A 121,896-nucleotide genomic window follows, 5' to 3' on the forward strand; every position below is an offset into this window, starting at 1 on the left:
GCAAGTTGCATATATGTAAACTGCCACAGTACGTACAGAGCTACTCCAATTTCAACCAAACTTTTCAATTTTGATGTGAACTAAATACACCCTGTATCAAATGGGAGAGTTTGATTCCCCATTAAGGAAAGTATCCCAAGAAAACGAACAAAAGCTCACGCCTGCACATTCTACTACTAGCTATAGCTATTAGCTAGCTCTGTCAGCTACGCTTATGGCCGGGTGTGACGAGCACGACGACGACGAGGCAACGGAAGCATATGGGAGTATGGGACTACTTGTACCTGCTCTCTACTCCGTACTTTGTAGAGTAGCTGCTGTATATCTATATGTACAGTGATCAACTGCTAGCTAGCTTGTCACTTTACGGCAGTGGCTGTGTTTAGATTCAAAGTTTGATCCAAACTTTCAGTCCTTTTCCATCACATCAACCTGTCATACACACACAACTTTTCAGTCACATCATCTCCAATTTTAACCAAAATCCAAACTTTGCGCTGAACTAAACACATCCAGTGTATGTAAGGAAGACCTTCTTCCTTTGAGGCCAAGGAATCTATGGAGATTATCGATAGATGGGGACATGGGGCTGGTCCTTGGCTTGAGCATGTATGGGAAGAAAGGGATCCTAATTTAGTCAATGCAATTTGATGTCAGAACTGATCAAGCTAGCCTTGCACTGGAATAAAATTTACATATTTTGGTTTTTAATTTTATACAACTTATCTCATAAAGGAAAAAAAACTCGAATTACCTCTCTGAACTATTGTGACAATACGAATTACACCTCAACCACAAAGCCAGACATACTTCACCCTCAAAAAAATGACCCCCTGGCTCGCTCTGCAGTGGTTTTAGTTCTACGTGGCGCACACATAACAGTTTGGTCAGCATATAAAAAATTAAAAATGGCAGGGCCCACATGTCAGTTTTGCTTCTTCTCTTTCCTGGCTCATATCAATTGCCTTCAATATTTGCCCGCCGCTCGCGGGTCATGAACCAAGAGGCGGAGGAAGGGAGGAGGCAAGGCGGATCGCATCGGGATCTCTTCCCTTGTCGCTCATCATTATCGCCGCCAACACCGAGACCCACGCACCCGAGGCCAACGCTCGCTGGGAGGCGCCCATGGCGGTGGGGGAGCCGATGCTCTCAAGGAAGCACCCGCGTCCACAACAGCGGGGGAGTAGAAGCTCTCACACGGAACTTCGCATCCCTCCAAGGCGGCGCCATTCCCGGCATCGGCATCGGCTTGTTGCCATCCACGACTCCGCCTTCGTCCCCAACCCCCTTCCAGCTACTTCAGCCTTCCCTAGCTACCTTTACCCCCGCCCTCCGCATGCAGTTGTCTACCTCGCCCAACTGCCACTGCCCTCGTCTGTCGTCGGCAGCTGTCCGCCCTTCTCAGCTGCCTTTGCCCCTACCCACCGCCCCCCGCTGCCTTTGCCCCTAATAGATTGGACGTCGACGCATTGTCATCCTCGTCATCTAGCTACCTCCGCCATTATCCGCCTCTCCCGGCTGTCTCTACCCCCGCCTGCTGCTCCTAGCCGCCTCCACCCTAGATAGATCGGGTGTCGACGCGTTACCATCCTCAGCTCCTCGTTCGTCACCCCCAGCCCCCAGGTGCCTCTACCCTCCTCCCCCTGCCTCTCAGTGATATATATATATATATATATATATATATATATATATATATATATATATATATAGAGAGAGAGAGAGAGAGAGATGGAGATGAGGGGGGGAGAGAGCGATGTGGTGGAGAGGCCACCGGCTGTTCGGCGTCGATAGCAGCAGAGGAAGGAGGCGTGCAGAGGAGGGGAGAAGAAGAGAAAAGACTGAAAGGTGGAACCCACTGAATTTTTATTTGTTTCTGCTGACTAGACTATCACGTGTACGGTCACGTAGAATCAAAACCGCTCTGGATTAAAGCAGGGGGTAATGTGTCCGGTATAAACAGTTCATAGTTTAAAATGTCCGGTTTTGTAATTTAGGGGGGTAATTCGTACCATCGTGATAGTTAGGGGGGAATTTAGACTTGTCCTTTTATAAATGGGTTATTTCGGCCTTTCTTTCTAAAACTTATTTCATAAGGCTTGACATCAGCAATAGCGAAGCTAGGCCCCATGATGACCCTATTGGTTGCTTGAGCTCTACTGCATGCAGTACCACAGAACCTATTAAGGGTATGTTTGGAGAACCTGTAGCTGGCAGAAGCTCCCCAAACAGTCCAAATTTTCACCCACATTCTGAGAAGCTGAAGTTGTAGAATCCAGAAAATGAACGAAAAGTCAGAAACTGTGCTTTCTAGCTTCTCCATATTATCACCAACTATTTCTCAGAATCTTAAATTCCCCCAAACATGACCTAAATGTGACGCCATGCCAATGCCAATTACGAAAAAATAAAAATGGCAAGGGTTTCCTAATCCTTGGACCCATGTGCGCTTCGTATGAACAAAAACCGATAATTATTAGACCATATCTGTTCATGTTTATTAAAAAAAAAGACATTGATGTTATCAATGATTGTACTCGTGTAAAAATCTAACATTGTGGGACATTAGTGTGATTTTTTAATGGACCAGAATAAACCGAGCCGAGCGTATTTAAATCTCTTCCTATCTTCAGCACCTCTCTATCCGTCCCTCCCTCTTGCTATCTCCGTTCCTTTCTGTCATGGCGAGCGACGGTCCACTCTCCAGTCGCGGCCACTGCCTTTAGCAAGCTATCACCATTACAACGTCTTAGGCTCCACCTCCCTGTATAAAATACGTGATGGTTTATTAATTTTAATTAAATACTAGCTAAAAATAACTTAAAATAGATTAATATGATTTTTAAAACAACTTTTGTATGAAATTTTTTTTTAAAAAATACACCATCTAGTATTTGAAAAGCGTAAAAAAAAAGGGAGAACTGGGTTGAAAAAGTGAAGAAAAGAACTCATTCTTAGACCAGAGGAGAGGGGGGCGAGCCACCACCACTCTCTAGCAGCCATTGTTCCTTTTTCTTCAAAACACGTCATGCCGAGCACGAGCAGGTACCAGGTATAAATCGAAAAATAGCCACCTTCATAAATTAAGATTGCATACAGAGATATAGAGCTAGCTCAGGACAGCATGCAAGCCGACCTCTGTTTTCAAATAGGCCGAGTTTAGTACCAAACTTTTTTTTTCAAACTTCTAAATTTTTCATCACATCAAAACTTTCTTACACACAGAAACTTCCAACTTTTCCATCACATCGTTCCAATTTCAATCAAACTTCTAATTTTGGCGTGAACTAAACACACTTTAACTATCAGTGTTAACAACGACTACCGCGTTTTCTAATACTCCAAAAGATACCCTTGACTTTGAATATCATCTTACTAAAAAATATATGTCAATTATTTTACGGTGACTTGTTTTATCATTAAAAAACCCATAAGCATGACATATATTTTTCTATATTTATACTATTTTTTAAATAACAAATGTTATGTTGAAAATAACAGCATTATCTATTGAAAACGAAAGTAGTAATTTTTTTTGCTTTGACCATTAATAACTCCTATTTAGAATGCATTGAACAAAAGTTTCAGGCCCCTTCGATTCAAATGAAAATCGTACAAATTTTGGAGGATTTTATTTCTATTGGAATTTTTCTTTATAACATTTTACATGAATGGACAATATGAATTCCTATGAAATTTTTATCCTCATTCCATGCTAGTTTCAAGGAAATTTAAGAAGAGGTTCCGTGTTTTTTCTATGATCTAATCGAACAGTCATTTCTATATTTTTCTGTGTTTTGTAATTCTCTGTTTTATTTTTATATTCCTGTCAAAAATCCTATTTATATCATGTTCCTTTATTTTCTCAATCTTGCTTTTCGAATGGGCCTTATCATTACATTCGAAATGCAATGTATTATAATTACAATATATCATCTTTTTAAGTGTTTGCATTTTCTTTTTATTTAGAAAAAAGAAGCCGACAGATTAAAGTTTGAGAACAAGTATATTTAAAAACGGACGGTGTGTTTCATTGTTATTTTTCGATCCAACTCGTCTGTACCGACTGTACGGCACGCAGAGCTGCTCGTTGAAGGGAAGGCTTTTGGCTTTTGCAGCCCAGCCGGTAGGCAGGGAGGCATGGGCGTGACTTGCTCCCCCACACGCCTCACGTGAACGAAACGGTTGGATTCCCATCGGATAATTATCCTACGTTACCTCATCGCACGCGTCTTTTTAGTTGATTACTACTCTCTTGCTGTTTGGATTCGATCAGCTACCTAGCAGCTTGGGGTAGCAGCGGCTCTCTGCATTATAAGAACATTGTTGATGTCATAGGATGATGTATATAGTCAAACCATAATATCATCGATCGATACGTGCAATATACTCCTACACAAAAATGATATCGATAGATTTGTCATCAAAAATTACTTTCATATACATACATTTTTAATATCTTTGCAAACATATGCTCCTACTTAGAAATAAAATAAAATTGTACCGGAAAGTACTATGCCGACGATGTTCAAAGTAGCAAGTACTCCAAAGGAACAGAGATACGAAAATTGCTTTCTGTTGATGCTTTTCTCGATCAGCTAACTTGCCTCATGGAAAGCAACCGGGCATGGATAATAGATTTGTTTTTTTTAAAAAAAAACACATGCATAATATGGTAGTGTTCTATAGCAGAATTATCGACTTTTGAGTGACGCTGAGGTCCTGCCATTTTGTGGTGGCAATTCATTTTTATATTTTAGAACGATATTCGGTTGGGGATTTGCAGACAACTTGAGGGAATGGTGACGTAGGACCATTTAAAAAACATGGACAACAGAAAAATCAGTTGGAACTAGGGGATGCGGCTGTGCACCTAGCCCATCAAAATTTTGGTATATTTAACACTATTTGCCGTCGTATTTGGAGGGTGCAAATTCATCTCTCGTTGACACATGAGGTTATCATTGAATATGAGCCCAGGATATCAAATCATATGCCAAACATGTTACGGGGATGGTAAATTATCAAATGGCCCCTGACTATTGCTAAGCATGTATACCGAACTTGTTTGTGCCTTTCATCTTTCCTGGATGGTGTATGCCTTTCTTCTCTTCTTCAAATGAAAGATAGAGCTCTTAACTTTATTTTTTGAAAAAGAAATGTGTAGAGATATGTAGTAGTCCCTTCATCCAAGAAAAACCAACCTCATACTAGGATGTGATTCGTTGTACTAAGAGTAATCTATATTCGTTGCATCTAGTACGAGGTTGGTTTTTTATTTTTTTACAGATGGAGTGCATGTGTGTATAGTGGCACAAATGTGGTTGATTTGTATGGTTTGTATATGTCCCGTTGTACTCTCTCTCTCTAAAAGAACACCGGAAATAGTTAGAAGCTCAGAGCACAGCGACTGAGTTGCCAAACAATTTTTGTAATGTGTTGAGTGCAGGTATGTCAGCAATGTGAAGAACACGTATAAGCGAATATTTTATAAATTATACTCCACAACGGAACAACGGCTTGTGAGGATGTGATACGACATTGTGAAGGTTGTGTTCATGTTACAGAACTTGAAATTTAGGATTACATATTTCATCTAGACTCGCACTGGTCATTGCGTCGAAATCCTACTAGTACCACATTGCGAAAAGAACGTACATACGCCGATACGCGGTCGATGCTGATTGCATTCGTGGTGGAGCATGAGCATATGTACTGCTCGTTTCAGGTTACAAAACGTTTTGATTTTGGTCAAAGTCAAACTACTTTAAGTTTGACTAATTCTATAAAAAAATAGTAATATTTACAATACCAGCATTGTTTCATTAAATCTATAATTGAATAAATTTTTATAATATATTTGTCTTGGGTTAAAAAATATTACTACTATTTTTTCTATAAAATTAGTCAAACTTATAGTAGTTTCGATTTTGACCAAAGTAAAAATATCTTATAACCTGAAACGGAAGGAGTACTAGAATTTATTATCCGATAAAAGAAAAGCAAATGTTGAAAAAAAAAAGAAAAAGGAAACAAATAATCTTACTCTTTTCTAAAGCAACGTAGCAATGCAGAGGAGAGAAAAGTAGAAAACCACACAAAGAGGATAGAGGAGAATGAGATAGAGAGCAGGGCCAAGGCGGCTTTCAGAATTCAGAATTAGCGGTGACAACTGACAAGAACTTTGCTGGGCAATAGTTTGGCTTATTTAAAATTCAGGAATAAGCCAAACAACATATTTACAAACGAAAAATAATTTGTTAACAAAACTTTTATATACGTGTTCTTAACAATCTAAAAGCAAAGACGGGAAAATATACACCAAGAAAAAAAAACCTTAAAATCAAATATAAGCATAAGAGAAAAGATGGAAAAGATGAGGTTGTTGGGCTCGTTCAGGAGGGCTGATGGGCCCAGATTATTGCCGCGCATTATTTACGTCACACATCCAAAAATACAATTTAATTTCTCTGAACTTTCAGCAACGCCCTTCTACATCAGCATTGCTTAGAGCCTTAGACCACTTGTTCAAGCTAAATACCCCTTAACTCATCCCTATCATATAAACAAATAGATTACCGTTCATCCATATTTCATCTAATTCGAACGGGGAAGTCCTTTATATGTTGCAGGTTTACTCATGGTTACTCATGCCTCCTTTATATGTTGCCGGTATACTCATGGCTACTGCTGCCAGTCACCGGAATGAAGAGTTTGTCGGCTCTGTACAAAGTGGCGAAAATCCATCGATTAAAAAACGGCAGTTTTTCTTACCATAATTTATAGAGAACTCCAGCTACAAAGGTGACTGACAAGCACCAGTTTTACCAAGGAATGTGTTGCAGACCGGCCATGGTGCCCAAACACTGGTATTTGGTAAGGTGGCTGAAACACGGTGTTACAGTCAGGTGCTCAGGGCTCCGGCAATATGTGATTGCTGTGATCCTCTCCTGTGACACTGGCACTGCCATCAGTGACACCGTTAGGAAGGCTTGCTCTGTTAGCGATAGCTGGGCTGGAATACGGGGAGTATGAAGAAGCCGCGCTACCATTGTTGTTCCTAGTTCGTCCAGCGGTACTACTTCTTGTTGTTTTTGTGCGAGCTTTGCGTCCCTGAAAGTGCAACTGTTAAAAAGAGATACAGGCAAATTGCTTCATGCAATATACATTAGGCACAACAAGGTAAAGTGGAGTAGACACATAATAATGACCCATAAATGTGACAAAAATGCTGTGCGCGCGTCTCATGAATTTATCGGCAACTGATCAACAGATAAAACTAGTTTAGGGAAGTCCAGGCACTAGATAGGATGAAAACAGAATGAAGACAATGCACAGAAGAGGTATAGAAAGAAGGGTGGAAAAAGAGAAGATCCTACAACATTTGCATTCTATAAGTGCAGAGAATTAGCACAAACACCTCCTTTGCCGTGCACATGTAGGTTGGTTAGGACAGAAATTGATAAAGGATACCCTAATAGAATAGTACCAATTTACAGTCAACCCTAATTCATGGCTCCTTCAGTAACTGAACAAGAGCATCATATCTCTAATTAATGGTTTAACATTTAGAATACATGAGAACTTGCTTGAGGTGTTAATGATATCCTATTCTACATAGGTGCCGTTATGGACTTCTCTTAAGTATGTGTTCCTCTGAATTTAATTTAAGATGACCAATTCATAATCATACCGACTGCTTGACATATCTGAGTTATTCCAGAAAAATTCCAAAATCGTGAATCCAATTGATCTAAACAAAATAGGGAGTTGTTCGGTTAGCCTGTTTGTTCCAAGTCAGCACATAAAAATGGAAGGTTTTATAATCAGAACATGAAGATTTGCAACAAACTTTAAGATCAAACATCTTCTCAATGACTCAAACAGGAGAAAGAAAGATCAAACATCAGAAAATAATTTATCAGGATAATATTCTAAAGCTGAACTGTCAAGAACAACATTGAATCAAGTGCCCAAGTGCCCAGACTTCAGATTGATGAAACAAACTTCTCAATAATCATCAATAATTGACTTAACTGAAAAATCCAGAGATAGTTTAATAATGTCCATATATTCTGGTGGATAATAAATATCGGTTTTAGTGTCAATAGATGTCTTTTGCAAATCAATCAGAACTTGAAGAAATATGTTAATACACAACTGTAATTATAGAAGTTCTGCAACAAGTTACCCCACAGTGCCATTCTACATTTGACCACAACTTAAACATTCTGATGTACAACTGCCTGAATGAGAATAAGTTGTTAAATTCCTGTGATTGAAACTAACCATTTGTCAGAAATGTCAAATGGCATAGGCCTGCACATTGTGTATATCTCACATGGAGTAAACATGACAAGCTAAAGCGTAGTTTGCAGTGCAATCAATCATTTTACTGTATGAACTTTCACATTTTAGAATGCTGTTATGGCATATAGCTTTAAATTAAACGTTTGAGACACCAGCATTTAGTGAGTGCATTATTCTGGTGAAGTATCACTGAAGTTACTGCATTCATGCAGAAGAAAGATATTCAAAATATGTTTCCACTAAGCAGTAACATTTTCCACAAAAAGAAGATAGTTATATATGGAATTAGTTAGTTAGTTGCGTGCATAAGCTATACCAACAGATAATTGGTGATTTAACTGACAGAACAAAATTGACATTTTATTACAGTTTAAGGTTTTAAACAAGTGCCACGTTAAAACAAACAAGTTATGTGGAAGCTTCACTTGATTCTTTTTTATGTGCATGCAAAGCATTATTAAGAATATCCCCAAACCAACAAGCTCTTTTGTGCACTGATGTCTTGCTTTCTCCAGGCAAAAACAATTCCAGTTTACAGATGCAGCAGCCCATTATGATCCATTGTTATCTCAATCACAAAACTGTATGAAGCAGCAGCTGGTTTGCTGTGAGTTTCAGTGAGAAGACTATACTACCATCCCCAATTCCTTTACTTTCTGAAACCAATCCCAATTCATCAGGAAAACAATTAACGAGGTGGCTTATCACATCACTCAGATCAGCACACACCAACTAAGCCTATCCATATATCCTGCATTCCTACTTGCTTAAAACAAATCAATTAAACGATCTATGAGTAGTTAGTAGCAATGAAGAACTACCATTCTGATTCTAACGAAAACGATAGCACTGAGACTTAACACGACAATATGGGCGCAGCAGCTAGCCGCAAAACTGCGGTGGCCGGTGGGTGGGATTGGGGGGAGATTACCTTGCCCATGCACTTCTCGAGGTGAGGGGCGAAGCGGCCGGCGGCGACGGGGCGTCCGCAGTTCATGCAGTCGACGAGGTCGGCGGCCACGGCGGGGAGCACCTGGCCAAATACATCGACCACCCCCTTGTTCCCTCCGCCACCGCCGACGGCGCCGCCGCCCTCCTCGGCCCCCGGGTGGTCGCGGGCGGCCCAGGCGCGGAGCTCCTCCTCCTCGGCGTCGACGCCGCGGTCGAGGCCCAGGCGCGCGATGCGGTGGCACTCGGAGGCCACGTCCACCACCGCGGTCTCGAGAAGCTCCTCGAAGCAGGCCAGCGCGAACTGCGCCACCGCAATCCCTCGGTCAGATCGCGGGAGGAGGAGGAGGAAGGCGAGGGTTGGGGTGGTGTTACCTGGGAGCGAGGGCTGACAGGGGCGTCGGTGGAAGACGACATGGCCTCCTCCGGGCCCCGATCGGGGGAAAAAAACGCGGTCGGCGGAGGCGGAGGCGATGGCGCGGCCGCTCAGGGTCGATGCAGCAGGCGAGGGCGGCTGCGTGGAGTGGTCGTCGGCTCGTCGGCGCCGGCGAAGGGAGGAGGACGGCGGCGTTGAGCTGATGCCGGCGGAGGGACGACGCGGTGGCCGCGGGGAGGAGGCGAGGGCAGCCGCAATTCAGGGTCGCCGATGCCGGGGAAGGAGAAGGCGAGGTCGGCCGGCGTCAGTCAGGCCGAGAAAATTGCCATTATACCATCTTAAAAAGGGGTTTTGCCATAATACAGTACTACCATTTTACATTTAGGATTTTCCATTATGCCAGTCTCAATGCAGAAGGTTTCACCCAAATGCCATTTTCTCACAATTCTCCATTTTCTCACATCTTTGTTGACCAAAATGCACTTAGTTAAATCAATTTAAGTAAATACCGCACAAATATTTTTACATGCAATTTTTTAAATGTAGAGTGGTGTTTTGGCGAAATCCCTTTTTACGATGGTAATTTTGTCTACGGGAAGAGTGGTTTGGAGCGAGCATATGGAAAGGAAAAAAATTATACTTCCTGCATCGTTCAACCGAAATTCCCCAAATTTAAGTGGATGGATACAAATAGTTCAAATTTCAGTCTATTGATTAGTGTCATTCGATCGAGATCCAACAGCCTATCCATCTGTTTCCATCTTGGACTGGAGGCAGGAAGAGAGGAAAGAAAGGGAGATGATTGACTCACTGGTAACAATAACTTTCTTGTTAAGCTTTGGTGTCGATGGGATGGCACTAAAATAGATTTTCTTTAAATTAGGATTTTGGGGGTTGAAGATGGTAGGAGAATGGTAGGGGGCAGGAGGCGGATTTATAGAGAAATTCGGGGTCATGAGAAAAAGACAGAAACGCGAGGTCGATGTTGGATTCAGCAACAGAGATGGGGGAGAAGACAAACAAAGAGGCCCTGAAGTTGAAGATGACACCGGAGAGGTTAGAAATGTGAAGGGGATATGGCCAACATGACAGCGTGAGCCACTAGATATGGGTGAAGAAGGGTAAGGTAGGGAATCCCGCTGGCTTGATATCACCTAGACCTACTCTCATGTAGCTCTTGGTTTCAAAGCATCAAATGTTTTCGTTTTTAGTTTCAGTAAAACCGAAAGTTATCTCCGTTACTTATTTTAGCATTTCGTTAAAACTGTAGTTACTTTATTATCAGCATGCTCTTTTATCTTCTTTCTTCACTTGCAAAAGCATTAAAGCACCTTGGAAGACAAGCCTATTGCGGCTTGGCGAAGGATCGTGGGTATGCTCGAGGATAGCAGTGTGGCAAGCTTGATGGAGGTAGCCAACGGAAAGCTTGATGAAGGCTCAACCATGGGAGAGCGTGAAGAAGGTGATGTCCACTTGCAAGCACAAGAATGACGTCGTGGTCGTGGGTGAGCTTGTGGGTGGCGTCCACAACTAATTCAAGTTAGCCACGCATAATCACGTGGGTGTCCGTCTATCCGCGTCTTGTCTACTAGGACGAGATTCAGAGCTGTCACCACCTGCCGTCTACCTCTGATAAAACCGTGGGGTACACAACAAACAAAGGTAATCTCTAACCTAGATATCATGCCTAAGTAATTAATTACTGCTCTAATATTTGCGCATGAAATTCCTTCTTTATCAATAGTCCTAGTACTAGAGCACTTAGTACGAATACTAAACAATAAACCTACAAAGATGGAAATCTATCTCACTTGGACTAAGTAATTAAATAACATAAAAAAAAGGATCCCGGATATTTACTTTATAGAAGTTTCTCCGAACTTGAAGCAGAGTGTACTGACAGCTCCAGTACTCCTCCAGAATTCCTCATAGAATGCTGCATCCACTGAGGTAGAAGTCAGAGAGAGCGCCAAACTTCCAGGCACTCCTCCAAAGCTTCCCCTCACTCTACCTATTTTCTACTAAGAAGTGACTAAGCCTACATAGGAAGAAGATAGTACCCCAAAGAGTTGTGTGTGTTGAGAGTGACTTGCGCTCCTCCTTTTATAGGGCCATATGACGGTTGTAATGGCAGTAACTGCCGAGGAACCCGGCATAACAATCATTGGGGAGCCATCAGGAGCGTACACGTGGAAGCAGATGGTGAGAGGATGCAAAGGCGGTTCGGTCGACCTCCTAGTTTGGGCGAACTTCTGGGCCACCTCCCGGCCACTCCTTCGGCTAGGAGGCTGCCTAGTGGCCCCCAACATGTTATACCTTGGTTGGGCTCAATTCTAGGTGGTTTTGTTTGACATGTGAGCCCTCCAATCTGTGTAATAGCGTCCTGATTGTTCGGAGATGTATTTTATCGCATGACGGATGTGTTTTCTGCATAAAATACCTGCATACACATATTTCACCAACACAAGTATAAATGATTAGTAATAATCCCTACTATTAAGTTGGATACCATATTTTATTTTATTATATGCAGGTACTGATAGTCTAATATTATGATTTAAGGACCGTTAACAACACCCCCACACTTAACCTTTGCTCATCCTGAGTGAAGGCTATGGACCCTACAATAGGGTTATGACTTCCTTACTTAATCATGCAAACAAATTATTCAAAGCCATGCTTGTACTTGTGGGTCTTTGTAGTGTCTACCATGCGATCCTGGGCAATTGAGAAATGGAACAATTTTGACTAGTGCAATAGTACTATGTCTACAACATACCCTTCTACCTAGGATTTGAATAAGTTAGCAATAGTACTTTTACATTTATTACCTTATTCCTCGTGGGGCTTATAACTTCTCCTCGCCTTGGGTAACTTAACCTCGCCTTGGGTAGTTGCAGAACAGAATGGATCATAGAGCACAAATCACCTTGTCTTTGTTTCAACTTTCATTCCCGCGGTTTTCGAGAATTTTTGCAATTAAAACAAAGTTCCTCAAATGATACTCTCGATCACTCAATGCGTATAATATTCCAGTATTGTCTCTTTTTACCTCTAAAAGGTTTATATGTGGAGCTCATAGTAGAGAAAAAGATATGGCAATACTCGCATCACATATATTGCAAAATAAAATAGAGGATCCAAGAACTCTTTTATTCCTAACATGGAGATGTGGTTGGTTTTTCTCCAACTATCTCTTTTTTTCATGATTGCCCAAAAATATTTATTGAGTACTCCTTTTCTCTTTTTTCTCAATTTGTTTTCTTCTCATAATGATTGAGAATATTTTCTACCCTTCTATCTCTTTTTTTTCTTCAGCCATCTCTTATTGTAGACTACTATAAGAGACATTTTGAATCACATGGTGGAGTATTTATTTGGTGGATGGAACTGTTGCTCACCCCAGTGTAGAGCTAGCACAATTATGGTAGGTCAATGGCATGTTTTTTCTAATCTCTTGTGTAGAGATCAAGCATATATGGTGGGTGCACGTGAATGGACATCTTGATCAAGAAAGCATGAAAAGAATCTCACAAGGGTCACAACCTTGTATTAGGGTTAATTATATTCCAATGTAAAAGCGGGTAGCATATGAGTATAGGCTATTGTATTAGGGTTAATTAGATTCATGCCATTATTATTTTTGCAGTTTTGAAATATACTATTACTATTCATCTATTTGGAACCATGCCACTGTAACTTCACAGCTATTTTAAATATACCACTACTTACCCCTTTGTTGCTTTTTCTAAATCTTTTGGACCATATTATCCCTAACCTCTTCATTCATCCCATACTCTCTCTCCCGTTCATCTTCTCCATGGAGCTGCAGCTCTAAGCAAAAGTAGCGGCGGTGGCAGGGCCGGTGAGGCAGTGGTGCGCCGGGCAGGTGGCATCCAACTTGGTTGCATCCATGAGGAGTACACCACTCAGCGAGTAGAGAATTTCCCCACGATTTTTTTCCTGTTTATTTATTTTTGTTTTTTCTTTGATTTCTTTCCTTACGATTTTTGCTCCTGCTCTGGTTCTTGTTTGATTCATCAGGTCGAATCTTTGTGACGGTTTTTGCTCCTGCCTTTTATATATGGGGTTGCTCTTTGATTTTTTTCCCATGTTTTTTTCTCCTGATTGAGTTCTTTGATTTATCAGGTTAAATGTTAGTGAGGAGCGCTGCACGGGAGAGTTTCCTCAAGATCCAGCCTTCCCCCCTGTTGAGGTTGTCGGCAAGGCAGGGACTATTGTCGCCAGTGAGCTTGTGGACGACAGAGGAAGAAGTTGAGCTTACGGATGGCGATGACAATGGATGGCACCAGCCCGATGCTGTTGATTCCATCACGTTCGTCACTGCCTCGCCTCAAGGTCCCCACCCCGGCCCGTCCCGCCCCCATCCTCACCACAGGAGGTGGCTGCTCCTCCCACCGTCCCCATCCTCGCGTCCTGGACGGCGTAGTTGGACGGGAGGAGGAGTGCTGCGTTGTTCAGGTGGCCGTGGTCTCCAGATCCACCAGAACTACATCGTTTGCTGCCACACCCCATGCCGTCGCTGGTGGCCTGACCACCCTGCTGCTATGACTTGAGTTGTTGCTTCTAGGAGGATAAGGGTGGGGAGAAGATGAACGGGAGAGAGGAAGAAGACAGGGGCACTTCGGTCAAAATATTTGAGAAAATACCCTAAAGGGATAAGTAGTGGCACATATTGAAAACGATGAAATTATAATGGCATGGTTCTAAATAGTTGAATAGTAATGGTATATATCAAAACCATAAAAGTTGTAATGGCATGTATCCAATTAACCCATTGTATTAAGATCATCATATGGCTCTAGTGGGAATTTATCATCATTGAGGAACTTATAAATTTTATTCTTTTCGAAAAATAAATGCTTCGGAGTTCCAGTATCACTCAGAGAAAGATCATAGCACTCTATTTCACCAGTTCATATTCAACATCAACCTAGACGTAGATCATGCTTTTTGCAACCCACAAGTTTCAAGTTCAAGGCAAAGATTTTTTACCAACAAATTAAATTCAAAAACTATAGTGAAGACTAAACTTTAAACTAAGCACTAGAGAGAAGTAAGAACAGAATAACTATTCATCATTTCAACTAGGTAAACTTAGAACATTCTTACCGCATATAGGAAAGCCAATATTTTTTATATCTTTATGTTTTATAAATGTTTATCATTTTTTCTTTTAGTAATGCAAATGCGGAAAAGTAAACAGACAAGTTACCATAGTGGGGGAGGCACTCCCCAAGATAGCTTCGTGCTTACGGTGGCGGGGATCAACTCACTGCGATATGAAGTAGACCATACAGCAACAAGAAGTGGTTGTAACATGGGTGGTTCTATGGTGACATGAGCGCTAGCATGCAAGCAGAAGGTAGGGCAATGTCAAGGGTGACTTGAGCAGTTTGCCTGTCATGCCCAAAAATTCGCTAACCCGAATTTCAAGCAAATGTATTAAAATCTCTGTCCAGGACCAGCCAGAGTATACAAACAACAAATTGATACATAGATCCACGTCTTACAAAGATATAAAAACGTCTTACATATGCAGCGGAATTAAATTATCGAATAATCTAAACTAAGATCTTCTTGCTAGCGTAGCATCTTCCATAACCACAGGAATCCTCAACGTCCAGAACAAGCCTAATCCTCGTAGAAATCTCCATCCGAATTATACTCTGCTTTTGAGAGTTGGGAAAAATAAAGCAAGACTGAGTACTACCCATTGTACTTAACAAGTCATACCAATGGAAGGCATGATGCAGGATAATAGCAAAGGAGAGCTATAGGATTTGCATAAAAGCAAGCATTTTAAAATCACAAGTTGAATATAGTAAAACAGTAGATATAAATTAATCAATATTAAACATCACTGCCCAACATTTAACCATGTTGAAACAGGCCCAACCAAACCATCTAAACTAAACCAGTTCAACACTTCCAATTATTAAGATGAGACTAATCATGGTGAATCTAGTAGACAGCCCATAACCGCGGGCACAACCATTCGAATAGTTTTACTCTGATCAGAGATGTTCAAATTTACCCACAAGACACAGACCCATGACATGTTACCATGCGCCTCAATACCACCACGGTACCTCGGAAATAAACTGTGACAGAACCCTTCACATAACCCTCCCTAACCAATCGTACCCACATCAGGTTTCACCCCCACTCCTCAACAGGCAGCGGGTAGTCCCCTCTCATGCCTAGGTGAATACGGAAGCAGCAGAGACCGCAACACGATCATTCCTACTCCATCACGCCTACCCTTGCCTTGGTACGTCGGCTAGGTTAAGCTACACTCCAAATTCAGCCTGTAGCCCATGCTGGCTTGTGGTAAGTACGAGCAATTCTTCTAGGGTTTTGCGAGAACCGGTCCTTAATTGCCATTGGTGCGACTAGCAAAACCATGCACCCACAATCCACCATTTAAACATATTTTAGTTTAATTAAATGAATACCATGGTGGTACATTATCATTAAATTAAGGACTAAATTAAGATGAAACCCATAATGTGCTAATTGATTTAAGCATGGCTAAGCATCACCTAAACCAATCATCTAATCAATGTATATCCCAAGCTATCAAAGACATAAGGTAACAATAGGCATCCATCCCACGTGACATTATAAAACCAATGCAGTTTAATAGAAAGCAGGGGATTTTATAAAGTAGGTTCAATATGATCAATGTTGTATGTATGACTTGCCTTACTCCTGAGCTGATGAGACTTCGGCGACCACTTCGTAGTAAACGGGAGCGTCAGAACTGCCGGATTCTATATGACAAACAAAGAACACAAGCAAACATGCTATAAGTCTACTAAAACAATAAAAGAAACCATTTTTAATGGATTCTAGACATTTTTATGAATTTACTGAGACTTGAATGGATTAAAACGGAGCACGGATACTTTAGATATGAATTTTAGAATATGCACCGTGTAATTACTATTAACCGGAAACCTTATTCCATTATTAAACATTAGCGTCCGAGGGCAGACAAGATCAACGGAATAGAACACCGGTAGACAAGCCCCATGGGTCAGCGACTCAACGAATCGACCTACGATGTCACGGGACCACTCAAACGATCCACCTAACCGGCGAGCGAAACCGGCTGCTCGGGTCGGTCACAGAACCAACCAAACGACTCTAGGGTTTTACCGACTCGGCTTGACCGAATCGGGATGACAGAGATACAGTACGTGGAATGCGGCAAGACATGGCACGGCAAAGCGAGGCCGGCACGACAGCGGTAGACGCGTGGCACGTGGCGACAACACGACCGGCAGTGGCAGCGGCGGCTGCAGCGGCTCGGCAAGGCGGCGCGATGGCTGCGGCAGCCGCAGCAACGCGGCGGCTAGGGCAAGCACTGGCAATGGCGGCACCGCGACGGCGACGCACGAGACGGAGAGATGAAATGAAAGGATACATCACCGAGAAACAACGGCAACCTGTGGAGGAGCGACGATGGTGGCGACCCGGCGGCAACACACGGACGGCGACGACGGCAACTAGGGCACAACATAGATATATTATATTAGATGGGGTAAGTCGACGGTGAACCATACCGGCAAGGGACAAGGGGAAGGAAATGGCTCACCGGAGATGATGGCGGCGGCGGCGACCCGACAGCGGGGAGGCGGCGGCGTGGCAAGGCGGTGGCAAGCAGCGGTGCGGCGCAGGAGAGGAGGGGGAGGAGCGGCTAGGGTTAGGGCGGCTTGGAAATAGAACAAAAATAAGAGGGGGTGCGGTACTTATATAGGTGGTGATGGGATTTGGTGGGGCCGGATGCGCCGTGGCAAAGGAGAAGGGGGAGGGGCGGCACGCAACTAGCGAGAAGGGAGAGGCGTGCGGCTGGGGTGGTGGCAAAGGGAGTTGTAGGGGAAAAGGAGGCGGTGCCGTTTTAGGAAAGAAAAAGAAAACGGCGATGGAATCAGAATATGACAGGGACTCGACCCATGAACACAGTGTGAGGCCGAAAATGACAAGGGGTCAGACGATGCGGCGGACCGCGGGCAGAAAGTGAACCGAAAACGGTCCACGACCAAAGGAGGAAAGGGAAAGAATTAATTAGAGTGAACCCAGACGATTTTTATTAGGTTAACAGGGTTACTTCCTCTGCTTTGAATATTCATCTGAAAATCTTGTTAGTGGATTAGAGCTTGAAGAATTCGAAAAAAAAAATCTCATGGCCATTCGGATTATTACTCGCATTATTAAATTAAGATTTGCTCCAGGTTAAACAGAACATTTTCTTCGGGTGATTTATTAACGAATTGAAAACTAAGAGAAAGAGGAAAACTCCGGGTGTGACATTGCCTACAGGATCACAGGGTTGGCATGACCCAACCCTCTTGATCTCTACATATATATATATATATATATATATATATATATATATATATATATATATATATATATATATATATATATATATATATATATATATATATATATATATATATATATATATATATATATATATAGGACGCCCAGATAGGGCTCCATGGTGCCCGGGCACCACTGACATCTGCCGTTGGATCACATTCTCATCTAGTTGATCGGTACATGTATATTTGATTAACGGGTTCACCCGTTAAGTACATTTGATTTGGAAATTGACAGCGTGTGCATGCATGCAAAATATTTAGTAACGTCTTTAATACCTAGGTTTGGTAATTGACAGCGTGTGCATGCATGCAAAATATTTAGGAGTATCAATTTAGCGTATTTAATACCTTTCCATCAACAGTTCACGGCCGTTATTTGGTTTCTAAATATTTGTCACCATAATCATGGATTTGCGGTTTATTTGGCAACAAATATAATGCGGTTTATTAGGGTATATGAAAATCTAAGTATACTTCTACGATGTAGTATATATGGAAATGTTATCCTGCTGTTATTTTGAAAATAATTATATAAGGAAACCGAGGTACCCTAAGTACACCATGGACGATGTAATTGGAATATAAGTATATATGGAGGCTAAGTATATGGTATGCTTATGTACACCTAGCTAAATTAGTGCGTTTTGCACTTTCCAGATTCAGAAAATGTTTACTCATTTATGTAATGTAATGGCTATGTATACACGGGTTATTTTTTCTATATACTTAGCTAACTTGTTAAGTATACAAAGTTTTAAATTACGTTAATTTAATTATATTATGAATCCAAGCGTATATAAATTTACAATTTGTGTACACGGTATATTTTATTATTGTCATCTTATATTGTTGTAAATAGAAATACCATGGTTTCTAAGTATATCTATATTTCAAATCTGTGTACTGTAGATTATTAGAATTTAAAACTCGCCTACCTAGGCTGACAGTACATTATTTCCTAATTAAATTTGGAACCAAGTATATTTTAAGTCGTTACGTCCGGATGTAAAATTTAATATAAATAAATCCAAGTATATTTTTGTACCATGGATTTTAAGTATATCTAAAATTAAAATTTAATATAAATAAATCCAAGTATATTTTTGTACCATGGATTTTAAGTATATCTAAAATTTAAATGTGTGTACTGTGTATTATTATTTCCACCATGTTTTTCCATATGTGCCGATTTAGATTAAATTCAATTTCTTTCCACAGTGTTTTAGATGCGCTTTTAGAAGTTTAATATGCTGAATTGAAAGAGTAGATCTCTTAAGTGAAGTCTGAAAGGAAACAAAATATCGGTGAATTGGCTCATCCACATATCATAGGAGTTTAGCATAATATAAATGAAACATATGCTAATTAAAGTAAAAACGATCTATAAATATAGATGTAACTAGTTTATTATTACAGTACGATTGTGATTCATAAATGTAAAAACACCGAATGGCTGCTTATTTGACCGATGGCTGGCAACCATATCACACCATCAGAGAGTTGATTTTCGGCTGGTACTTGCATGTTGCCTCATGTTTGCTATTCAGACGGTGGGCGAGTCACATTTCTCATCACTAGGATGAGAATTTATCATCACTATGACGAGAAATGATCAACTTAGGAGCCTCCACCTCCCTCTTGACATCTTTACGGTCTGTATCTATCTCCTACGAAAAAAAAACAAGTGGAAAATGTTAAGAGCAGGAGTGACAAATCCAGAACTGGAGCTGAACGTGAACCAAAAATATATTAAAATAAATTACCTGTGAATCATTGGGCTTCGTTTCATCGTCTATTAACATCTGCGCCTTTTGGAGATATGCATTCTCCTCTTGAAGACCATACTCATTGACTAGGGCCGTCCAAGTATCTTCAAAATCACTTGCTGTGCGTGCATGATATAAGTTGTGTAGTTCTGACTTCGTACCAAATAATATGTGCCAACGGCAGCGTGGGTGATCATACTTCTGCAGCGACTGATCGATCTTATCGCTCCGGGCACCAGTGTTCATCTTGTCCATAGCTACTGGCAATATAGGTATAAATTCCAGAATACTAAGAAGAGGTCAACATATATGAGAAGTACATATACGTACAGATAAGTTGGAGCCATACCTGGAACAGAAATGTGTTGTTGGTGAGAACCAGAGAGAGCACCAGAAGTGAGCAGAGTCGTATTGTTCTGCTCTTTATATGTTGCAATTGTGTCTCCGTTGGAAGGAATGAAAAAATTAATATCATTACCAAGTATAAAGATCTTATTTATGGTAATATTTATAGCTATTACGACCGATAGGTTACATAATATAATTTGTTACCGTCAACATGGATCGATCCAGTCAGAATTGGGTATCAATTGATTAATTTAGTAACCAACTAGTGATTTCGGTACTAATTGGCCATAGTCAACGGGATAGAGAGAGAGTGAAAAAATGCACGTCTGAATACCACAAGATTAATGACATAATCTGTACTTTTATAGGTGTACATGTACACATAGGTTTATGAGTGACAGAGCGAACACGTATACATGTATATCCCACAAGATGAATGACATAATTATGAAATAGAAAACATATCCGAATTTAATTAAAAACTTGTCCAAGTGCAACACGCAAGATATGGGAATATTTTTACAAGATTGTATTTAAAAACAACGATAGACTTGCTTCTATACACCAACACCACACGTTGATGCATAGTGACCAGCTAACTTGCATTTCGTGCACACCTTGATCACTTTGTTCTTCGATGTGTTCTCCGGATTTGTGGGGCATCCAGTTCTATAGTGCCCCTTCAGATGACAGTTCGAACAAATGCGCTTTTTTCGGACTCCACCATCTACTGGGGACTTCAGCCTGGTGGACCTAGGTCGGCCACGCTTTGCCCGACGATCAGGTGGCAGTGGCAAGCTTTGTACGGCCTGATGAGCCGCGGGGTCTTCATTTTGTTCACCTCCTTGATCCGGTCCAGCAGGTTCATCATTTGGGGGATCAGTGTACCCCATGGGAGATTCGTTGGTACCGGCCACTAGTTTAATCTCATCCAGTGCGTCAGTTATATGTTTCATAGCAAGGTGGAAAGCATCAACCGATATGTCACCTTGTTTGGACAAGTCTATACATGCATGGTAGAGCAGTGTGTGGCGGTGTGTCCTGGAAGAGGCAGCATCTTTGTCATTCCTGAAGCTCTCAAGGTTGCTGCCAGATCCTTCTCTGGCACTAATACTCCATCTTCTTAGAATGTACTTATCTGGGATGCTTCTGCAGCCTATGTGTGTCATTACCTACATGAACAATGAAAAACGGAAATGATAAACTAAACTGCTTATACATCAAAACTAATTTTTTTTAGGGTAACTATGGCTTATACATTTATTGTCCATATTTGATTGTGGCGCAAGAAATTTCATCATAACAAGCATTAGGAATGCTGTTTTGAAACTTTCTTTCTCAGCCTTTGACATTTGCCCTCTGTGGTGTTTATCTAATACATCCTCCAATACCTCCTTGTTAACGTCCTTAAAACTAGCAACTTTCATTCTTTCAGCAATTAACCTCTTGACATGAGAAACAAACTCAACATTGGGTGCTTGCAGCTCCTCCCCTACGCAAGGAATCCCAAGCACCTTCTTAACATCCTCAGGAGACAGTGGCAAAACCTCACCACTTTCTAGTTCGATAGCCGAACGTGTTGGGGATACCCGTGATAAAAGCCAGTAGCTGAAGTCACGATGGTTTGTTATGAGGGGCATATGCAGCAGCCCCTCAAAACCCATCTCAGCTACCAGCTCTTTCTTTTCAGCACTAAATCTCTGTATGATAGGTGTGATGGAAGATGGTACACAACGCGAAACCGGTGACACGAATTTAACACGAACAGCCTTCTTCCTTGTAGGTGGAGTGACAAAGTCATCATCATCATGAATGGAACGACGCTTCACATTTCTTCTCACGCTCGCACACTTTGGAAGCCGCGGCATGCTATTAAAAACTACCATTATTAAAACAAGCAATATGATTCTCTTCGGGTCATATACTTCAATTTAAAATTAATTAAATCTATATTTACAAAGATTATAATTGAGATGTCCACGTAAAAGAGACATTGCTGCTGTTTCACTACCTACCTAAATTTTATTCACTGGATGCAAATCAAGATATTCGAACGGGCATGTTATATACCTAAAACAATCTAAATTCAACTGCATTTCAACAAAAAATCTATAAATTTAGGTTCCAGGTGATTCATCATGTGCTCAGTTTAGTAGATAAAAAGAAGAGGAATGGCAAATCATCTATACATAACAGGGACTGCATGTGAATGTAAGATGTGTGAGTGATAAACACTGAGATCCATACCTTTCAGGTAATGCAGCTCGCTGGTGAATAATGTCTGTTCCGAAGCTCACGAACAACCAGCGACGGCAGCGAAAAGGCACTTGGACATCAGGCGCTGTAATGGCTTGACAAAAATGGTTGAGGAGTTCTGGTTTCCAGCAAGAGGCTTGTGGACGAACGTCGTCGGTGACGAAAACCACGGACGTCGGCCCTCTTCACGGCATGGCGAGCAATCCCGGCGAGGTAACTCGGTGAAGACGATGTGGATAGCTAGCTCTTGGACCGTGAAACAGTGTGGAAAAGAAAAATCAAAAAAAGGAATACAGTAGCCGGTTATATGTGCATCTTGAAAATGGAATGTAATCTTGAAAATAGATGGCAATAATCGCAATTAGTGGAATGGCGTCATTTTTCAAAAACGAATCGTGATTCAAAAGGTAAGTATCTGCATGCAAACGTTGTATATATGGAAATGTGATATAGAAAATGGAAAGTGCTAATCATAATGTGTATGCATGATTAGAGGGCGCAAATTTGTAAATACATGCACAGTAAAAATGGAAATACCTGCATGCATGTTCTAAGGAAAGTATATGCATGCAACTCTTATCGGGTTAGACCCGTTAATGTGTGATAGCATCCTCTAGTGTGTTGCACGGATCTTAAAGCATTTGGACGGTGGATGGCTATGGAGCCCGGGCACCATGGTGCCCCACCATGGTGCCCGGGCTCCATAGCCATCCACCGTCCAAATGCTTTAAGATCCGTGCAACACACTAGAGGATGCTATCACACATTAACGGGTCTAACCCGATAAGAGTTGCATGCATATACTTTCCTTAGAACATGCATGCAGGTATTTCCATTTTTACTGTGCATGTATTTACAAATTTGCGCCCTCTAATCATGCATACACATTATGATTAGCACTTTCCATTTTCTATATCACATTTCCATATATACAACGTTTGCATGCAGATACTTACCTTTTGAATCACGATTCGTTTTTGAAAAATGACGCCATTCCACTAATTGCGATTATTGCCATCTATTTTCAAGATTACATTCCATTTTCAAGATGCACATATAACCGGCTACTGTATTCCTTTTTTTGATTTTTCTTTTCCACACTGTTTCACGGTCCAAGAGCTAGCTATCCACATCGTCTTCACCGAGTTACCTCGCCGGGATTGCTCGCCATGCCGTGAAGAGGGCCGACGTCCGTGGTTTTCGTCACCGACGACGTTCGTCCACAAGCCTCTTGCTGGAAACCAGAACTCCTCAACCATTTTTGTCAAGCCATTACAGCGCCTGATGTCCAAGTGCCTTTTCGCTGCCGTCGCTGGTTGTTCGTGAGCTTCGGAACAGACATTATTCACCAGCGAGCTGCATTACCTGAAAGGTATGGATCTCAGTGTTTATCACTCACACATCTTACATTCACATGCAGTCCCTGTTATGTATAGATGATTTGCCATTCCTCTTCTTTTTATCTACTAAACTGAGCACATGATGAATCACCTGGAACCTAAATTTATAGATTTTTTGTTGAAATGCAGTTGAATTTAGATTGTTTTAGGTATATAACATGCCCGTTCGAATATCTTGATTTGCATCCAGTGAATAAAATTTAGGTAGGTAGTGAAACAGCAGCAATGTCTCTTTTACGTGGACATCTCAATTATAATCTTTGTAAATATAGATTTAATTAATTTTAAATTGAAGTATATGACCCGAAGAGAATCATATTGCTTGTTTTAATAATGGTAGTTTTTAATAGCATGCCGCGGCTTCCAAAGTGTGCGAGCGTGAGAAGAAATGTGAAGCGTCGTTCCATTCATGATGATGATGACTTTGTCACTCCACCTACAAGGAAGAAGGCTGTTCGTGTTAAATTCGTGGCACCGGTTTCGCGTTGTGTACCATCTTCCATCACACCTATCATACAGAGATTTAGTGCTGAAAAGAAAGAGCTGGTAGCTGAGATGGGTTTTGAGGGGCTGCTGCATATGCCCCTCATAACAAACCATCGTGACTTCAGCTACTGGCTTTTATCACGGGTATCCCCAACACGTTCGGCTATCGAACTAGAAAGTGGTGAGGTTTTGCCACTGTCTCCTGAGGATGTTAAGAAGGTGCTTGGGATTCCTTGCGTAGGGGAGGAGCTGCAAGCACCCAATGTTGAGTTTGTTTCTCATGTCAAGAGGTTAATTGCTGAAAGAATGAAAGTTGCTAGTTTTAAGGACGTTAACAAGGAGGTATTGGAGGATGTATTAGATAAACACCACAGAGGGCAAATGTCAAAGGCTGAGAAAGAAAGTTTCAAAACAGCATTCCTAATGCTTGTTATGATGAAATTTCTTGCGCCACAATCAAATATGGACAATAAATGTATAAGCCATAGTTACCCTAAAAAAAATTAGTTTTGATGTATAAGCAGTTTAGTTTATCATTTCCGTTTTTCATTGTTCATGTAGGTAATGACACACATAGGCTGCAGAAGCATCCCAGATAAGTACATTCTAAGAAGATGGAGTATTAGTGCCAGAGAAGGATCTGGCAGCAACCTTGAGAGCTTCAGGAATGACAAAGATGCTGCCTCTTCCAGGACACACCGCCACACACTGCTCTACCATGCATGTATAGACTTGTCCAAACAAGGTGACATATCGGTTGATGCTTTCCACCTTGCTATGAAACATATAACTGACGCACTGGATGAGATTAAACTAGTGGCCGGTACCAACGAATCTCCCATGGGGTACACTGATCCCCCAAATGATGAACCTGCTGGACCGGATCAAGGAGGTGAACAAAATGAAGACCCCGCGGCTCATCAGGCCGTACAAAGCTTGCCACTGCCACCTGATCGTCGGGCAAAGCGTGGCCGACCTAGGTCCACCAGGCTGAAGTCCCCAGTAGATGGTGGAGTCCGAAAAAAGCGCATTTGTTCGAACTGTCATCTGAAGGGGCACTATAGAACTGGATGCCCCACAAATCCGGAGAACACATCGAAGAACAAAGTGATCAAGGTGTGCACGAAATGCAAGTTAGCTGGTCACTATGCATCAACGTGTGGTGTTGGTGTATAGAAGCAAGTCTATCGTTGTTTTTAAATACAATCTTGTAAAAATATTCCCATATCTTGCGTGTTGCACTTGGACAAGTTTTTAATTAAATTCGGATATGTTTTCTATTTCATAATTATGTCATTCATCTTGTGGGATATACATGTATACGTGTTCGCTCTGTCACTCATAAACCTATGTGTACATGTACACCTATAAAAGTACAGATTATGTCATTAATCTTGTGGTATTCAGACGTGCATTTTTTCACTCTCTCTCTATCCCGTTGACTATGGCCAATTAGTACCGAAATCACTAGTTGGTTACTAAATTAATCAATTGATACCCAATTCTGACTGGATCGATCCATGTTGACGGTAACAAATTATATTATGTAACCTATCGGTCGTAATAGCTATAAATATTACCATAAATAAGATCTTTATACTTGGTAATGATATTAATTTTTTCATTCCTTCCAACGGAGACACAATTGCAACATATAAAGAGCAGAACAATACGACTCTGCTCACTTCTGGTGCTCTCTCTGGTTCTCACCAACAACACATTTCTGTTCCAGGTATGGCTCCAACTTATCTGTACGTATATGTACTTCTCATATATGTTGACCTCTTCTTAGTATTCTGGAATTTATACCTATATTGCCAGTAGCTATGGACAAGATGAACACTGGTGCCCGGAGCGATAAGATCGATCAGTCGCTGCAGAAGTATGATCACCCACGCTGCCGTTGGCACATATTATTTGGTACGAAGTCAGAACTACACAACTTATATCATGCACGCACAGCAAGTGATTTTGAAGATACTTGGACGGCCCTAGTCAATGAGTATGGTCTTCAAGAGGAGAATGCATATCTCCAAAAGGCGCAGATGTTAATAGACGATGAAACGAAGCCCAATGATTCACAGGTAATTTATTTTAATATATTTTTGGTTCACGTTCAGCTCCAGTTCTGGATTTGTCACTCCTGCTCTTAACATTTTCCACTTGTTTTTTTTTCGTAGGAGATAGATACAGACCGTAAAGATGTCAAGAGGGAGGTGGAGGCTCCTAAGTTGATCATTTCTCGTCATAGTGATGATAAATTCTCATCCTAGTGATGAGAAATGTGACTCGCCCACCGTCTGAATAGCAAACATGAGGCAACATGCAAGTACCAGCCGAAAATCAACTCTCTGATGGTGTGATATGGTTGCCAGCCATCGGTCAAATAAGCAGCCATTCGGTGTTTTTACATTTATGAATCACAATCGTACTGTAATAATAAACTAGTTACATCTATATTTATAGATCGTTTTTACTTTAATTAGCATATGTTTCATTTATATTATGCTAAACTCCTATGATATGTGGATGAGCCAATTCACCGATATTTTGTTTCCTTTCAGACTTCACTTAAGAGATCTACTCTTTCAATTCAGCATATTAAACTTCTAAAAGCGCATCTAAAACACTGTGGAAAGAAATTGAATTTAATCTAAATCGGCACATATGGAAAAACATGGTGGAAATAATAATACACAGTACACACATTTAAATTTTAGATATACTTAAAATCCATGGTACAAAAATATACTTGGATTTATTTATATTAAATTTTAATTTTAGATATACTTAAAATCCATGGTACAAAAATATACTTGGATTTATTTATATTAAATTTTACATCCGGACGTAACGACTTAAAATATACTTGGTTCCAAATTTAATTAGGAAATAATGTACTGTCAGCCTAGGTAGGCGAGTTTTAAATTCTAATAATCTACAGTACACAGATTTGAAATATAGATATACTTAGAAACCATGGTATTTCTATTTACAACAATATAAGATGACAATAATAAAATATACCGTGTACACAAATTGTAAATTTATATACGCTTGGATTCATAATATAATTAAATTAACGTAATTTAAAACTTTGTATACTTAACAAGTTAGCTAAGTATATAGAAAAAATAACCCGTGTATACATAGCCATTACATTACATAAATGAGTAAACATTTTCTGAATCTGGAAAGTGCAAAACGCACTAATTTAGCTAGGTGTACATAAGCATACCATATACTTAGCCTCCATATATACTTATATTCCAATTACATCGTCCATGGTGTACTTAGGGTACCTCGGTTTCCTTCTATAATTATTTTCAAAATAACAGCAGGATAACATTTCCATATATACTACATCGTAGAAGTATACTTAGATTTTCATATACCCTAATAAACCGCATTATATTTGTTGCCAAATAAACCGCAAATCCATGATTATGGTGACAAATATTTAGAAACCAAATAACGGCCGTGAACTGTTGATGGAAAGGTATTAAATACGCTAAATTGATACTCCTAAATATTTTGCATGCATGCACACGCTGTCAATTACCAAACCTAGGTATTAAAGACGTTACTAAATATTTTGCATGCATGCACACGCTGTCAATTTCCAAATCAAATGTACTTAACGGGTGAACCCGTTAATCAAATATACATGTACCGATCAACTAGATGAGAATGTGATCCAACGGCAGATGTCAGTGGTGCCCGGGCACCATGGAGCCCTATCTGGGCGTCCTATATATATATATATATATATATATATATATATATATATATATATATATATATATATATATATATATATATATATATATATATATATATATATATATATATATATATATATATATATATATATATATATATATATATATATATATATATATATATATATATATATATATATATATATATATATATATATATATATATATATATATATCTTTTTAACTGCAATATGATTTGGGAACCTTAATTGAAATCCAATGGTCCAAAATAAATGCAACGTAATGACTTGTATGAACTCTGATTAAAGCAAACTATTTAAAACGATGAATTTTCACACCTACCTTCTAACTAATTTCCATACACTAGTACAGATCCTTCCATCTGTCACGGCCCATAACAAGACTGGAATTTACGAGCCGTCACAAGGAAGTAATCTCAATCGGGCCGAAGTTTCACCCGATTGAGATATGGTCGCACAGCCATGGTATATCGGCATAAAACTAAAGCCCGTCACGGATGACACTTATCTGTGACGGGCCATAGTTGAGGCCCGATTGAGATGAGGGTTCCATATCTCAATCGGGCCCTAAACGAAGCCTGTCACAGATGAGGGTCATCTGTGACGGGCTCCAACTAGAGGCCCGATTAAGATAAGTTTAATGCCCGTCACAGATGACACTCTTTTTTGATGGGCTTTTATTAAGGCCCGATAGAGATTACTTGTATGCCCGTCACGGTTGATTGTTTTAGGGCCGTTACAGATATTTGTTGCACAGTATAAATACCCCCCACCACCTAGTGTAATTGTATCCCACTGTTCACTATTTTGGTGGGAGGCTGTAGGGGGCGATTTTTTGTCTTTTTTTCCAAGGAAAACAGAAAATTCCCAAAAGTGATCAAAATGGATCAATCAAGTGAGTAATATTAATCATTAATTGAGCAATTTCATCACGTATTACTTTTGCAATACTGATCTTATAAGATGTGCATGTAATTTGTTTTTTTTTATTTTGTAGCAATCGATCGAAGTTGGATGTATGCGAAAAATTTGAAACGTCAATCTACGGAGTACAGAAAGGGCGTAATAAATTTTATGAACGCCGCGGAGGAGGATCGGAAAAGAAGAAACAGTGATTACATGTGTTGTCCATGTGCAGATTGCAAGAATGAGAATATGTTTGATAGCGCAGAGGACGTATACGGTCATTTGATATAACGAGGATTCATGAAGGGCTATACATGTTGGGTGAAGCATGGAGAGCAAGAATCAGGAAGTGGAGTAGCAGCAGACAGAAGTGGTGCGCATAATCAGGAAGATGAAGATGAGCATGACATGTTTATACCTTCTCCATTGGGCGGTGAAATGGTTGATGTAGATCACGATCTGCTGCAAGACATGTTACGTGACGTTGAGGACCCAGCCCAGAATGAGAGAGATGGAATGAAGTTCAGCAGGTTGGTCAGTGATTCCGAGACGCCTCTGTACGCTGGATGCAAAGCAAAACACACTAAGTTGTCAGTTACCTTGGACCTAATGAAGCTGAAGGCAAGTAGTGGATGGACAGACAAGAGTTTCACGGATCTTTTAGGAATTTTGAAGGCTATGCTTCCTGTTGAGAACACATTGCCCGCGACGACATACGAAGCAAAGCAGGTTCTGTGTCCACTGGGGTTAGAGGTCCGTAGAATTCACGCTTGTCCAAACGACTGCATATTGTACCACAAGCAATATGCAGACTTGGATGCTTGTCCTGTCTGCAAGGCTTCTCGATACAAGCGAAAGAAAAGTGCTGACGAAGAAAATAAGTCAAAGAGGGGTGGTCCGGCAAAGGTTATGTGGTATCTACCTATCATTGATCGTTTCAAGAGAATCTTTGCCAACCCGAACGAAGCGAAGTTAGTACGTTGGCACGGCATGGAGAGAAGGAATGACGGTATGCTTAGACACCCAGCGGATTCGATTGAATGGAGGAATATCGATCGAAAACACAAAGACTTTGCTACCGACCCTAGAAACATGAGGATATATCTGTGTACGGATGGCATGAATCCTTTCGGTGACATGAGTAGTACTCACAGCACTTGGCCAGTTCTTATTGCGAACTATAACCTCCCGCCATGGTTATGCTTTAAACGAAAATATATTATGTTGTGCTTGTTAATCCAAGGTCCGAGGCAACCAGGCAATGATATCGATGTATTCCTGGAGCTTGTTATCGACGATCTGGAGATTCTTTGGAAAGAAGGTGTGGAAACTTGGGATGCATATGGTCAGGATAACTTCAAGCTAAGAGTTCTATTGTTCTGCACCATTAATGACTACCCTGCACTCGGTAATCTTTCCGGACAAACTATAAAAGGAAAGAAGGCATGCTCCGATTGCAAGGAACATACACGAAGCCGGTGACTGAAGAAATCACGAAAGATGGTATACATGGGTCATCGGAGGTGGCTCCCGCTACGTCACACATTTAGAAGAAGGAAGAAAATATTTAACGGTAAGAGAGAACTTCAGCCTGCTCCCAAAGATTTGTCCGGAGATGAGGTCCACAATATGGTCAAGGACATAAGCAATGAGTTTGGGAAGAAAAGAAAACGTAGCAAGACAAAGGAAAAGGGTATGTGGAAGAAAAAATCCATATTTTGGCGGCTACCTTACTGGAAAGATCTTGATGTCCGTCATTGCATTGATCTCATGCATGTAGAAAAGAATGTGTGTGAGAGTTTGGTTAGCCTGATGTTGAATATTCCCGGGAAGACAAAGGACGGGTTGAACACGCGCCTTGATCTACAGGACATGAATATTCGCAGTGAACTCCAACCCATACGAGATGCAGAGACAGGTAGAGTGTACCTCCCTCCAGCTTGCCACACATTGTCGAAGGATGAGAAGATTGCAATGTTATCATGCTTGAAGGATATTAAAGTTCCATCGGGCTATTCAGCGAGGATAAGTAAGTATGTTAAATTGGATGATCTAAAACTTGTTGGAATGAAGTCTCACGATTGCCACGTGCTAATCACACAAATCTTGCCAGTTGCTATCAGAGGCATTATACCACCGAAAGTGCGTCACACGATCCAACGTCTGTGCGCCTCCTTCAATGCAATTGGACAGAAGGTTATAGATCCAGAAGATCTAGATGGGTTGTAGACCGACCGATATTGTGAATACCCTTTGTCACCTGGAGATGTTTTTCCCACTATCTTTCTTTGATATAATGGTTCATGTCCCTGTTCATCTGGTGAAGCTAACAAAACTATGTGGCCTGGCCTTTCTAAGGGAAATGTGGCCGTTTGAAAGGTACATGGGAGTTTTAAAGTCGTACGTTCGTAACAGAGCTAAACCCGAGGGGAGCATCATTGAAGGTTACACGACCGAGGAGGCTATTGAGTTCTGTGTCAATTACATGTCCGATGCCGATCCTATCGGAGTTCCTGCGTCTCGTCACGAGGGAAGGTTGTCAGGTGTTGGCACAATCGAAAGGAAAAGAATTAGGCCCGATCAAGCGTCGTACGCGCAGGCTCATTACGCTGTACTCCAACATATGGCAGAAGTTGGCCCATACTTTGAGGAGCACTTAGCGAAAATCCGAGATGAGAACTTGGGGCGATCTGATGCATGGATTAACAGAGAACATAATTCTCGGTTCAACGAATGGTTCAAGAATCATGTGACAATGTCCACAGATGTCCCAAATGAGACAGTACAGTTGTTGGGGATGGGACCGTCTTGGACCGTAGACACATGGCAAGGATACGATATAAATGGATACACATTTTACACCGTCAAACAAGATGACAAAAGCACAGTGCAAAACAGCGGTGTCCGTATAGATGCATTCCAGGATCAAGTTGGGTCAAACACATACTACGGCCGCATTGAGGAGATCTGGGAGCTAAACTACGTCAAGTTCAAGGTTCCTTTGTTCCGTTGCCGTTGGGTGAATCTACGCACTGGTGTCAAAGCCGACAAGAAAGGTTTCACTTTAGTAGATCTATCAAAGGTGGGATACACTGATGAACCATTTGTACTTCCGAAACAAGTTGAGCAGATATTCTACATAAAAGACCCTTCAAACAAGAAGATGCACATCGTGAGGGATGGAAAGCGCCGAATTGTAGGAGTTGACAACGTCGTCGATGAAGAAGAATACAACCATAATCTTCATGTAAGACCTCACATTGACCTTGACGATGATCCCCAAGAGCATGTGGCATATGCTCGTTCAGATCATACGGAAGGCATAACCTTGTGACCGATGCATTTGTACTTATCTATTGTAATGAATGAAGTATTTTGTTTTATTGTTTTATTGCAAAGACTTGATATGTGTAGTCATTAATATGGCTAATTTTGTTTTATTACAAATGACCAAAAGAAAAGTTGTAGATCCTGATGAGAGGATCAACTTTGTTGTTGACCATATTTCCATTTGAAATCATTTAGTATTTACAAATGTTGTTTATATTTGTCATATATTCAAATTCAATTTCAAGATGTTGGGAAAAAAGTTATATAGAAAAATGACCAAAATAAAACTTGTAGATCTTGATAAGTCATCGGTGACGGGCCTTTAGTTTACGGCCGATAGAGATTAATCTATCTCAATCGGGCTTTGCCGTAGGGCCCGTCACAGATGACTCATAGGTAACGGGCTCTATACTAACGCCCGATTTGAAATCATTTTGTATTTACAAATGCTGTTTAGATTTGTCATATTTTCAAAATCAATTTCAAGCTGTTGGGAACAAAGTTATATAGACAAATGACTAAAATAAAAGTTGTAGATCTTAATAAGCTCTACAATTTTGTTGTTGACCATATTTCGATTTGAAATCATTTACTATCCGAAAATATATTTTGACTAATAAATTGAATTATTATATAGCAGCTATATATTTTGCACTCACAAATATAAAGACTTGATGGGAAAAATAGAAAAATAGTCATCGGTGACGGGCCTTAGTTTAAGCCCGATAGAGATTAATCTATCTCTATCGGGCATTATCTTAGGGCCCGTCACAAATGAGTCATCCGTGACGGGCCTGAATGTCATCTCAATCGGGCATTAGTATGGAGCCCATCACAGATGAGTCATTTGTGACGGGCCCTATGGCAAAGCCCGATTGAGATGACTCATCACTCTACTATAACTAGGGTTTCTCAGATCGGATCGAAAATTTTTCTAAGTCCCGCTACAATTTCCTGCCTCCTTAGAACCCTAGCGCCGCCGTCATCCTCCATCGCCGAGCCCGCCGCCGTCGCCACCGAGCCCGCAGCCGTCGCCCTCCATTCGGACCGACGCCGCCTCCTCACCGACGACCCCCACCACCGCCGCCACTGAGCCCACCGCCGCCGCCACCGAGCCTCTACACCGACCGGCGTCGGCCTTCCTCGTCGTCACCTCCCGCGTCCTCACCGACGCACGTCGCTGACCCCCACCGAGCCCGACGCTGCCCGCCCGGCGCCGCCCTGCCCGACCGGCGTCTCCACCGACCGGCGCCACCCTCCACCGAGCCCGGCGCCGCCGCCGCCAACTCCTCCTTCGCTGCCATCGTCATCCTTCGCCGGCGACACCCTCCACCGACCCCGCCGCCTCCACCGAGCCCGGCGCCTCCACCGACCCCGCCGCATGCACCGAGCCTAGCGCCGCCTCCACCGACCGGCGACGCCCTCCACCGAGCCAGGCGCCGCCTCCACCGAGCCCGCTACCAAGCCACACCGGCCATTCTCACCGTGCTCAGGTTAGTCCTCCATCGCGCCGCCCATGTGGATGAATAGATGAATATATGAAATGTGGTCGGATGAATAGATGAAATGTGGTCGGATGAATAGATGAAATGTGGTGAATGTATGATTTTAGGACTTGATGATATGTGGAATTATTAGGATTATTAGGATTCTTGGGACTTAGTGAAATTTAGAAGGAGATGTGATGTGACATTAGGTTTATTTATGTGAGATGTGCAATTTAATTTATTTTTATGTGACATTCAATTCATTTTATTACTGTGAGATGTGCAATTTAGTTTATTTATGTGACTAATAGATTTTAGAACTTTGGATTCTTAGCCATTGAAGCACTGAATAGTGTATTTTCGTTATTTAGAAAAAAGTAGACGATGTCTCAGCAAGGCGAACCAATGTCGACGACAACTAGTGGGTCCTCAAGGGCACGTACTCCTAGGACAGGGAACAAAATCCCTAAGGAACGGTTCCGCATAACAGCGGTGGACGCCGTAGGGTTGCCGACATCTCCAAGGAAAATATTGAGCCGATTTAGGTCTATCTGCGGGGTCATAGGGAGGCAGAAATTCAGTATTCTGCAAGATGACATCAAGCTCGTGCCGGCCGTAGAGAAGGACATTGTTTGGCTAACGTTCAAGGAGAGCTTTGATTATCCTGCGGAGCATGAGGACTGTCTCAGGCGCGCTGCTTTCAAGGTTATGGGCAATGCTTGGAAGAACTTCAAGACTAAGCTAGTCGGCGAGTTCGTCTACAACCCGGCGAATCCAGATCCAAGAGAGAAATTTCCTTGGATCACGGAACAGGTCTGGGAGGAATTCCATGCGAAGAAGTCGACCCCCGAGTCCAGAGCTAGAAGCGAGGCATATCGCTTGCTCCAGACCAGAAACCAGCATCCGCACCGGCTTGGCACCGCCGGATATGCCGGTAAGGAAGAGGAATGGCAGCGTGAGGATGAAGAAGCGGAGGAATCGTGCACACCGCTCGTGTTTGGTGATATCCCACACCCTTGGGCTAGGAACTGGGCCAGGGCCAGGTACTAGAAGAATGATGATGGCACAATCTTCATGCCAAATGCAGAAGATCAACGAGTATACGAAGCTATAGTAAGTGTCTAGTCAAACTAGATGTTTGCATTGTTTCCCATCGTGCAGTTTATTTAACCCCACTAAATTGTAATGCAGAAGGAGTTAGTTGCCGAGCAACAAGCCTCGCAAGAGGCCTGCTCTCAAAGACGTGAGGACGACCTCCTCACGAAAGCATTGGGCAACAAGGAACACCGTGGACGGACACGGGGCGTTGGGTCTTCTGTTCCCTGGAAGTATGGATTTCCAGACTACGCGTGGCAGTACAAGAAGCGGACTTCCAACAAGGCGGAGAAAGATGCACGCCTTGAAGCCAAGATCCGGGCGTCGATAAGAGCTGAGCTGACATCTGAATTCGACGAAAAGCTCGAGTCGATGAGGGCCAAGATTAGGCAAGAGATCCGAGAAGAGCAACAGAACCCCCAGGCTGCCACTGCTGCTGCGCACGAAGAGTTAGGAAGTCCCACCCAAAAACGCAGCAGTTGCGCATCAACTGAGGTGGCGGAAAATCCAACATCGGTCGACAGCGCCGTCGACCACATAACGGTAAAAGTTTCGTCCACAATGCATGAAAGACTTAACGAGTCCATATGATATATAATATTCTAAAAGAATTGATTAATCTATCGCAGGAACCAACGAGCTGCACCCTCACAGTTAGGGTGATGCCGACCTTCACGGTTCCAGCAGCCGAGGGACTTGCGTACAAGCCGACCCCAGAGACAAGAGTGCATGGAGCGCAACTCAGGGGTGACTGTGCAAAAGTTCAAGTCGACTCGATGAAGCCGGAATATGAGCTATTCCCACTAAAGTATCCACCGAATGACGAGGTCCTCTCACTAGGAAATGCCCGTGGTACCTTCATCCAATGGCCCAAAGACCTCATTGAGATCAAGATTACAGCGAGGCCAACCACTGCACCAGGCGGTCGTCCACCAAAGAGACCCGCCTCTGCTCCTTCAGCCCCTCCTGCTCAAGATCGTCATGCACAATCTTACGATGTGCAATTGCAGTACGACACGGATTTTGGGGAGGACCGAACGGAGGCCGACAGCAAGGCGATTCATGAACCCACACCGATGAAGAAGAGCAGGAAGGCACACTCTTCCCCTCAGAGAATTACTCTCGATAAACCCGAAGCAAAGGGGAGAGGAAGGGGAGGAAAGGTGCAGTCCTCGCTTCTAGCTCCAAGGAAGCTAGATCTGGGAAAGGGCCAGGAAGAGACTAAGGGCAAAGAGGTCAAGAAAAAATACGTCACTCCACAGGAGTTCCAACTAGGCATGCCATTGGTTGGAGATGACGTGCTTGCCGCAATGGGCACCGCTTGCAAGGACCTTCACGCATACTACATGGAGAAATCTAACGCCAGGAAGCCGAATAAAGCTACCAATATCCTTGGAGAGCACGATGGAAAGCCATTCCTTGGTCCAACAAATTATATCGTCGTCGACTTCAAGGATCTATTCGACCTCTACAGGCTCCGAGCGGTTGACACAAGCCTCCTTAAGTGCTACTCCTTGTAAGTATTGTCGCCCAACTCAATCTGGTAATAACAATCGGATTAACTCGCTTACAAGATCGTTTATCCTGTGTGTAGGTTAAGTTGGCAATGGTATCAGAAGAATGCACCAGAACTTGCCTTCCTTGATCCACAAGTGGTCACTGTCACAAATCTCCAGAATGACCGTCAAGGAATGGTCAACTACATCTACGACACCTTGTGGTCCCGCCGAGACAAGGAGTACATTATGTGCGCCTATAATCAATAGTAAGTGTGTTATCTAAATATACACAATAGCATGACACATTCCTTCAGTACTTAATTAACTTTCACTATATTAATGCCGCAGTGCCCATTGGATCCTTCTGGTCATAACACCTAAGTGGAGTACATGTCACTACCTAAACTCCAGAATTGATAAGAACGCATATGATTGGACCCCAATTCAACTAGCGATAGATGAAGCATGGGCCCAATACGTGCAAAGAGGAGGCCTCAGGAAGACAGGACATGACACCCTCATCCACAAAAAAGACTTCCCGGTGAAGCAACAAATAGGTGACCAGTGCGGATTCCATGTGTGCCACAACATGCGCCTTCTGTACAGAGAAAAGGTGAAGACTTTGGCTGAGTTTGAGGTCGGTGGTCTCAATTCTGATAGACTAACTACATTTTAGTACTTATATATGATCGATCAACTAATCTAGAATTATGACAATGTAGGGCACAATAACCAAGTCTCTGCCTACCAGCTTTGAGAAGGTTCGTGAGGAGATAGCCAGCTTCATCCTCCACAAAATAATTAACCCCAAAGGAATGTTTAGGCTTAAAATAAAATGATGAACAATGTTGAACTTTTATGTTTAGGCAATGATGAACACTTATTATGCAACTGTGATGATGTAACTGTGATGCTTATATTTATGTATATATTTCATATGTTTATGTTAAGACTTGCTAAATAAATATTTGATCCAATTAACTTGGTTTTGCAGGTGAAATATGATAAATATTTGAATGGATGTGAAATATGTGAATGGATGTGAAATATGAGATGGCTGTGAATGTGTGGTTGTGTGAAATATATTGATGTCTGTGTATGTGAATGCATATGTATATGAATGGGTGATGCTGGGGAGCTGGGGATATTGGATATCTGTGTTTGTTTCTGTCATTTCTGCAGCGGGCATGGCTAGCAAAGGCCTGAGGCTAGCCAAAAAACAAAATTTATTTTTTTTTGTGGATTATAGTCATCTGTGACGGGCCATAACTAAATGCCCGATTGAGATGACAGTCATCTGTGACGGGCTCTAGTTTAGGCCCGATTGAGGTCAATAGTCATCTGTGACGGGCTCTAGTTTAGGCCCGATTGAGGTCAGTAGTCATCTGTGATGGGCTCTAGTTTAGGCCCAATAAAGGTTAGTAGTCATCTGTGACGGGCACTAATTGTGGCCCGATTGAGATAGGTCATCTGTGACGGGCTATAGTTTGACTGGTCGTCTGGGTCAAAGCTATCGGTGACGGACTTTACTTAGGGCCCGATTGAGATAGATTCATCCGTGACGGCCGTTTGCCCGATTGAGATAACTCTTCACATCAGTGACTTCTAGCCTGTGACGGACTCTGTGCCCGATTGAGATGGAGCTTACCGCCCGATTGAGATGAGGGTATCCGTTCTAGTGATAATTGAAGAGCGGAGTATTACAAAATCCAAATTACATAAAATTTGAATCCATCAGCAAGCCTATTCGACAATCCCACATTAGGATTAGTTTAAGATATCAATCACAATCATAAGAGTTCCAATACATGTGGTTTTTTTCGTGTATTCAAATTAGAATTGGTTGTTTCGAGGGTGTAGCAATGGTCCTCTCTTAATATACCAATCAAACAATCATTAAATAAGAAAATTGGCATAAAAACTTGAAAATTCCATGCATATTTGTAACGACATCTTCCCCAAAATAGAACAAATAAAACATAATTGTTCATCAGTAATAATGAACCTTACAGGATTTTCAGCATACACTAAATTAACTATGGTATATATCTTCTGCTGAAACATTTGTTTAGGGGGAAATATATTCGTCTAGCTAGCTTTTGAGTTGCAATTTAGAAATATTCATTTATCAATCTTCTGTTTTTAGCCACAAGTTGCACATCTGGCGTCTTCCAACACTCTTTGCCACCTTCGAAATCCACAATTGTGCTTCTCAACCTAGATGCACCAAAGTAATATGGAAGTACTTATTATATTCAGAAAATTGTAATATTCACTAGGGGAATAAATAAGTAAGTTTTTGTTTCTTTAGACTAAAATGTTTATGTTTCAATACAGAATTGAACAAGTAATTTCATGCTAACAAGGATAAAACATTACCAAACAAAATACAGACATGTATCGACTTATAAGTATTTAATCCGATCACTACAACACTAGGGTGCATGAAGGCCTACCAGGATTATTATTACATATAAAACATGGACATAGAACTATTAAACTGACTATGGAAAGTAATGCCAAGTATCAATATATATAGAATTGAATATATTATAGTCATTATCAGACTAGTCTATTAATATGCCGTTTTAGTTTACAGAGGCAGAAAATATCATAATCAGTGAAAGAGCTACAGTAGCATTCATTTTATATAATGAAACCAAAACCATAATAATATCGAAGGAGGTATATACCTGTGAGTAAACAACCAGCTTAAAAGTATAGATATTAAGCCAAAATAAAGGCTCTACAGGCTACAGCTACTCACAAATTGTGTTGTATGAACAAATAATCTATAGTTTTGCTAGGAAAAGTTTTCAATAAATAATTGGCGCTTGGAAGAAACTTTAGTAACAAGCAAATATATAACTTTGCGAAGGAAAAGTATGGAAACCTAAAAATATCTCGATAATATAGCACCAAACCTTGGGATAGGCACCATTTTCTCAATCAGTTACTGTCCTTCATCTTTTGCTTGCCTATCGTTGAGCTTCTTTTCTAAGATCTCCTTCATCCTTGCTTGCAAAAGTTTCTCAACAGCAGGCTTAGGGAATGCCTCACTAATCTTCACTTCTCCATCTTTACGCTTCCCTTGTATATTGGAAGGGTGATAGGCCACATCAGCAATAGGAGTTACAGCAGTAGACTGCAAGGAGGAATTAGCCGCAACAGACGAACTAGACTCCAATTTTTCTTTACAGTAGAGAGATGTATTCCTTGGTCTAGCTACCTCAATTGCTGTGAATGTTTCTGTGCAAGCAGGGCAAACAACTTGACATGCAAGATTTGTTATGGGGAATTTGTTCTTCTCCTTGCAGGTTGCACATTTTGTCCAAAATGTACGACGTTGCCGTTTACGTTCTTGTGAAGCCTTAGGTGGTTGTGAAGGAATAGGTAAAGCAGCCAGAGCACAAACTATAACTGGTTTATGCTTGTCATCCTTATCATATCTAGTAATACGAGTAGGTGCGACGGGCGCAATGTTGGACATAGCACTAGATTTTTCCTCCATTTTCGACACCTTCCCAACCTTGAACAATTGAAACAAATCAGAATGATAAATACGTTCACTTTAATTTTGAGAAATTTATGACATTAAAGTCACAGAAATACAAATTAAGCAAAGGATTAAATCAGTTCTAATTAATTGCAAAAGAAAAATATGCAGAAGAAAGGATAGTATTTCAAAGTAAAATGCCCATAAAAGATTTTTTTTTCATCCCCCAGGTTTTACAATTGGTGAACAATTTGCCAATGACATGTGATGTCCATTGCCTCCAGAAAATTTGGCTAAAGGCCAAAAGAATACAATGAGCAACAATTTCACAAGCCCATTTTATTCTGCAATATCTAGAAAAAAATTCCAACTATGGAAATCTCATCTTTATGTATAAAAAGGTGTTTTCTCTTTTAAACCTAAATATATATAACAAAGATATAACCATGTTATGTGAGTGAAAAGTGTATTATTCCTTGCACCGTACCATGCGTCTATCTGATTAAAGAGAGAAGGAGAATTGTAACGTCTGTATACAATGTTTTCGTACATGAAACAGAGAATACCTAAAAAATTAGTTACAGATTAACAAAACTGAATGTAGAACCAACATCATATATATGTATAAATATTGCTTCCACGGACAGCTGATCCATATACTAAACCTAGCTAGCTTTCAATTCCACACCATTACACTTCAATACAAATATGGACAAGTTGTATTCGACTAGTAAAGGTAAATGGAACGATAGAAGATCATTGTGCATGATTCTTACAGTACTATGATGTGATCTTAAAAAATGAACCCTGGAGACAAACAGAATAAGGTGATGAGTAACTTATTTGTTTGATGTGATCACAGCGGTACTACTAATACTCTCTCTTGTTATTATCATATATATGAAGAACACAGCAAAATATACACATAAAAGTACAAAAAAAAAGTTGCTCACACAGAAATAATTGTGCTAGCTGTTTGAAAACTTTGTACCTTATATTTGCCAGGTAATCCGTCACACCTTCGTTGAATCCTGACAACATGCATGCAATAGTGAAAGAGTTATTCCTTGTTTATCGCATTTCAAAAGTGAAACCAATTTTTAAAAATGAAATATCAGGTGCAGATTCACTGTTCCCATGACTAAAGTGATCATCTGGGCACTATGATAGCATCTCTCATGGAGAAATAGCTAGTGTAAACTTGTGGCCACAAAAAAGCATTTGTGCATCAGTGGTATAGGACGATTATTTCACACTTCTTTTGGAACTAAATGGCTAGATATCTTCAAACAGCTTCAAACATCTGACAATATTCCTAATGTATAGGCAACCTCGAATCAACTAGAAATTTAGTGCTCCTTTGGAAGAATTTTTTGTAGGATTAAAATCCTATGGAAATTTCACCTAAATGCTCATTTGGAACAAAGGAATGGGCACTTGAGATTTCTAGAAAATACCTATGGAATGGCTTGATTCATGGGAAATTTGAAGGATTTTTAACATGAGGTTGAATGCCATGGGAAACTTTCCTTGAGATCTCTCCAAAAATCCTATACTTTACCCATATATGGAGCATCAAAACAACAAGTTTTACACAATTCCTGCATTTTAGAATTCCTAAGGATCAACTAGATATGCCATCGCTGCTCCTACGTCTTTCCTGTTCATGTGTTTTTTAATTCCTGCATTCCAAAGGAGCCCTAGAATGGAAAACAGCCAATGCGAAGGCTAGTTATCAGCAAGCTAGAAGCATTGATGCGAACAGATATATCTAACACAATTTTCTCTAGTACAGATCTACTTCTTCCTGGAGGAAAAGGATGATTTGGCCTAGAGGAAACATGTTGTTGCTGAAAGATCCATTTTCCTAAGTTATCTACTACTGTTCCAGCATAAATATATAGCTACACCATCGCATAGAATCTGTATATGTTGCTTGTAGATCTGTTAATTCACTTGTTTTGTTGATTATAAATATATAAACTAAGCCTGATGGCCAATCCCCTCGGTAATATATAATTAGTCTCGATTCCTACCTATAGGAAAGCTAAAAGTCATTACACTTCAAACCAAGAAAACATATAACCTAAATTTCACAGGTCTGTACTAGCTAAACCAAGTAACCTGCAAATTATAGGAAGTACATGATTAGAGTTTTAGATCAGCTCAGAAACAAAAGAACCACAGCGGTTGGACACCGGATAGAAGATGGAAGCCATCAGGTTGATCTATTGTTATTAGGAAAGAAACTGAAATCTACAAGGATAATCCCATTTTTTTTAGAGAAGGGTATTTTTTACCCGACCTCTACATCCAACCGGATATATACGGCCATAAAATAGGGAATTTAGCCCCGCAAATCCCATGGGTAAGGGGATCATCCCCTATGGTTACCTAGCATGAAAATCATTTACTGTGTTGGATCATGGAGAGCATGGTTGCAATTGCTTTCGCTTGCGAGCCACCCGCATGCTTTGGGGAGAGGGAAGAAAGGACATTAGAAGACTGGAATCCTTGATACACAAAGGAAGCTTACCAAATCAAAGATTCCCTATGGGGCTATGCTTTTAAGGAATTGAACCCCTGCCACACAAAATTCTTCCCTACATATAATAGCAAGATTTGGAATTAGAAGGGATATGTGAGAGATAGTGAGGAATATAATAGTGGGGAAGAAGACTCACCCTAGCACACTTCAAGGAAACATATGGGGGCTGTGGGGCAATCATAAGTCTAGGCTATTTATACTACATAGCTAGGGCAAAACCCTAGGCTAGGCTAGTTATGGGCCTATGGGCCATTGGCCCATGCTCAGGATGAGCTAGCCCAGACATCCCACTATCTCTTAGTTCTTAATTAACTTTCTAAATTAACTCCTATCTATTAATACCAGAAAGCATTTAATGGCTAAATAAGATCTTTCTTCGATAAGATATATTTTGATAGGCTCAACGAGGCCATTACCAAAATAGGGCAATTACTTAAAGTATGTTCTTTTTTTCCTTATTTATCAACACTAACCCACGCAAGGCACTGTCTAGTCAAGCTAGCAACTGGCCTGCTAGCAAAGGGTATTGAACGATATGTATTGGTTTTATTCAAGCTGCTAGCAAAGGGTATTGAACGATATGTATTGGTTTTATTCAGAGCCCTTGAAAAGGCACGTCCCTTTGGCATGGGTATGTGTATGCACACGTGGTATATTTAGTGTGCCCATGCATGTTGTTCTATTGGTGTAGGTGTGCACACGCGTATGCGTGTACTCATTTCTTCCATCCCCCTTTGGCATGGGTATGTGTATGCACACGTGGTATATTTAGTGTGCCCATGCATGTTGTTCTATTGGTGTAGGTGTGCACACGCGTATGCGTGTACTCATTTCTTCCATCCCTTACTTGAATCAAACTCCTCCCCTTCCCAAATCATCCTAGCAAGCTCAGGTCTTACTAGGAAGGGTGGTAGGACCCACGTCCTTCAAATTGCGAAGTCAAGTTGAGTTGAAGGGTTTCAAGTCAACTAGATGAAGGGTTTGTTTCGATACAGGGGGCGTCACTAAACACTGGATTATATCGCTGTTGAGCGGATAAAAAACATGTCTTTTTATCCCCCTCATCCCTCGACTTGATTTATAGGTATGCGGTTTGCCAATCCTAGCTTACGAAATCTAGGATTTGATATGCATATGTTTTGTAAGAGCAAGATCAATAGTAACGCCCACAGCTAGCGGCAATATTCTCCATGTCATCAAAAGTTAGTTTAGTAGCTAATCGATACAATAAGCAAGCTACTAACCCCATCTGTCCATCCTTTCACAACAACAATAATTTATTGAAACACCCGTCTGACAATGGCTACACCGACTGCTTTCATGCGAGCTCGGGTCCCACTTTTCTCGAAACATGCGTGCAGCCAGGCGACAGTTTAGTCGTCGGCTCACCCTCTCTCTCATGCCTTTTTTCTGCCAACGCATCACTCCTGTCTACATGGCTTGCATATCGCCCGTGTATCAGCTGCTATTGTACCCGCTCTAAGGGTTGGCTTTGGGATCCGGTTCTAGAAAGAGGACTTGTACTAAGCGCCTACTCAAGATCGGGTTCAAGGGTAGGTAAGAGCAGAGCAAGGCTATCCCTGAGTAAAGGCCCCTTGAAGTGGCACACGCGGAAACATGTCCCTTTTTAGGTAGTATAGTGTTTAGTCTTCTCAAGAGAGAGGGAAACTACCTTTGGGGAAGTTAGCATTCCTTAGAGCATAAATTATCTTAGATTCCTTATGTATGTTAGACTCGACCTCAAGACGTTGTCTCCTTATAGTCAAGTTTGGAAGGATCAACCTATATTGTCCGCCCCTCAGAGCGTCATGCATGTTGGTGGTGACTGGGGTGCATTTGGCACATAGTTGCTTGGGTAGAAGCTACAGTTGGAGCTATTGGTGGTGCCACAGTATCCTCTCCTCCTCATCCAAATGGAAGCATTTAAAAGTGGCCTAGAAGTGGCGTCGTCACTGTTGGAAATATGGTCACAATTCGGTATTTTTAATCCAAAATATTGAGACAATAAGTATGACATTTGCAATGTGAGGTGATCTAGTGATAGTACTGAACGTAAGCAGGAGCATGCTTAGGATAGAATAAGCATAAACAGTATCAACAATCACATAGGATTGAAGTCCTATAGATACGTAAACTGCAGCAGTACAAACGTAAACTGCAGAAACGTAAACAGCAACAACACATACGTAAAGTGCAGCAACAACAACTAGAGAAGAAACATTATACCATGAGAATGGCCCTCCGCTGGTATTTGAGGTAGTATTGCCTCCGTTGGTGTTGACGGGAGCCTCCTTCTCCTTGTCTCCAGTGTTGATATCGTTGCCGGTGTTCGACATGTTGGCGTAGTCAATGCAGAGGAAGACGAACCGGAACGGAAGACGTCCACGCCGACGACAAACAGATGAAGAGCAGTCGTGCGGGAAGCACTCTCCAAAAACCTGATCACCCGCCTACCCGTGCAGATACTTAGGTGAGGGTGTGGTTCCGGAGGCCCTGCTCGTCCCAATCACTCGTGCACGCAAGCGATCATGACCGGGGAGAACAGAAGCAGCACAGGAACAGAAGGAGATGAACCAACGATGGAAGAATGAGTGTGGGAGTAAACCAAACCGAGAGTGGAGTAATCCAGAACGAGATCAGAGATCAATCTTCTCTCGTTTGTCTCTGTCAACCTTATAGTGTGCAGGAAGGGAGAGGAATCCCAATCGCTTCCACTCCTGCAGTAACGACGCAATCAATCGAGGAATTGATCCGCTTGCTGTTACAGAAGTAATCGCTGCGGAATTATTGGGATTCAATCCTCAACCAATCTTCTCTCTTCTGTCTCTGTCAACCTTATAGTGCGTAGGAAGGGAGAGGAATCCCAATCGCTTCCGCTCCTGCAGTAACGGCGCAATCAATCGAGGAATTGATCTGCTTGCCGTTATAGAAGTAATCGCTGCGGAATTATTGGGATTCAATTCTCAACCGTTGCAAAATGAATGAGTGTGGGAGTAAACCAAACCGAGAGTGGAGTAGGGATTCAATTCTCAACCGTTGCAAAATGAATGAGTGTGGGAGTAAACCAAACCGAGAGTGGAGTAGGCCAGATCGAGATCAATCTTCTCTCGTATGTCTGCAACCGCCCGCCTCGCCACACCCCGGCCTGGCTCGCGCGCACGCGTGTGGCTGTCCGTCCCCCACCTCAATTGGTCAACAGGGAATCTCCAATAACTCCCTATTTAAGTTGAGATACTCCACTTTTAATCTCCAAGGTGGTATTATTATCTCTAACATTTATTGTGGGTCCTTGAGATTTTAATTGAATTAAATTGGGACTAGCCCATTTATTCCAACACAAAGATGTTACTAGTATTTATAGTGTTTTACACCATAGTTACATTGTAGTTACAACTACAGTGTAATTATATTAATGTAATTTAATTTATGTTGTGGATTTTAATCATTTGAAGTTTATCATAGCTCACCCATGATTTATGTTGTGATCAATATGGTTATAATCTCATCAGTCATCAACTTGTAAGATGCAGAGTTCAGATCTGATTGTTGTAGATTCAAATATATGTCACCAATAGTATAGATAGACCCAAAGCAATTATATCAAGAGCCCACATACAAGTTGATTAGAGTACTGTAGCATCATCAATCGTAGATTTTATATATTATGGCATGGAAATACTTCCTCCGTCTCAAAATAAATTTATTTTCACCCATTCCACACATACCAATACAAAAGAAAAGGATTGATATCCCACTTTATTATATTCTAATGCAAATATTTCCCATTTTATGTACTTTTCAATATGTTTGTCTCTTGCTTTCACAAACTCCAATGCAATAATTACTCAAAAATAAAATTATTTTGAGATAAATGGAAGGAGACGAAGATGATCTTATTTTGGGACGGGTTGTAGGTTTTATGGCATGAATTCCACCCATCAAGCATAAATTTGCAAATAAAACCTCTAGAACACTTTAAAAAGTCTCATCACCTATTTTATGAGACACTTCATTTGTTGAGTATCATTTAATAAACAATTCGATTATAATTATACGCAACAAATGAATACTAAGTAATACCTAAGAAAAGATAATTTAGGATTTTCAAATTTTAAGGAAATTGTACTAATTCCATAAACATTTGCAAAATTTCTGCTTCTTAATAACACACTGAAACAATTTGCACAGGTGTTCTCCTAAGGCACGCTGATTTTCTAGCCTTTATTTTTAATGCTGACGGTGTCGGCCAACGTGTCATCAGGCTCTTGGCAAATAAATCCCAAAAGCATATTAAGAAAAAACGAGACTGAGCAGCAGTATGTCTTGTGAGACAGTTAGGGTATAACACAGTCACTGCTGCTGCAGAGAGGAGAATCTGGAAGGATCGACTATGAGAAGGAGCAAATACCTACGGTATCATATGTTATGTTAATAGGGCTATGTTCTTAAGATATTTATTAGGCAGAGGACAAGATTTAATGGACACAAATTCTACAGTACATTTAAACTTTTTTTTTAAAAGCCATAGTTTAAACGCATTTTTTTTAAAAGCCATAGTTTAAACGCATACGCTCATATAAATTCGCGTAAACTCGCTCTTATAAAAACATACACACCTATCTTAAACACCTCCAAGAGACCGTACATATATATACTAAGATTGAACAACAGTAGATATGTCACCTACTAACAAAATAATTAGCCGTAATGGCAAACATTTGTATCAAGTCTATGCATTAAACTACTTGGTTCCAAGGAATGATGAACATTGTAGCTTCCTTAAAAAAATCAACACTTCAATTTTTTTTAAAATTATCACCACCTATTTTATCATTAGTAGACAATTTAATCAGTTTGAAGAAAAGAACCATAAATAGCATGGATGGAAAAAGGAGAGAAAACTTGAGGATTTCTCAACAATGATATGCTATTTTAAATTGAAAATCAAAATTCCATTCAACAAAAATATTTGAATGTATGATTTTTTGCATCATTTTCAAGGAAATTAAACTGATTTCTATAAAATTTTGTGAAATTTTCACTACTTTAATAAAATAAATATACAAGGGCTATAAAGCGAGCACACCGGCTGGCGCACTAATTTTCTAGTATACAATAATAACATGAAGACAGGTTTTAAAAAAATTATGGAATTGTGTAATGGGGCCACTTGTCAAAAAGGCCTTTGTAATTCAAGTATTTATTTATTGTTATAATGGTAATTTCTCGGAAGGTACTGGTTGCTTTCTTCATGAACTACTAATTGATACCCCACACGTTAATGCGGACTATTCATTTGTACAATACAATCATAAAATTTTAAAGGACAATTGCATCCATGCCCTCACTTTCAACCTCAACTACTATTTTACCCTTACTTTTTAGGGTTTGCAATTTTACCCCCACTTTTTGAAAACGAATCAGCCGTTTGCCATCAGTTTTAACTCCCGTTAGGTGGGCGCCACATTTTTGGGTTAAAAAACAAATGAAAATAAAAAAAATGATTTATGAAATATCAATTTACCGTTATACCCTTGAGGGAATGGATAAGCATCCAACCACCCTCCACCGGATTGGTCTTGCGCGTGTGGAGGCGGCGGACGCAGGAGCGAGCGGGCGGGCGAGGCGGCGGCGGCGGCCACGGGCGCGCGGGGAGGCGGCGGCGTTGGCCGCGGGCGCGCGGGGAGGCGGCGGCGTTGGCCGCGGGCGAGGCGGCGGCAGCGGCAGCGGGCGGAGGAGGAGGCGGCGGTGGCCGCGGGCGGAGGAGGCGGCGGTGGCGAGCGCGGGCGAGGCGGAGGCGGAGGCGGCGGCGGCGGGCGCGGGCGAGACAGAGGCGGCCACGGCCGCGGGCGAGGCGGAAGCAGCGGCAGCGGCGGCCGCGGGCGCGGGCGCGGGGGAGGCGGCGGCGGCGGCCGCGGACAAGGCAGAGGCGGCGGCAGCGGGCGAAGGAGGCGGCAGCCACGGGCGCGGGTGAGGCGGAGGCGGCGGCGGCGGCTGCGGGCAAGGCGGAGGCAGCGGTAGCGGCGGCCGCGGGCGCACGCGGAAGCAGCAGCCGCGGGCGCGGGCGCGGGGGAGGCGGTGGCGGCCGCGGGCGAGGCGGACGCTACGGCAGCCATGGGCGCGCGCGAGTCAGCGACGGCCGCGTCGAGGTTGCCGCCTACCTCCAGGTGTGGCTCGAGGAGGTGGCGTCGCCCCTCGCCGTCGACGGTCGCGCCTCCGCCTTGACTACCTCGCGCTGCCACTGCAGTTCCTCACCAACGCATGTGTCGTCGTCCAGACTAGCATCGACGATGAGTGCTAGTAGTATTTGTGATTTTTGTTCAAATTTTGGTCAAATTTTGTAATTGCATAGTATTTGTGATTTTTTTTTTGTTAAAGTAAAAAAACATCACAAGAGATGCTCATATTTGGTCGAAATGCTCATCACACAAGCTGAAATCACAAAATAGGGGCAAAATCACACAAAGCTGAAAAAAATAGGGGCAAAAATGCAATAACCACCAAGGGTATAAATGTCTTTTTTTCTACAACTAACGTCGTTAAAACCGGCTATTAGAAGTGGGGGTACACGGCTGATTCAGATTCAAAAAGTAGGAGTAAAACTGCAAACCCTAAAAAATGAGGGTAGAACAGCAATTGGCTTCGAAAGTGGGGGCACCCATGCAATTGCCCCAAATTTTAATGTATAAATATGAGAAATATTATGAACCTATAAAAGCACCTCACATATTGTCATGGTTACGGATAAGACATACCTCCTATCTATGACTTACGAAATATACAAGTATGGTATACCATTGTCCATACGATATATTTTCGTATGCGGTAAGAAAATCTACAAGATATTATAGAAAATATCCTCATGGGCTGGTGATTAACAGAGTCCTACTCAGAGAGGATTGGATTTATTCTATATCGTGTAGGGTTCATTGTCTCCGAGTTGTACTTAGAGACTAAGGCAACTCACGGTATAAAAGGCACACCCCTCGAGGGGTTCAGATCATCGAATCATAGCGCCAACACACCCACCATATATAGTTTACGCAGCCGGAGGACGCGAAGCCTACTCACCGGGAGATCTCGTCGACTCATCTCGACAAGGGTCTCGCCGGATTCATTTGTTCTCTGTGTACTCTGTGGTTTTCCATATCAATCTCATATAAACTGGATTAGGGTTATTACCTTACGAAGGGTCTGAACCAGTATAATCTTTGTCTCTCTGTTTGTTTTGATGTCGTATCGTATAGATCATCATGCCAACGTACCCCAATACCCTATTTATCTGGTCTACGGGTATCCCCGTTGACACATATGAAAAGTGAAATACTTCTTATAGTGTTTTTTTACAGCATACTACACTAAGTGGTCAAATGAATATGAATGAAAAATGATACTAACTGGCGATATTTAATGCCTACTGGATGTTTGTGATGGCGCATGAAAATGATCGAATGGCTCTTGTTTTGCTGGTGACGTGGCTCAATGCATATTTAGTTTTTGTTGCCAACTATATAGAGCATATAGATAATGTAAGTAGACATGCTCAAGTGAAACTATATGGAATGATCAAAGACATAACTAATTTTCCCAAAAAAATGCATAATTGTTTTCACTTGTTTTTAATAACTTTACTAACACCAAAAACAGTTTTTGCAAATGGCCTAAACATATTCTCATGCGTGATTGGACGCACCGCCTGTCCCAAAAGGTCTGTGAAGATCACCATCTTCGCGTGCGGGTGGCCCAGCCACACGCGAAGATATGTCTTCGTATGCTGGCCGCTTGAGGCGACCACACGTGAAGATCGATTGCCGCCTATGGTATGTGAACCGGTTCTCAAGGGATCGGTTTTTTAGGCACGGTAACTTATGGGTTGCCTGGAATCTAGGGGACTGCTCATCTAGAAAAATTATTTGTGTAGTCAACTTTATCGACCTATTGACAAAGAAGAAGAGCTAGCCACCGTGAAAATAGATTGTGGGCTAGTTCACGGGCTTTAGTGGTAACTCTTAACAGTTCATATGCGAGATGTGGATTATCAACATAAATCTTAACAGACATAGAGGAAGTGGGACAGGCAGCCACAACCCACCCCACTTGCTTTCAAACGCTCAAACAGGGGAATAACGACACCCTTGTAGAGATGGCAACGGATATTTCGCCATCGGGTGTCACATTCGTGTCCCCGTCCTCACGATGTTAAAATTTTACCGTCCCCACCCCCGCCCACCACGACGGGGCTACATTTTATCCATCCCAACCCCTCCCCCCCATCCCCTCCCCTCCCCCTTGTGCGGTGAATTCGTTCCCCGTGGTTGCCCTCGTCCCTGCTTAAACAACAAATCATCTAGAGTCTGGAGCGGCGGCGACGACGCAGTGGATCGGTGCAGTGGTGGAGATGGGGAATGAGACTAAGGGTTGACTTAGTCTAGGGGCCTTAAATTTATGGGTCAGCCAAGCTATTACGACTGAAAAAGTCTAGAATTGGTTCATACATAACGCGGGTCACCGTGGGGGGCTGAGGACGGAGGGTGGAGCGTCGTCCCCACCTTTGTCATCCCCGATGATGATGAATTTTAGACAATATAATTTCCCATAAATGATAGATATCAATCATCCACATCCCCATTATGTGAATTCACTACGGAAAATCGGTGATCAAATCGTGTTGCCATCTCTAAACAAGCGTCTCTCAAGTCTCATGTGTGTGTGGCTGTGCCACACAATTCCGCAAGAAGGCCCTCGCTCTTACCCATAATCACGAAAATACTCTATCTATCCTAGTATTTTCTTATTCCCAAGATATAATGGATTTTGGATGAAATATTTATATTTTAGGATAGAGGGAGTATAAAATTGCGAGAAGTGAAAATTCTTTTTTGTTTTTTTTACCTGCGTTGTAAAACCAGCAGGTAGAGGATTGTTCCCACAAAAATACACGCTTTTTCCCCAAAAAAAACCCCACCTGACCTCGCACGCCGCCGCTCGGTTGCTCTCGCTCACCGGCCGTCGCCGCCGCCGCCGCCGCGGGCCTCTCCGCCCCTTTCAGCGAGCAAAAACAAGCAAGAAGATCAAACAAAAATCCCTCCCATGGACGATGACGGCGGTGGCTCGCCGGGTCACTACGGGGGCGGCGGCATCCATCTTGTCTGCGAGTACTGCGGCCATGGCTCCGAGTACGCCGAGGACGACGCCGACGACGGCTTCTTCACGTGCCGGCAGTGCTCCGCCATCCACACCTCCACCCAGAACACCGCCACCAACCCCTTCGACTTCCCCATGACACCCGCCCACCTCTCCGCCCACCGCCGCCCCACCCAGCCCACCCCCACCCCCAAGCCCTTCCCGGCCCCTCGCGGCGCCGCCACGGGGGCCGCCGCCCCGGACTTCGACGACCTGGGCGAGCCCAGCGAGCCGCGGGACTTCGCGACCGGCGCCAACGCCTGGGGCAACCCGGAGGATGTGGCGGCGCGGGTCCGGTGGCGCTACGTGCGGGGGCTGCAGGTGATCCTGCAGCGGCAGCTGGAGGCGCTGGTGGAGCGTCACCGGGTGGGCTCGCTCGCGGCTAGCCTCGCGGGCACCATCTGGCTGCGGTGGGTGGCCGCGTCCAAGGTGTTCGACGAAATGTGGGTGCATAAGATGCTCGCTATTGCTGCGTCAGTGGAGGAGGGTCATTCTGCCTCTAAAGGTATACAGTTTACCATCTTATTTTAGTAGTTGCCCATCGAATAAAAAACAGAACGAACCTGATATGAATGAATCTTTTGTGCGCAGACAAGCAGTCTGAATTGGAGGGCGATGCCCAAAAGAGTCAGAGCAGCTATGAGTTCTTGTTTCTGCGCTCATTGAGGATGATGCTGCCTGTGTACTCAACACTGGCTGTCTGTTTCCTTGCCTGTCATGTCGCGCGGGAAACCATCCTACCAACTGACATTTGCAGGTGGGCAATGGAGGGGAAGCTTCCTTATGTGGCAGCGTTTACCCAAGTCGACAAGCTTCTTGGAAGTTCTTTAAACGACTGCCCGTTGAGTTCACGGCAGCTATTTAGGCCAACTCGAGTGATTGGAGCATGGCAGCTGGAAGCTGCAGCTGGGTCCATAGCGCAAAAGATAGGACTGTTGCTTCCTTCTGTTAATTTCTACTTGATTGCTCAGCGCTTCTTGAAGGAGTTATCTCTTCCAATTGAAAAAATCCTTCCTCATGCATGTCGCATCTATGAGTGGGCAATGCCTGCAGAACTTTGGTTGTCCAGTAATCCTGGCAGGGTACCCTCACGGGTTTGTGTAATGGCTATACTAATAGTGGCTCTAAGAGTTCTGTATGGCATCAACGGACAAGGGATATGGGAGGTGAGTTTTCCATATAGGCCACGCTCTTTACGTCATGTGGTAGAACCTGTGGTAAATACTGATGAACTGAACTTCATTCCTTTCTAGAGTATTGCTCAGACAGAAAATGCAGTTGGATCTGATCCTGAAGCAAGTGCACCACATTCTATAGAGCCTGACAGCAACAACAGTGAGGAGTTTGATGCAAGAGAACTGTTGTGCACTCTTGCAGCTTCTTATGATAAAATCAATGTTGGACATGGTAACTTTGGATGATCATTGTTTGAATTCCACATTATCATTTCTTTGCTAAACTCACATCAGGTTTAGTCATGCATATGCTGATCGTTTTTAGTTTAAACTAGTTTCTTATACTAGCACCATAGCTATGTTTGTTTTTGAAGGGAAACCATAACTATGTCTAACTATGGAAGAGGTAATTAATCGGCATAAAGATGGCATTTGTAGCTTGTGCTTAGGCAATGAATAAATTTGCGTATTTCTGGATCTTATACATAATAGTTCCTCACCCAGAGAACAAAGAGCTCCAGAATGCTTGCTTGTCTCTTCTAATGCCATAGACTTGCTCTTGTTGGGCCTGTGCATTAGCCACTGCCATTGTGAAGTCTCAAAAATAATGCACAAAACTTCCACTGATGGACTTGTCTGTTCTTAGTTACCTGTGGATAGTCCTATAAAAGGTTATCATATCAGCATATCGACAAAGAATGTTACAGAAAAAGTTCAACCTCATGCGGAATATTGGAGCACCTTTAATTGCATCTCCAATTAAGATATGCTTTTTTCATTTCTTTTTGTGCAAATGACAATGTGTAGATTTAACTTCTTTCATTTCTTTCACATGGCCCAATGAGCTTAGTTTGTGAGATTTCTCCTTTCATCTGCTGATAGAGCATACTGATTTCACTCTCATTCCAGAAAATATAGCAAAACTTTCCTGATTATCGTTCCAAAAAAACTAGGAACACGTTCCTAGAAGATGTATACCCCTCTCGTTCCATGTTTTTAGAAGATGGCGTCCTACGTTCCTTGTTCCAGTTCCTCAACCCATCGATCCAGGAACTTTTGTGACTTAGTTTTGGTCTATGCTATAATTGGTTCCATGCATTCTTCAATGACACTATTTTCAGTCTGCAAGATACTGTCTTTATATGTAGACATGTGTTTTGTTGGTAAGTTTTTGTTTTGAGAAGAACACATTGTTTTGACGTGTGCATATGTAGGTGGTTGATTGATCTCATGTGGCCATATATGACCTCTGTTTGTGTTTGTTTTACACTTGCAACTAAGGCAGCTTTATTTAGGCAATCATTTGTTTTTATATCATATGAAAAACCCTCTAATTCTGGTGGCAATTAATGAGGGCAAAATGGAAGGTGTGCTTTGGGATTGTCAAATAGTCAAAAGTGCCAAGTAAACAAAAACAGAGTGGGTGCATTTTAGTTTCGAGGATAAATATTTTCTGGCATTTCTAACTTTGGATCCTATATTATATATATTTGGCATCCTTTGCAAAATGCATGTTAATGGTGCAAAATTAACTCAGATGTTTTCTTATTGTACAGACTATTCGAAGGAAGTTCATTCTTATCTAAAGTACTGCAAAGATGTGGTTTTTACTGGAATGACATTTTCACTAGAAGAGGAGCATTTAATAGATATCTTTTGGGATATGTACAAAGGGAAAGAGGTCATGCTCTTGGTTTGATATTATTGTCAGAACTTCTTTGTGATGGGAATTATAATGGATACTGTTTATGCACTGCTGCTTTTAGTCTACCTCATTCTAACCTCTTAAATCCCCGTCATTTGCTTTCCTTTTCACATGCTAGATCACCTTTTTTTAGTGAACTCTATTTATGACTTCAATATCTGATACAAACACTATTGCTCAAATATACCTGAAAGAGCTTCTATATAGTGAAAATTTTCACTAATTAACTATCTAATTAACTCTTCTTAACTTTGAACATACAAACTTTTAGCAAAAATATCAATCTTCCAACCAAAACCTGGTGATTCCAAGTGAACTAACTGGTGAAACTTTCATGTCATAAATTTAAACTTGAAGCCTGAAAATTGAATTTTCAATCTGCAAATAAAAATTTTCTACTCAACATTGGCTGATAGCTAAGTGTGAAATAATAGCACATGTGGATATCTGTAGAATTCATTTCGTGTTAGAAGGAACAAAAACAGGAATCCGAGTCAAACAATAAAATAAAGAGGGCCAACAAAACTGCTATTTGTGCAAAAGCTTTTCTCTTCTTTCTTAGTACAAATTGATTTGAATTCCAAATTTGTAATGATGTTGATCACCTTGAGGTCTACATATGTCTTTTTAAGAAAACCTACCTATGATTTGATGGCTAAACTGATGGAGATACATGATAGCATGTAGCTATTTTTAGTTGTGCTTTGCACTAGATTCATTCCCGTCTCTGGATTACATAACTGCCTATGTTGTTGGTTTGCAGGATGAGAATGCAAAATTGTGTCAGGAAAAGTTGAGAACTACAAATGGAGTGAATAAACGCTGCCGAGATGGAAGGTTTGCTGACACAAAGTGCTGTTCTACGCCACTAGGGAATTGTGCATTACAAAGCATTAAGTCAAAAATGGAAGAAAATGGATTCTGTTATGTATCTCCAAGGAAACGGCTGGTTTCAGATGGTTATCTTCTATATACTAGGAGGGAATCATCTGGTAGTCTAATTTATGTTGCACATGCTGATTATTACATATTGCTACGTCCTTTTGCAAAGCTTGCAGAAGTTGATGTTAGAGTTTTGCACAGTAGTGTGTTAAAACTTGAGAGGAGACTAGGCTGGATAGAAGAAAGAGTAGGAAGGAGCTTGAATACCTTACAGAACCTCCATGATGAAGCAAGTGATGACGAAAGACCTGTATCAGATTGAAGCTTTGATCAACTGTTATATTGTGCCAATGTTGTAAGAAGTATCACTTTTTTGTTTCCTCGAGTAACTTGGTCAAGTAGAAGGCTGGCACTACTGTTACTTCCATTAGGATTTGTCATGCTCTTTTGTACGCTAGGGTAGCCTTTAGGCCTGTACACAATGACGCTGTCTTGTGCTCGGTGGGCAGCTGCACAGAGCCACAGATTGTTCTTGTTAGGATTCGAGAGAATCCATCCATAACAACATTGTATCGGGAACAATTTGCACAAGTGGCCTCGTAATCAGTGCTAACTCATATGTATCTATTTGAATGAACCCTGCCCAAAATTAACCTTTGCCATTAGCTCACACTTACTATCCACGGCATTATTGCCACTTCTGTAAACTGCTGTGCATCTCTAACCTTTTAACTTTCTCAAGGTTTGAGGACAATGGGATTAACAATAAACATAATAGCATTCGTATAGTAGGTTCAAAGTGAAATCTTTAATACCGATTTCAAGGTCCAATCCCTAGCCTCTCATTGGACCACATGGCATCCTAATATTTCGGTTTGAATCCCTCCTAAAATCTGTCACGTGTCCATATGGAGAGGTGGTGGAGAACCCTGCGCAGTCTCCCGCGCGAACATTAATCTGAACTCTAGAGTATTCCAAACTATCTATCACTTGCAATCTCTTCAAATCGAAATAAAAATAGGCATCAAAGCATGAAAGAAGAGGTATCCATTTGTCTTCTTCAATCGATCAAAACTGATAAAAGAATGTTGTCTTCTTCAATCGATCAAAACTAATAAAAAATGAAGATCAGAATGTGAGAAACCCAGTGTCAGATATGTGGGTGATGCACTGCAATGACGCAGGACGAGTTCTTGGTCCTCCATGCCTCTGCCATTGTTGACGTTGATCTGGCCGTACATGCCCATTGTGGATTCCATCGTGGGGTGATGGCCTGATGTGGTGAAAGGAGAAGAGATTCATCTTTTTTCAATTTAGCCCTTTGAGTTTATTAATATTACGAAAAGTCTTGTATTCAAATGGTTTCATCCATATAAGCCCTAAAGTTTACATATATTTAGTTCAAATTATTCTCTGCAGAACAAAGGCATCCTGATTTTCCATATCATTCCGGACTATCATCCCGAAAATCCATGGAACGTGCTTCACCCTTCGAACAAACGTTTTGAAGAGGTATACCCCTTCGTACCATATTTTTCAAGACCAGCGTTCCACGTACCACGTTTCAAACATTTATTTTGCTTTCTTTTATATGTAATTTAAACATTTACCAGCATAATGTTTTTGTCAGGCTTGACAGATATAAAATTTTAAAACTGCTTAAAGATCTATTCATAACTCCTTTACAAATAAATAATAAATATTGCGTGCATTTACTGTACTGCGCGCATATTTTCTATTTCTTTTGTTTTTTATTGTATTTTTTATCTTTTAATTTTAATTGTGTTATCAATCAGAACATAAGAATCGATCAGCTATATAAGACGCAGCTCCAATTGCTAGCCTGATGTATGCTTGATCTGTACAACTAAGTTTTATTGCTTTAATGATTATAGATAAACATTAAAATCATTATCCAAATTATGTTAATCTTAGTGTAATATGTTTATCAGGAAATAAACATTTCTAGATTTATCAAAACATAAATATCACAAATACCACCGCAATTACCATCGCTTGATTCATTTTTGTTCCATCTCATATATACTTAACAAGTAATATGATAACATAACATGTACAATATTTATATATTTTGAATAAATAAATTATAATATTCAAGGGTTACATTAGTCGGCGTAGTACCGACTAAGAGATGGTTCAAAATGAAACTTTGATAATATGTCTGGCCTGATGTGCAATTCTCTCTCTTACTCTGAAGAATAAATTGGCAGAAGGGCCTTTGTTTGGATGGGCCGAGATATCCAGTCCAGGCTCATACACGTGGATGGGCCGGAGATGTGGCCTACTCTAGCGAGGCCTCCGTGGGCCGAGCCCACCAGGCCTAATCTGCCCCGAGGAGACTGACATGTGGGCCCTCCCCTCCTCCTCCTCTTCCTCCCGCCCGCGCAGGCGCCATTCCAAATCCCCCTCCGCCTCGCCTCGCCTCCTCCTCCTCCTCCCCAATCCCTCACGCCACCGCCACCGCCGCGTCTCGGCTCTCTCCGGCCGCGGCCACCGCAGCATCCACCGGATTCCGCCCCCTTCTCCCACCGCCGCCGCCGGCAGCGTCGCAGAGGTATGTACGTGTTGGCCCTGCTGCGAGGTCGATGTATGGCGGTGCTTCCTCCACCCGTGAAGTGCAGCCTCGTCGCTCCCGAACCCTAACCTAGACCTAACCCCCTCCTCCTTCTCCTTCAGGTTCGTGGAGGGAAGCGTGTGCAGCGTCTAGCCGCGCCCCCCGCCCCACCAGCTGCGCTGCTCCGGGGGTCCTCGTCCCCTCCCCGCCGCCGATGCATCAGGTCGGTAATTGCCCGTGTCCCTCTCCGCACCTAGAGATTCTCCGGTTTTTCGCACCAGCTGCGCTTGAGATTTGGATTGGTTTGGTTTGGTGTGGTGTGGTGTGGTTTGATTTGGGAGTGGAATTGAACGGATCACCTGATGGAACTCCATGCGTGATTGGATTGTCGCTACCTGCTGATGTGGAATTTCTCCTGAACTTGTTAGCTGCAATGGAGGGGAATTGGGGCGATTAGGTTGCGTGATTGATCGAATTTTGCGTCCTGCTCGTGTGATTAGTCCCAGATTCCAAATTTCCAGTTGTTTTATCACTTCATTTCCACGAAATTTCACCCATGATCTGTTCCTTCATCCTACGCATGATCTCTATCTAGTCAATTTTTACGAATTAGCATCTGATTTGGGACTAATCAGAGAAAAAGCTGCACTGATGCAGGTATGCTACCCGGTCCCCTTCTCCCACTTCCGCCGCCGCCACCACCGGAGCTCGTAGTGTATCCCTCTGTGCCGAGCCTGCCACCTTCAGCCACGCCGCCGTCATCGTCGTCGTCCATAGGCTCCAGCATTGCCATTGTCGTCCTCGTCGTCATTACCACGGCCATCGTGACTGTCGCCATTGTTGTCATTCGACGCAGCTACCGCCGTGGGCGCCGCCTGTCCTGCTCATCGTTCTCCCCACGCCGCAGCTTATCCCCAAGGGCTTTGTCATCTTCGCCATCAGCAATGTCTCAGATGTGGCGCGCGGCAGTTGCAGCTGTCGGTTCTTCACCGAGGGCCAGTGCTGCCAGTGCCAGGTCCTGGCCGGAAATGGCCGCGCCCTCTTCAGCTCCAGGCGATCCCGGCAGAGGCCCTCCAGTGGCATTGTCGAGCTCTGCACAAGGGGCAGTGCAGGGGACGGCTGGATTGATGGCGTCCTCGGCTACCTCAGCTGCTGCGATGGCGCCGCCGCCGTCTGCGCCGTCTCTGCCGGAGGTGGAGCGGGTGATATTGGAGCTGCTCTCGCTGCCACCTTCGCCGTTGCAGCCGGCGATGAGCGGCAGCACGGCGACCTGCTTCATCTGCAACAAACTGCTTCTCCCAACTGATCTGCACCTCGTCCTTCCGGTGTGCTCCCACATGTTCCACCAGCGCTGCCTCGTCGCCTGGCTCCGCAGCCGCGTCACGCCGCTGCTATGCTGCCCCGAGTGCCATGCTCCCATCACCACCCGCTGCCGCACCGACAAGAGAAGCCTCGTTCCAACCTTCTGCTCAGGGGAGTACGACATCGAGTCGCAGATTCTGGCGGTGCCCGCGCCGCCAGGCGAGGAGGTGGCGGAGGCAGTGGGGGGATCTCGTGGGTGGCTGCGCTCCTCGCTGGACAGGCTCTCCGGCAGCTGGAGGGCGTGCTCCGGCAGCCGCGCCGTCGCAGCGGTGGCGGCGCCGGGGTGCTCCTCGTCGCGCCGCACCACCGGAAGCTGGAGCCCTGGCACTGGCAGCACGAGCGGCCGCCACCTCCACCTCGGCGCTGACTCGCGTGGCGTTCAGACGGAGGTGCAGCTGCAGCTGCAGCTGCCGGTGCTGCCTCTCGCTGATGAAGAGGTGGCTGCAGCCGACGATGATGCTGGGGGATCTCGCGGCTGGCTCCGCTCTTCTCTGGCCACACTCTCTGGGAGCTGGGCCGTGTTCCCCACCACCAGCCGCTCCACCGCAATGGAGCTACCAGTGTCCTCCTCGCGGCGCACGGCAGCTGGGAGCACCGACTCGTGGTCGGGGAGCTGGGATCCTGAGGCGTTGAGGGTGTCGGAGCCGCAACCACGAGAGAGACCATCGGTGCTCGACTACGCCAGATGGGTGTTCAGAAACTCAGGCAAGTATACAAAACATCGGCACTGAAGAAATTAATCTTGTTTCTTTAGAACTGGTGCACTTTTGCCTCATCTGTCATCTCATGTTCTCATTGGAAATCCATTACCTTTTGCTTTTGTAGGTTGAGCTATCGTCTTCCTCTTCAGAAATGTAAGGGAAAAAAGAAGAGATGAAATGTGCATAGGAGCTACAAGAACATTGCATAACAGTAACAGGATATTTTTACATCAGCGAAGGATACTGGAGGCATTCTGTATAGTGTCTGATAATTGATCTTTCGAATCGTCTGCTGCCCTTGGCGGTTTTTCTTCAATCCAAGGGAAACAGTGTGCAAGACAACACGAGAAATCGGAGGTATAGGTTTACTTGTAAGAACTTAGGATGTTGTTCAGTTCGAGTAAAGTTTGTCCACTGCAGGGGGTACATAGCAAATTGAGCGATGGTTTTGGAGAATTCTTCGGTTTGTCATTACTTTGACGTAAACATATATAGGTATGGGTATTTTTTTTCTTTAATACATGATGATATTGACAGGCTTTGGGATATTTGATGATATACTTTGCTGTGGATGTTCAGTTTTATATCTGAAAGTGAATAAATGCTCTGTTCTGTGAACCTACTTGTTTGCGATCTTTTGTGGAGCAAAACAGGCACGGTGCAAACCAGAGCTGAAATCGAAGGAAAATAGACGCGAGTAAATTGTGTTCGTTTTGTCATTGCTGCGCCCAATGAACAATATTCTGAGGTATGAGGAAATGATGTGCTTTTTATTCACTTACATAAACCACACTGAAATACTAGTACTACTACTACTAGTTGGTGATCAAAGTTTGAATATTAGGTGAATGTAGAATTTTTTTTTTCATGCTAATTGCTATAGCAGATATGCCCCGCCTACTTGTTTCTGAACAGCTCTTTCGTTCCTAGGACAGGCATCTTTGCTTTCTGTCATCTCCTGGTACACACTTGATATAGGCTTTAAGCCACAATATTTAATCTATCTCCTTGACTCTTTCTCCTCTTCCCAACCAGATGGATTTCTGCTTGTTCTTGAATCCAAGTAGATTTCTGTGAAATATTTACGCTGGATAGAGGGAGGATACTTTCACTTACTCCTGATTGCTTCAAATTGCAGCGTATAGCTTGCCACTTTTACAGCATTGGCACATGTGTGTACTACTACAGGAGCGGCTCTGATTCATCATCCACATTTATGCACATTATTCATTACATTACAGCATAGCACCACAATTGCGATAAAAAAAAAACTAAACATGAACGCGGGCTAGGCACTTCAAGAATTTTATCAGAAACATCACGATCCATGTTCCTTCATTACAAATTGTGGGCCAAACATACTAAAGTATTTACATTTAATTTATTCAAATCAAGTGCTCATAAGAAGCATCACCAACACAAGTATATCATCATCAATACTTCCTATCACTGCACCAGAAACAGTTCTCAGACCACAAGCTGTGAACCTACTAGTTTGCAATATTTCCTATCATACTTCTTGAAGAAGCTTAGAAGATCTCATTCGTGTCTCATTTCGTTGTCCCTGAAGAAGATGGTTCACTAGAATCCGGAGAGGCAGCTGCTTGCTGTGGCTCTTTCGTTAGAGAAGTGGCCATTCCTGAAACTTCCTGAAAAGCAAAAATAGGACCAAAGTTAGCATATTATGAGCCTTATGGGCTACAGTGAGCATTTTAAACACTATTGCACATGAGAAAAAAGAAACAGCTGAGAATCTAATTTTCTAATAGTTACAAGCATGAACTGTTAAAATAAAACAGATTCAACTCTCGCAAGGAATAATTAATAGTGCACTGTCAAGTACTCAAGTGTCAGTTGTGCTAGCTGGAACATGTACTTTCACTTACCCAAATCATCTACCAATGTTACAAACTGACTGATGCAGTGACCTGTAATGACATGCACCTCACCTTAGCTTAGTGCTAAGACAATGGTCGACCCTGTTTAGATGGGACTAAAACTTTTAAGTCCCTATCACATCGGATGTTTGGACACTAATTATAAATATTAAACGTAGACTATTAATAAAACCCATCCATAATCTTGGACTAATTCGCGAGACGAATCTATTGAGCATAATTAATCCATGATTAGCCTATGCGATGCTACAGTAAACATTCTCTAATTATGGATTAATTAGGCTTAAAAAATTTGTCTTGCAAATTAGCTTTCATTTATGTAATTAGTTTTGTAAGTAGTCTATATTTAATACTCTAAATTAGTGTCTAAATGCAGAGACTAAAGTTAAGTCCCTGAATCCAAACACCACCTAAGTACTGCGTAAGACTTTGGAAGGGTATCCACTTTAAATCAAAGTCTACAGGGCTCAAACACTGCTAAACAGCATGCCACTACAGTAGTCACAATGAGTAATAAGCCTCCTCTGTGTTGTGTACCTAGAAGGTTGGTCATTAATTCAGAGCCTTTTGAGTTTAATTGTCTTGCATGAAAATGGGGATGATATTTTCAAGCCAAACAGCACTGAGAACACAGACTGCAATATATCCTATATGAAGCTATGTGCCCAACAGTTGCATCCTGGCTGTAAATCTGAACTGAAAGAAAGTTAAATCAAGCCAATCAAATTGGAAATGATTGATTTCATCATTCCATCCCAAGCCTGCAAAGACTGACGAAAACAAGAAATCTTGCAAGGCACAAATCATGTACAGTAGTGATTGTTAAACAGCGTAACAGGAGATAAAGATCTCCTACATATACAGTGAAAACCTAATTGGTAAAAGCATTTAATAACAGAAAAAATGTATTAAAGACAGAAAATCAATAAACATGGTCATTACTCACTAATTCTGTTATAGATATTCATTGGAGATTGGTTGGACAGAAGCAATTTTAAGTAGAATTAGCTAGAGGAAGGAGGGAACTTGGCAGGGAGATAAAAATTCAGTAGGAGCAGCTCAATAACTCTAATGGGGGCCTAGGCACTGATTGATGCCACATGAGTGCCCAACCCTGCTGCTTCCTAGTCAACATGTGCATTGCCATTGCAACCTTGCTAAGCAGACACATCCCACCACATCAAATCGTACAAAAAATTCACCATGGGAAATTGAGAATTATATATCTCAATTTTGCAAACGAAAAATGCACATCATTAACAAACCACAAAAAGTCAAGCGAAGGTTAATAAAATATACCTTCATAAGATGCAACCTCAGATCAGTTGGGCGAACACCCTCACCAATGCAAACCATAATAAACTGTGAATAGTGGAAAAGGACATCTGCAGCGGCTTGCTTTTTCTGTTCAGTCTGCAAAACACATCTCATCATAATGACAAATATGAAGTGCAATGCCACTAAATTTGGATCTAGATAGGAAGGTGATTTTAAAAATAATCTCTGTGAATGGCCTAATAAACCTTTACACTCTCTGTTATTATTTTCAGTTTTACTTCTTCATCAGTAGCCTGAACAGTTCTATGACTGATTCCAGTCTGCTATAAGAACTTTATCAAGTTTGCATACTCAGATATCGCCCAAAAAGTTCAGGCTCGCAAATAAACTATGTTGAATCAAATTAATCCAGGTTAAAAGTTACCCAAACTTTACCAAAATAAAACTGTACTTTCAAGATTACAAAATTTGAAGATGTCATGATCAACAAATCTGACCCAAGTTAAAGCATAAATTCAAGATGAACAAATCTGACCAACGTATAAGCATAAATTCAAGAAAACTAAATTCATCCATCAATTAAAATATAACTATATTGTGCCAGAGAGTATCTAGCATCTACTGAATGAACATAAACTTAGTTCAAATTTTGTGTTTCCCCTTGCCAAAGAAGGACCTCATTTGTGCATCTAGCATTAGTAAACAAGGCAGTAACTCCACAATGTGTCCAAACTAGTGTAAATTGGATTCTGATAGAAAAGCAGGGATACAAAAGAGAACTCGGAATATATTTTCTATTACCTCATAGTCACCCTCACATGTCATAGATGTGTTGTGCGCGGCCATTCTTTATGTATTATCTTATTCTGTTACAAGAAGGGAACTGATCAGCTACAAATGGCTGACTGGATGGTGCTTATACAATAACTGCCACCATAATTTTTCTAGATTCCAAACTAAATAAAAACAATGGTAAACAAAAGGTGTGGATAAACAAATCGTATACTATTTGGATAATTTTTGCAATTCAGTAATGGTGACAACAAATATAATTAGGTTATGCTTATCACAGTCACTAGACCCCAAACATAGGTCCCGTTCTTTTCTCCAACAAGAGTTGGATGAAGATTAAGATTTTCATGGCACGCTTTTCAAATTGCTAAACGGTGCATTTCGTGCGAAAACTTTCTATATGAAAGTTGCTCTAAAATATCATATTAATCTATTTTTCAAGTTTGTAATATTAAAACTCAATCAATAATACGTTAATACCACCTCGTTTTGTGTAAAAAACTTAATCTTCATCTTCATCTTGATCTTCAGGGAAAAAGAACACCACCATAGATATAATAATAATAATATGACAGCTGATCAAATTTCCCAACATGTCAATTTCACCATTAAAATTTAACACCAAAAATCAGCACAAGGAGACAGAAATCACAAGCAATAAAATGATAAGCTATATTTATAGTCTTCGGCTTTTCTTCACCACCAACCTGAACACACCTAAAGAACAATGAAACAACGGGAATGAAGCTACAAGTGTATTTGCAGCAACGGTAAGTTCCGTTCTTATTGCTATCACAGAATCTGCAGGTTTTATTTGCAATTGCATAGACAAGGGCCGACGAAAAGGTGGACATGGACATTTAATAGAACAAAACCCCCAAATAATTGGGGGAAAAAAAACAACGGGAATGAAGCTACAAGTGTATTTGCAGCAACGGCAAGTTCCGTTCTTATTGCTATCACAGAATCTACAGGTTTTATTTGCAATTGCATAGACAAGGGCCGACGAAAAGGTGGACATGGACATTTAATAGAACAAAACCCCCAAATAATTGGGGGAAAAAGAGTTGCCATTTACAACAATCAAATCACATCATCAGCAAGTAACCTAATGGATTGATTTGTTCCCTCACAGATAGTAAGATCAAACAAACAGTACCCGAACGAAAATTAAGGGTGAAATTTATGCGAATCCCTGACCTCCCCGATCTGTTTCGCAATTCGTGTTCCGGTGACTTTCCCCTCCAACTCCGGCGAGCCTGGTGAAGTCCGGAAGCGGGGGAAGCGGCGGCGGCGGCGACCCCTCGACTAGTTGGGACGAGGCGGGGAGGGGGAAGATGGGGGCGAATTCCCCGGGTTGAGGGGCACCGGGGCGGCGGCGGCGGGACAGGGAGCAGCACTCGCGGGGAAGGGATGGTGGTGGAAGACGAGAGGCTGCAACCTCGCTGTGGCTCGCCAGACGGGCTCGTCGGTGGGAAGGACGGGTTGGTGGCGCACGCGGCGAAGCAATGGCGGCAGTGCGGCGCGGGGGAGGGGGGTCTGAGCCGTTGGTTTGGGGAAACTACTGTTCTAAACTCTCGACCCTCGAGTTTACATCATTTCTTTGCATATCATCTAAACTAGCAAAATACTCGTGCATTGCAACGGATGAAAACAATATAATTTTATAATTTTAATAATTAATCTGTCACATGGTAAATCATCTATTTCAATCATTGACACTTAATAAATAAACGTGAAAATATTTAGAAATACATCAACATCATTGTTTATTAATAACATTTTTCCTTTAATAATTTTACCTTGCATTTTATTATGTTCTCACTTATATATAAATCTATATTTTTCTTTAATTTTATGTATGAATCGTACTTAAAATTTATAAAAATATTGAATTCATATTGTTTCTAACATTCTATTGTTATTAGATTGTACTTGGCATATATCATTTTGTTTTTTTATTCTAAACTATAGTTGATTTGAATTTATTAATTACCTAATTTAAATATCTATATTATTAGTCTAAATTATTTTTAAAATTAAAAATATTAAAATATTATAGATATATCACAATGTTTTAGGGACGGGAAGACAAAGTGCGTTCAATGGTTTCAATTTATAACCTGATAAAGAAAGAATGTTAAATTAGATTCATGCCAAGTGGCACAAATGTCTTAGAAAATTTATAACCTGATAAAGAAAAAAAGTTAAATTAGATTAATGCCAAGTGTCAAAGTATGTCCTTTAGAAAATTTTGTGGAATAAAAATTACTTATAAGAATATACCTTGATAAAAAGATATTTTGTGTGACTATGGGTAGTTTGTGGTCTAGATTCTTCTTAAGAAATTTATGTGAGTTTGGATGAGTACAAATTATGTGAGCTTACATTTTTCGTTCTAAGGGTGTTTGGATGAGATTCAGTAACCAAATTACATATGCTAAAAACGGAAATCAAAATTAACAACTTGAAAGTAGGTGGAGCTGGGCAGAGGCAGATCTAACCCTGTTTCCGTTGAACCCCCAAACTTTTTGAGGGATAATGCAGAATACCTGATGAGGTGTGGGTAGGGAGGGATGCTCACCGGCGAGCGACGATGCGGTGGAAGGAGGAGGACGCCGGGCGCCACCTCTGCTCGCAGGATGGGGATCGGCGCAAGCGGCGGGCGAGGAGACGAAATTCGAGGCCGAGGCCGGATGGGATGGATTAGGATGCTCACCGGTGAGCGAATGCGGCGGGAGCAGAAGGACGCCGGCGCCACCTCTGCTAGCAGGATGGAGATCGGCGCCAGCGGCAGGCGAGGAGACGGGAGTCGAGGGCGGAGGGCGAGGAGACGGGACGGATTGGGGAGGCGGAGGTCGTGCACGCGGTGTCGCCTGCCTATGGGTCATATGCACAGGCCCATGAGGCTGGAGTTTTTTCATCTCCCAAAAAAGTTCATCTAAGGTCCCTTATCTTGTCGTTGAGTTTTAAACGACCCTGAACCCCTAATCTTGCAAAACGGATTACGGATCACTTTTAATCTCAAGGTAGTATTGTTTTCCGGTTTTGTTGACGTGGTGGCTGAGTCAGTGTAGGGCCCACGTGGACCCCACAAGCTAACCAGCAATCTTCTTCCACCTCACTCCCCTCTACTCCCATCTCAACCCAAACCTCCAGGGCATTCGCCAATGGGTGGGGAGAAGGGTGTCGGTCGGAGGGGAAAAGCTCGACGGCGGAGGCCGCCAGCTGACGTGGCTCCCAATGACCGGGAGCGCTCACGTCATGGACTTGCGCACGTGCGGGGTGTGGCGCGGGTCCCAACTACAACTGCAATCTCGTCTTCACCGGCACGCGTGAGGGCTGGGGCTTCCGCCTCATCACGCTGGCCAAGCTCCTATCCCGGGCTTCCGCCTCGTCACGATGGCCAACTCCTATCCCCCAAGCTCATAGTCGCCCCCATCGAGCGGCTCAAAAGCCGATGTGTTTAGGTGTCCCCGAGCTTCGCCTCTCCTCCGCAGAGGCGAACGCGCGGCTCCGCCGCATCGTCTTCGAGGTCAACTCCATCTACTCCACGTTGTGGTCGCATCATCCTCGATGCATGCGCCCTTTTCCCTAACGCTTGCCACCGCCAAGCTTCTTGTTCGCTGCTAGCCTTCTCCCCACCCATTGCCAGGTGCCGTCGTCGGGCTTCTACCTACCACCGCCGCCCAACAACCACCACCCTTCTCCCTGCTGGTCACAGGCCACCACACACCTCTCTCGCGATTCAGCGTCTGGCGTCCTCTTCGCTTGCATGCACGGGCACTCATGCAGTCAGTGGTGCTCGCGAGTATGCTCAGGCGTCGCAACGTACTCCATCTCCCAACTCTTGGAGATCCTCTTGCCAATCCCGACGGTGTGGCTGACATGCGACCATGATGTGGACGTGGCGCAGATGCGCGGCGAGCTGCCATGCAACGATGTAGTGGTGTAACCCGAGGGGACGACGTGTCGGGAGCCCTTCCTACTTCGCTTCTTCGCGCTCTTCGCCGTGTAGGTCCATGACGCAGCCGTCAGTCGCCACTCTTCTCCCCACCTGTTGCCAGCTGCCCTGAAGGTTTGGGTTGAGACGGGAAGAAAGGGGAGATAGGTGGGAGAAGATTATCGGCTGGCATGTAGGACCCACATGGGTCCCACGCTGACTCAGCCACCAAGTCACCAAAACCGGGGAGCAATACTGCCTTGGGACCTAATGTGACCCGGTTTTGCAAGATTATAGATATGTTATATCTGGTATTTTAGTTCAGGGACAATTTCGAAACTCTACGACAAGATAAGGGACCTCAAGTGAACCTTTTCCTTTCATCTCTCTCATTTCTCTTTTTTTAAAAAAAAAAATAGCAAAGATGCTCGTGCATTGCGATAGGAAATCCAAATTACATATGTTATTTTTTTTGTGTATGGTGGCAGAGAGTTAGATGATGGATATTTGGGGGTCTTTTTTCATGAACCTGGGTAGGTCTCAGGCACGTCGTGGATGGAACATATGATAGAGATGTGGGTTTCACATAGAGATAATCAATAGTTGAAGGTGTCATTACTTATTAGTGTGGTATAAAGATTTTATTTTTTGCTGCAATGGCACTTATCACTATAAAAAATGATTTTCGCCTTTGGCTAAACTATAACGGCGATTATCACTATAAAAAATAATTTTTAGTATCTTTCCATATGGGCAGCACAAACCACATGCGAAAATAGGGTTTTCGCGCATGGGCACATATGGTAGCTATTTTTTAAGAAAATGAACTATTATATATGCAACTGGTGAATTCGTGAAATAAAAATAATAAGGCAAAATTTGCCATAGGACACGCAAAAAACATGTAATTGGTTGAGAGACACCGTTAAAACGTGACACGGCTGATAGACACTAAAAAAACGTGTAAATGGCTATAGGACACCGGTCACATTATTTTATTATTTCTGGTTCAAAAGAGGTGAGATATTTTTCTAAATGCCCAGATTGCCCCTTCTCTTTCCTTCTTTAAACACCAGTGGGTCCCACATGTCATAGACAGTGTATGTTTAATCTAATTTTTAATAGGTTTTTAACCACCTAGCCCCACGCGTCATGGACTAATTTGTACCTAATTAGTAGGGTGATTACTATTTGCTAATCATAAGTGGGGGCCCACATTGCTCTCCTATCCTTCTTCTTTCTCACACACGCGGCGGAGCGGAGGAATGGCGCGCGGGCAGCGCGACGCCTCGAGTGGGACGGTCGGTGTCGACGGGTTCCTCAGTGGTGGCGGCTTCGGCCTGATGCTGTGGAAGCACGGCCTCGCCTCTGACCTCGTCGTCGATGCCACCATGGTGAACGCCGAGGGGGAGGCTCCTCGACAGGGCCGCCATTGGGGAGGACCTCTTCTGGGCCATCCGAGGTGGCGGCGGCGGGAACTTCTCCACGTCATAGTGCAGAACCAGAACGCGCAGTTCGAGTCCCTGTACCTCGGTAGTCGGCACACGCCTTGGCCTCGTCGCCGCCATGGCCGACACCTTCCCGGAGCTCGGCGTGACGGCAAGCGACTGCATCGAGATGATGTGGATCTAGTCCATGCTCTACTTCGCGTTCTACGGCACAGGGAAGCCATTGGAGATGCTCCTGGACAGGGGCACCAGCAAGCCAGACAAGTACTTGAAGGCCAAGTCCGACTCCGTACGTCCAAGAACATGCCCAGCCAAGTCTGGGAGACCACCTGGAGCTGGCTCCTCAAGGACGGTGCCGGGCTGCTCATCCTCGACCCCTACGGCGGCGAGATGGTCCGCGTCGCGCCAGCGGTGACGTCATTCTCGCACCGGCAGGCGCTCTACAACATTCAGTACTATGGGTTTTGGTCAAAGAGCGGGGCGGCGGCGGCGGAGAATGACATGGGCTGGATGAGAGGGCTCTACAGTGAGATGGAGCCATACGTGTCCAAGAACCCTAGGGGCGGCGCAGCAGCCATCGCCGCCGACACAGGATCTCTCGCCGTCTGCCGCTCCTGGCGCGGGGGAATATGGCTCCATGGGCAATCTTGTCATTTTGAAATCACCTCTTTTGACCCGGAAATAATAAAATAATGCGACCGGTGTCCTATGGCCAATTACACATTTTTTGTAGTGTCCATCAGCCGTGTCACGTTTTCACGGTGTCTCTCAGCCAATTACACGTTTTTTGCGTTTCTTGTAGCAAATTTTGCCAAATAATTAATAGCTAAAACTGGTTCAGTGAAATAAATAATATGAAACGAAGGGAGTAAAGTATATTCTACGAACTGTTGGCGGTCACAAGATTTCTATACACTTGAAGACATATTCGTGAGACCCACCAGCAAAAAATCTCTATCAGCTCAAAAGACAATTGACCGTCATGAGTCTCGTTTTTGTGATAGGGGAGGCACATGTCACTGCTTGAGGCTACAGGCAGTGGGTGCGTGATGTTGTCGTGCTCGGATTGGAAACTGAATTTTTATACGTGATTGTTTCCGTTTCACGTGGGCGGAAGAGTTTGACGCTTGCAGGGGACATGGATACGGACCAACAATTCACATGTCGGATGAAAAATTGTGTGAGACACACTTTTCTACGATGCACGGCAAAAACACTATGAATGTTTTAAGTAGATAAAGATATACAACCATATACGTCGTATTTTGTAAGCAAATTTGGTAGGATTGATATATAGATATATTATAACCTACCTCTCAGTATTTTTCATATTTTTTTACCACCGTATACATATATTTCAAAGCAGTAAGCATGATTTAAACATCGTGGTTTCAAATTTCAAACAATAGTCATGAAAATTTTTAAAAATATTTTAGAGCTTTGATAATGGTGTTATGTCTGGCCCTGCAAAATATCAGCTTTAGAATATGACTCGTATAAAAAGAGACGAAGAAGATAAATGCTCGAGCAAACCAATTTTAGTAGTTCAAGGGGTACAATGAGGCAAAACATAGGTTAGTGGGTTAAGGGTGTGCTTTTTACTCCATCTTCCTAACTTATACTCACTTATTTTTATACGCACGCTTTTCCGATCTGTATATTTTATGTAAAAAAATATAAAGAAAATTTGCTTTAAAAAATCATGTTAATTTGTTATAAGACCTAGTCTCAACGATTTATTATGGCGTGCCCCCACCTAAATCTCTGAACAAATCAATTTGCTGCTAGGAAACTCAGACCGTTTATTTGTTCAGAGATCATAGTAGCACCTTGCAAGTTTCAGACATTAAACACATTTTTTTTTCAGTTTTGAGTTTAGATAAATATCTGTTAAACTTATATAGGTGGTGTTTAGCTGAAATCATTTTTGATCCAAGGTGAGAGTTATATTTGCCAGCAATACCAAAATATACATGATCCTAACTAATGTACTGCATATACAAAATTAGGTGCAATAGATGCTACTTACAAATAAGGATCTTGTATTGATCAGTTCAACGATCAAACTTCTATTTATCATCACTAATCAAAAGTAGGATTGTACTGCACTGATCTGAAAAAATATCCATCGCATGAACATAAGGAGGTCAATAGTGCAGATGATGCATCAATAGTGTAGATGATGCCATCTAAGATTCGTGAGTCCTTTTTGTTCAGAAATGAGGAAGGAATCAATAAGGGAGTACTGCACTGAACAGAAACAAGATGAATTTCATGAACATAAACGGAAATATAATATTGACCAAATGTAAACCTCACTCTAATAACACAAACGGTTCCATTCATACAAAAGTTTTTATACTCACTGTTTGTATTCCGATTTAATATTGCAAGTTATCATTATGTCAGTCAATAACAAGCATCCAAACTCATGTGCTAGAAGGCTGGCAATACATAAGCATTTTTCTGGAAAATCTGAGTATATAATAAGCAATGTCAGAATTTTTTCCAGACGGTAAATTTCAGAAACATGCCCCCTAAGGTCCTAAACAAACCAGAAACACGGTTATCCAAGTATACGAAATTCATATACAATATATGCCAAAATCAGAAAAACATAATCCAATTGTAGAAGTTATATCATGCAGATAGTGCAATTCAGTTTATATTTCATTTATAATGGCTATGATCAAAGGATAATTCATCAGCTGAATGAAATACATAACTGAATAAAATTATCACAAGAGAAAGGTTTTCAATACTCATCTAAATGAATGAAACCAAATCAGCGAGAGAGATTAAAAAAGAAAATACCTATGACATCCTAAATGCAGCAACCAAATTCAGTTTGAATGTTTTCATCGGTAACTTCACAACTCGAGTACTACCATAATGAGATGGTTTTATTTTTTCACAAAAAAAGGATTCTGAAAAAAAAGGGCGGGTTCATGAGATATTTGACCATATTTATTCAATAGTTGCCGTCAATTCACATATATACAGTCTAAATCTATGATCTTAAGAAAATAATATTGGTTTTGAATTAGTCCGTGAATTAGTTTCGATATCTTTAGACAACCTTGATGACCTGGACCACTTTCAGAAATATATAAATGTATGAATGATCCAAATATATGTTGTAGCTAAAGGGCAGTGGCGGCCACCAGATCATGTAATGGCATGTTTACATGTAACACATAAAAATTTAAGATGTTCAATCCCAATTCAGTAATTGCTGTATGTGCAGCACAACAGTGCAATTAATTTTAGAAAAAAAAAGTTACCCTAAAAGCCATGAACACATATATTACCCATGAACATCTGCTCCATGTACTACATGATTTCTTGCCGTGTATGTGTACGGGCATTTCATCGAACAACATGAGGGTGTCCGGAGATAGAGCTCAAATACAATCAGAAATTATGAAGGCCGTGATGCACGATCAAACATAAGCCAAAACAATGACATGACCTGTAATCAGGAGAAAAGGAACACAGGAACATGAAGATTTCCTTTCCCATCTGAGGGTAGAGGCCGGTGATGATGAAGATGGCTGCGGCGGCGCCGTTAATTAGCATGGGCTGCACCTCGATCGAGCCGAGGATCCCTCACACCAACCCCGTGTTCTTCCTGCTCTCGGGCGGCACGAAGCCGGCGGCTAGATCTCGATGAAACGAATCAGTGATGGCGCTAGGGCAAGGCAGGGTGGCGCGGCACGACGGTCGGCGGGGGCTCGGTCACCGCGACATGAACCCGAGGTGGGGGATCGGTGGCAATCGCGATGATGACGGCTGTGAGGGAATTCGGCGGTGGTGGTTTAAAGAGAGGGGTGGAATCAGCGGGCGTGGAGGAAGATTGCGAGCAATCCCTATTAAATTCGGTCGAATCTTTTTTTTTATCTCTCAACTTATACACTCAATATCCTCTTTTGGTTTTCCCAAAATCAAAATGAATTCACAAAATTGGGATAAAAAGGTCGGCCGACCATAATTAGTGACTGATAAATCTAGATATTTAAAACCGAATCGAAAGGAGAAATCATGAGAAAAATGATGAGAGAGGAGTGGAGAATCAATTTTTGCAATCAGTTCAAGGAGAAAACGCATGGGGAGACAGATCGAAGTGGCGGCGGCGTAAGGGTTTGGTCCGGCGACAGAAGCATGCAACAGATCGGATGAGATAAAAAAACCGGTTGAAAAAAGCGAAAAAGAAACCTAGCAAAAAAACCGAATCGGGAAAAAACAAACAACGAAGAAAAAGAACCCGGATAAAAACAGCAAAAAAAACACGACAAAACGAGTCGAAAAAAAAGGAGACACGAAAAAAACGAATAGTAGGCGACGATGCGTTACGGTCATGAGAACAAAAAAAGGAAACATATGATTAGGCTGAAAAAAAAACGACGACGGAAACGATTGGGATTCTAATTGACGGACCAAATAATCTGGCAAAAATATCTTAAACTTTTATAATAGGTAAAGATATTTATAGAAAAAAATTAACAGCATAGATTAATATCTAATAAATCACTTCAGAAAAATATAAAATTAAATTTAACTTCTGAATTTATATTGACTAGCAATAGTTTAATTTGTTTTTTTATCGTAGCTTATATAGAAGTTTGATTTTAACTACTCCCTCCGTTTCACAATGTAAGTCATTCTAGCATTACCCACATTCATATTGAAGCATATTTGTGAAGTGATCTATCATATATTAATATATCTTGTTGAATTTTTTCATAACCATTTGAATACGATACAAACAGTGAGGGGATGTCTCCTCGAGAGTTTAGAATACACTCTCGTTGGATTGAGATCCAAACCTCCAAAGTTGGTAACAAAATCCAGTAATTCTTTATAAAAGCTACTCCTATGCTACAATGAAATTCATTCAATTTACCGTTAAACTGAAAATTGCCAACAAAGTTGAAAAGAAAAAAATGGATAAACTCGACCAACCAAACAACATCTTTTGTATACAACATCATATGATACAACAACCAAATAACATATCAGCTCATATAGGCTAAACTAATGCAGATAACCAAATAAGGCCAATTACATAAGCTTAGAGTTGGTTACGATTAGCTTAGATGGGGATACGAGCTAGGCTAAGGTTGTTCGAGCAACCAAACACACCCTTGTAGAGGTGGATATACCTATGGACATATCTGAAGCGATCAAAATTACCGAAAATATAGTAGTTAGAGCATGTGCAATAGCTTATTTTAGTTGGTTCTAATAATAAACACGTCAAATACAAGATGATTGGGAAGAAAGAGAGGGTAAAGAGAGATAAAAGCGAGCGCTAGATTAAGCACCAGCTAAGCATAGCCTCTCATGTCTGCATGCAGTGTTGCTTAATCCAAAGAGCCTACGATGACACACTAGTGGCTGGTTACATTACACAAATAAAAAGTAGTACTCTAGGACATTACATAGAGGTACTTATACATAGAGAGAATCTAAGAGAATGCCAATGACAAACACTGAAGTCATATAAAATACCATCAAATAGTGCGAGTTACATGAAATGTCATCGCATAAGCGACTTTGTCCCAGAAATATTATCATACAAGCAAATTTGTCCTAGAAATGCTATCGCCGTTAGGGTCCCGTCCATCCCACGCCATTAAATGTACTTTTCATTATATAGCACTTACTGGAGGGATGACCCTATTAGCGATGGTACTTCTAAAACAATGTTACTTTTATGCGATGACATTTCATGTAACTTGCACTTATCGATGTATTTCTTAAAATTGTGCGCTTGTTAATGATATTTCTTGTATTTTTTTTCTTTGTATATATTATCTTCTACTCCTTTCATCCAAAATAAATCAATCTATAGTTGGATGTGACACTTTATAGTATAACGAATTTGGATGGATATATGTTTAGATTTGTTATACTAATACGTAATATGAAGTATCATATCTAAGTATTAATATGTTGATTTATTTTAGGATGGAGGAATTTTTAGAGCGAGTAGCTGTACTATTGACAGCATTATTATCAATTGAAAATGGAAAAGAAAATTATCCGGTAGGAAAAAATATTTTTATTGGTTCTGCATTTACGAAGGTGGAGGTGATACCGGCGAGCGTTTTCACGCCAAACGCCAAGCGGCACGCACGCGACAAGCGTCGGCCGTCCGTGCAGCCGGCCACCCAGCTATCCACTCCCCAGCCCCACCCTATTCATTCCTCCCTCCCTCCCCTCGACCTCGCGCCTTCGCCCACGTCTCCGCTTCTCCTCCTCTCCTCTCCCTCTCCGCCTCTCCCAAACCTCCCCAAATCCCCCAATCCCAATGCCCTCCCAGTCCCATCCCTAGCTCGCTCCACCCCAATCCCCCACCCCCACCATGGCCCTCTCCTCCCGCGCCGCCGCCTTCCCCCACATCTCCCTCCCCTCCCCTCGCCCCCGCGTCTCCCTCCGCCCGCCACCCCCGGCCCCGCGCTCCCTGCGCCTCGACCGCGTCGTCGCCGACACCACCGCCGAGCTGGGCCTCGATGGCGGCGGCGGCGGCGGGCTGCTCGCCGCCGCCATCGAGCACCTCGAGCGGGAGCCGGCGTTCGCGGGGGAAGGGGAGGACGCCGCGGCGGCGGCGTCGGCGCAGCTCGCGGCGCTGTCCCCGCGGGAGCTGCAGCTGGTGCTCGTCTACTTCGCGCAGGAGGGCCGCGACGCCTACTGCGCGCTCGAGGTGTTCGACTGGCTCCGCCGCGCCAACCGCGTCGACGGGGAGACCATGGAGCTCATGGCCGCCATCGCCTGCGGGTGGATCGAGCGCCTCGTGGGCGGCGGCGGGGACGTCGCCGACGTCGCCGCGCTGCTCGGGGAGATGGACTGCGTCGGGCTCCGCCCCGGGTTCAGCCTCGTCGAGAAGGCCGTCGCGCTCTACTGGGACCGCGGCGACAGGGGCAGCGCCGTCGACTTCGTCAGGGACGTCCTCAGGAGAGGGGGCGTCGGCGTCGGCGTCGGCGACGGAGGGGAGTATGGCGGTGCTAGCGACGGCGAGCGCGGAGGGCCCGTCGGATACCTCGCGTGGAGGATGATGGTAATTGGATTTCTTCCCCCTTTCAATTTTACCCTCTTTTTTTAAGTGATTTTTTTTACCCATTTCTGTGCTTGTATATCTCAATTGAATTGTTTGTGCGGTTGATGTGTACTAGCCTGGGTTACTGTATCTCTTGGTTCTTTAAACTGTGTGCTACTGCTACTGTGCTGAGAACTTAGACTTCTCGAAATCACGAGGTTGACATAATACATCATGTGTATCTGTGTACTAGGCATCGGTTAGGTCGCATCCTTGTTTTGATTCTGAATTGTTGACCTGCTCTACATCACTACTACTATATGTGAAGATAATTTGTAGTATTTAATAGGTGGTTGGGATATCAGCTTTCTTGTCTTTAAATCAATGTGCACATTAGGTGTACAGTACTTTAAACCGATCATTATAATATGCGCTTCTGGTATATCTGATATCTCATGGCTGTTTGTATTATATGTTGTTAGAATAACGTATCAATTAATCACGTGTTATCCTATAAAATAATCATAACAACTAAATCCCCACATTGATCACTTGTTTAGATGTACTGTAGTTTATTGAGTTTCATATAATTATTTTGTTAGCCAGCATGCGTATCATCCTCAAAAAGTTTTAACAAAGGAGTTAACATTGGTAATATATATGTTGGTTTCATCACAAAAGTTTGGGTGTGTCAGGTTTCCTGATCCAATTGTTGGTTATTCCCATTGTTGAGCTGTTGTTTAGTTCTCTTCCAAAATTCGATTTTGGTCCCATGTAATTTGGGCATTTGGCCATGCTTTAAGAAAACTTGCTAGATTTTTGGCTAGCACCTTGCATATTATTGCTGGAAAAATCCTATCCACCTATCTCTATGACAAGTAGGGACCACATTGGTTTCAAATTTTTGGTTGCCCAATAATTTGGAAGCTGGTTGCTAAGTAGACATAAGTGATCTTTTTTCTTAGCCCCACATTGCTGGTGAGTTCTGGGTTGTGTTGTGATGGGAGTGAGTCCACCTATAGGTACCCATTGATCCACTAACTGAACTAATGCACCTTTTTTCTTCAAAGCTAGTGAAAAAAAAAAAGCATTTTCAGTATGGTCATTGGCTGCCCATGGATTACCCACGCTCATTCCTGGGGTTGTACCAACCGAACTCGCCTTTGATAATGAATCAAACAAGGATTTGTTAGTCATCATGGATTATTTTTTAAGAAAGAGAGTGGGGACAATTTTGCAGCGGAAAATGTCCAATTTTGAATTATAAATTTTTTGTGGTATTACGATGTTCCTTGGGGCAGGCAAATGATAAAACCAACCTTTAGGAGACTTGAACTGGGGCTCAATATTTTGCAGGTATAAGTTGGGTCTACAAGCCAAACAAACCCTACTTGAGGTGTCTCTAAATTTCTTTTTCAGAATACATTGAGAGTACCTGCAGAGACCAGTGTATCACTGCTTTAGGGCTTTCTGCTGCATCATTTTGAATAAATTGTTTTTTATCGTTGAATAATGAATACTACTGCAACACAGCAAGATATTAAATAGTAAACCTGCAGCACTATGAAATAGCGATTCTTATTATTGGGATCCATCTTTTCTGTACCTTTACAGCAAGAAACCTAAGAGTATTAAGTGTGCTGAAGGATTTTTCTTTTTTGAGGGATGAACTTGACTGAAACATTTTGATATTAGAGCGGTATACTATAACCAGTCTAGTTCTATTGTATTTTAACCCTTCTCTAGTCTTCCATAACTAAGCGGTCCTTTTGGTTTGGGTAACTTAGACTGATGGCATTCATCTTATATTATTTAAATTTTGTTTGACCCATGCTACTTGAATTCTTAGAGGATCATTCTATACTTAACAAGCATTCAATATTCTTTCGGGGGCAACGGTGTGATAATTTAAGTGTCAACAAGTACTTGTTTGTTGGGATGACTTAGGTTCACGGCATTACCAGTATAAAAACAAGCTGTGTCCCGATGCTACTAAAATACTAAATGGACAGTTCTTTTCACAAAGTTACTAGTCGTTCTCTATTTTCTTTGGTATATGTCTGTGGTAGCTTATGTACTTAATATGTCCTTCCTGCTTGTGAACACTATCCCATGCTATCTCACATATATCTCTTGGTGCCAATTTGTTTAATGCTTTATTTTACTTTTCTTCTGATAGATGGATGGGGATTACCGGGATGCTGTTAAATTGATCATTGAATTTAAGGAGAGTGGCTTGCAACCTGAAGTGTATAGTTATCTTATTGGGTTGACTGCCTTGGTTAAAGAACAAAAGGAATTCTCAAAGGCATTGCGGAAATTGAATTCATCGGTGAAGGTGGGCTCGATTTCCAAACTTGACTCTGAGACTATGCATAGTATTGAAAATTACCAATCTGAATTATTAAGTGATGGTGTTCTTTTATCAAAATGGGCAATTGAGGAAGGCAGCAGTGATGTCCTAGGACTTGTGCACGAGAGGCTCCTTTCATTGTACACTTGCGCTGGTTGTGGCTTAGAAGCTGAGCACCAACTTTGGGAAATGAAGCTTCTTGGTAGGGAACCTGACACACAGCTCTATGATGTTGTTTTGGCCATCTGCGCTTCTCAGGGAGAAGTTGCTGCCGTCCGTCGATTGCTCGCTGGAGTCGAGTCAACCAGTGCTGGAAGAAGGAAGAAGTCTCTGTCATGGCTTCTACGAGGCTATGTCAAAGGCGGCTTTTATCTGGAGGCCTCGGAAACACTCATGAAGATGCTTGACATGGGCTTGTATCCAGAGTACCTAGACAGAGCAGCTGTGCTGACCGCCCTGCGGAGAAACATACAGGAATCTGGCAGCCTGGAGTCCTACATGAAACTCTGCAAGCGACTCTCCGAAACTGATCTGATTGGACCGTGCGTCATATATCTATACGTGCGCAAGTTCAAACTATGGATGATGCACATGCTGTGAGCCTATCTGGCTCTGAAGTTACTTATGCTCATGTGAAGCTGGAGCTTCAAATGCTTTTGAGGGCTCTGGTGAAGGAGACGCTAGAAGACTCTGACTGGGAGGGTGAAGCAGCTGGTACATATTTACGGTTCCTTGTATATTTTTGGCTGAAAAGGAGCTCGATTCGAGTTGTTCATCCTCGTCGGAGCTATTTGTTGGACGAGACTACGAGAGTACATACAGAATTTGTAAATCTTCAGTGCTGCCATCACCGGTTGGTGGTGAAACGAGGACAATAGTTGGTGTAGGGTATCGTACACGAGACTGTCGATCAATGTACACTTTGCCTTTCGGACCTTCTAATTGTATAGTCCTGGTATATATGGGAAAAGAAAAGGGAGCAACTTGTAAAGTTAAATGTAACATATACATCAGGAGTGGCATGGCGTGGCAGTGGCGACCGAGCAGAGATATGCACTGCAGGTGAGGTACGATAGGAAGAGAGGTCATCTGCATCGCGAATTCACGATTCCTAGTTTAGTTTATTAGGTAGTAGGGTTTTTCATCTTAAAAAAGAATGAAGCGTACTGCTTACTGAAGCTGAACTTGGAGGATGAAGCTGAACACACACCTTCCATCAGGTGAGCTATGCTCACTTCTTAAATTCTTATTGAGCGATCCAGCAGTACAATATCTGTAGTGGGCATCCTTGGACGGGTAGGAATTTCATGGTTATTTCCAGGGATTTTGGCCCTCTTTGTTTAGGCTTAGGCTTATTGGCCTAGACTTTTAAGTCAGTTTATTGACTTATATGATTTATAAGCCAGTGGATTTAATGTCCTAAGTTTAGTGGTGGAGTCATACATCTATCTCATATAAGCCAAAAAAAGCTTCTCCAACCTAGCTTTTGGCTTAATAGTGTTAGAGTGGCTTATGGCTTCAAAAAAGCCAAATGAAAAAGCTGCTTGTTTGTTTTGGCTTAGACTTTTTGACTTATAAGTTGGCTTATAAGCCTAAACAAAGAGAGCCTTTACATCAAGGAGCTCATTTTTCATACAAATCAAGGAAAAAAACTCATGTGTACCAAAGGAAGCTTATGTTTGAGTTCAAATTGGTCCAACTACACTGATGGGGTTGAAAGAGGTCAAAGGCCCTCAATGGTTTAGCTGGCTGCGGCTGTTGCTGTTCTGTAGCTGAAGTAACCAGCAATAGAGCTCTATTGTGGTTGTGCAGCTGCAGGTAGGTAAGTTGAGTACTACCCCCAAACGAGGAAGCAACATAGTAGAAGTTAGACGGAGATGATAAGTGAGGACATCTGCTTAGTAGTGCCCAACTAGTGGTGGATACTAGCAAGCTTGGAGGAAATAAATCTCGAGTTCCTTATGTTTTTAAACATAGGGAAGAGAAAGGAGAAATAAGACATCTCTTTGTGAGAAGATGACCTGGTCATAGTTTTATTCATACTCTTAAGATCATTCACATTTCGTCCCACCGATAAACTAGGGTGGTTTTTTTTTTTTGGTTGAGTCTACATTAACAAATCGGAATGTCATGTCATTGGCATCTCCAATGTATGTATTAAATCAAACAGTAGTACATCGAATCAAACCATGCATGCAGCAACTACCGAAACTGATCTATTATAAAAGAAAAACGGAACAATCTTGTTGTTTTGAACCATCCCAATAAAGAAATGAGTAAATTTCATGTGTGTATAGTCAAAGTTACATAAAACCTCAAATATTATGATTGGTGGTACATAACCATGTATTATGTTTCTAAAGTTTCAGAAAACCCACCCATACATGTTTGTTGAGCATACACTTAGAATTTTAAAGTATAATCTAATAACTTTTTAATTGATGATTTTTAGTCAAGGTTATTGGTATAACTCTTCACTACTTTTTTTTAAAAAAAATAATGCTCCAAACATAATAAAATTGAGAGTAAATTTCATAAAACCAATGTATCATAGTCTTAAGTTGCACAAACCCACATATGTTTTGACACGTAACACATAACCCTAGGTATTATGTTTTTATAGTTTTATAAAACCACACCATTAACTATTTTGAGTTACTTCTATAGCAAAATTAAGAAAATGCTTGACATATGTGACTACGAGACTTTTATACGATGGATCATATAATTCATATTTGACTTTAGAACTCATAAACGTGATGGGGGTCAAAGATCAATTTGGTCAATGTGTGTGGTTTTATGAAACACTATAATCATAATACTAAGGGTTATGTGCCATATGCTAAAATCCCTGTGGTTTCTGTAACTATGACCATAATACCCTTGGTTACCTGAAATTTACTCTAAAATCAGTTATGATTTGAATAAGGGTGAGATTTTATGAAACACTTGGACAATAAAACATGTGCTTGTGTACCACAAGACATAATACGTATGATTTATATAAGTCATAGTACATATGGTTTTGAGAGACCAGCAGCAACCGATTTCATATTTGAGAGATGAATGAACTGATACCACAATTGAGAGACCAAATATGGACTATTTTATATTTTAGTTGAAACTATATTCCAAAGAGTTTCTGGGTCTTGCAATTTGGTGAAACAATATGAAATATAAGCACAATCAACAAATACCATGATATTTATCTACATGCATTCCGATATTGAATTTGAGTTTCATAAAACCCACTTGGATAGTGTTCTCGCAACATTCCCACTTGAATTTGAGTTTCATAAATTCTTATCCTAACAACTTTTAAAACATGCCACTACAAACATTTAAAACCTAGCTGTTAGTGAAATATAACAGAACTAGAAAATCAACGCACCCTTTGGCGCGTTTGCTAATTAGCCTGCGTGTGTAGCTGTAATAATTATTTAAATATTTACAATGCTCTAACATATCGTAGTGAAATTTATTGACCCTTTTTTTAAGAAAATCGGAATCCTATTTTTCAATAAAGTTTATGAATTTTCAATACAATTCGTGTTTTGCTGCAATTTGTGTTTTATCTAACTTATACGATCTAAAAAATTAGAACATAATATTTTTTTTTCAACAGAAGTTTTATCAACAATAGCTAGCATAGTCTATTTTATGTTTTACTAGAAAAAAATGCCTGTGCATTGCAACGGGTGAAGTCAATTTTAATCTTATTATTATTGTTATATGGTTTAGTTAAGATGAAATTCACCGTGGGAGTTCGCTTGGATATATGTATTTTTAGAAAATCATGAGCTGCAGTTAGGAGTCCGATCGTCTCAAGTTAGCATGCGAGTTTTTTTAAACATGTTTCTTATATGATTCCTTCTGTATTACCAAAAGTGAACGATCTTAAAAACCGACTCAAATACGGATATGTATTTCCAAAAGCAAACGAACTTAAAAACTGACTCATACACGGATGACATACCAAAATACCAGCAAAAACATCTTCAATTTTTATAATAGTAGAGATAGAGAAGAGATATAGATTAAAACCAAAACATAAAATTAAAACCGACTCAAATACAGATGACGAACCGCGAAAACATCTTCAATTTTTATAACCGACTCAAACACCGATTACGGACCACGGAAACATCTTCAATTTTTATAATAGTAGAGATTAGGAGTATGAATTGACTATGGGTGGGACCGTGGGAGTGAGGGCTCAAATCCGATGATTTTATCTATTATTTTATATGTCTTTTAGTTTATATTTTCACTTTTAATTAGGGTCTATTTGGTAAGACTTTAACTTTTAAATTTAATTATAAGAATTGGGTCTGGAGTGTAGTTGTGGAGCTGTCTAAATCAGCTCCACCTCTCTAGTTTGTTTTGTAGAAAACTTTAGCCAGCTCCACTGCAATTTTTTATTTTTAATGAAGTTGAAACTATTTGGTTGGACTCTCTGACTTCAAGAGAGGTGGGGATGAAGCTAAAGTTGTACCAAACAGATCCTAAATTTGTAGTTTGTCTTGCTAGTTGTTTATTCATGATTTTTGTTTTTAGTTGTTCACGTATACGCTACCGTACACATATACGTGAGCCAGAACGTTAGCTTTTCATTAAAGAAAGTTAAGATAAAACCAGGAGATAAGTGGGCTTGCTGTTGCTGTGCGCGGTTATGTTGGGGAGGCCGTTTGGGCCAATGGCCCAAGCGGAAGCGTACGTCGGTACGTGCACGGTGCTGGATAGATGGAGGAAAGGGAGCGCTGGGGAGGCGGATGCGTACATGCGACGTTTGTTGTTTCTCTCTTTTTTTTTCTTACACATGCCACCTAATCATTCTGCTACTTGGTCCAATCAAACGGCGACATTACCGCCAACTTGAGATATGTAGATTCGACCAAACATAATAGTGAAACATTTAAACCTATAAAAACTTCCTTTTAGCGGAATATAACGTAATTTGATCAAACATAATGGTGTTTAAGACTAAAAAAACTAAAAATTTATGAGACAAATATAATTTAATACACCTTTGAAGGCTTGACCAAATTTATCTAGATTCCAAATACTCTGTTGTAGCAAGAGGCAAACACCATCCTCATATTCGATCGAAACACTCTTACCCACTTGGAAAAGAGGTTTTTACTCGTGGCAAAACTTTTCGACCTAATGTGACAAGTAAATACTAAAAGACTGACAAACATGGTAAGAACGCTAGTCTGGAAAGGAGTATTCTAGCCTACCACAAGAGGAAAATACCATTAGACCATGGCGGATGAAGCCTGAAAATTATATCATTGAGTGAGGAATATTACTCAAGAAGATACTGCAGGGACCATTTTAACCACTCCTATAAGCTGGCGCCATACTATTAGGGTTTCTAACTTTACAGGGGTATTGTTGTAACTTCCTATGTATAGTTAGGGGTAGGATTGTAACCTCACATGTACCTCCGGAGGCTATATAAGCCGGTCATGATCTTGTAATCAGACACGAGGTCAGATATATCATAATACCATACAACAGATGAGACTTTACTTTTCGAGTCATCTCACTTTTGGGAACATATTACTTTCCTACCTATCCCTGATTTGTCCGTGACCTAAGGTCACTACATACTCTTGCGCACAACTTAGAATTTTGTTATATATTTTCCAGTCAATTTACTCATTTGCTAAAAATTTCCTCTATTTACCAAAATTTTTTTTGCTACATTTGTCTAAGATTAAGGCTGTGTTCTTCCCCCTATTTTCCCAACCCACCTCACTCGTTTTTCGCGCGCACGATTTTCAAACTGCTAAACGGTGTGATTTATGCAAAAAAATTCTATATGAAAGTTGTTTTAAAAAATCATATTAATCTATTTTTCAAAAAATAATAATTAATACTTAATTAACCATGCAATAACACAGCCTAAGTGTTCAAAATTATTGTCACATCTTAGGTCATTAGTAAGCCTAAGATACATTTCTGATTTTGTGTCACATGATTTATATAGATAGACCCTTTATTAAAAGCACGTTTTTGCTAGTTAACTATCGACAGTTTTCAGCGCTGAAAACTTTCCTTTTTTTGTCCGTTCGATCCAGCTCCAAGATTCGTGCTGGCGGTGCTGGAAGATAGAAAAAAATTTGCAAGCCCAATTCGTGTCTGCACCAATTTGTAAGCCTAGTTCGTGCCTGACGGTGCAGGAAGATGGAAAAATTTTGCAAGCGCGCCATGGGGATCGAACCCAAAACCTACAGCATACACACTTGCTCCATTACACTTTAGTGGGAGTTACACCTGAGTTAAATACTAAATATACTGTAGTTCCATAACAGTTACATAGTAGTTACAATGTAATTACACTATAGTTACATAATAGTTACATTTAAAAGTTTTTCATCTAAAAAACTGTCGAGTGTTATATAGCTACTCCCTATACAACTACCTAAGCTAATCAAACTTGCCTAATATTTAGACGTATGACTAGCTATAAAATAACCCCATTAACCTCAGGAGTTAGGAGTACAAAATAGTATACCTTTTCTTATCCCTTTTGAATTTCAAAAGGAGGCACCTCCACCACTGACCGTCCGATCTCCCCAGCAAGGGCGACCACCGGATAGGATCCCCCTCGGCCGTCCGATCGGTCGCGGCCGCTGGGATGAAGCCACGCGTCCCTCCCGCGTCTCTCCCTCCCAAAAGCCCACCTCCAAAACCCCGGAGCCCGCCCGCGTCGTAAACCCTAGCCGCCTCCGCCGCCTCCTCCCCCCTCAAATCCCCCCACCTCCTCGCTTCCCCCCTTCCTCCGCCCGCCGGAGCAGAGTTCCTTCTCCTTCCATCCATTCCGTTCGGGAATCAGGCGAGCGCGTCAGCATCCCCCTCCTCCTCCTCTCGCGGCCGCCTTCGTCGCAGGCATCGCCGTGCTCTGACCGGAGGGCACTTGTTCTTTCCTTCGTCAGAGCGGAGGGGAGCGGAGGAGCGGAGCCGGAGATCCAGATCTGCACGGGAAGGTATCTCCCGCTGGTACGGTCTACTTCTCTCTTTGACGGATTGAATCCGCCGTGCCATGATTTTTTTTTCTTCTTCTTCTTCTCATTGGGGGGGGGGGGGGGGCGGGGGGGGGGGAGTTTACCCTAATCCGTTTTCTCTTCACTTGCGCGCGCTGTGAGCTACGGCACTCGAATCTTCTGCTTTCGGTAAAATGGAAACGCTGGTTTTGCAGTTCGCCTGGGATTCACTGCCGTATATTGTGGGGATTATCTCGCTGGTTGAAGGAGGGAAGGGTGGGGTTTAACCTTGTTTTTGCTTATTTATGCTAGTATAAGCATTCCTGTGGGTAGGTTACTATCATGTTATATATTTCGCGGTAGGCGTGTTGCAAGTGATTTTGCCCTAGTTGGAAGGGAGGGGAAGGGGTGCTCATTTTGACGGTTTTAGATGTTAAGATTTAGGTCAACATGTGCTGCGGAAGTGTGTATGGATTCACTTTGACCTAATTTTTTCTCTTCATTGTTGCAAGAAAGGTAATACAGATCTTTCTGCAATATTCCATCCACTAAGTTTGTGTAGATGAGCGCCCGCTATTTGATTGGGCCTATTTTACCCCCTTTGATTTTCTGATGACCTTGCACTGAATATACTGTTCCATCTCTTATTGTTGGTCTTCAGGGCACGAGATGTCATTGTATACTGCCCAGGTCTACCTGCGCTTGTGCTAGCTGTTTAGGTTATTTTGTGTTTTTTGTTATGTGAGTTGCTTCTGGGTGGTGCTGTTCAGTGTAAACATAATACCTGTGGATGTCCAAGGTCTGGTTATTGTGGCTATTCACATGCTTATGTTGTGCCTATGTTGTGTGGACCGGTTTTTTTTTATACCACAGCATATATGTTTGCTTTTCTTATGGTTGATTGATAACAAACTGATTTGGCCTGTTCAAGATCCTGATACTAATAGCATATTCACCTATTCAACCTGTTTACTTTGGTTTAGTAATTTCTTCATTGTATGTCAGGGTGTTGCCCTTTTATTTGGTTATTCATATTTTATCTAATGTGTTCCGCTGACTTAGTGTACTTGTGCAGCTGCCTGTTGAATATCTAATTGCCCACAGCATAGTTAGTCTAATTGAGCTTTGCATTGTTAATTGTACTTAGCTTGGTTCCCTTGTTTAGATGAAACTCATGGCCAAATGAGGTGCTTATCCAACTGTTTAACTGAGTAACTTGATTTTCTTATGGGAAACAATCAATTTTTAAGTAAGGGTAAATTAAATTTGAATAATCTTTAGCAGAGCTTAACTGTGTTGCTAATGTGGATAACATAAATGTTGCATGGTGATAGTTCTACATCTTGTAACCATAATTTGCAAGTATCTGTGGATGGAAAGGAATTCTGAAGGACCCTAAGCTAGGTCAAACTGGCCCAACGGCCTTTAGTTGCTAGGATTGTTAATTGATGTGCCTTTTCATTAAGTTTGTGTAATTGTTTTTCGCTTAACATGATTAACAGCTAAAATCTGTTTCTTTGATGTCTGCTAGGACAGTTGGTACAGCCATGAATATCACTCAAATCCTGCTATCAGCTCAATCTGCAGATGGTAACCTTCGGGTAGTAGCAGAAGGGAACCTCAAGCAGTTCCAGGAGCAGAATCTTCCCAACTTCCTTCTCTCCTTGTCAGTGGAACTTTCGGATAATGAAAAACCACCAGAGTCTAGACGACTTGCTGGTATTATCCTTAAGAACTCCTTGGATGCAAAGGATTCTGCAAAAAAGGAACTACTGATTCAGCAATGGGTCAGCCTGGATCCATCAATCAAACAGAAGATAAAGGAGTCCTTGCTGATAACGCTAGGATCTTCGGTGCATGATGCTAGGCATACCTCATCACAAGTCATTGCCAAGGTTGCATCCATTGAGATCCCCCGGCGTGAATGGCAAGAACTCATTGCCAAATTATTGGGCAACATGACACAACAGGGTGCACCTGCTCCACTAAAGCAAGCAACTCTAGAGGCCTTAGGGTATGTCTGTGAGGAGATTTCTCCTGAACACTTGGAGCAGGATCAGGTGAATGCTGTTCTAACTGCTGTTGTCCAGGGAATGAACCAGACAGAGCTAAGCCCTGAAGTCCGTCTTGCAGCAGTTAAAGCCCTATATAATGCTCTTGATTTTGCTGAGAGCAACTTTGCAAATGAAATGGAAAGGAATTATATCATGAAGGTAATTTGTGATACTGCTGTATCGAAGGAAGTGGAGATCAGGCAGGCAGCCTTTGAATGCCTTGTTGCAATTGCTTCCACATATTATGTACACTTGGATCCTTATATGCAAACCATTTTCAACCTGACAGCTAATGCTGTCAAAGGAGATGAGGAAGCAGTTGCACTTCAAGCTATTGAGTTCTGGAGCACTATTTGTGATGAAGAGATTGAGCTCCAAGAAGAATATGAGGGATCTGATGATGCTAATTCTACTGTAAATTATCGCTTCATTGAGAAGGCCCTCCCTTCACTTGTTCCGATGCTGCTAGAAACTCTGTTAAAGCAAGAGGAAGATCAAGATCAGGATGATAATGTATGGAACATTTCCATGAGTGGTGGGACATGCCTTGGGCTCATTGCTAGAACTGTTGGTGATGCGATTGTGCCTCTTGTGATGCCTTTTGTTGAGGGTAACATCACAAAACCAGATTGGCATTGTCGTGAGGCAGCTACTTTTGCATTTGGTTCTATCCTTGAAGGTCCATCTGTGGAGAAACTTGCTCCCCTGGTACAGGCTGGGTTTGACTTCCTGCTGAACACAACAAAAGACCCGAATAGTCAGGTAAGGGACACCACTGCATGGACTCTTGGGAGGGTATTTGAGCTCCTGCATTCTCCAGCCAGTGCAAATCCAATTATAACAAGCGCAAACCTTACTCGTATCATGACTGTCTTGCTGGAAAGTAGTAAGGATGTTCCAAATGTGGCTGAGAAAGTCTGTGGAGCCATATATTTTCTTGCCCAAGGTTATGAAGACGCAGAGTCGATTTCATCTGTGCTTACACCTTTTCTTCCTAATCTCATTGCTGCTCTCCTTTCTGCGGCGGATCGTGCTGATACCACCCACTTCAGGCTTCGTGCATCAGCTTATGAAGCATTGAATGAGATTGTGAGAGTCAGCAACATATCTGAAACGTCAGGCATTATAGGTCAGTTACTGCAGGAGATCATGAGGAGATTGAATCTGACGTTTGATCTCCATATACTTTCATCTGGTGACAAGGAAAAGCAAAGTGATCTTCAGGCATTACTGTGTGGTGTACTGCAGGTCATCATTCAGAAATTGAGCAGCTCGGATGCTAAGTCAATAATTGCCCAGACTGCTGATCAGTTGATGTTTCTGTTTCTGCATGTTTTTGCTTGCCACAGCTCTACTGTACACGAAGAAGCGATGCTTGCCATCGGTGCTCTTGCTTATGCCACTGGTACAGATTTTGTGAAATACATGCCTGAGTTTTTCAAGTATCTGGAAGCTGGCTTGCAGAATTATGAAGAGTACCAAGTCTGTTCCATCTCTGTTGGAGTGGTGGGTGATATTTGCCGTGCCTTGGAAGATAAAATTTTGCCCTTCTGTGATGGGATTATGACTGTTCTTCTCAAGGACCTGTCAAACTCGATGCTTAATCGTTCTGTGAAGCCTCCGATTTTCTCATGCTTTGGAGACATTGCTCTTGCTATTGGTGATAATTTTGAGAAATACCTTCCTTATGCTATGCCAATGCTTCAAGGAGCTGCCGAACTTCTTGCTGTTTTGGACCATACAGATGAGGATATGGTTGATTATGGTAACCAGCTCAGACGGGGAATCTTTGAAGCTTACTCTGGCATACTCCAGGGTATAAAGGGTGCAAAAGCTCAGTTGATGATACCCTATGCAAGCCATCTATTGCAGTTCACTGAAGCTGTCTACAAGGACCGCAGCAGGTTAATGTCATGCACATTGCAATTTATGTTGTATTATATTGGTAAGTTTTTACCTGCTTAGCGCTTACATACATTACATTTGTGTTTATACTTTCAGGGATGAGAGCGTGACAAAGGCTGCAGTTGCTGTCCTGGGGGATCTTGCGGACACACTCGGCTCAAGCTCAAAGGATCTGTTCAAAAGCAACCTCTTCCATGTTGAGTTCCTGAGGGAGTGCCACGATTTGGATGATGAAGTTAGGGACACCGCGTCATGGGCCCAGGGAATGATAAACCAAGCACTGGTTTCTTAAGAGGGGATTATTTTGTTTTGTCAGTTATTGGGGAGGTTTCTTTTGTGGCTGTGCCAAGACCATTTGCCACAGATTGAACGAAAGGATACCAACATATATGTAGCGTCAGTCGTAGGCTGCTTCTGTGCTTTTGTCGTCAGTCTGTCAAGTCAGTTTATGCGTCGCATTTGGCGTGGGTGGATTCTGGCATTGAATGTCTTGAACAGCTAAACCTGTTAATGTTAATGTATTCTACCTGTGGTGTTTATCCATTCGATTCTGCTGATGTTACTGCCTGCCTAAGAGCAAGTTTAATAGTATAGCCAACTATTAGCTCTAATTTATCTATAGTCAATTTATTAGCTCATTCATACAATAGTTACATATTACACTATTAATATCTGGTCCCACATGTCATACACACACTCCTTCTTGGAGTCCGTGCTACAGCTGGCTACAAATCTGTAGCCTGCTGCTCTTTTTTTTCCTCATTTATCTTTTTAAAATATGTTTGTAACTGGCTTATAGCTTGCTAAATTATGCTATTGTACCTGCTCTAATACTCTTATCATGTTCAGGTGATATTAAAGTTGCCAGCCTGTCATGTGTATTTGCAAATGCAATGTTCTTGTCAATTGTCATCCTTGTTGGCAAGTCATTTCAAACTTGTCAAGATGTTGGTTTCAGTTATATACTAGACGTTGTGATGCTACCACACAACTTTGCTTTTGTTGATACTCGTTGAACTTGTATATGCTTTGGTTTCAGATATTATGTGCAGGATGAATGTTATGCAGAAGCTGTACAGCTCAGGTAGATTGGTTTGTGAAACTACACAAGGTTTTACATTTCAATCTCGTTAAACACCTCACAAGAATCTGCACGCACACTACATATGAAATCCCCTCATTGTTCATGTCATATTTACAGATGGATGCAAAGTAGGTTCATTTCAAGAGCAAAGTTACAAATACTGGCACGCTGGTCAGGCTGCCTCGGTGGAGATGATCTCGAGCTCGGCCCACCAGAGCGGCGACACCTTGGGGGTGGCGGCGTCGGGCGGCATGGCGGTGATCTCCCTGAGCCGGGCCGCGACGTCGGCCATGGAGGGGCGCCGCCTCGGGTCGCGGTCGGCGCAGGACCGGACGACGGCGTCCAGGCGGTCGACGGTCTCGGCGTGGAAGGCGCCCCGCAGCGCCGGGTCCATGACGTCCCGCAGCCGCCGCTCCCCGCGGAGGAGCGCCGCCGCCCACCCCTGCACCAGCCCGCCCTCCGACGCCGCGAGCCGCCCCGCCATCATCTCCAGCAGCAGCATCCCGTACCCGTGCACCACGCTCTCCCTGTCCGCCATCGCCGGCGCCGCCGCCGCCGCCGCCATCTCCTCCTCGCAGAAGCCCACGTCGGAGATCTTGGCGGCGAAGTCGTCGGTGAGGTAGACGGTGGAGGCGTCCAGCGTCCGGACGATCTCCGGCGGGGCGAGCTGGTGCATGTGCTCCAGGCAGTAGGCGACGCCGACCGCCACGCGCAGCCGCGTCGGCCAGTCCAGGTGCCCCTCGTCCCTCGCTGCATTTCCCACCGTCAATGTCAGCTGCCATTTTTCGTGCTTGCTACAGGTCGGGGTGTCGAAGTAGGTAGAAATCCAAAGTTCCAAAGAAAATTACCGTGGAGATGCTCGAATAGTGTGCCGTTTGGGGCGTACTCGAACACCATCATCCTCGTGAACGGCTGCTCCTCCTCGCAGTAGCCAAGAAGGTTCACAAAGTTCTTGTGGTTCACCCTCGACAGGCTCGTTATCTGGAACAACCCCCCAACACAAATGACACAATGTTAGGCACCGTTATCTCGTAAACTTTTTCACAGGAATCAGTGAATCAGTTCAATTTCATAGGGACCTAGGGAAAAAAATAATCAAGTATTGCATTATTGGTAGTCAAAATTAAAATAATATCAAGGGAACGTATCTTACACACACTAAAGATTCTAGATATGATTTGTGCATGTACTCTAATTGACAATTATTTACTCTGGTTTTTAATACATAACGTCATTGACCATTGTCCTTATTTAGCTTTTCTTTGCAAATATTTAAATTACATTTAATGATAAACCAATTCACAATAAAATAAACAATAATAATAGTAATATTTACAAAGGGAGGCAGTAGTAATACCTTCTTTCTGAAGTGTGCCTCGCACTTCTTGGACCAGTCCTTGGGCGACGTCTTGGTGGTGGAGACGACGGCGATCTCGACGCCGCTGGAGAGCGTCCCCTTGTACATGGTGTACTCCGGCAGCGAGCCGATGACGTTGCTGAAGTCCTCGCACGCCGCCTCCAGCTCCGCCCTCCTCAACGCCGGCACCCCCGTCACGAACGCCCTCTGCAGCTGCCCGCTCAGCCCCGTCGCCCACGGCCGCACGCTCCTCACCACCTTGCTCGACCGGTAGCACGCCGCGAACGCCGCCGCCGACGCCGCAAGAAGCACCGACGCCCCCGCCGCCGCCACAAGAACGTAGTTCGTCTTGCCGCCGCCGCCGCCGCGCCTCGTTGCGCTCCCGTCCGTCACCTCCGGCCGGCTGGTTTCGCCGGCGTCGCCGGAGCTAGACGCCGGCGGCAACGCGATGCTGCGGGGGCGCGCGTGTTCCTCGCCGCGCCGCGGCGGGGCCGCGTGCTCGGCGACCGCGGCCGACGACGCTGGCGAAGGCGCAGGGGAAGGCGAAGGCGAGGGCGAGCTCGACGGGCCCTGGACCGGCGGCATGTCGAGCCATGGCGGCCAGTCCTTGAGCGGCGGCGGCGGCGGCAGCAGCATCGGGAGTCCGAACGGGTTCGACGGCGTCGACGACGTCGACGGCCATCCGGCCTTGCTGCCGGCCTGCCTGCTCCGCTGCTGCTGCTGCTGCTGCTGCGAAGATGATGATGACTTCTTGGCATGGATCAACCTGCGAATGATTGAGCAGAGATGAGGCTAAAGTTGACGAGCAATTGGACAAGAACATGCGTGCAGCCCGGATGGGGTCGAATGGTTGGTTGTTCAGCTGTCCATCTCTGACAGCCACGACAACATTCCTAGCACAAATTTTTTTCCTACCATTCTATATCTACTTTGATTTCTATGGAAAAATGTCTTTGTGATGAACATTCACGGATAATTCAGGCAAATTTGGCCTATGCTTGTTCAAATGCAGGGGAAACTTGTGATGGAAGAGAAGAAGAAATTATGCCCAAGCTGCAACCTAATTATAACACTGTGAATTATTATTTCCTTAAAGGAAACTCTATTATTGCGGTTTTTTGAAAATAAACTTTATTACTACTGCCTATAATTAAGAGTCTCTGAATTTTGTCAAAATTTAGACTGAAATTCAGGGCATGTACGAACATGAAAGTGAGCCAAGAAAACATCAATCGTTCTCACCGAGCTGCAGGGCGCACGCCTTCATTCCAATTCGCCGTTCCATCAACACCACATCATAACAATGATTTCAAAACATACACAAATCAGCTAAACAGAAACCAGAACATTCTTGGACAAGCTGATCATCTGAACAAACAAAAACAAACATACAACACACACCTCGCCGAGCACCATGGCCGCCGCCGCCGCCGCCGCTGATCCCAAGCTGAAGCTGCAAGCAGAGCAGCAGCAGCACAGCCACCGCCACCCTGCTCATCCTCTCCATGAAGAGCAGGACGGTCTTAAGAAGGGAAAGAGAGAGAAGCCTGCAGCAATGGCGATGATGATGGAGCTCTTGCAGAGGAGGCAGGGAAAGCAATGCAAGAGAGATAAGCTTAAGCCAAGCTAAGCTAGGCAGCAGCAAGAAGCAGAGGCGAGAAGATGATTTGGGCGTGACCACTGCGGCGAGCTAGCGAGAGCCACGCCGCCCACGGCACGCGGCGACAATAAATTCTTGTGCTTGGCTCGACTTGGATTTTTTCGACCTAACTAGTGCTACTATTGCTTAGGAGTATGCATGTACTATGCCCACTTCATCCAGTGGTTGGGGTTCTTGCGATAGGTGAGAGGTCACAGGAGGATACATGATAGTAGTAGAATTGTTACGGATTTCGCAAAAGAAGGGTTTTAATTAGTGTCCTAATCCTAGAGGGGGGCTTTTAATTTGTACTAGCAATTAATTGTCTAGAAAGAGAAAAAAAAAGAGAGGTTTGTAATTAAAGGAGGCGCTTTTATCACGAGATGGTGAGATAGGATCAGGTTGCTATGGTATAGCTAGGGCCAAGGTATTAGTTATTCCTTCTGAATTACTTCCTCCGTTTCACAATGTAAGTCATACTAGCATTTCTCACATTCACATTGATGCTAATGAATTTAGATAGATATATATGTCTAGATTCATTAATATTGGTATGAACGTGGGAAATACTAGAATGACTTACATTGTGAAACGGAGGGGGTAGGAGATTTGATTGTGTGAAGTTTGTACATTGCCTAACGCTACAAGATTGGTATGTGTTCTTCGATCACAGGGGGAGTTCAGCTTTGGCAAAATCTGGTATGACTGTAATATTTTGGCCATCATTAATATATATAAACCATGTAAATAAGCGAATTTCGTACGATTAATTATTGTTTAAAAAACTAGATTCTGGACAGGTTGCGTGATTTTACTCTTGGAAATATGTGCTAATATGGCTCAAGACTGAGGCTATTTAAAAAAAATAAAAATAGTGAATTACTTCCAATATTTGTTGGAAAAGCGCTCCTTTTTTGGTAAGTGTTTGCTACCTACAAAAATTTCGGATGCCTGAAATAAGAAAAATAAAATTGGATGGCAAAAAATAGTTGTGAAGACAGATCTACAATAAAATCATTATTTATCCAATCTAAATGTTTAAGAGATGTTGAACTTTACAGTTTGGGAAAATTTGATTAGAGGTTTCACCAAATGAAAATTTTAAACTACATTTATGCAAGTCAAATGGTCAACACTAATGACAAAGGATGCGGTCTGGTTAATTGCGATGAAATATATTGAGTGGGCCATTGTTCACCTCACCCAATAAATGTTCACTTTCTACTCTCTCCATCCCATAATATACTACCACCGTTCCAAAATACTTGTCGTTATAGGTTGTTTAGCATATAGTAATATTTGAAGAAAAATACTATAATACCCCTTAACTAATAATGGATAATTGGATGTGGGATGGTGGTTAGGGGTAGAATAGGGAGAAATTTGAATTGGAAGTGGTTGATGTGACATGTAGTACTTCAAAATGGCAACTGTTTTGGGACAATTTTTAAATGCTAGAAAGACAAGTATTATGGGACGGAGGAAGTAAGAGATTTTATTCCTACTATTAGTCCCACAATGGGACTTTGCTATACTACTTGTCACATTCCATTAATTCTAATTCAAATTTCTACCTATTTTAACCTTCAACTACCCACTCGTCACAACCAAAATCACATTCAATAGAGGCATTGCAGTCTTTTCTTTTCATTCTTAATCTTTCCCAAAAGGAAATAATCCCTTATATTATGGAATGGATTAGGGAGTACATAGTTTGTGTTGCGCAATGGGATTAATTGACAAAACCAGCTTGCATCTCTAACTACTAACTAGTCAAATTTCAAACTCATTTTTGTTTTTCTGTTTGAGGCCCGAATTCAATTTTGAATTTTGAAAACGTCGTTCACACTGCTTCATGTGCCTCAATAGTCCAGTTATTTTTTTTTACATAAAATTCTGGCTATCTACTCCTAGCTAGTTCTGCCGTTGAGGTAGTTGAAGAGGATGAGCTGCCAAAGACAAAGGGGATGCTAGCTACTACCATGCATCAAGTTGGTCAGGTCAGGCAGGATTAAGCTTTAGAAAGCGTGGTAGATGGTACATCAACAAGGAAACTGATGTGAGGTCTCATGCAGATTTGACACCAAAGCAAAGCATTCTCAGAGATTTTCCTAACACACCGCGTGTTGATTGCGTCGTTTGTGATATCTTAGTAACCAAGCAGATTAAATTAAATTATGACCTGTCCCATAAACAGAGGAAGACAAATAGACAATCCCGATGGGATTAGACAATCCAGAGGAAGACAAAGAGTTCGTCAGAAGTTGTACGTCGAAGTGTACCGCAAGCTGGAAACTTCTACGTGAACTGATTGAATGTGAAGAACTGTGTAGTGAACCGTAAGATCATTGGCTCCCATTCGGTGCGCAGCCTCAGCCAGCTATGCCGATCGCTAATTTCGTTCTTCATTTTTATCAATTACATAGGAGACATGCTTGTTTTACTCTACTTCAACCGAATTTAAACTAGATAATACGGGAGTTTGGCATGGAGAAAATGCCCATTTAATGAAAATAGATAAACTGTAACTAAAAGAATTTCTCAGCCAGGTTATTGACACTCCCCCTCTTATAATGTGTGTAGCTCCACCCTCACAGACACACGCATATAAAGTCGTAGATTATTTCAATTACGTAGAAGACATGCAAGCGCACACAGACTCGATCTTGCTCTCGATCGATTACCTCTTGTAATATAAGTTAGTTCCATTGACACACCCATATATATATAAAATCGAAGATTATTTCAATTACGTGGAAGACATACACGCACACAAGCTCTCGCTCTCGGTCGATGGAGGCCGGGGGAGGGTGGCGCGTTGCTGTAGCTAGTTGCATGCGCGCCGCTCGATTGCTGCCGCGCGCGCGCCTCATTGCGATTTGCGATAGATGGGGATCGCTCGCCCGCCGCGCGCGTCGTCGTCGTTCGCTCGCTCGTACGTGTATATGCAAATGCAGTGCAGCTAAGCCAACGACGGCAACGTACGTCGTCGTCTTCTTCCTCGATCGATCGATAGCTAGCTCCACCGGCCATGCATATATGTCCTGCGCTGCATGCATGCATGGTACGGTGTCAGATAATTAATAACAATAATATAGTGCAAGTTGTAGGCATATATACGTGGTATATATGGTATCAGTTAGGTTTTAAGCTTAAGCAAACGCACAGGTGGAGAAAGCCTTTATAGTCCCGGCTGGTAACCCCCTATAGTCCTGTTTTTTTCTAACCGGGACTATGAATCCGGGACTAAAGATCGCTATCTTTAGTCCCGGTTAAAATAACCGGGACTAAAAATACATCTTTAATGTTACCAATCGGGACAAAAGATGGCAGCGCACAATCCTGGTTGGTCACCATTTTTTTATTGTTTCTTTCCAAATCCAGTTGCTCCTCCCAAATGTCCCTACATATCCCAAATCCTATCCCCAAATCAAAGTATCATCACAAATCAGATTCACATCACAAATTCTAAAAAAATAGATCACAAATTTTAAAAGAAATACACCACAAATTACATACATCACAGATCCAAACATCAATACATCACAAATCACATACATCACAGATCCAATGATTCACAAATTCGAAAAAAAAGGGTTGCCGCTGCCGCCTCCTGCCTCCCCTCCGGCAGAGGGGAGGCCACTGCCTACCGCCCCCCGCCGCGGCCCGCTGCCCACAGCGCCAGCCGCCGTCGCCCGGGCTCGGCCGTCTGGGCTCGCTCGGGTATGGGAGGTGGAGGTAGGTAGGGGGAGGAGAGGAGAAGGGGGAGGAAGGGGAGAGGAAGGCTGAGATCTGAGAGAGGCCGGATCTGAGAGGAGGTTGTTAATGAGAGGGAGGAGAGAGAGAGAGGAAGGGGGAGGGATTAGATAAGATCGAGACTACTGGCGTGCGCCGCTCAGGTGGTTTTATCTTTAGTCCCAATTGGTATAAACAATCGGGACTAAAACCTATTTTTAGTCCCGGTTGTTTATACCAACCGGGACTAAAGATAATTGGGGTCTGAATTTGACCCAACAACCTTTTGATCGCGACTAAAAATGATCTTTAGTTACTAACCAGGACTAAAGATTAAATTTTTTTTAACCGGGATTAAAAATGATCTTTAGTCTCTGTTCCTATTTAAACCGGGACTATTGTAGTTTTTAGGCGACCGACTAAAGATGGTTTCTCTAGTAGGGACAGCTTCATCTGTGATACATCTGGTAATTAATGTACGTACGTGCGTGTACTGATCGATCTACTCCTGATCTCTGGACAAATACTCCCTCTCCGTCCTTTTTGTTTGACGTTGATTTGCACTAACCAACGTTAAACATTGGGAGATGTTGATATATATACTGGATATACTATTCATTTATTTTTAAACTTTAACTGCTCGCCGGCCGTCATTTTAAGAAAATGCATAGATCGATACTTCAAAAATATTTGGTATTCACCAAGTGTGTTTTGTATCCTTAACATAGATATACAATACTTTTGTACACTATAACGGATACCCTCATCTCAATCGGGCGGTAAGCCCCATCTCAATCGGGTATGGCGTCCGTCACAGGCTAGAAGTCACTGATGTGAAGAGCTATCTCAATCGGGCAAACGGCTGTCACGGATGATTCTATCTCAATCGGGCCCTAAGTAAAGCCCGTCACCGATAGCTTTGACCCAGACGACCAGTTAATGCCCGTCACAGATGAGTATATTCCAAAAATAAATAAATTTTATTTTCTGGCTAGCCCTCACTCGTGTGCACCCACGTGGGAAGTTTAAACTTCCCAGACGACCAGTTAATGCCCGTCACAGATGAGTATATTCCAAAAATAAATAAATTTTATTTTCTGGCTAGCCCTCACTCGTGTGCACCCATCCCAAAATTGCTCCAGACCAAGCACACTTAACGTCAAAGTTCTCTAGAGATTGGCTTCCGGAAAAGTAATTGTAACATGTTGGTATGAGTATTGTATTAATCCTATTATGCCCTAGGCCAGGATGTCAAATTGGGGTTATTAAATGATTTCAAATGGAAAAGTCACCAAAACCAAAGTTGTAGAACTCATCGAGGTGCAAAATTTTTATTTTGGTCATTTCTCCATCTGACTCTATTTAAACAATTTGAAATTTGAAATTCAAAGTTTGAAAAGTTCAAATAGAATTTTAGATCAGTGAACGACTTCAACTGAAAAAGTCATCAACAACAAAGTTGTATAACTTATCAATATTTACAACTTTTAGTTTGGTCATTTTTCAATATAACATTTTTTTGAACAGTTTGAATTTGAATTTGAAAATATGACAACTTCAAACAACATTTTCAAATACTAAATGATATCAACTGAAAAAGTCATCAACAACAAAGTTGAATAACTCATCAAGATCTAAAACTTTTATTTTGGTCATTTCTTCATACGATAAAGTGATAGTAACATTGTTCATAAAATTGACATATCTCTTATCTGGTTTTATAAACTATAGCACATATATGTAAAATTTATGAATAATATTACTAACATTTCGTCAGATGAAGAAATAACAAAAATTAAAAGTTTTAGATCTTGATGAGTTATTCAACTTTGTTGTTGATGACGTTTTCAATTGAAATCATTTAGTATTTGAAAATGTTGTTTGAAGTTGTCATATTTTTAAATTCAAATTCAAACTGTTCAAAAAAATGTTATATTGAAAAATGACCAAACTAAAAGTTGTAAATATTGATAAGTTATACAATTTTGTTGTTGACATTTTTTCCATTTGAAATCATTTACTACCCATAAAATTATTTTGCTATAGTCAACTTAGAAATATAAACATTTCATATGAAAAATGAAAAAATAGTCATCGGTGACGGACTTTAGTTAATGACCGATAGAGATTAAGTATATAGCCCGTCACTGATGAATCATCTGTGACGGGCCTAGTTGTTATCTCAAACGGGCCTCAAGTTGGTGCACGTCACAGATGATGGTCATCTGTGACGGGCCACAACTTTAGGCCCGTTTGAGATATGGAATGTTATCTTAATCGGGCCTAAAGTTGTGGCCCGTCAATGATAGGTGTCATCCGTGACGGGCTTAAGTTTTATACCCATCTAACATGTCTGAGCGACCATATCTCAATCGGGCACTTTTTCGGTCCGATTGAGATTACTTCCTTGTGACGGCCCGCTATTTCTAAGCATATTAGAGCCCGTCACAGATAGAAGGATCTGTACTAGTGGTAAACCATGAGCTATCTTTTTATAATTTTGTTGATCGTCAAAGTTCAAATTATACAGATCAACAATAATGGCAGCTATTTGAAACCGAAGGGAATAATATATAAGTAGTATTTGTTAAATTGACAACGTAGTTATATATGTCACGTTCTATATGGTAGTAGCTAGAGCTAGTACAGAGTTGGTACAATTCGTTGCGTTGCATGTTTAGTTTAGTTAATAGACAGAGATACCCGCGCGCGAGAAAGAAAGAGAAAAAGGAAGAAGTCAAAGTTGGGTTTAAGGTGCTTGGAATGTGACATGTCAAGGTCAGATCGATGTGCTTTCTGTTTGGCAAAGGGTATTTTTTAGGCCAAAGTAGGTGGAATAATAATGTGTCTGAGAAGAATAATTAAGACATCATTTTTCCCCCTTTCCTTAAAAGAAGAAAATCATAGTACTACAAGATAGATCTAAGTCCTCCTACAAAAATTGATGGTAATGTTGGACTCGCAAGTCTATAATTGTCTCTCCGGTCTCTGCCCATAAGTATATAGATATGTCGTTTGAAATTTTAATAAATATTTTAAATTTTGACTATTGATGCATTTTAAAATAGTTAGAAGTAGTTTGGAAACACAAATATAATGCATATATTTATCCTTAAAACTTAAGTATACTTTATAATATCGTAAACTTATAATTTGAGTAAATTATATAAAACTATTTTGATCCAATTAAATTAAAACTATATATTTGATAGGGTGTATCATAAAAATACAAGTTTAGCATCAAGTTATCGTGCAAGTACAAATTTAAAATATAGTATCACAAAACTATAAATTTAATACTAATTTCAACATAAAACTTTTGTAACTCCAACAAAATAGTAGTGTTAGGGATTTGAACTATAAACCTATAGTTTTGTAAAACTCTATTATTAGATTTATGGTTTTATGATACTTTATCTTAAATTTGTAGTTTCTTGATATATTTTGTATTAAATCTATAGCTTGGGATGTGCCGCCTTAAATCTATAGTTTACAATGGTTAAATCAAAGTATGTGAAGTTATGTGAAATTTACTATATTATATTTTATAAACAAAAGTTTTATTGTTCTAATGAATAAATTATAGTCAAAGTCACACCTTAAATTCTGAAAAAAGTCAAATAACATATATTCACGAACGCAAGAAGTATATTTCTCCCAAGTCATCTCATACGCCAACTTCAAGCTTTGGAGTTGTCCTCTCAACCTCCATATATCATTTCTCCTCTCTCATCCTCAGATCTTGTTGGTCACCATACACCAACTCTATCCCTCTTCTTCCATGTTGATCCATTTTCTAGCAAGGTTTTCAAAACTTAATCATTATTGGAGATTTGAGTATGTGACCGGGGTAACTCTCGGAACTTTCAGACAGCAAAAACAGACATTAAAAATGATTGATTGAGCAAGCAATGGCAAAAATTATAAATTTAATTTTCAGAGGCTGTTTTTTTTTTCAAATGTAACAGCACCAGAAAATAAATGACCCCTTTCACAAGTACCATTGAAACTCGGCCAAGCTAAGATATGCAAAAAGATACGCTAATTAGGGGAAGAAAAAAGGATCCCTTTCATGTCGGGATATAGATTAGGAAGAAAAGGACAAACAAGATGGCACTTCCCATATGGAAAAAAGCCCTTCGTGTCTCAATTTATAAAAGGGGAATTCAAAGTAGCGGCAAGAAGGTCCACATTTATTCGTTCTATCGAAAACTGAAACCACGACGGTCCAGCTTTAATTTGCGTAGCAGATAAAACTGAAACATCCATCGATTGTACTACTACTACAAGTTTGGTGGGCAGAGAGAGCACCTCTAATCAATTAATTTACATTTGGGCATTATATACATATATTTGTTTACGGCTGGGCGCACTATTACTATCATTAGTCAATCAGATAGATGCTCGATGTGGACAAATTTGCGAGAACGCTGCGAGTGAGATGGCTATCGTTCAGCTGAGAGAGCTCAAACAAACCTTGAGCAGGGACATCCCCACCTTGTGATGAGCTGGATAGAAAACTATTCGGATCAGCGACCAAGGTATCAATAGGAGACGGACACAAAGTGAGCTTTTGAGAATCAAACTGGGTTGGAGGACAACCACTCAAGGAATTGGCTCCAACTCTATACAAGCATGTAAATAAAAAAAGGAAGGTCAGTGCAGAAAGGACTAACAAATGACCAATGGATAAAAGACATCGGGCACAACCCCACAGTTTGGCTAGTCAAGGAGTACCTTGAGGTATTCAACCAAGTTTGGAGCAATGACACCACACCCTCGTGGAAGGTGTTGATGATACCATAACTTGGAGATGGACGAGTAATGGGAAATATAGTGCAAGGTTAGCTTATATAGCACAATTCAACGGAAGAATGAGCTCAACTGCAGCAAAACTAATCTGTAAGCAATGGGCTCCCTCCAAATGCAAAAACTTTACCTGGCTGTTGCTGCAAAATAGGATTTGGATAGCGGATCGGTTACATATCAGACAATGGCCAAACAATTATTTCTGTCAACTATGCTACAAGAATCTAGAATCAGCTCAACATCTCTTCAAGGATTGTCCTTTTGTGCAGCAGGTTTGGGAGAGGGTCTTAGGTAGGCTGAACTGCAACGAAATTAACCTGACACATGATGAAAATGAATCGCTGTTGAACTGGTGAATCGGGAATACATCTCAAGGTGGGAAAGACAAAGCCAAAGAAAAAAAAATCAATCCACATGCTGGTAGCATGGGAAATATTGTGTGAGCGGAACAGGCGAGTATTTCAAAATCAAGAAAAAAACCTTGCTGCAGCTACTAGACAAGATTCATGATGAAGTCAAACTATGGAGAATATGTGGAGCAACAAACACTGCGAGATTATCGGCCTAAGACTCTTTGATTGATTAGTGGTTTTCTCCCTCTTCTTTTTTTCCTCTTCTTTTGCTTTTTCTTTTCTTTTTCTTTTTATCTTCTTTCTCTCCTTCACCGTTGGTGATCATGTAAATAGTATATCCCCTACTTAATATAACACCAGCTGTGCTGGCTCGTTTTTTTTTTAAAAAAAGAATTAATTAGCAGAGCTAGCACTCGATCTTATATATCTTGATCGACGATCACCTTGCTCCACACCTCTCAATAGCTCTACATATATATAGTAAAGAACATTCCTTTCAGGATTAGTTGTATGCAAAATAAGAAACGTGTTATCGTATGATTAAATTAGTATTAATTATTAAAAGTTTGAAAGATTGATTTATTTGATTTTTTGAAGCACCTGTTATATATGAAGTTTTTCATAAAACACACTATTTAGCAATTTGAAAACATGCTAATCAAAAAGAGTAGCTAAGCTCAATTAGCTACTCCCTTAATTAATCCAAAAGTCTTAAGCATATTTTAACTTTTGGTTTTCTAAATAAAATTATAATTTTTGTAGTCTATGTTAATGTAGGATGAGTTTTTTTTTCCGCGAACGCTAATGTAGGATGAATTAATGTTTCCTTGATTTTAATGACAAAAGAGATATCTCCATCGATGGAGGGAGTATTTAGAACATGCCATTAGTTTTGACATGTTTACCGGGAAATTGAAGAGCAATGTCCCCAGATCGAATTCGAGTACTGGAGAACAACCAATATTTAGATAGCATTACAACTCCAAACAAATCTAGGACAATGGGCTTGGAATTTTAAACTAACTGTTGGACAGCATAGTTTGCATGGATATAGAGCACTAGTAACATTTGTTGAGAAAAAAAATAGTTAATACAAACAATTTATTTGAATTAATGATTCCTGGGGCAAAGATCAATTAAGGAGGTGGGTAAACTCTTAAGGGAGCTAACCAACTCAATAATCGTACGTATTTATATGCATAATAATCAATGGCAGGACCCGTCCGTCGGTCCGTGTTTATGCTAACAGAGACTTTACGGATTAATTTTTCATGGTAATTGAACTAATCCTATACAAACCTTATATAATTCTTAGTATGTTCCAATGAAGCCCTTGCCGGTTTAGCTAGGAACGACTTAAAGGTGCATATTGTTCTGCACGCTCCAATTTGTGATCCATGAGTCATACTCTCTTCTTTCTTATTATTGGACACAGCTAACTAATATAAATTTATCTATAAAAACATTAAATCATGATGTTTTGGTGAGCACACATAGAATAGCATCTAACGTACTATTGATAATACGACATCTTTTCAAATATCTATATCTTTTGAAAAGACACTATATATCAAAGATTTTATAAATAAAGTAGTACCTATTGGCAAATAAAAAGAAACTGAGGGAGAGTAAGTAAAAAATGTCGCAGTACAATTATGTTGTACCTAACAATAAGGCTACTGCTACAGTAGCATGGCACTATTCCGTGCATTAGATGAATCACAGCACGACTACAGGCACATATAACTTTTCCTCTAAAAACATGAGCGTTTCAGTGTAGCACCTGTGGTTTTCTGCGCTGGATGATCGCCAAACCTAGTGATTTCCCCTGAAGGCCTGAAGCTCTAAGACCTCGTTAATTTAGGAGGTCTAAAATAGGATGGGATTTTAGCCATTTCCTCGGCTCATCCCATTGCTCAAATTTAGCTATCAATGTTTTGAGAATAATCTACATTGAATAAGCTGGATTATTATAATAAGTTGATACAGAATAAGTTGTGAGTTATTTGTTTCTCTGGATTATTGAAGGCATCTAAGGGTAGTGGGTCTTTAGCCACTCAATAATCTAGAAAAAGCTCCTTCAGATGAGATTATTAGATTATACTAATCTGGTTCATAGATTATAATAATCTATTATAATAATCTATCATAATAATCTACTTATTTGTTTTAGCTTGCTCATTATAATCCAAATTATAATAATCCTAAACTGAATGAAACAGTACCTAACCATCCCTACATGCTTATGACTGGTTGGACGGAAAATACTCCCAGCCCTCACCAACTGACCCTGATCCCTGAGGGTGTGTTTGGATAATGAGAAATGAGGGGTGGGATTGGTATTGGGAAATAAATAAAGGGTTAGTATTAAATGGATGAGGGAGAATGAATGGTTAAGATTTAAAGAGGGGTGGGAAATCATTTCCCTTAGATATTTGCCAAACACTGCTTCATGGCTTAAGCCGAATGGCATTGATGAGCCAAAAGGGATTGCACCTTTTAAATAGTATGTGCACTTTCTTAACTTCTATTTTTCTCACTTTTTGCACGCACGTTATTAAGCTATTAAACAATGTGTGTTTCTAACATTTTTATAGAAAAGTTGCTTAAAAAAATTATATAATCTATTTTTTCTAATGCTTAATTAATCATATAATACATCACTCTGTTTTGCATGTCATGAAAATGTCTCAACTTTCTCAAACGAACACAGCGCTAGGCGGGAATAAGATTAGAAGATCATTCAGATGGAAACAGATATTCCATCCATGATCTGCAAACAGTAAGGGCTGTGTTTAGATTTAGGGGTGTAAAGTTTTGGCGTGTCACATGGAATATACGGATAAACATTTGAAGTATTAAATGTAGTCTAATAACAATCGGTCAGTAAACCACAAGATGAATTTATTAAGCCATATTAATCCGTCATTAGCAAATGTTCACTGTAGCATCACATTGTCAAATCATGACGTAATTAGGTTTAAAAGATTTGTCTCACAATTTACACACAATCTGTGTAATTAGTTATTTTTTTGTCTAATTTAATACTCTATTCATGTGTCCAAACATTCGGGGCCTGTTTAGTTACTAAAAAGTTTTTCCAAAAAATCACATCGAATCTTTGGACACATGCATGGAGCATTAAATATAGATTTTTAAAAAAACTAATTGCACAGTTGGGAGGAAAATCGCGAGACGAATCTTTTGAGCCTAATTAGTCCATGATTAGCCATAAGTGTTACAGTAACACAAATGTGCTAATGAAGGATTAATTAGGCTCAACAGATTCGTCTCGCGGTTATGAAATTAGTTTTTTTTATCCTTGTCCGAAAACTCCTTCCGACATCCGGTCAAACGTCCGATATGACACCCAAAAAAATTTTATTTTCGAACTAAACAAGCCCAAAATTTTGCTAGGGGGTCTAAAGAGGGCCTACATAAAAACATAGCAGGCCGGCCGTCTACTGTTTCATGAAAAAAAAACTGGGAACAGAACAATGATAAGTTAACATATGAACCTTGATTTTGATTGATCTCTATTTCATTTGCATCAACTAATCTTTGGAACACAAAATTACGCCAAAACAATTGCATCAAATATGACCGTCGTCGTGGTGCGTACGAAAATCACACACTGTTTTGATTTGATGAACCATTTCCTCGGAATTGAATAGCACATTTCCGTTTGGGACAATATTTATCCAGCTGCTAGATTTCCCAATTTCCTTTCTTTTTTTTATCTATGAACGAGCGCCACGTGTCAGCCGCCGGAGCAGCAGGCGGCGCACCGGACGAGGCCGTTCTCGTTGCACGCCGTGCAGACGCGGAAGCCGCCGGTCTTCTCGCTGTACCGCCGGTGGCTGCCGTCGCACGTGCCGCAGGGCACGAACCGCGTCCCGCCGCACGACGCGCACGGCGTGGCCGCCGCCCGCGCCGCGCCGGCCACCACGCGGTGGAGCTCCCCGCTCTCGTGGAGGAGGCGCACCTCGTCGGCGTCGCCCACGAGGCGGCCCCCGACGAACAGCTGCGGCAGCGCCGGCCGGTCCCGGCGCATGAGCGCGCGGAGCTCGGCGAGGTAGGCGGCGTCCATGGACACGTCCCGCTCGTCGACGGCGACGCGGAGCCCCCGCAGGATGGCGCGCACGTCGCGGCAGTCCTCGAACGTGCCTCGCACGGCGCGGAGGGAGGTGAAGTAGAGCACCACGCGCCGCTCGCCCGCCACCGCCGCGGCGGCCGCCTCCGCCGCGACGGCGAACGACTTGCACGCCCGGAGCTTGGTCGACGACCTCACGCGGTGCAGGACGTTCCGGGAGCCCGGCCCGGGGGGCGCGGGCGCCGCGTCGTCGTCGTCGAGGACGGAGCCGATGCCCTGGTGGTCGGCCTTACCGCCGCCGCCGCCGCCGCCGCCGCCGCTGCTGGGCGGCGACGCCACGCACGAGGGGGAGAAGGACGGGGACTGCGTGAGCCGGCCGGTGGCCCGGCCGCGGCGGACCCACGGCGACCACATCGCGCCGGCGGCGAGCGATCGACGGTGACTCGGTGAGGGAGGAGTGGATCGGAGGAGGGGAGAGGAGAGGAGTCCGCGGTGCGCGCGCGCGCGCGATGGATTTGGCGCGAAATTAGTTGGTCGCCCTGCCCCCTCTGGCTTGCTAATTTTAACCATGCGTTTTAACTGTCTCCGCTGCTTATTTGTGGCGCTGGATTTGCATCGGGTTAGTTTCCTTTGATCTCTTCTCCTGGTGCTGACTTTTTTTTGGGGCCAACTCATAGAGCGTGAGGATGACAAGTGGGCCCATGGATGTGATCGACAGAATTTTTATGTGGACACTTTTTTTTTCGCAAGATACTATCTTGCAACCATTAAGGCAACAAGGCCTTGTTCGGTTACGCCCGGATTTAATCCGGACTGGGAATAACAAGTATAATAAGAAATTTACATAGATACAATAAGAGACCGGGATTTATTTCGGACCGGGAACCAATTTACTCATGATATAGACAATAAGAAACCGGGAATCAATCCACTAGTCAAGAGGTGTGGAACTAACCCAGATGTTTTGTTGTCCCTATGATGAGTAAATTAGTTTCCGGCCCGGAATAAATCCCGGTCTCTCATTGCATCTATCACAAATTTGTTACTATACTTCTCATTCCTGGCCGGGATTGAATCCAGATGTAACCGAAGAAGGCCTAAGGGTGTTTAGATCCAGGGGTGTAAAGTTTTGGCGTGTCACATCAGGTATTATATAGTGTTGCACTCGCATGGGGTGTTCGGGCACTAATAAAAAGCTAATTACAGAATCGTCCGTAAACCGTGAGACAAATTTATTAAGTCTAATTAATCCATCATTAGCAAATGTTTACTGTAGCATCACATTGCCAAATCATGGAGCAATTATGCTTAAAAAATTTGTCTCGCAAATTAATCGCAATATGTACAATTAGTTATTTTTAGCCTATATTTAGTACTTCATACAGATGTTTGAACGTTTGATCTGACAGGGCGAAAAATTTTAGGGTGGGATTTAAACAGGCCTAATTCTCGTTCATGTATATGTTCATAACGGATAAAATTAGAATATTATCAAAGCATTTTGCAGTGCAAATCTATAGAAGTGTATTTGGCGTGAAAAACTATTTTGCTTACTCTTAGAAGCAAAATGGCTCTTCCATAGTAGATAGGAGTGCCTTTTTCAAAAAAATAGTAGAGAGGAGTACACTTCTTTAAATTTTGGAACAAAAATATGTTTCTATATTTTTTTAAAAGAATATTTTTTTAAAAGAATATCCATAATGGAACTAAGTCGTGGAGAAACTTAAATCGTGAAGACCAGCAAAACGTGTAGGCCCAGCTAAAAATTCTCTTCTCTTCGGCCCAGTAGGCGCAACTAATGTACTGAGAAGCTTCCGTAGCTTGGACCAAAAGCCCATAAAAGTGTTAGGCCTGAATCGTTATCGCGGCTTAAGCCACAGTGGGCCGCCTTGCCGAATTATAGTGGGACCGGATTAAGCCACACGATATCGTAGCGCGCGGCCTTCTTCAAATCGGAGTCGGACTCCGCATCGCCTCTGCCCAGCCCAGCCCAGCTGACGATAAATAGCCACGTCACCCGCACTCCATTCCCTCCCTTTCTCTCCCGCCCAATTCAATCACCACCATGGCTTTTTCCTCTACTCCCCACCTTCGTCACTCTTGCTTCTGCTTCCGCCGCTGTCATCTTCGATGTTTCTCTCACCGCAGCTCCCCGCTGCTCCATGCCGCTCTCCCGTCCTCACCATCGTCGTTCCAGCTGGCCTGGCTGATCGTGAGGTGGGCTCTGCCGACGCCGGGGTGGTGCAAGCTGAACTTCGACGGCTCCGTGTTCCACGACGGGTCTCGGCGAGCGAGCATCGGTGGCATCATCCGTGGCTTCGACTGCGGCGGTGCCTCGCCTTCACCGAGACCACGGAGCACTGGACGGTTGGTGTGGTGGAGGGCCGTGCGATGATCCGGGGCCTGAGACTCGCACTGGCGTGCTTCGTCGAGCGGATCGTCGTCGAGGGCGATGACCTGGTTCTACGCAGATGAGGATCCTTTTAATTTCCTTCCTCCCTTAAAGCTGAATCTCACCATTTGAGAAGCTATGGAATCGTCGACCCCCTTACCAAGTAGACTATGAAGTCACTTTCATTTTTTGGTTGTGTATGCTATGTGTTTGTGCCCCGTCATCTACCAAGTACTTCCTCCGTATTTTAATGTATAACGCCGTTGACTTTTTGACAAACGTTTGACCTTTCGTTTTATTCAAAAAATTTATGTAATTATAATTTATTTTATTGTGACTTGATTTATCATCAAATGTTCTTTAAGCATGACATAAGTATTTTTATATTTGCATAGAATTTTTGAATAAGACGAGTGGTCAAACGTTGGTTTAAAAATCAACGGCGTCATACATTAAAATATGGAGGGAGTAAATTCGACAACAAAGCTATCCGATGTATATTTGTGGCCGCCATGCACGAGGAGATCCTCTCCTTCCTCCGCCGTTTCACCGAGTTCGAGGTGAGACACATGTGGAGATTATGGATACCCCATATCTACACGGCATGTATAGTCCGACTGGGTATGGGGTGCCATGTATAGATAGAATATCTTTAAGATGACTCGGGTTAAATTCCAAACTTGTATGTCAAGGAAATACCTGAGATCCTAGTCGGTTATGGTTGTATTTTATCTGTAATTACATATTCCGTTAGGATATGGACTGCATTTTGTAATACGGACTCCTTCCCCTATATAAGGAGGGGTCCGGGTGCCTCTAGGGGCACGATTTTCACCCAGATCATACGATCAATAATACACTCGGCGGATCAATCCCCGGACAGGAGTAGGGTATTACTTCTTGATTAAGAAGGCCTGAACCTGTATAAAATTCCTTGTCTCTAAACCCATCCACTTTTCCATCTTGATAGCCACCCCCTTTTAGTATTGCCGAAATCTTGTTTCGAAAATTGGCACGCCAGGTAGGGGCTGCGTCAAGTTCTTCGCCAACCAGTGCGATGGGTTTCATTTCCGGCATCGACGACTTCGTCTTCCCTCCCGGGCAGGCGTTCTGATTCGGCAGCCTCGACTTCATCACCAACGACTTCGGCAAGATTTCTCTCCTCGACTCGGATTCAAACCAGTCGGGAAGAGATCAGATCTCCGCCCCGTTCGGTATCCCGAACTCGGCCGAGGTCTACCCCAAGATCATATCCACCGAGTTGGCTTCAAACCTCTCGGACAAGGTTCAATCTACTTCAACACGACCCGATCAAGATGATGGGGCCTATCCGCCGATCTTGATGAAACTCCCCGACGATTTGGCTGCTGTCTTCACCACAAGGGCGTCTTCTCCCCATAGGCCTAGGCGGGATCCGGCTTCAGCCCCGGCCCGGCCTAGCTCCATGGAAGTCGGCGTCATACTCCAGCCTCTCGGCACGGTTTCGACGGAACAACTGGACGGCTACCTCAGCTCCCCCGGCGTCGACTTGCAACCAACCGAGATCGTGGAGTACGATGACTTCGGCTACCGCTACGACTACCGCAACCTCGACGACTTCAATGAAGGCTTTGAAGACAACTACACGCCTCTCTACTTCGGCATTTTCATGGCTGACAACGAGACAGAAGAACAGCGTAAAGCCCGAGAAGCAGAAGAACTACGTGTACAACAGGAAGCCGAACGACGCCGACTGGAAGAGAAACGCCAAGCACAAGAGCGAGAACGGCTGCAGCGTGAGCAACAGGAACGTGAACGGGCTGCAAAGGAGGCTCAGGACCGGCGACGACGGGCCTTGGATGCCGGGCGATGAGCACAAGAACTTATTGGGAAGCAAGACGTCGAGGGAACTGCGGTTTTTTGCGCCTCTCAACAGGACGCGGTTGCAGCGATCACCCTCCTCGACACCCTCCTCAAGGAAGACACGCTCAATCAAGCCAATCACGTCGTCAACATCTTGAACCAGACCAAGACCATGATCGCCGCCTCGGTCCCGATTAACTCTGCAAGCGTCCGCACGCCGACTGGCAGCCGAGTTCCTCATCTTCGATCCCAAGACTACCACCAACCAAGCCTTAGCGTCGCAGGTGCGGGATCTAGTCGCAGGAGCAAGGGTCACGACGAGCGATCTGTCCACTCACCCCCCGAGCGACACAGGGAGCGTCGAGTTGAACGACCACGCTCCCCACCTTGCAGGCGCCCCGTCGATCTTCGCGATACTATCAACCAGCGCCACGCGACAAGAGGCTACGCTCCCCACCATTCACCAGATCGCTACGATGACGACGTGGATGGAGTCGCTGCCTTCACAAGCGACCTGCGTCGAGTGGATTGGCCAGCCGGCTTCAAGCCGACTGGAATCGAGAAGTATGAAGGCACCACTAACCCGGAGTCTTGGCTCACCGCCTACGGTCTTGCAATCCGCGCAGCGGGAGGAGACAGCAAAGCCATGGCGAATTATTTGCCTGTGGCCCTAGCGGATTCTGCCCAGTCCTGGCTTCACGGGTTACCCCGTGGCACAATCGGATCATGGGCGGAACTTCGTGACCACTTCATCGCCAACTTCCAGGGTACCTTTGAACGCCCTGGTACACAGTTTGATCTCTACAACATCATTCAGAAGTCTGGAGAATCCCTTCGAGATTACATCCGACGCTTTTCCGAGCAACGCAACAAGATCTCTGACATCACTGACAATGTCATCATCGCCGCCTTCACCAAGGGCATTCGCCACGAAGACCTAGTCGGCAAGTTCGGGCGCAAGCCTCCCAAGACAGTTAAGCAGATGTTCGAAAAAGCCAACGAGTATGCCAAAGCCGAAGATGCCATTACCACATCCAAGCAGTCAGGCACCACTTGGAAGCCGAAGAAAGATACGCCGACTATAGGGGGGAGTGGAAGTACCAATCACAAGGATCGCAAGCGTAAGCCCAAGGAACTTGTGGCAAATACTACACCATCCTCCCGACAACGTTCGCGCATCAACACTTTTGACAAGATCATGAACTCCCAATGTCCGCATCATCCCAATTCCAATCACGCGGCCAAAGATTGCTTTGTCTACAAACAGTTTGTAGAACAATACGCCAAGAACGCACGCAAAACCTCTGACGGAGATCAAAGCACGTCAAAGAAAAAGGATGATGAAGATGATACCCCGACTGGTTTTCAAGACCATTGCAAGGAACTCAACCACATCTTTGGCGAACCCCTGGCTTATGAATCCAAGAGAAAGCAAAAGCTAACCGAACGGGAGATCAACGCTGTTCAGCCCGACACGCCCCAATATCTTCGGTGGTCAGAGACAACAATTTAGTTTGACCGCTCGGATCATCTAGACCGAGTGGTCCACCCGGGGCGGTATCCCTTAGTACTCGGCTTCGAAGATCCCTCATTGATGGTGGCAGTGCACTCAACATCCTTTTCGCCAAGACTCTGGACGACATGCAGATCCCTCGCACGGAATTAAAGCCGAGTAATTCACCCTTTCATGGAGTCATCCCGGGGCTATCTGCTACACCACTCGGCCAGATCACTCTTCCGGTCACTTTTGGCACTGGGGAGAACTTCCGCACAGAAAACGTTTGCTTCGAAGTTGCTGATTTCGAGACAGTGTATCATGCCATACTCGGACGCCCGGCATTGGCCAAGTTCATGGCCGTTCCGCACTATACCTACATGATGATGAAGATGCCTGGCCCTCGAGGAGTCATATCCCTGTGGAGTGACATCAAGCAAGCCGTCACATGCGACAAGGAAAGCTGCGAGATGGCCCAGATCCGCGAGAGCACGCTCGCCCGAGAAGAAATCCGACTGGCTGCGTCCACGGCAAGCGAAGGAGAAGTGCCTGCAACCAAGATACCAAAGAGCGGAGAAAGCGACGCCAAGACCAAGAAAATTCCTCTAGATCCCTTGATCCTACTAAGACTGCTGTAATAGGCGCTGAGTTAGATTGTAAATAGGAAAGCGCGCTCATCACCTTTCTTCAAAATAATAAAGATATCTTTGCATGGAAACCATCTGATATGCCTGGTATTCCTAGAGAGGTGATTGAGCACTCTTTACATGTTAAGGAAGACGCTAAACCAATCAAGCAACGACTCCGCCGTTTCGCATAGGATAGGAAGGATGCGATCAAGGAGGAATTGACCAAGCTGTTAGCAGCAGGCTTCATCAAGGAAGTCCTTCATCCCGACTGACTGGCCAACCCAGTCCTGGTTCGGAAGAAGATGGGGCAGTGGCGCATGTGTGTTGATTACACTGACCTCAACAAGTCTTGCCCCAAAGATCCCTTTGGGTTACCTTGCATTGACCAGGTAGTTGATTCAACGGCCGGCTGCGAGCTACTCAGTTTTTTGGATTGCTACTCAAGATATCATCAGACCCGACTAAAGGAATCCGACTGCTTAAAGACTTCATTCATCACGCCCTTCGGGGCCTACTACTACATCACCATGCCTTTTGGATTAAAGAACGCAGGAGAAACTTATCAACGCATGATTCAGAGATGTTTTTCAACTCAGATTGGCCGTAACGTCGAAGCTTATGTGGATGATGTGGTCGTCAAGACCAAGCAGAAGGATGATTTGATTACGGATCTAGAAGAGACCTTTGCGAGCATCCGTGCTTTCAAGATGAAACTAAACCCTGAAAAATGCATCTTCGGAGTACCGTCAGGGAAGCTGCTTGGATTTATGGTGTCCCATAGAGGCATACAAGCCAACCCGGAGAAAATTAGTGCCATCCTCAACATGAAACCGCCGAGCTCCCAGAAAGATGTTCAAAAGTTAACCGGCTGCATGGCGGCGCTCAGTCGGTTCGTTTCACGACTCGGCGAGCGGGGGATGCCTTTTTTCAAGTTGTTGATGAAAACTGACAATTTCCAGTGGGGACCCGAAGCACAAAAAGCCTTTGAAGACTTCAAAAAACTTCTCACTACTCCACTACTCTTAGCTTCACCACATCCGCAAGAGCCACTGCTGTTATACGTGTCGGCAGCTTCCCATGTTGTAAGCACAGTCCTGGCTGTTTAGCGAGAAGAAGAAGGCTATGTTCAAAAAGTCCAATGACCAATTTATTTCGTTAGCGAGGTTTTGGCTGACTCCAAGACAAGATACCCTTAGGTTCAAAAGCTATTATATGGTGTTTTAATTACCGTCAGGAAACTATCTCACTACTTCCAAGGTCACTCGATCACGGTGGTCACATCGTTTCCACTCGGGGATATACTTCATAATCGCGAAGCGAACGGGCGGATCGCAAAGTGGGCCTTAGAGTTGATATCTTTGGATATATCCTTCAAGCCGCGAACTTCGATCAAGTCCCAAGCTTTAGCCGACTTCGTCACCGAGTGGATCGAGTGCTAAGAAGACACGCCTGCAGAGAAGATGGAGTATTGGACTATGCATTTTGACGGGTCAAAAAGGCTTTCAGGCACTGGAGCAGGAGTTGTTCTAATCTCCCCGACTGGAGAGAGGCTGAGCTACGTATTGTGGATACACTTTTCTGTTTCCCACAACGTGGCAGAATACGAGGCGCTTCTTCACGGACTAAGGATTGCAATCTCTTTGGGGATTCAGCATTTAATAGTTCGTGGAGATTCTCAGTTGGTTGTTAATCAAGTTATGAAAGAGTGGTCTTGCCTTGATGATAACATGACCACTTACCGACAGGAGGTATGCAAGTTGGAAGACAAATTCGATGGACTTGAGCTCACCCATGTTCTTCGACACAACAATGAGGCAGCCGACAAATTGGCTAATTTTGGTTCAAAATGAGAAGCAGCCCCTTTTGATGTGTTTGTTGAACATCTCTACGAGCCAACCGTACCACGGAAGGAAACAATCGAGGCCACGGACACTCAAGACGTAAGCATGATTGAAGCCGACTGGAGAGAGCCCCTCATAAGATTTTTGACAAAACAAGAACTTCCTCAAGATAAAGATGAAGCCGAGCGGATTTCCAGGCACAGCAGACTTTATGTTATTCATGAGACTGAGCTGTAGAAGAGAAACCCATCGGGAATCCTGCAACGCTGTGTTTCTTTGGAGGAGGGAAGACAATTGCTAAAGGATATACATTCAGGCATATGTGGTAATCACGCTGCTACACGAACCATCGTTAGCAAGGCTTATCGGCAGGGTTTTTTCTGGCCCACAGCTGTGTCCGACGTTGACAAAATTGTGCGAATATGTGAGGGTTGTCAATTTTTTGCCCGACAGACTTATCTACCGGCTCAGGAGCAGCAAACCATCCCGTTATCTTGGCCGTTCGCGGTTTGGGGGCTCGACATGGTTGGCCTGTTTAAAAAGGCTATCGGTGGTTATACACATCTCTTTGTAGCTGTTGACAAATTTTCCAAGTGGATTGAAGCCAAACCGGTCATCACAATCACGGCAGACAAGGCTAGAGATTTCTTCATCAATATTGTGCATCGGTTTGGGGTACCCAGGAGGATCATTACTGATAACGGCACTCAATTCACCTGCGGAGTATTTAAAGATTTTTGTGAGGACTTCGGCATCAAAATTTGCTATGCCTCCGTAGCGCACCCCATGAGCAATTGACAAGTCGAACGTGCCAATGGTATGGTACTTCAAGGAATAAAAGCGCGAGATTTCGACCGACTGCAACCCTATGCCGGCAAGTGGGTAGAACAGCTATCATCTGTACTTTGGTCCCTGCACACCACTCCCAGTCGGGCTACGGGCCAGTCGCCGTTTTTCCTGGTCTATGGAGCAGAAGCAATGCTGCCAAGTGAGGTGGAATTTGAATCTTTACGATTTCATAACTTCAGCGAGGAGCGCTACGGAGAAGACCGAGTAGATGACCTTAACCGACTAGAAGAAGCCCGTGAAGCAGCCTTAATACAGTCGGCTCAGTATTTGCAAGGGATGTGCCGTTATCACAATTGCAATGTTTGATCACAAGCTTTTTTAGTCGGTGACCTGGTTCTGAGAAAAATTCAGACTACACGGGATCGGCACAAGTTATCTCCCTTGTGGGAAGGACCGTTCATAATTTCCAAAGTCACTCGGCCAGGTTCTTACCGACTCAAGCGAGAAGACGGTACTCATATCGACAACTCTTGGAATATTGAACATCTTTGTCGTTTTTATGCTTAGGCATTACTTTTGTATTTCCCACTTTGACTGCTAACGTCAAGTTTTTCCTTGAGTTATCAGTCGGGGCTACTATAATAATAATGGAGTGTGATTTTTATCAATTCAATTTGCTTACCTGATTTATTATTGCCCTGTTTGATTTTTTGGCTTGGTCAATGAGGACTGAAAGTTTTTTAACAACTTTTACGGGTTTTAGGCTCAATAAGGTTTGATAAAAGCTTTTAAGAAATCAGGAGCTAAGTTTAAAGATCAAGCACAGCATAAATTCATCAGTATTGTACAAATTGTGCCTCCATCATCATCATCATCATCATCATTGTTATAATACAACATCAATCGGTATCAGTTTTTTCATCATCAGAGTCATTAGATCCAGTCGGCTGGAGGTCGTTGTCCTGGAATATCTCAACTACATCAACGGCTATCTTATCAGCAGCTTTCTGCGTATCATTGATGAGGTCGAGAACGGCTTCTTCGCTTGTCTCGTCTGCAAAGCCATCAATGGCGTCAATGTCAATCTTCGGGTACAAGGACTTGGTCATTGTCAATGCCAAGCTCGCTCCCATACTTCCAGCTTCCTTGATATTCTTAAAATATGTATCCGCAGCAATTCTCAGCTTGTCGAAGATTTCGGAAGCATCAAATGCACTCGGACCATTGTTATTGAAGAACATGGCTTGGACAAGTGGTGTAGTGGCATTGGCGACTTCATCTCTGGCTCCTTCAAGCTTCTTGATTTTGTTAACTAAGACGTCGAATTGAGCTTGGGATTTGATCTTGCAGTCTACACAAATAAATCTATATCAATGACTAGGCATGAAGATGAGAGTGGTGTTTTGAAGTATTAGTTACCAGTACCTTCGACGTCTTTCAGAGCCGAGTCACTTTGTTTTGCCAATTCGATCTTGTCTTTCTCCAGAGCTTGGATCCGTTTTTCCAGTTCCGATATCTTGGCGGCTTGCACTGTATCGCTTCTTGTTGGTTGATATCACAAGGATAGCAGCATAAATAAGTGAGACAGGGATGAGAATTATCTTTTGACTAACCACTCAGCTCAAAGTTGGAATCTTGAAGCTCGGTGATTCGGTCTCTTAGATCATGTTCAGTCTTCCTGGCGAGCTCTTTAGTTTCATGCAGCTGGTTTCGGGTGGCCTCAAGGGTTCCAAGATGGGGAACTAGTCTCTCAAGAGTCGTAGTCTTCGCCTCGTTCCTGAGATGGATTCTCTGCAAAGCAAATTTATCCGTATTTGAGCAAAGTGGCTGACAGGATGGTTGAAGCTGTGTACAGGAAGACTTACATTTACAAGACGAGTGGCTTGGCCGAGTGCCTTTTTCAGTAGGCATACTTCCTCGTCTTCCTTTTGCTTATTTATCACAATTCCCTGTGGTTGCATGTCATCATCCCACCACTTGACTAAAATGGGTGGGCGAGAATCTTCAGCTGACTGTATCTGGAGGATCTCTTCTTCGTCGCCAATCATCGGGCCTTAGGCATTCATGAATAATGGTGAAACAATTGAAGAAAGTCTGTTGGATCAAAGCAGATTTGAAGGGTTTGCTTACCTGTTATGATTTCCGGTCGGGGACGAGGAGGTCTTTGTACCCTAACAGGAGAACTAATTCCAGGATCAACACCGGTGTCTGTCTTGGGAGGGCTGTTAGCTTGAGCTTCTACTTCTGGGATATCTTTATCTGGCTCTGTACCCGACTGGTTTCCAGTCGGGGGCTCCTGATTAGCGCCAGTTCTAGCTTCGGCCGACTGGTTCCCAGTCGGGGGCTTGTTGCTGGGTTCTACATTGTCGGTGGCCGGTTGATTATCACTCGGGTGATCTTCTGCAGTCAGCCCGGTTTCTTTTGACGGGCCTGTCTCCATGTCAGTCGGCTCGGAGTCTTTTCCAGAAGGATATATGTCAGATGGCTTCCTACAAATTTGAGTTATGCTATCAATACTATTTCAATAGTGGGTAAGCAGCAATACAAGGAAGATGGCCAAATGATTTGTACCTGGAAGATTTTCTGATTTTCGACATGGGACGACTGGATGTTTTCTTCTTCAGATTAGTTTGCCTTGGTTGTTTTCCGGTCGCTTCTTTGTCGCCAGTTTTTTCAGCATCATCGCCCTCATCATCACTCAGGACCAATTTCCTCTTGCGAGAGTCTGGCTGGCTAGTTTCCTCGAGGTGTTTGGTTGAGTATCAGACCGAATTTTTGGTCCCCCACTCGCCTGACCAGTCTGCCGGCTGGGTGATCGGCGTTGAGCGATCGGAAGATCCGACTTCAACAAGGCGAATTCCTGAGCATGATATTTCGAACTTTCAATTAGCTTAACAGAAGGCAAAAGCGTGTTTTTGAGAAAGGCTGAAATGTTTGAATACATACCGGTGGAGGAGGATTGAAGGCGTTGTATGGCACCACTAGTAGCAAGTGCGAATAACTGACTGCGGTAGCGTTTGAGAAGATTTTGTACATTCTCTCCTTCATGACTTTAAAGTCAAGAGAGTCTGGATCTTCATGGTTCGGGTCATGCTTGCCGTTAAATTCAAAGGCTGTACGGGATCTCTCTTTAATTGGAGCTAGCCGGCTGTTGATAAAATGCCGGGTGATCTGTTCTCCCTGCAGACCTTGCTCCTTTAGCTTCAGCATACGGTCCATCAGGGCAAGTGCCTGAGCAGCTTCCTCTCCCATTGGAAGTGAGTTCCAAGTGTCCTGATAAACCGGAGGAAGACACGAGTACTCGGGGAGTGCAGGCTCGGGGTTTTGTACATAGAACCAATTTGCATGCCAGCCTTTGTTTGAGGTTTTGAAGGGCATGGAGAAATATTTTTGGCTTAGTGTTCCTCTCAGTTGAAATCCAGCTCCCCCAACTATGCATGGCTTGCTCTTGTTCGGTTGGGGTTTGAGGAAGAAGATATGGCGGAATAGGGCGAAATGAGGCCTGATGCCCAAAAATGCTTCGCAGGCATGTATGAAGTTGGCAATATGGACTATGGAATTCGGGTTTAGGTGATGCAAGCTAATCCCATAGAAATCCAAAATTCCCCGGAAGAATCTTGAGGTTGGAAGAGAGAACCTGCCATAGAAGAAATGAGAAAATACCACGACCTCGTGTGTGTCAGGGGTTGGGAATGCTTCGCCGCATGCTGGACGCCACCCAATGATCTCCTTTACCAGAAGAACACCATGCACCACCATCTCCTTCAGGTTCTCCTCTGTTACATCGGAGGGCGCCCACTGACTCTCAAAGCTCTCTCTCTCTCTCTTCCGCCATGGATGCGATCTGGATAATATGATTTGGTTCGGTGAATGGCTGGGAATGGATGGGGGATTGATGCGGTGGATGCGCAAATGATTTCTATGGAGTTTTGGAAGATGGATTTGGGAGAATTGGAGAACCCTAGTTCCGTTGGAGTGGTTTCGTACTGTAGCGGAGAATGGGGAAAAATGACGAAAGTCTCGGCGGGGAAGACGAAGCGGCAGTTGGTTTTCTGCTGTTATTAGGGTATCAGGAGTGCTAATGGGCCTGGGCCTGTACAGTACTTCAGGCCAATTTTATTATCAGCGTGGCTAGTTGTGATCCTTAGGGACTTGGGCATTTTTGCTTCGGCAATTTTTGCTCACAACAGTATGGCCCAATGCTGTTAAAATCCTTTTTGACGCAGTTAGATAATTCCTTGGAATTACTACGATGCAAATAAAAAGGTACCCGACAGAAAGGTGTTATACTACTTTTGTAAGCCTTTTTAGGTTGCGAAGGCTGTTTGGGTTTTGTTGAGATGATTGGTTTTTGAACAGTCATTCTCTCGGCATGATATATGCTTATTTTGATTATGGCGTGAGTCATAGCCTAGGCTATTTAGACTCATCAATTATCATGATATCATATTTATACCATATTTGATAGATCTTTTGAGAGTTTTTACTTAGATTCTTGCCATATGTGTTGGTTTATGGACCTTTAGAGTATTTTTTACTCGGGCCTCTTTATATCTTCATTTTTGGTATATTAAAGCTAAAGCAGTCGGCTGGATGTTTTATTAAACGTCGCATATGCTTAGCTGTGTGGTACTTTGGGTAATTCGGTTGTAAAACCACTCGGATGGATATTATTTGCACTTCGACTATATGTTTAGCCTTTAGCTACTTACATAGTCGGGGGTTACACCTAATTAGGTGCATCTATTCGATGCACCCGATTATTTATTTTTAGCCCTTCACAATCTTTGATTTTGGTACTCGGGAGATCAATGCAGAAGAAATTGAAGCACTCGGATTATCATTTTGTGCTACGAGAAAAGGCTATTTTGTCGACTGTAAATGTCTCGGGTGCTACTGTGGAGATTATGGATAACCTATATCTACACGGCATGTATAGTCCGACTGTTTATGGGGTGCCATGTATAGATAGAATATCTTTAAGAGGACTCGGGTAAATTCCAAACTTGTATGTCAAGGAAATACCTAAGATCCTAGTCGGTTACGATTGTATTTTATCTGTAATTACATATTCCGTTAGGATATGGACTGTATTTTGTAATACGGATTCCTTCCCTATATAAGGAGGGGTCCGGTTGCCTCTAGGGGCACGATTTTCACCCAGATCATACGATCAATAATACACTCGGCGGATCAATCCCCGGACATGAGTAGGGTATTACTTCTTGATTAAGAAGGCCTGAACCTGTATAAAATTTCTTGTCTCTGAACCCATCCACTTTTCCAGCTTAATAGCCACCCTTTAGTATTGTCGAAATATACCGAGAGGGAAACTGCGCCGGCATGTGGTCGGAGAGAGGAGGGATGCCGGCCGCCGTCTGGGAGAAGGTGGATGACGATCGGCCCGGGGTGGTACACGAGCGCCCCCGCAAGAACAAGTGAAGCGCACCAAGAAACAAGAAGCAGCCGGCATGCGAGCCGAGCCGTAGTCTCTGATCAAAAGTTCAAGACTTCTCCCAATTTGTGATTATTGTAGTTGTACTTGTACGATTAGTGTAGCTAAATACTATTCATTGTAGAAATAGATCGATGATTCATAACACTAATGATGTATTTATTCACTGATTTTGAAATAAAACAATAAACTTTTATATATGCGTGCTCTGTTTCTTCTCGTGTGTTGTGATTTGTGCTGCGTGTGATTGCGGTCGTCTTCGATGCGGCGGTGTGGGGATTGGCGGCGGAGGTGGATTAATTTGCGGCGAGCAAAGATTCCACGGCGATCGTCCTCTCCTCTGTTTCTTGGAACGCTTCTCTCTGCCCAACCGGAAACCCGAGCTCATGCTCTCGCCGCCGGCCAACTCTCCATCAAGAAGAAGCACTCTGCTCCTCACTGCCCAAGCACCACGCATCTAGGGAAGCGCTGATGCCAGGGGGATGCGTTCCTCATCTCCATCGAGCGCCGGGCCCCCGCGTGCGACGCCGCCGAGCTCTCTTCCTTCCCTGGTGGTGGGGGCCTCGAGCTTCATCTCCGCCCTTGCGTACCCGTCGCCCGCTCCCTCATCGCTCGAGCTCCACCTCCGCCCACATGCCGGATTTCTGGAGAAAGAAATCTGCTTCAGTTTTCG

At 42.7% G+C, this 121,896-nt stretch overlaps 9 protein-coding genes and 1 pseudogene across 17 annotated transcripts; 5 read left to right on the top strand and 5 right to left on the bottom strand.

Moving 5' to 3' along the window:
- Positions 1-6,365: 6,365 nt before the first annotated feature.
- Positions 6,366-9,941, bottom strand: LOC4338504 (SAGA-associated factor 11). Of its 4 annotated transcripts, XM_015782385.3 has the most exons (5): positions 9,631-9,941; positions 9,239-9,559; positions 7,047-7,110; positions 6,826-6,961; positions 6,366-6,720 (listed from the first exon to the last, which is right to left on the bottom strand). In XM_015782385.3, coding segments are annotated over exons 1-5 (564 nt in total). In that variant the 5' UTR covers positions 9,673-9,941; the 3' UTR covers positions 6,366-6,719. The 4 variants fall into 4 exon arrangements, 3 of the variants coding, with proteins under 3 accessions (XP_015637871.1, XP_015637869.1, XP_015637870.1); XR_001545774.3 differs by having other exon boundaries at positions 6,826-7,110; XM_015782383.3 differs by lacking the exon at positions 6,366-6,720 and having other exon boundaries at positions 6,731-6,961.
- A 28,369-nt stretch (positions 9,942-38,310) lies between these two features.
- On the bottom strand, positions 38,311-49,082 carry LOC107277530 (uncharacterized). Of its 3 annotated transcripts, none has more exons than XR_003242254.2 (5): positions 42,562-44,372; positions 42,414-42,480; positions 40,869-40,908; positions 39,306-39,910; positions 38,311-38,598 (listed from the first exon to the last, which is right to left on the bottom strand). XR_003242254.2 is itself a non-coding variant. In XM_066310797.1 (5 exons), exons 2-4 carry the CDS (start codon positions 44,759-44,761, stop codon positions 39,335-39,337), a joined length of 726 nt encoding a protein of 241 aa, XP_066166894.1. In that variant the 5' UTR covers positions 44,762-45,642; positions 47,950-49,082; the 3' UTR covers positions 38,311-38,598; positions 39,306-39,334. The 3 variants fall into 3 exon arrangements, 1 of the variants encoding a protein (XP_066166894.1); XM_066310797.1 differs by lacking the exons at positions 42,414-42,480; positions 42,562-44,372 and adding exons at positions 44,652-45,642; positions 47,950-49,082; XR_010741579.1 differs by lacking the exons at positions 42,414-42,480; positions 42,562-44,372 and adding an exon at positions 47,950-49,082.
- Positions 49,083-51,355: 2,273 nt separating this feature from the next.
- On the top strand, positions 51,356-56,007 carry LOC4338505 (TATA box-binding protein-associated factor RNA polymerase I subunit B). Its single transcript, XM_015781885.3, has 5 exons — positions 51,356-52,113; positions 52,200-52,774; positions 52,862-53,015; positions 54,340-54,464; positions 55,252-56,007. The coding sequence occupies exons 1-5, from the start codon at positions 51,516-51,518 to the stop codon at positions 55,690-55,692; spliced, it is 1,893 nt and encodes a 630-aa protein (XP_015637371.1). The 5' UTR covers positions 51,356-51,515; the 3' UTR covers positions 55,693-56,007.
- LOC136356653 (uncharacterized) lies at positions 55,852-60,038 on the top strand. Its single transcript, XM_066310896.1, has 4 exons — positions 55,852-55,904; positions 56,113-56,158; positions 56,790-56,882; positions 58,581-60,038. Exons 1-4 carry the CDS (start codon positions 55,852-55,854, stop codon positions 60,036-60,038), a joined length of 1,650 nt encoding a protein of 549 aa, XP_066166993.1.
- A 1,259-nt stretch (positions 60,039-61,297) lies between these two features.
- On the bottom strand, positions 61,298-66,829 carry LOC4338506 (uncharacterized). Its single transcript, XM_015783789.3, has 4 exons — positions 66,561-66,829; positions 63,986-64,050; positions 63,206-63,319; positions 61,298-61,657 (listed from the first exon to the last, which is right to left on the bottom strand). The coding sequence occupies exons 2-4, from the start codon at positions 64,028-64,030 to the stop codon at positions 61,559-61,561; spliced, it is 258 nt and encodes an 85-aa protein (XP_015639275.1). The 5' UTR covers positions 64,031-64,050; positions 66,561-66,829; the 3' UTR covers positions 61,298-61,558.
- Positions 66,830-69,184: 2,355 nt separating this feature from the next.
- On the top strand, positions 69,185-70,060 carry LOC107276228 (tetrahydroberberine oxidase-like; annotated as a pseudogene).
- Positions 70,061-75,562: 5,502 nt separating this feature from the next.
- LOC4338507 (pentatricopeptide repeat-containing protein At2g30100, chloroplastic) lies at positions 75,563-79,756 on the top strand. The gene is made up of 2 exons (XM_015783790.3): positions 75,563-76,427; positions 78,586-79,756. Exons 1-2 carry the CDS (start codon positions 75,735-75,737, stop codon positions 79,357-79,359), a joined length of 1,467 nt encoding a protein of 488 aa, XP_015639276.1. The 5' UTR covers positions 75,563-75,734; the 3' UTR covers positions 79,360-79,756.
- Positions 79,757-85,551: 5,795 nt separating this feature from the next.
- LOC4338508 (importin subunit beta-1) lies at positions 85,552-90,253 on the top strand. 4 transcript variants are annotated; one of them, XM_015783792.3, is made up of 3 exons: positions 85,552-85,767; positions 87,283-89,709; positions 89,807-90,253. In XM_015783792.3, exons 2-3 carry the CDS (start codon positions 87,299-87,301, stop codon positions 90,000-90,002), a joined length of 2,607 nt encoding a protein of 868 aa, XP_015639278.1. In that variant the 5' UTR covers positions 85,552-85,767; positions 87,283-87,298; the 3' UTR covers positions 90,003-90,253. The 4 variants fall into 4 exon arrangements, with proteins under 4 accessions (XP_015639278.1, XP_015639277.1, XP_015639280.1 ...); XM_015783791.3 differs by having other exon boundaries at positions 87,288-89,709; XM_015783794.3 differs by having other exon boundaries at positions 85,552-85,754.
- Positions 90,254-90,770: 517 nt separating this feature from the next.
- On the bottom strand, positions 90,771-93,853 carry LOC4338509 (probable inactive receptor-like protein kinase At3g56050). Its single transcript, XM_015782601.3, has 5 exons — positions 93,553-93,853; positions 93,394-93,412; positions 92,152-92,917; positions 91,643-91,775; positions 90,771-91,544 (listed from the first exon to the last, which is right to left on the bottom strand). The coding sequence occupies exons 1-5, from the start codon at positions 93,656-93,658 to the stop codon at positions 90,967-90,969; spliced, it is 1,602 nt and encodes a 533-aa protein (XP_015638087.1). The 5' UTR covers positions 93,659-93,853; the 3' UTR covers positions 90,771-90,966.
- A 12,347-nt stretch (positions 93,854-106,200) lies between these two features.
- Positions 106,201-107,335, bottom strand: LOC4338510 (uncharacterized protein At5g39865). Its single transcript, XM_015783514.3, has one exon. It carries the CDS (start codon positions 107,192-107,194, stop codon positions 106,448-106,450), a length of 747 nt encoding a protein of 248 aa, XP_015639000.1. The 5' UTR covers positions 107,195-107,335; the 3' UTR covers positions 106,201-106,447.
- Between the last annotated feature and the right edge of the window lie 14,561 nt (positions 107,336-121,896).

Source organism: Oryza sativa, chromosome 5, assembly GCF_034140825.1.
Source record: "Oryza sativa Japonica Group chromosome 5, ASM3414082v1".
In the NCBI taxonomy this organism is placed as follows: domain Eukaryota; kingdom Viridiplantae; phylum Streptophyta; class Magnoliopsida; order Poales; family Poaceae; genus Oryza; species Oryza sativa.

What these genes read in the sequence shown, in the direction of transcription:
- LOC4338504 (XM_015782383.3), bottom strand. Translation starts at nt 9,672, where the DNA reads ATGTCGTCTTCCACCGACGCCCCTGTCAGCCCTCGCTCCCAG. An exon ending in CTGTCAGCCCTCGCTCCCAG is followed by an intron (nt 9,560 to 9,630) that starts GTAACACCACCC and finishes GCGGTGGCGCAG; the next exon opens with TTCGCGCTGGCCTGCTTCGA. An exon ending in ACGAACTAGGAACAACAATG is followed by an intron (nt 6,962 to 7,046) that starts GTAGCGCGGCTT and finishes CACTGATGGCAG; the next exon opens with TGCCAGTGTCACAGGAGAGG.
- LOC107277530 (XM_066310797.1), bottom strand. Translation starts at nt 44,761, where the DNA reads ATGTCGAACACCGGCAACGATATCAACACTGGAGACAAGGAGAAGGAG. An exon ending in AGCGGAGGGCCATTCTCATG is followed by an intron (nt 40,909 to 44,651) that starts GTATAATGTTTC and finishes GCATGTTGTCAG; the next exon opens with GATTCAACGAAGGTGTGACG. An exon ending in GATTACCTGGCAAATATAAG is followed by an intron (nt 39,911 to 40,868) that starts GTACAAAGTTTT and finishes CAATTGTTCAAG; the next exon opens with GTTGGGAAGGTGTCGAAAAT.
- LOC4338505 (XM_015781885.3), top strand. Translation starts at nt 51,516, where the DNA reads ATGGACGATGACGGCGGTGGCTCGCCGGGTCACTACGGGGGCGGCGGC. An exon ending in ACGGACAAGGGATATGGGAG is followed by an intron (nt 52,775 to 52,861) that starts GTGAGTTTTCCA and finishes ATTCCTTTCTAG; the next exon opens with AGTATTGCTCAGACAGAAAA. An exon ending in ATATGTACAAAGGGAAAGAG is followed by an intron (nt 54,465 to 55,251) that starts GTCATGCTCTTG and finishes GTTGGTTTGCAG; the next exon opens with GATGAGAATGCAAAATTGTG.
- LOC136356653 (XM_066310896.1), top strand. Translation starts at nt 55,852, where the DNA reads ATGACGCTGTCTTGTGCTCGGTGGGCAGCTGCACAGAGCCACAGATTG. An exon ending in CAGAGCCACAGATTGTTCTT is followed by an intron (nt 55,905 to 56,112) that starts GTTAGGATTCGA and finishes AACTTTCTCAAG; the next exon opens with GTTTGAGGACAATGGGATTA. An exon ending in AACATAATAGCATTCGTATA is followed by an intron (nt 56,159 to 56,789) that starts GTAGGTTCAAAG and finishes TATTCTCTGCAG; the next exon opens with AACAAAGGCATCCTGATTTT.
- LOC4338506 (XM_015783789.3), bottom strand. Translation starts at nt 64,030, where the DNA reads ATGGCCGCGCACAACACATCTATGACATGTGAGGGTGACTATGAG. An exon ending in CATGTGAGGGTGACTATGAG is followed by an intron (nt 63,320 to 63,985) that starts GTAATAGAAAAT and finishes TGTGTTTTGCAG; the next exon opens with ACTGAACAGAAAAAGCAAGC. An exon ending in TGAGGTTGCATCTTATGAAG is followed by an intron (nt 61,658 to 63,205) that starts GTATATTTTATT and finishes TTTGCTTTTCAG; the next exon opens with GAAGTTTCAGGAATGGCCAC.
- LOC4338507 (XM_015783790.3), top strand. Translation starts at nt 75,735, where the DNA reads ATGGCCCTCTCCTCCCGCGCCGCCGCCTTCCCCCACATCTCCCTCCCC. An exon ending in ACCTCGCGTGGAGGATGATG is followed by an intron (nt 76,428 to 78,585) that starts GTAATTGGATTT and finishes TTCTTCTGATAG; the next exon opens with ATGGATGGGGATTACCGGGA.
- LOC4338508 (XM_015783792.3), top strand. Translation starts at nt 87,299, where the DNA reads ATGAATATCACTCAAATCCTGCTATCAGCTCAATCTGCAGATGGTAAC. An exon ending in GTCTACAAGGACCGCAGCAG is followed by an intron (nt 89,710 to 89,806) that starts GTTAATGTCATG and finishes TTATACTTTCAG; the next exon opens with GGATGAGAGCGTGACAAAGG.
- LOC4338509 (XM_015782601.3), bottom strand. Translation starts at nt 93,658, where the DNA reads ATGGAGAGGATGAGCAGGGTGGCGGTGGCTGTGCTGCTGCTGCTCTGC. An exon ending in AGGCACACTTCAGAAAGAAG is followed by an intron (nt 91,776 to 92,151) that starts GTATTACTACTG and finishes GGGTTGTTCCAG; the next exon opens with ATAACGAGCCTGTCGAGGGT. An exon ending in ACTATTCGAGCATCTCCACG is followed by an intron (nt 91,545 to 91,642) that starts GTAATTTTCTTT and finishes TGGGAAATGCAG; the next exon opens with CGAGGGACGAGGGGCACCTG.
- LOC4338510 (XM_015783514.3), bottom strand. Translation starts at nt 107,194, where the DNA reads ATGTGGTCGCCGTGGGTCCGCCGCGGCCGGGCCACCGGCCGGCTCACG.